The sequence below is a fragment of the Accipiter gentilis genome, chromosome 18, assembly GCF_929443795.1.
Source record: "Accipiter gentilis chromosome 18, bAccGen1.1, whole genome shotgun sequence".
Classification (NCBI taxonomy): Eukaryota; Metazoa; Chordata; class Aves; order Accipitriformes; family Accipitridae; genus Astur; species Astur gentilis.
The window spans coordinates 8,422,386-8,535,927 of NC_064897.1; the positions used below are offsets into that span (position 1 = coordinate 8,422,386).

General features: G+C 46.6%; 4 protein-coding genes across 14 annotated transcripts; 3 read left to right on the forward strand and 1 right to left on the reverse strand.

Moving 5' to 3' along the window:
* Positions 1-19,584: 19,584 nt before the first annotated feature.
* On the forward strand, positions 19,585-47,454 carry FOXJ2 (forkhead box J2). Of its 3 annotated transcripts, XM_049822607.1 has the most exons (12): positions 19,585-21,196; positions 30,639-30,772; positions 35,854-36,206; positions 36,744-36,818; positions 38,821-38,889; positions 39,259-39,399; positions 39,844-40,042; positions 41,962-42,285; positions 42,663-42,764; positions 43,232-43,432; positions 44,183-44,281; positions 44,854-47,454. In XM_049822607.1, exons 3-12 carry the CDS (start codon positions 35,874-35,876, stop codon positions 44,940-44,942), a joined length of 1,632 nt encoding a protein of 543 aa, XP_049678564.1. In that variant the 5' UTR covers positions 19,585-21,196; positions 30,639-30,772; positions 35,854-35,873; the 3' UTR covers positions 44,943-47,454. The 3 variants fall into 3 exon arrangements, with proteins under 3 accessions (XP_049678564.1, XP_049678565.1, XP_049678563.1); XM_049822608.1 differs by lacking the exon at positions 30,639-30,772 and having other exon boundaries at positions 39,847-40,042; XM_049822606.1 differs by lacking the exon at positions 30,639-30,772 and having other exon boundaries at positions 19,586-21,196; positions 44,854-47,453.
* Positions 47,455-47,939: 485 nt separating this feature from the next.
* On the reverse strand, positions 47,940-58,794 carry C3AR1 (complement C3a receptor 1). Of its 4 annotated transcripts, XM_049822611.1 has the most exons (3): positions 52,703-53,243; positions 51,867-51,932; positions 47,941-50,026 (listed from the first exon to the last, which is right to left on the reverse strand). In XM_049822611.1, the coding sequence occupies exon 3, from the start codon at positions 50,017-50,019 to the stop codon at positions 48,901-48,903; it is 1,119 nt and encodes a 372-aa protein (XP_049678568.1). In that variant the 5' UTR covers positions 50,020-50,026; positions 51,867-51,932; positions 52,703-53,243; the 3' UTR covers positions 47,941-48,900. The 4 variants fall into 4 exon arrangements, 3 of the variants coding, with proteins under 3 accessions (XP_049678567.1, XP_049678569.1, XP_049678568.1); XM_049822610.1 differs by lacking the exons at positions 51,867-51,932; positions 52,703-53,243 and adding an exon at positions 58,706-58,779 and having other exon boundaries at positions 47,940-50,026; XM_049822612.1 differs by lacking the exons at positions 51,867-51,932; positions 52,703-53,243 and adding an exon at positions 58,322-58,548 and having other exon boundaries at positions 47,940-50,026.
* Positions 58,583-77,207, forward strand: NECAP1 (NECAP endocytosis associated 1). 2 transcript variants are annotated; one of them, XR_007508793.1, is made up of 9 exons: positions 58,583-58,938; positions 60,235-60,335; positions 60,486-60,590; positions 61,000-61,081; positions 61,486-61,594; positions 61,676-61,862; positions 64,157-64,250; positions 64,371-64,693; positions 77,138-77,207. XR_007508793.1 is itself a non-coding variant. In XM_049822613.1 (8 exons), exons 1-8 carry the CDS (start codon positions 58,598-58,600, stop codon positions 64,417-64,419), a joined length of 1,068 nt encoding a protein of 355 aa, XP_049678570.1. In that variant the 5' UTR covers positions 58,583-58,597; the 3' UTR covers positions 64,420-66,736. The 2 variants fall into 2 exon arrangements, 1 of the variants encoding a protein (XP_049678570.1); XM_049822613.1 differs by lacking the exon at positions 77,138-77,207 and having other exon boundaries at positions 64,371-66,736.
* LOC126048103 (C-type lectin domain family 4 member E-like) lies at positions 77,169-99,822 on the forward strand. 5 transcript variants are annotated; one of them, XM_049822615.1, is made up of 6 exons: positions 77,169-77,272; positions 80,815-80,931; positions 83,720-83,812; positions 84,430-84,581; positions 98,733-98,863; positions 99,146-99,822. In XM_049822615.1, exons 1-6 carry the CDS (start codon positions 77,206-77,208, stop codon positions 99,303-99,305), a joined length of 720 nt encoding a protein of 239 aa, XP_049678572.1. In that variant the 5' UTR covers positions 77,169-77,205; the 3' UTR covers positions 99,306-99,822. The 5 variants fall into 5 exon arrangements, with proteins under 5 accessions (XP_049678572.1, XP_049678573.1, XP_049678576.1 ...); XM_049822616.1 differs by lacking the exons at positions 98,733-98,863; positions 99,146-99,822 and adding exons at positions 84,803-84,924; positions 85,661-95,349; XM_049822617.1 differs by lacking the exons at positions 77,169-77,272; positions 80,815-80,931; positions 83,720-83,812; positions 84,430-84,581 and adding exons at positions 85,820-95,386; positions 96,294-96,389; positions 97,191-97,283; positions 98,367-98,518.
* The last annotated feature ends 13,720 nt before the right edge of the window (positions 99,823-113,542 follow it).

Below are 113,542 nucleotides of genomic sequence, written 5' to 3' on the forward strand. Positions count from 1 at the left end.
CAATGAAGGTGTCTGAGGTACCTCAGTGGGGTAACTCTACAGTCAGAATCCCTGATATGGGGACATTTTCTCTTCCAAATTTCCATTTGAGGCTGACTTGTGAGGCAGAGAAGCTATTCCCTATGCTCCACTGCAAGTTTCCATAATGAAATAGCCTACCCTCCTTTTCTGTTGCCTCTGTACCCCCTTCTGCCATCCTTTAAGCAGGGAGGCACAGTCAGAAACGGAGCAAGTGCATACATACACAGGAGTTGGGGGCATGTTAAGCAGTGGGAGTAGGACACATGAGCAGATACGGATTTTATCCGTGGTGGGGAGGATCTTACAATTGCCCTGACTTCACTTTTGTTCTTTCCCAGCTGGAAAGGTGCTGCAACATCTGGCAGCAATCAATGGCATTCAGATATTGTGTTCCCCCAACTCTGTGTTCCCCACCTTGCCTGCAGCTTTGGAGCTCTACCAGTGCTGCCCCACTTGGTGACCTACCACTGGGAATCTGTCAGCCTCCAACAATGTGAAATTAAGATGGACCCACAGCAGTTTAAATTTAATTCCTCTTCAAAGAGAACAGGAGAACGTATGTCACCTATCGTACCCACCGCACAAACCGTGTGAACACAAGTTATTACAGCCTGAAAAACTGGATGGAGACTAAACACGGCAATCCAACACAGACAAGTCTGCGTCTGCTCACCCCAGATACCGCCTCTGTCATTTCTCCCTTACCGCAGCTCTCCCCCACGCCTCTTTCCCTTGGAGACCCCTCTGCCTGCAGCATCCCTCTGTTACGCACCTCGGTAGTCCTTGTGGAGGAGCTCTGTTACCATTTGAGATCTTTGCCCTCGCCGCCTGCCCTATGACATTTTCTTCAGCTGCCTTCCTAATTCCCTGACAGGCAATCACTCTCCCACTTCCTAAGCACTTTCCTCAGGGCAACACCTCCCGCTCCGGAGACTGCCATACCGGTGTCTCCCCAGGCTTCCAGCCTCAGCTGACCTGGCTTGATCTCCAGCCTCCGCACAGCCTGCCCGCCTCACCTGCCTTCACCGAGGAACGCGGGAAGGTGAAAGGCAGCACAGCAAAAGGACGAGCTACGTCCGGGTCACCACGCGAGCTGTGCCGCCTGCGGGCCTTTGCAACCCTCTGCTACCAGGAGAGCTTCTCCCGTTCTGAAGCACAGAGGGGCTGACCTCTTTTTCCTTGTCCCCTGAGGAAGCCACTGTTTGCTGCCCAGCCGCAGGCACTGACCAAGCAGGACTGCTTGTCCTGGTGAATAAAAGGCCGAGGGAACCGGGATATGGCTGCACCGGAGACAGTACACCAGACTCCAGCACTGCTGGGTCTCAGATCCGATCCAGGATCAGACCTTTGGGACCTCCTCTCCTTTAGCACCTTCCCCTCGTTCCTTACCTCCTTTCCCCTCATTCCTTACCTCCTTTCCCCTCGTTCCTTGCCTCCTTTCCCCCCGTTCCTTACCTCCTTTCCCCTCGTTCCTTGCCTCCTTTCCCCTCGTTCCTTACCTCCTTTCCCCTCACCCATGCTCTCCCTCTCCCCCTCTCATCTCCGAAAGGCTGGGGTAGAAGTGTTGCCGAGGGGATCTCACTGTCGCAGCGACAGACCTAGCACGCCAGCGCTGACCAGAGACGAGTGATCCCGGACAAATGTGGGGTCTGCAAGCTCTGCAAGATCCCTCGGCTTTGCCGTCCTTTCCCTGCTCCCACAGAGAGGGGCTGGAGGGACCGGGCTGGCTCCTGATGGGCAAGCAGGCCGGCTGCTGGGCCTGCAGCCCTTCCCCGGTTGCCTCTGGGCTTGCCAGAGGGCACGGTGCAATCTGTCTCACCTCACCAGCTCATCTGTTTCTAGGAAAACCTGGAAGCATCACAGGGCACTTTCCCCCCTGTAAAGCTTGCCGGTTGTCTCCCATTCCCAGCTGAAGCAAGCAGGTGTCCTCCCTTGCTCTACCGGGACAAGGACTCTGCCTTTAGGTGTACAACAATTACGACTACTTCAGAGTTACTCTGGCTCATCAATTTCGTAAAAGGCTGACAGTTTTCCTTCTTTCAGACAAGGAGCATCGGTATCTGTGACCACACTAAAACATTCTGAGTTCTCCCAACAACGCTTCCTTCGATCCCATCGTAGGCCAAATAAGTACAGAAAATGTTGGCCATTCTTCTGTTGTGCATTGGATCATTTTAGGCTTTTTATCTTTGTTTGTTAAAGTGTAGGCCACAAATGGGCAAGCTTTTGAGGAGTGTAAACAAGTTCCTCTTGTAGTTTTTCCTGTGAGTCATTTTAGACCTGTTATAAAAACCTCTTATCAGCCTGTTTCACAATGAATGGTTATTTTGATAGTTGTATGGTCTGTTTCTGATGTGCATGTTGTTTCAAAGTTCTACACTTTTTTTTCTAGACTAAAAATGGCTTTGGAAGCAGGATACTTCTTACTGATTGAGGTAATTTCTATTTTCTGTAAAAATGGATGTAGGGATAGCCATAGCAGAATAATTATCCCACCAAGATGAACACCAGTTTATTTCCCCTCATAAATAAGTGTTGCTAGATTCAGTGACCACATGAGCCATTGTAGCCAGTAAGGCCTTGAAACAAGGGGATCTTCTTGGGCATATTAATATCTCTCCAGACAAAGTCAGCCTTGATTTGTCATTAAATCCTTTAGTCAGAACATCATGTTAAGGACTGTGCAAGTAATATTGCTGATAGTTTATAAAGGTCAGGGTTATTTAATGCCCTTGCCATATGACAAGGGTCAGTCATGCGAGACCTGGAAATAGACTTCAAGCCTTCTAATTTTGTAGTCTCATTATCCCCTGTTCCCCACCTCCACAGCAACTGTAGTTCCTGGCCCTTCTCTTCTCTTCCACCTTAGCACCTCCACGGCCAAAGCTCCAAGATGGGTAACATGATGGGAATGTGCAACTAGATCCTCCATCCTCCCCTTTTCACCAGACGCTCATGCATCTGCCCTGAACTTGCTCTCTAGGACAGGTGCCCTTTCAGCCCCGAGCTTCTGTGCTGTGCTCTGTACCCGGCACTGCCCAGCTCCTGCATCCCCCCTCTTGCACATTACACATCCCCCTTGCTTTTGCAAGTTATCTTCTGCATCATCTCTTCTCCATCATCTTTCTCCTCTCCAGCCTCATTTTTTCCAACATCTACCTCCTCCTCTCTTTCTCAGGTGTCACCTAGACTGAGTTTAAGGTGTGGTGTTAGCCACAAAGCATAATCTGGTCATTTAACCAGCCTAATATGGACGCAGCAGACTGTCTTTAAGTCATGTTAAATGGATCGAGTTTAGAATCTAAGAGGTGTACTTTAAAACCCAGTTGAGGCAAGAAATCAGTGTTTCTTTGCATATCTCTCAGTTTTCATCAGTTTCTGACATCCTTTCCAAGAGTGTCTCCTCATTTTTGTTCTGGCCATCATCTTTTGGAACCTGTCTCTTTTTCCTCCCTCTCTGCCCCAAAGAGGTTCCTTTATACAACTTCTTCATCACACTAAACAGGATGCAAGTCTTGTTCTTCCCCTTCAGACTCAGCTACCCACAAGGTGTTTTTCTACCCACTCTCAAGAGAATCACATGTTTTTTCTTATTTAGCTGCTTCCTTTGTATGTGTTTTTGTTAATATGTGCTTGCTTCTCATTCCAAGTTTATTGCTCCTGCCTCAAAGTCAAAGATGTTTTTTTTTTTTAGAAGAACAAAGCACTTCTTTTCCGTCTTAGATACGGATAAGGTGAGGCTAGGATCCAGGCTAATCATACAGGAAGGCAGAGAAGGAATAAAAGAGAGACTAGAAAATAAGGCTGGAGTGAAAGTATGAAGGCAAAAGGTTACAGATAGGGCTGAGTAACAGCTAACATCAAGAACAATGAGGAGGCCTGATTACACCTTCCCAGTGAAGCCTTTGGTACCCAGGAGAGGGCTGGGGGTAGCAAAAACCTGATTCTGTAACGGGAGCCAACCCACTCCAGCACTCCCCTCGGCTGGCCAGTGCCTGGGGACACCAGGCAGGGTGAGGTGTGGTGGGGACAGGGTGCTCTGGATTGCTCCTCTTTGCCCTGTGAGACAAGCAGTCCCCAATGGGCACCAAAATCGCCTGTTAGCTGAACCACAGCATTCTCGTTTGAAGCCGAGGATGGCTGAATTACTGGGGGAACTTCAGTGAAATTCTAGATATTTATTTTGTGTTACTCATTCAACTTCAAGGTCAATTAGTAGGTCTTGTATGTCTTTAAATGCACGCTACTGTACTGCAAGACTCTTGTTTCCTTATGGCACCTAACTGTTTCCCCCAGTGGCCTGGATTTTCTTTCCTCGCTGCTGTTAAAAGAAGTCAGAAGCTACAAGAAAATGATAAACAGGAAGCCCTAAAAAGCCAGATCATTTACAAAACAACACGTAGGCACATGTATCTATAACGTATTGTGGACAATGCTAAACAGCATGAAAAAGAGTTATTTGTTTTGCTGTATCCTTTTATACTGAAAGAAATACGATGTATGATCTTGGTTTAACAGGCATAAAGAGCTTCTTGGCCTGCTCCCCAGATGTGCACAGATCTGTAAAATTTCCTTGAGCTTTTCTGTTGACAGTGCAATATAGAAGGTACTATTATTTGACTACAGCAGAGCTCTTGCTGTTTTGTTGCAGGGGATCTGCAACGCACGTCATGTCTGTTACGTGTGTATTGAAGAGAGTTTCCGGATTTCCTTCCTGTGCCATAGGACTGCACTTACAGCCAAGTCCCATTTTTCCTAAGGTTCCCACCTCTCGAGATTTTTGCAACTTAAAATTTCCATTATCTTGCTTTTAGCTACAGGTTTTAGACAGGTTTTCTGGGGTCCTTAAATCTTGGCAAGCATTCATTTCAACGCATGCTCACTCCCCAAACCTCCCACCTGTGGCTGCGTCCCACTCTCCTCTCTGGCACCCATCACGCAGCTTCCCGTCTGCCCTCCCAGTCTGTCCACCCTGCCGCCTCTCATCCCAGCGCTCCCACCCACTCCTTTTTCTTTCCCTGTTTCCCTCAGCAGCCTCCCCTCCTTCCCTCTCCTTCCTTTCTCCCTCCCTTTCTCTTCCTTTTCGCTTTCTCTGAATGACTTTAACGCTGCCAGGACTTGGCAAATGAGCTGCCCCATCCCTGAATTAGCTAAATTAGCTATATTAGCTACATGAGGTGCTTGTGCTACAGGGAAACCTTCTTTCACAAGCTCACCTCTGCCAATCCTACACAAGCGAGGGCCATTTTCAGGGGATTCGGTTTCCTGCGGTCATTCGCCGTCAGATGCCGTTTCCTTCCGAACCAGCCAGGGCAGGCTCCGAGGTGTGCGGTGATGCACCCGAATACTCAGTTATGATGTAAAAAATGTGCCCGTTGCCCCTGGAAACCAGGTCTCCCGCTCTTCTCGGGCAGGGTTTGCTAAGGGCTTGTGCTGGGGGGGGGGGGGGGGTAAAGGGGGGCAGGGCTGAGGTCTGGCAGCGCTTCCCTTCGGAGTGACCCGTTGCCAAAGAGGAGGACGAGAACAGGCAGGACAGGCAGAGGCCACCGAGGGGCTGGCTGCTTGATCGTAACGTTTGACTGACAGCTAGCTGCTTGCCAGAGGCGATAAAGGAGATGGGATGGAGGTAGGAGGAAGCGGGTTTCTATGGCAACCGCGCTCAAGTCATCTGAGGTCAGAATGATGGCTGAGAAAATGAATTTTGATGTGAGGATAAATCGCACAGCAGTGACTGCGTGAGCTTTGGGTGCCCCAGCAGCCCTGCACACTCCCCTCCCCCCCCCCCCCGCTTTGCTCCCCACTCCGATGCTCCTCGGGGCTTTCCCAAAGCCTGATCATCTACCTCAACGCCTGTCCCGAATTCACCCCTAGCTATTTTTGTTTCTGGGTCACGGAGCACACATCTGCACAGCCAGCCGAGGCTGAGCGCAGTGCGGGCTGGCACATCCACCCTCCTCCTCGCCACCAGCCCGGCCAGCCTGGGGGGGCCAGTCCGTCCCCACTCCTTCACTGTCCTCAAGCACCCGACTTCAAAAACAGCCAACGTAGACGTGCCTGGTGACGATAAAATCACGTCGGCTTGTTTCTTTTTTTCTTTTTTTTTTTTTGTTTGGTAGGCAGGCAGCCTTTGCAAAGCTCCTCCAAACCCTTCAGCCAAGAAAGCAGCTGGAATTGAGCAGTCTCTGCAGAATCCTGCTGCACTAAACGGATTTCTGTTGCCATCTGGTGGCAACCGAAGAGCACCTGGAAATGCAGAATAAATACCAAGATCCACCCCCCCACCCCTCTACTCCCCATTTTCTGAGAGGAGCTTATTCTCCTCCATTTATTCCACAGGCTTCTACTCTGGCCACATCACAATTTCCTCACTTTAGAGGGGAGAGGGGGAGAATGTTAATGCTAATGGATTATTTATTTATTATAACCTAATGTTATTATATTCCAGGTTATTCCTATCATCGCAAGCCTTCTGCACAGTTCTCAATTCAACACTGGCAATTTTCTTGACTACTTCACGTGCTGTCATCAAGACTCTCTCCTAACCTCTGAAGCTTGCGGTTTAGCTCATCCTAAACTAGAAATCTTCACCCCAGAGTTGCTGAATGAGTCATCACAGTGGGTCAGTTAATGAACGTGAAATTACCAATCCATCTGCCTGTTGCAGAAATCTCCTTATAAGATTGCACCCCCTGCTTACCGAGGAACATACGAACCAGCAGCCAGGCTCAGACTCCCTCTCGATCTCGCCCAAGGCCCCATCGCTGGCGCAGGGGCAGAGGCTTCATGGAAGGCAGAGATCTCACGTCAGATGGTTTGCCTTGACACGTTCCTTTTGTGGGCATTGTTCCACCTTCTGCTGGAGCCTGGTTTAAACAGCAGCACAAAAGTTTCTGCAGGTAGCCACAACTTCACCCTCTTGTCATCTCATTATTCCTTGGTAGAGAACAATTCCCTTCCCATTTAAGGAGGGCACTAAACCCAAAGACTGCACCGACAATTCAGAAGCAGGGCGTCCTGCTGGCACTGGATTGTAGTCCTCCTTTGGTTTTTGCTCCCATCTATGCTTAGCTCCTTGTTGGAGCCCTGCCTGTGTGCCAGCCTTGCTCTCACCCCTGTTCCCTGCTCCAGCCCAGTCACACCTGCCTGCTGGAACCAGCCAACCTCGTTTGTGACCATCCTGCCTAAGCTCCGACAAGCTGACTTCCCCAGTCAGGCACAGAGCCCCCGTGAATTTCCCACTCTGCTGTTCCCAGAGGCGGGGATGGCCCATGGCATCTTGTCACTCCCAGTAACTCAGCTGACGAAATCCCAGGAGCAGCTCCGTGCAGATGTCGGTGCTCCAGCATCAGCTTCTGCCCCATGTGAAATTCTCTGTGGAAGTGCAGCAGCTCCTTCACCAGCCCCATTTCAGAGCTGAACCCTCCCTTGCCACAGCAAACTCATGAAGACCACCGACGTTGTTTTGGTACCGTTCACCTCTGTCATAGGTTGGTTTTGACCCAGTCTCCTGCGCGTGCTGTTGATGGTGTCACGAGAGCCCGGACAAGCCCTCCACTGCAGAAGGTGAGGCATTTCTTTTAATGGTTTATGTAGACCCCCGGAGAGGGCAGTCAGCAGAAGCTGCACTCACAACATGAAAGCAAAGGCAGAGGGGCTGCGTGGGGATGTTTGGCAGTACTGTGACCCTCAGCGCGGTCCCAGGAAGGAACCCTGCAATCCAGCATCTCCACTTCCAAGGGGGGCTGACTGGAAAAGTCCTGGTGCCGCTGTAAACATCCTTCGCTTCAGGTAATTTATTATTTATTCTCTACATCAGTACTGACATTCACCGGCAAGGCAGGAAGGCTGAGTGTTTGAGGAGCTCGTAACTGGCAGTGATTCCCTCAGCCAGCTCTCCTGAGCGTCACGTTTCAGCTTCGTGTTCAGCCCAGCGCATTCACAGCTGCTGCCTCCGGCCACAGAGCAGAGACAGGCACTTGAGAGTCGTTTGCCACCACGCTGCTGGAAGGTGGTGGGGGGACAGACGGCGGTCCTTAGCCATTTTGAGTTAAACACCTGATTCCACAGACATCACAAACCTAGGCAGTCCAACACACCCCACTGACCTGTCAGCCCGCTGCTCTGCTCCAAAATGAGGTAACCGCACCCCACCACAGTAATGAGTCACACGGGTCAGAAGGACACAGGAGTCTCCAGAAATGTCACAGACACGGGATTTTAGTAAGAATATTAATGGGGTTTTTACAGCTTAGGCCAGAAGCGGATCTTCATTCACTCCAAACTCTTGTGACAGAGATCATTTGGTTACACAACCACACTAGTAAATTCAGTGGTGGCTGGGAGTGTTCCCCAGCACTGAAATCTGTTTTGTTAGCAGCCAGCTAGCAATCTTCCAAACAATTCTCTTCATGGTTTAGGACTCAGCACATGGCAAGGATTGGTCCAGAAGGAAGCCTGCATGCAGCCAGCCTGTTATGGAGGGTAAGAGAGCTTAACAGTATGGCCACTCCATGCCCATTAGCTTCAGAGCCAGAGAAGAGTCTTGTTTAATTTACTACCATTGAGTCAGCCTTTCTCTCTGAGTGGGCACCGAGCCGATTTACAGACACTTGGTTCACTTTTCATACTTCCCAATTACAGTAGGCTCTCTGCATAGTACCAAAATAATTCGGGGCAAGGGACTCATGCAGTTTAGGCCCGAAGTCATCTTTCACTAGCGTGTCTCTACATGTAATGCTTGATTCACTATGATGACAGAGCCAAGTTTATTGATTTTTTTTTTTTTTTTTTTTTTTTTACTTTAAGCTGCATTGCCTTTAGAAAATTAGAGCTTGTTGTTGGTTTTCAGGATCCAGGCTACTGGCAACACTGGTTAATAGGTTAAGTCCATTGCACTACCACAGCGTCGTGCTTTACCACATGACACCCACTGATTTGATCCCAGACACGAAGACTCCCCATCAGAGCCAAAGCGAATGCAGCTTTGAAACAAAGCCAGGTTACCCTGAACGCTTAACAGAGGATTCACGTGTTCCCAGAGCTTCTTCTACAGATCTCCATGTTCTTTCTGAGCTAGAAAGGAGAGCTTCCTTAAATCTTGTGCTGCCTGTCAAGAACTGAAGAGGAGTACTGGGAAATGCAAGTACCTCTTCCATTGCATCCGTGAGCTACTGGCTTGCATGTGGCAAAAATCACTACAAAGCTAAAGTTGGGGAAGCATAGAAGTTCTAAATCCAGCAGGAAACAAATGGTAAATAAGTCTTCCAGGCCAAAACTGGTCATTTTGAGTATATGGTTACTCATCTTGGTGACAGTAATTCTTCCAGAGGCTGCAGGCTAACGTAGCTCTGCATATTTTGCATCATCACTAAGTGCATGTCATAACTGCAGCAATGCCATTTTAAGCAACCCAAAGCAGAACTGCTGGTTCATACCAGTTCTTAAGAAGGGCTAAGGATGATTCACGTTAAGATTTCAAAGCTCACAGATTGAACGAGGCCTACTGGTGTTTAGGGGTGCTGCAAATGTTTATTATCAATTTGTTACCAAGTTATCAAGTAATCTCTCTCCCTGACACAGGCTCTTCAGAGGGCAGTATTTTGGGGACAGCAGACATTAAAAAATCCTTTGAAAACCTTACACAAGCCTTTGTAAATACTTTTTTTTTTCCCCTTCTATTCATCCTGTGTCTCCTCAAATGTTCGAGGAAAACAAATCTTCTGATTATGCACAGGAACACAGTTATCCCAGTTCCTCATTCCTTGGACAGAAGGGCATCTGATGCTGACTATTCCTATAAACCAACAAGTTCAGAACATAATTAGCAATATTGTCAAAAAATCCTGCAAGTAATTAGGACTGTGTCTCGCCAATGGTAACACCACTTAAAGGAGTATGTTGTGCTTTCATATGTGGACCGATCAGAAATCTTTAATAGCTCAGAGAAGAAACTGAATTAAGTTAAATGGCTGTTTCCTTTTCCTGTTTCCACTCCACCACCTCAGGCTGAGTGGAAGAATCGGACAGCAGATGCCTGTCCATGAAAGGAAACGTTAAGTCAGCCCCCTTCTCGAGTCTGTATCTTCATTTTAAATTCAGTTCTGTTTGAGTGTGACTCGCACACCTTTGGGACATCCTTCGCTACAGCCTCTCCTGGGCATCAGTCACCTACCAGATAACGCAGCGTCCTCAGCCAGGATGTTCCCTCTCACAACTTCTCAACAGCTTATGGGGACTTAACCCTATCAGATACCCCTGTCCCAAATGTATTGTCATTGATGACAGTGCTAGACACTAGTGAGAGCTACATAAATGTCCAGTTCTTTCTGAAAGCTAGTGAAGTATTTGCCTCAGCCACTTCCTTCGGCAATGAATTCACCAGTGTAATCTCATGACATGGAAAAGCGTTTCCCCATTTTCACTCCCCAGTTTCATTGAAGGGTCCCTTTGTTCTCATATTAGGATACAGGAAGAACGGAAGCTCTCAAGTCTATACTTTCCTGATTCTAGAAATTATTTTATAAACTATCTGCCCACTTTTGTATCCCTTCTTTCCAAAATAGCAACCTGCTTTTCTAATCTCTCTCAGAGTTTTCACATGCCTTAATCGCTCACGTCACCATTTCCTGAAATTTCCTCTTTATGGGCAGACTTCAGTGTCCTCCCCAGAGCATTCAGACAAGATTGTCCACACTGGCAGCACTGAAATCTCATGCCTGTGATTATTAGAGAGTTAATTTAAACCCCAGAAGGGGTAACATCAGCCTACATGTTTCCCTTGCCATTGTGCTGTTTACATGGAATTTCAATTACTGTTGCGCTGTCCAGTCACCTTCCCTGCTTAGGTCTGACTGAAGTCTTTCGGAGTCCTCTCCAGTATGGCTACTCAGAACTACTTTTGTCTTCTGCAGAGGTTGTTGCTTCACTGTTCACTTTTCCCTCCTCTTTCCAGATGAACAATAAATAAACACAATCAGGGCACAGGATAAATCCTTAAGACTTTTAACCTTTTGCCATGATGAAAATTAATTGTTCAGTTCCAGCCCTTGCTTGCTGCTTATAGGACAATTCTTGTTCAAAGACAATTCGTCTCATCTTACACTGTGATGCATTTTTTACACTTTTTGTTTGCACAGTTTAGGGAAGGCCATTTTGCAAAGTCCCTAATTAATTCTGGATTTTTTTTTCCTACTCTTCAGCCTAAGTTTGGCTACTATATACCTATTTGTTCTTAAACTAGTAGCATCCTCTCAACTAAAAGCTCCTTTCCCTACCTGTTGCTTATTGTCAGGTGTGTTTCTGGCCAGCCATCAGATCCCTTCCCGGTCTCCATTTTACTAGGCAAGGTTTTTAAGCCAAAACTCTGGTGATACAATCTTCATTCTCCAGAAAACCCTAGAAGCCATTCTTACACCTGTTTCAGTTTGAATTAATCTTTGATGAGAATTGTTCACAATATTCTATATGAGATCTTTTTATGAGAAAATTCTCTTGATACATTTCTGGATCCCATTTACCTTTTAGCAGTTCATGGTGTGTGACCAGCTCAAGGGACTCAAAGACCCTTTTCCTCCTTCTCTCTCATTTCCAATTGGTGAGTTCCCAGGGAAAAAAAAAAAGTTATTAGTCCCTATATACACGGCAATGAATTTTGCATACCTGAATCTCATCCAAGATTTCATTTCATCCAAATCTCAGAGGTCTTTCAGTATTTGTTTATAACATCCGGATCATTCTGTCCTTGTGCCCTCAGCAAATTTCATCCAAATGCTCTTTTTATTTATGCCGAGGCCATGAATTCAAATATGAAACAAGATAAGGCCCCAAAGTGACCTACAATAGTAATCCCTTTTCCCTATCAAGATTTTTGTCTTTGTGGAGCAGTCTCAAAGGCCTTTTAAAAATCTAAATATATCAGATTAAATTTTTCTCTTTTATTAACTTCTTTATTGACACATCCAGAAAACTGAGAAAGGGATTTATGAGATACTCTTTGCTTAAAGAATTCATCTTGGTTATCACAGTCTTCCAGGTGTTTTGACATATTTTTAATTACCATTCCGACCAGCTTTCAAGAAACAGATAAAAGTTTCACTATTCTACTTCCCTGCTTCATCCCTAGCACCTTTTTTTAAATTGTGGTTACAGTCTGTATTGCCAGCTTTCTATGAGAGACCACATATTTTCCTTACCCAAAAAGCCAATGTGCCCAACTACTACTCACTTGAAGTTCTCTGGAATTCTTGGAGGCATGCCATATTATTTTTTAAAATTATTAGTTTGGTCTACCATTTCTTCTTATGAGATTTCAGTCTACAGGAGTTGCTTCATTGTGAAAAATAGAATGGACACAGGACAAGAATGTAAATGCCTCCTACATCCTCAAAACTGAAGGTGGATGTGAAAAAGCAAAGTTTTTCTTGATTGTTCTCTTTAACCTCCCTTGATCCAACACATCCACTAATTCTTTCACAGGCTTCCTGGTTCTCACACCCTGGAAGACTCTCATTTATATTTTTCATTCATTTCATTGTTTGCTCTGCAACTCCCTGTTCTAGCTTCCCTCCTAATTATTACATGCTGCAAATTCAAGCTTCTTCCTGCTGTAAATTTTGAAGAACCTCTTGCATGACTCCCAGTTGCTCAGAAATTATAACTTAAGTCACACGGGTATCCTATTTTCCTTTTGATCCACAGGGATGCTTGTCATCCGAGACTATTATTATTGCTGATATCATAGGTATCCACAGCACTTCTAAGGATTTTAATCTTTTACTATTAACTCTGATGTCTGCTTCTCAGTCAGAATACAACAGCATGAACTGCTCATTAGTTTGAGCTATTGCGATCAAACTTTATATCCTGTCTGCATCTTCACACCATCTGCTTTTGAAGTGGTAGACAGACTGTTAATCAGACTTACTGTGCTTCGGTGTCTGTGAAGCACAGTGGCTTTTTGAAAAGTGGTTTGAGGTGGTTCTACATTTACTGTTTCGCAGTAACTTCCGTCCGCACTTAAAAGCAGACAGAGCTTTCCTAGCTGCCAGTACTGGAATGTGACCACAGCTTTCCTTCCCTGGCACCATCGCCAAATATGAAGACTCAAACTTTCAGGGCACAAAACAGGTTTTCTTTTAAGGACAGCTACTAATCGATCTTTTGGTCTGTTCACTGTAACTATCTGAAACTTAGAATACAATTTTATCCATTCAATATAGGAAGGAGCAGTATCCAGCTTCCTCTCTCGGAGCTATTTTAATTCTGCAGGCCTAAAAAGCAAGAAAAACAGTAAAGATTATTTCAACTCGTCAAGTCAGAGGATTAGTCAGAACACACCTAAGCATATGAACTGCTGAGTAAGAAGATACCTTTTCACATACAGCTTTTTAGCGGAGAATCACTTTGTAACTTTGCTGCACTTTGCTCTGTATTCATTGAGCCTATAGTAACATAACATGTGTAACAGTACCTCTGTGAGCTTTTGGGCCCTAGAATCTCATACTCATTATCAGTTTGTCTGTCTAACTACTGAAATGTCTAAACTTGTGAGTACTTCATAATCCTTAATGTAGTAACGCTATGTAAACCTTCTGAGTCAGGGAAGTGCAATTATCACAGAAATAATCTTCTCATGGAAAATTTTTTAGATGTTTTACACTGACAGAAAACCAGCATGAATTGAAAATGTAAGTAGAACAAATTCACCTCATTCACCGACACCCCCTTCTCTTCCCAAGAAAGCTTGTTCATCTCATCCAAGTCCGCTAGAACAGAGCACAACAGACCCTAGGCCACTGACAGCACTTCAGAACAGCTTGACACCCAGGTCTGCCAGACCGTGATGGCCAGGAAGCTCGTTCCCAGGGGTCTGCTGCTCTCTAGCCTTAAGAGCACTGAAATCATGCAGGAGTCTGCATTTAAGTATTATTCTCATGTAAGCACTTGCTGACTCTGTCAGCTCTGACTTCACCTTCCAAGCTTTTCAGCTTGAACAGAGGATCCAGAACAAGACTGCTACATACAATTTTCCCCCACCAACCTGTCTAGAAGACGTTGCTCCCGGAGGCCTATTCGGAGCACGTCTCAGCCACAGGGAACCCGTAAGGAAGGGCTGGAGCAGACCAAGCACGTCATGGCTCAAACATTCTCCCCAGCTTGTGGGAGATCTGGATCCCAACTCCTGCTTCCCCGCATTGCTTTCTGTCAGAGATAGCACAGTCAAAACACGCAGTTAACTATTTTGCAGTAAGTATTTGTCATTTTATATCTCCCTGGTATCTCCCATATACTGGCTGAATGTCCTAAAGACCAGGGTTTATAATCCGTCTATTTTTGCCTCTGTGAATATTTAATCATTCACACAAAGAGGAAGATCTTCAGGAAAAAAGGCCTTTAAAAAGCAACTGACTCCAATTACCCAAAGCTGGGTAATAAAAGCATTCACCTAAGATCTGCTGGCACATCTCTCTTTCAAATAGGGCGTTTGACCTTGGGCAGACACAGAAGGAGCAGTCTCCTTCTGTTCATGGTCCTTGGGAATGAACCCTGCTCTGCTCTGGTACCTACCTACAGCCACTGTGCCTGTCTGAAAGATTGAGAGAAAAACAGGTAACCCATGTTTAAACCTTTGCTATAAAGCTATGAGAAGAATGAAAGCCCCTTGCAGAGATCTAAAAAACCAAGAACTCCTGTAGGGTTCATGAAAATAAGAGACCAAATACAGGAAAAAGACTTTATTTTTGTCCTTGCAGAGGGAAAGGTCACGGTACAAACTAAAGATTTAAAAGGCATAAGACAGCCAGAATGAAAAGAGACATTACAAATGCACCAATTAGAGGAAAAGCTTCAGTCAGAATTTGTGCCTTATCGGATGTCAAAGAATCCAATTACAAGACCAAAACTGATAAGGAACCAGGCTTTGTTAGTCCTGCAGTTCACAGAACTACCTGCTTCAAAGCACATTAAAGTGCAGCTGCAGCCCGAGAAATGACTATCACAACCACGTGCGATGGAATGGAGCCTGCACAGAGTCAGCCTTGGAGGAAACAAAGAGCAAACCATCAGTCCGTAGGAAATGAAGGCTGGGACTCTCCTTCCTTTGAAGACGACTTTCTGTATTGAAGGCACAGCCGATGTCCCCGTCTTAGACTTCTGAGGGTTTCAGGGAAGGGTTCATAGTTGCAGGTCCTGTTTGAAAGCAAGGGGTGGGCCCGCAGTAGAGCCAGGATAGCCCATGCAGAAACTGTACTTTTGCGGGTGAAGAAAGAGACAGAAGGGCTTCTGTCCACCCAGTGTATTCCATCGTTTTCCCCAGTGACTAAAACCTCTGGAGCTGGGCCGATTTGAGTTTTTTTGGTGTAACCCAGCAGGGCTACAGTGGCACACCCCTTTAGCAGAGACGACTGTAACAGATAAAACGGGCTCCATTGCGGAGAGCCTGAGCGGGGTTTAAGCAGGAGAAGGATACACTTCACCCCGGGGAATTCAGCCACGCCTGCTGAGCAAGAGACAGAATTTAAGTGTAACGGCTTCTCCTGCTCCCACCTACGGCGGCACGAACACATCTGTGAGAGCAAGAGGGGTGCCGCGCTCCCCCCCGCTCCCCACCCCAGCGCCTCAGGCCCCGCTCGAACCCCTCGCCAAGCGGGAGGAGCCCAGCCTGCCTCCGAAGGCCGGGCCGCTGGCAACGGCCCCGCTCCGCTCGCAAACGTAGCGGACCCAGCCCGCTCTGAGAGACAACATGGAGCCCCTTGCTGCCATTTTGCAAGCGCCGCTCCCTACGCGATGGGGACCGGGGGGGTGTGGGGTGGGGTGGGGTGGGGGTGGAGCGGGGAAGGGGCTCCCCCGCACGGCCCCAGCGGCGGGGAGCCTGCGGAGGAGAAGGCTCCGCCGCTGCCCGGTTGTCGCTGCGTGGCGAGAGGGCCGGAGCTTTGCCGCGGGAGCGGCGGGGCCGGGGCGGAGCGCCGCCGTCCCAGGGCCGCCATAGGCGCCGCGCCGGCAGGCCCCTGCGGGAGGCGGCCCCGCCCCGCCCCGCCCCGCCCGGCCCGGCCACCGTCCGCGCCGTGACGTCCCGTGGGCGGCGGCAGGAGCGCGGCCGGGCAGGCTCACCCCCGCCGCGCATGCGCCGGCCGAAGGACAACGACGGCCGCCTCGGGCCGCGGGGTTAAGCGGAAGCCGCCGGCCCCGGGCAGGAAGTGACCCCCCGCGCACCGTGACAAACAGCCCCGCGGCCCGCTGCGGCCCGGCGCGCCGCCCTGCGTGACTCATTTGACTGACACGCGGCGGGGGAGGGGGGTGACCAATGGGAGCTACTTCTCCCTGCCCTTCTGGCCCACCTTCTCTCGGGCCACGGCCAATCGGAAGCGCAAGTTCTTCTCCTGCCCAGTCGCCCTTTGATGGATGGGTGCGACAGCCAACCGGACAGCGGACTGCGGGCTAGCCCTGCCCCCGCCTTCCGCCAATGGGCGCTGTGGAATGAAGGCGCTAGCGGGACAGGAGGGAGGGCCGCGCCAGGCGCCCCCGCCCCAGCAGAGCCGCCGTTACCCCCCACCACGGCGGGGGTCTCCCGCCCCCCCCCCCCCTCCCCCCGGGCCGGGGTAGCCCCGGCGGCGCGTCCCCGCCGCGGCTCCGCTCCCCGCCACACGTTCCCAGGCTGGATGCGACACGGGGCGGGGAGGAGCCGCCCGGCCGCTGCCTGCGGGGGCTCCTCGCGCTCTTAAGGTGGCCCGGAGGCCCGGGGCAGCCGGCTGTGCCGCCTCCGGCCCCGGGGGGCGAAGCCTCGCCAGGTAACGGCGGCCGACGTGGCGTCAGGCGGGAGCTGCCCGGTGGTTTCAGCTTCCCCAGGGGGGCCGCGACACGAAGCGTCCGCCTTCAGGGGTGTCCGAGCGTTGGCCGCGCCGGCAGACCCGTCCCTCGACGCTTGTCCGGCTTTGGACACAGCCGAGCTCCCGGCGGGTCCGGTTGGCGCTGGCGGAGACGTAGGGTACGTCGTCGTTCTCGTAGTCGAGGTCCTAAACACGAATTTAAACCGCCCGGTTGCAAACCACCCGTTTTAGCTCCTTGGATGGCGTGTGGCACGTCGATACGGGGGTATGCCCTGAAAAGGGGGCAGCTAGGTCGTGCCCACGTGCTGCTGCGAGGAATGATTCAGGGGACGTAACGCGAGCAACTGAAGTCAATTTTTCTATATGCATTTATACACAAATACATAAAGATTTTCCTGGGTAAGAAGAGGTTTTGGAAAAAAACCCCACAGACCAACCACCAAACCCTGCTCGGGGAGAAAAATGCATTGGGATTCCTGTACATTACACAGGATTGCTGAGATGCCTGTTTGCTACGAGTTGCAAATGGAAGGAACAGTCCTTCAGCCAGGATGTGGAAGAGAATTCCTTCTCAAATACCGTAAGTTTCAACATCCTAACTGCCAAAAACCAAAGCCACCTCCTACACCTTCCTGGATACCAGAAGCCCCAACTGCCCGCTATCCATCTGTCAAAATTTATAGCGTTCCCTAGACAAATATTAACAATTCAGTCCTGTACAAAGCCAGTGGCGTCTTGAAAAATGGCAAGAAGAATAAAACACTTTGAGTGTCATGTAAAAACAAGTTACGTGGTGACTAGTTTACTTTCTTTCCCATGTCTCCCATCTGCTATCCTCTATTTTCTACTCAGCTTGCAAAGGCTTGGGGATGGGTCTTTTTGTTCTCCGAATGCTAAATATGATAATGGGTCATGACCCATTCAGTTCTGTGTTGCTTCTGCAACACTGATTCTTTGGCCTGCCTCCCAAGGGCTTTTTCTGTGCTGGATGGCGTCTTTGTATTTACGTTCTTTCAAGTAATGAAATAAGTTAGTTACATCATATCTTTTTTGTCTATAAAAAGCAGGCAATATTTCAGACATTCATTTGGGAGAGAGGATCCTGAAAACCAAAAGGAAAAATAAATGGGGAACGCACATTAGATGCCTGGCACGTGTCAAGTCCAACCGCAGTTTTCTAACACCTCTGCAGTTGGCTGTAGATCAAACAACTCGCAGATACCACCCATCAGTGCCTCCCAGCACCATGCTGCTTCTGCCTTGTCTCTCTGTAGGGTTAAGAGGAACCTGTGCGCAGTATGAGCACAAATCCTAGCTAGAGGGGAACTGGAGAACTTGGTGTGGGAATAGCGGGGAGACCCAAAGACCACCAAGAGAAGTCCAAGGAGAGGCAGGAGGCCAAGGGTAGGACTTTGGCACAGCTTTTGACCTGCCGAAGGAAGGCAAGGAGTCGTTGCAGGTGTAACGGTAAACTAAGCCCTGCAAAAGCAGCAAGTCTTGTAACACCCCCTCTGCTATCAGAACAATTTCCATATTACAGTTTCCAGAAGGAAAGAAAAAAAAGAAAAAAAAAAAAAGGGACATTTACTCAGGAAATGTCATTTTCTCCCAGCGTGTGTCCTATCCTCTACTCCAAGCCTTACAGCAGCGTTACCATTTGGAGGAATGCAAATGTGAAACTACCCACAGAAAGAAGAGATTATCAAACACGGGGGATCTCTCCGATAACCAGGGTGGGGAACCCAAGGGAGGCTGTTTCGTGGTTGTGCATTTCGGATTTCCATGTAGAAGTGGCCTGCCTACGACATTGGCCTCAGGTGCAGGGGGACCCCGGGCAGTGCCGGTTCCTTCACACACACGTTTTGGAGTATTTGATCTCGTTAACTTCACTGCACAGCCCCCTTTAATGTTGTAAAATAACGGACGGTTGCCTTGGTCCGTGCCCCGAAGACCAGCCTTGCAACACGCTGACAGGAGAGCCCCAGTTTTCAGCCAACTGGGCGAAAGCGGGACGACACCGTGTGTAATTCGTGGGGTTTTCTGTATGGTTTCAGCTGGTTGTAACACATCGGAGAGACAGCGAGGAGACTTTTAACGGGGCTGCAGCAGAAACACCTCTCACGACTGAGGGATGTTACCCCAATAGGTTACTGACAAACACAAGGCGTGAGGGAAGATGAGCAGGGATGGCGAGCTGAATTTTTTGGGGGTGGGAGAAAACTCCGAGCGTCCTGGTCCGGAGCAGGGCACGTCACCCAGGGCGGCGAGCCCGATCTCCGGCGGGGGCTGCCGGGCCCAGGCCCGGGCCCGGGCCCGGGCCCAGGCCGCCATTTGGGAGCGGCGCCCCGCGGGTGGGACGAGACGGGACGGGTCGGGTCGGGACTGGACGGGGAGCGCCCTCGGGCCGGAGGAGATGAGGAGATGAGGGCCGGCCGGGTGAGCGGCTGTCGGAGGGGTGGCCCGACAGCTGCCGCCGCCAGCTGGGGGGGAGACAAGAGGCTGCTGCCAGGGCCCCCCGGCCGGCGGCCATCTCCGGGGTGAATCGAGGCCCCCCCCCCGGCCGGGGCGGGGGTCGCCGGGGGAGGCCGAAGCCGCGGCCCCGGCTGGACCCGACGGGCAGGCGGGCGCTGCCTCCACCGGGTAGAACGGGGCGCGGCCCCCGCTTGGGCAACCGCAGCTCCCCCAGACCGGCGCCTCCTTAACCCGGGGAGGCGGGGGCGGCCGCGGCCGGGGGGGGAGCCGGGGGAGGCGGAGCGGAGGCCGGGGAGGAGCCGGGGCCTGCAGTGGAGCCGCAGCCCGGAGCAGCCGGAGCAGCAGCCGCGGGAGCGGCGGGGCCTGGAGAGACTCAGCGCCGCCCGGCCGGGCTCCCCCCCCCCCTCCCCGCCCACCGCACCGGAGCCCGGGGAGCCCCCCGGGGAGGAAGCCGAGGCCCGGCGGAAGGCGGCGGAGGCGGCCGCTCAGCCCCGCGCAGGCCCGTGAGCCGCCGCGGCCTCCCGTGGTAGCCGGGCCCGGGCAAGAGGAGCTGGGGCCTGGGGGGAAGCCAGGGACAGCCTGTGGGCAGCAGGGGTGGGGGGGACACCCCCGTAGCCTGCCGGGGTGGGGGAGTAGACCTGGCCCGCCGTCCCCCCCGCCCCGTCCGCAGCCGTGAGGGGACTCCCCGTTAGGCAGCCCCGCTCCCGGCGGGGGTGGGGGGGGGGATACGCCGCGGCCCCTCGCCGCCCCCACTTGCCAGCCCTCTTCCCCGCAACTGGCGGGGGAGCTTAATACTTGCCCCCTTCCCCACTAACGAGCCAAGGGTGGGCAGAGGCCCCCCCCCCCCCCCCCCCCGGCACCAAGACCTGGTAACTGTCTAGAAGCAGGTCTGCTCTTCCTCGCTGGGAATAGAGCCTCCTGGAGCTCCCTCAGTACCTGTTTTGGGGAGAGGTGTCCTCGGAGCCCGGTTTCTGAGGGTTGTGAGAGTAACCCTTGCCACCTACTCCTCCCTGCTACTGAGCAAATTCTTCCCCCCAGCAGAGGAGACGGCTCTTCTCCAGACCAGATAGTAACAGGGGAGTCTTCACAGAAGAAACCCCATATGCCCAAGAGAGACAGTCCCCAAGACAGAAATAAGCAGGAGCTCCAGATACTTGTCTAGTAATTTTAATTATTTACATCTGCTCAGCAGGCAGCAGAGAAAGCAAAACAAGGGAGAGAAAGCAGAGGCAGATTTAGATATTCTTCTTCCCTTTTCCAGTTGCTGTTAACCACTGGAGATAAAGGTAATTTCCAATACTGACCTCATCCTCCTTCATCCCAAGGAAGATCCCTCATCTCCTAATCCCAAGAGGGTTTTCTTCAGATATCCTGTGCAAGGAGAGAAGACACACCTCCCATTTACAGGGAAAGGAAAAGGCAGATTTTGCTGCTAATAGCCGCAGAGATAGCAATTTTTTCAGAGAAGGAGATTTGCCCACCCTTAAGGACAAGGTGCACCTAGAGGAAACAGAAGAGAGATTTGCAGGTAGGGAGATTGGGGAAATTGATCTCTGAAATAATCTGACAATCAGCGAAAAGGCTGTCTCCCAGGGGAACACCCCTTTAGTAGTTAGCTGCCAAAAGGGAGAGAGGATCTCCATCCTGGGATAAACCCAGCAGTTTTAGGGGACTGACAATCCCAAGCAGATTGTTTTAATACTCAAGATCCTGATTTCATCCACAATCCCTTCACCCTGAAAATACTTCTTGAAGAAGCTCTTGGAATAGCTGACAGCAATGCTCTGAGGATGGGTCTCAGAGAAGGAGTGTGAAGGGCAGCACCCCAGAAACCAGCACTGAAGATAATCCACCTCCCTCCAGAAAATCTTCCGGACAGAGTGAGTGACCACATTATATCACCTCTCTATTCCTAGCTGTCCTTCTCTTTCGCCTTCTGTCCTTGTTTTCCATGTCTCTTCTCTCACTGTATCGGCTTTCCTTTCAGTCTTTTCTCTGTTTCTGAACATCTTCCCAGCCGCCTTCTTCTGTGTGTCTTTCTCTATCTCTCTCATTTAGCTCCCTTATATGCTATATGGAATTGACCTGATTCCTTCCCTCACTATTTAAGCTTATGGGAGACCTTAGCCCTGTTTAACTGTAAGAAACCTCTCTGCCCTTTCCCTTCTACTTTATTTCACTGGTGTATTTGTCCTAGTCTCAGCCTTTATCGTCACCTGTGTGAAATTAGTTCCTGTCATTTAGGGGTTATTGAGAAGGATAATACTGGCCAAAAAAAGCCTTGAGGAGACAGGAGCAGTGATTTGTAGTGCTGGTGTCCAAGGATGCACCCGTGGGGTTGGAGTGTCAGTTGTTCTCCATGTGGGTCCTACTATGCTCGTAACTGTGGTAATAAAATCATTGTGCGATGCAGACCTCGCTGTGCTTGGGAGCTGTATGTACAGATCCCAGTGCTAGTACTCTGAGATATGTGTCCTAATGTACCTAGGGGCTGTGGGATGAATTCTGGAAAGAGTGCCCTTGAGAGTGGGTTCTGTGGTGCTCAGGGGCCTGGGAATGAAAATCGTGACAGTGCTGGTGGAACCTGCTCTGAAAGCCAAAAGAAGCCATTCTATTGCCACCAGTCTTCATCTGTGTTTTATGCTGTGTTCAGGGGCTAGGAATGTGAATCCTAATGCTAGTGCTGTGGTGAGCCAAGCTGGCTGCTTTTTGTAAACGAGGCAGTTAATTTCCAGTCACAAATGAGTGTTCTGACGCTAACATAGTGATTTCCTGCAAAATCGAGTCTGAGGGAGACTTCATCTCAAATGAAGCCAAAGCAGATTCCCATAGCAGAAGAATCATGCCTAAGGATATCTCACCTGAGATATTCCTGTTTCTGTTCTCCAGTGAGATAGCAGTGAGGAAACACAAGATCAAAAGGGTCCTTGGCCAGGACAGGAACCCTTCTGGAATCCATTTGGGAGCACAATGGTTAACAGGGAGTCCCTGAAGAAGGAATTCCTTGGTGTAATTTGCTAGCAAGCTCAGACAAAAGATGCCAGGTCCCTCCAAAGTGATTGCCCATTTTGGCAGAGAATTCTGACTGTTATCCATAGCTTCAGAAGGTGCCTCTTTCTAAGGGAGGGCTGAACCACGAAGCATACGTATACGTATGTTCCGGGGGTACTGTTAGATGCCCTCCTACCTGTTGCCCTATAGTTATGCAATCAGTCTGTTTTGAGTATAGCTGTGTTATCTAGCACAAGGGAGGAGATAACTGAGGCATTTTGGCCTTTGTACATTCAAGGGGGTAACTGACTTCTCATGCTCTTGAGGTTAATTTACTTCACGCTGCCCCCTTCCTCAGTAATGACTTGACATTTTTCAAGTGCTTTTGGCTCTGATGGATGCCAGGGCACTTTACAGAATATATATGCCAGCCTTACAAAATTCTCCTCTCCCACGACAATTATCTTTCTGTGTATGAAATGTTTTTTTTCTTCATTACTGATGATAAAGATTAGGATTTTGTATTTGCTTCCTGAGCTTTAAATATTCATGACAGACATACAGGGCTGAAAGTCGTGTGCTGTAGAGTAATTGTTTTTTATTTGTTAATTGCTGACAGGGCATTTGATGCTGACTTGGATGCACAAAATTAAGACGATCTCTGCTCTGGAGATCTTGTAGTCTAAAACGCAGCTCTGCAAAAGCTAGGACATACTGATAAATTTAAGGAAGGGAATAATTTTTAGAGAGCATAGCTCTTTAGTGTGATCGTGGTATTTACATCAAATTTTATCACAGGTGAAAATGCAGCTTCCTCTGAGGTGGAATACTGCAGCTGTTCTGCACCATTTATTTTATATGAAACTATCCGTAAAAGAAGAAGGGAGAGTATTATTTATCTTCATAAAAGTGCAAGGTACTTTATAGGCACATTTAAATGAAAGTGCTATGTCTTTAAGAGTTTACAGTAAGAATGTTAAACCTGAACACCTAAAATTAGACTTTAAAAACCACGTTTAGATACCTAAGTAAATAGACTAATTCTTGTAAATGCCCAGGAACGTACTTTTGATTTCAACAGAAGCAATGAAGTCTTCAGCATTGGAGTAAAGAGACAGTTACGCATGTATGGGTTTGTAAATTTAAATTTGGACATTCATGCTTCCAAAAGTTGACTTTTTAAGTTGAAGCAGTCTGATCCTGTCCTATGGGCACTCCACTCCCATCTGAGAACTGAGTGTGTGGCATTTCTCAGGTCAAGCCCTTAAGTAAAATGAAATGAGAAGGTCTAGAGAGTTATGGGAAAAGGATTACGTTACTGACAGATCATGAGGTTATATTAACGTTTAAGTATGTGTTCTGTAAGTTCTTGGGTTTTATCTTGAAATCTGGTTCTGCAGTCAAGTTTCTAGGATAGAATAAGGAGTCAGAAATGTTGGAATGAAATACAATAAACAGTTTGGATATAATTTCCCGGTCCAAGACGTGGTTGTGACTACTGTAGTATTTTTTTTTCTTTCTACAAAAATACAGCTGAATGCTGGTGTCTGTGGAGAAGTTTTTTTCTTACCACACAGGTACAGGTATCTTTGCTTACGACCTCCTCCCCTAAACTTCAGCTGACCTTCATATAGTGGGAGATTCGGTCTGCATCGCAGTTTGGCTCTTTGGCCCTTTACTTCAAGTGTCAGAAAGGAGGTATGGTTAATGGCAACTGTGATATGGACAGCTGTCCTTCAAGAGCAGGTCTGAGCTGATTATCTCATTTTACACAGCTGTCAGACAGGAATTGCATCTCGGTCATTAGCAACCAAAAGATGAAATGCTCTTGGACTCATTTTTCCATTTGCTTCTCCCAGTCTTGGGTAGAATTGTAACCAGGGCCTTTCACACAGAACCCTCTGTGTTTTGTAGTACTCCATTTGCAGAATCTGTTGCCGAGTGATGCTTCAGAATTGAAACTTTAAAAAGTATTGTTTCTAGCATTTTCGGTCTGGAAGACAACTTTGAAAAGATGAATAGTGCCTAGATTAATGGGCAGCCTAAAATGGTATCTTCAAAATGTTTGAACTCTCCAGTTGTGTTAACTCTGAAGCATAAAGAAAAGCATTTAAATCTCTGTATTGCTGGCTGTTGCACATCGTGTTATTTTAGCAAAAATATCCAGTTGATGTGTTCAACCCCCAAACGCTTATCATCTTGGTAGGAGTTATTATTGCTACTTGCTATCTATTCTGCTATTATTGTTTCCTTCTTCCTTCTAAGGGATATATGATGAACTTAAAAATCTATAACATATTTCTGCCCTGTCCTCAAGTTTTCACTTTTAAAGGCAGTCTGTGTATGTGTATTACTGAGAGAGCAAGCATGCTGCGGTATGTTTTCATAATTAATTAATTGCAAATTTTCATTTAAAGTTTGAAATGAAAATGCAAAATACTGGGAGTGTTTCAAAATTCGGAGACCTCGCAGCAGAGTTTAGGTCCGATTTAATGTGTTCTGTGACGCTTTGCCACGATTTAGACTAGACTGTCTTTTTATCCTTCTGTCTTTGACCTGCCCTGTCCTCTACTCCATCCTATTATGAACGTTGGAGTTGGTGTCTTAAAGGTAGACAATGCACAGATTTTGCTAGTTCCTGGCCTTTGTGAACCCTTTCCTGAATCCCATCCTGGGCTTCCTAGTATCATGTCACAGTCGGGTTCCTCTCCTGCACCTTTAAGGCCCAGCATGTTTCCACCCCGCCTACTTCTTTACTCTCATTTCCTCCTACACCGCACTCCTCCTCCCAGTTCTCTCAGTGTTGCTCTTTGCATCTCATTTTCCATGCTGTCCCTTTGGCATTCTGTCCTGTGGTCCTATATACCTAAAATCCTGCTTCTCTCGTCATCAAGCAAGCATCCCTCATCTCCTCTCTAGGATTCTTCATGGGCAGGAATCTTTTCTTACTAAAACTCGCAGGCCCCGCTCTTACTTCCACACCTGCGTTTTGACCTGTTCTTGGTTTGGCTTTCATTAGAGTATATGCTTGTGGACACATACTGGTTTTTGTCTGAGGTTATGTTCTTTTTTGCCACTATATAATAAATAGAATTCTGTTCCTCTGAAAATAGCCAGTTCTGCTGTGCTGGGAACGGTGCTTTGTCTCCATAATCCAACTCATTCATTCTCCCACCCTCCCTTCTCCCACCCTCCCTTCCCTTCCTCTGGAATGGCTGGATTTTAGTTGGTTAGAATGAAAAGCCCTTGCGTTACATTTTCTGGTTCCTTCCAGCACTTCAGGGTCTTGGTTTTGTGAATTGGGGTGAAGAATTTGTGCAGGGCCCAGTATCTCATTTCTCATCTCTCTAAGCTGGTCTAAGTTTACTTGATGTGAAGTCAAGAAATAAGAGAATGTGTGCTCTTTTTTGGCCCTTTTTTATATATGAGAGACTGAGTAATGAGGGAGAGGGGGAGATGATGAGTGAGAGCTTTTATACCTCGAGGAAAAAAAATTTGCTTTTTTGTTTTTTACAATTAGCAATTCAAATTTTGTTTATGCTCTCTGCTGTATAAAGACCGTGGCTGATTATAGCAGAAATATGTAATTACTGTTAAAAGTTCAAATCTGAATAATTGGGAAGGAATCTGAACTCCTTGTGGTCACAAATTTAAGGAGCAAAGTTTCTGAATTCTCAGTTTCCCCCAAAAACTATGAAGTAAACAATTCCCCCTCCCCATCAGGAACTTGCAGAGAAAAATAAACAAGGTGCTAAAATAGTTACCTCTGAAATTCCCTGTATCTCCACCTGAACAAAGCAGACAAGCTTTGAATGTAGAGAATTGGTCTGGCATTTGGGAGACCCGTGTTCTCTGCATAGTTCTGCTGCTCCATTGCTGGCTGACCTTGGGCTGCGCACTTCTGCATGCATGGCTTCCCATTTATCCTGGAATAGGTTATTGATCCTTTATAAGGGTTCCAAAGTATAAGGATGAAGAACACTTTATAAAGGCTGGCTGTTCTTGCTGTTGATCACCTTAATTACAGTGTGATATTGAACCCAAAATCTCTATATGCTGCTTTTTGTGGTGTTAAGAAACAGTGAAAGCATGATGGCCCAATTAATTTTTGTTTCATGGAACGACCTGTGACTCCAAAACTGAAAGATCCTGTACCATGTCTGCAGCCTAGAACTGTAGTTTAAGTTGACTTAAGTATAGATATTCTGACTCCCTTGAAGCTTCTCCTAAGATCTCTAATGACCTTTTCTTGGCCAGGTCTCAGGGTCTCTATTCCATCTTCATCCTTCTTGGCTTCCCTGCTGTTTTTGACACTTGATCATGCCCAGTCTTGAAATCTTGTCCTCCCTTGACTTTTGTGTCAGTATTTTCCTGGTTTCCCTCCTACTGTTCTAGTCATTCATTCAGTAGCTTCTGCACCAAGCTATTTATCTTTTTTTTTTCTTTTTTTTTTTAAATTAGACACAAAGACCCACCTCTGGTATCCTCTCTTTGCTGTTCTTTACCTCCTTCATGCCAGTGATATTAAATTATGCAACTTGGCCTACTACCTTTAACATCTTTTTTGAGTGATTTGCTGCACATTTAAGACCACTGAAGCCAAGATAGAACTCCAGAAAGCTCCTTTGAGATTTCCCTTTGTTTCCTGCTTTCGGCTGTTGCGAGCCTCCACAGTTGAGCTTATAACATGGGTTTTCTTGTACTCTTCTTGCTCTGCACATACATTCATCTTCCAGTTTCATGGCCTGAATCTCCTACTTCTTCTTTCTTAGTCTCTTTGGGTAACCCTTATGCCTTCTCCTTCATTTACCATCTTGGTTAATGCTAGCTGTTTTTGCTGCCCTCTGACAACTGTGTTACCTTCTTGTCTTGTTAAAAACACAATTACTGAAGCTATTCTCCTGGCGTGTTTTCTCAACATGTTGCCATCTCCTCCTTGACAAGCCTGTTCTTTGGCTATCATCCACCACATAAGGTTCCAGCTTCTTGTACTCGCTCTAAGGGACCTTCACATTTGTGTTTCTCCCCTATCTATTGCTGTCTCTTATTGTATTGTCCTTTGCTCTGCCAGCAACACAAGCATGACGTGCTTTTCCATTTCTTGCATGAGCATCTCTTCACATTCTTCCTCAGCTGACTCATGCCTTGGTACATACAGGAGAATTGCCAGCTGATAGAGGCCAGACATACTGGAAACTACTTATTTGCATATTTGAAAATTATTCAAAAGGTCTAACTGGTACTCGGAGGTAGTTGTCTTATTATACGTATCCTCCTCTCCCTGGCTTCTTTTGTGAAGAAGGATGATTGCAAAAGTAAATAGAGATCATCATAAGCAAAGACAAAACATCTCAAAGACTAGGAAGGTCAGGGTTGAAGCAGAATAATACTTGCAGTTGCAAGGTGGCAACTGTGGCCAGTATATGTGTGGAAGAAAGGGGCCTCTTTCAGTGTCTGTAAGGAAATGAATGGGACTTCTGGGTTGAGAATGATACACAAAATGGAGCGTCCTATGAGTAGGATGCAGAAAGCCAATAGCGATACTAGCGTTTTAAGCCAGAAGAAACTGTTAATGGGCATGTGTTCCTTGCTAGTGTGGTTCTGAATCCTCTTGACCTTCAAGCTTGGTAAAGATCTTCGCAAGTTGTGAGCCTGGCTAGGGACTGTCAGGTGTTTTGTCTCCTGGAAGACAGTTCAGTCACTTTAGTTCAGAATAACAGCTGACAGAATAGTGAAAAGAAATTATGTTAAAACAGTGGTTGAGACCTAACTTACGAACTTCACGCAGTATTACTTGATTCTTCTGATCATTCTCCAACTTCAATTTCAGCTGCGCTTTGCTTCCAAACTCCTTTTTAACAGGCTTTTCTGCAGTGCTTTGGTAACCTTAACTCTGGGAGCATCTGCTGTATGTACGTTTTGGCCACATGGTATATGACTAATCTGCACTGGATACCAATTTCCTTTTTTTCTGTGAATTCAGTACATAGTTCTTGCTAGTGCTTGATACCATTTCCACAAGTGGCACAGAATGGGTTGTGGCTTGTTTCAGCAACTATTGCAGAGTTGATATTGACTAATCTATTTTCAGTGGTTCAACCTTTGGTGAACAGGTTCTGACCACTTGCAGTCAGGTTTTCATTTTCACGGTGCCTGGCTGGCATTCATTTAGCCCTGGGAGCTCTCTTACATAAAAGCTTTGTAGTATTACTATTATTGAACTGCAAGGTTAACAGTCATTTTTCACTGATAGACCCATTTTTTAATGGGAATAAGAATACAGTTTTCATTTATAAGTGCGTGTTGCATTTTTTTAACCTGGGTTTCTGTACCTATCCTTGCAACGATGTGAAGATCTTCTGAGCAAGGTATTCTGCATGCTGATCTACTTCTGATGTCTCTAATTTCAGAGACAATCTGGGTATCGTATCAGTGTTTGCATATCCTGTACTGAAGGTTTACTGCTGGATGTGATTCTGATAGGCAGCTAAAATTTAAATCCTTCTCTTCAACCTGGGTGCTCCCACGAGGCTGGGGGAAATACCTTCTCTTAGATACAGTTTCTCTACCACAGACTTCCTGGTTTCCAAGGGAAAATTTAATTCCAGGTATGTGCTCATAAATTTGAATTATTCCAAAAACAATACCCAATACCTTTCTCAGTGTAAGAGTAATTGTTCTGTTAATATTCTTAAAGCAAATGCCAAAGATTTCTCTTGCCTGCCTTGGCATACGTTTAGAATTACAGCTCCTACTTCCAATGGTAAAATATTGCGTAGTGGTACTGAGGGTAGAGGGATGCTGTAGAGACATTTCTGCTGTGGTGATGTATTTTCATTGTGCTTCTTCAAAGTGCTGGGTTTACTTTTTACTTCAAATCTGTTATTGGGAGGGTTGTCATGGGCCATTTGGCTTATTATTAGAATAAATCTTTTATAGTAGTCTTATTACAAAGAAAATAATTTTCAGCTCAGAAGTATTTAGGCATACCGGTATTCTCAATATCACTTGCTGTTTCTTTTGACAGGTGTTACGTATTCCCCACTTATGCAGCACCATAAATAAACAAACTAATCTTAACTTTGAACACATATTTTCAGACTGTCTGAGGGGTCTCTGTGATGTTTGTGTAGTATTTCTAAGTGCATTTTTGCTGCATGTTTATATGGAAGACAAAAATATTTGATTAGTTGGTCTTATTAAAATCTGGCAAGGCACTAGCTATGCTTGATCCTAGCATTTTATGCCTGTCTCCCTTGACATGAGGATATTTTAGACTTTGGCTGTAATGCCATCTGTTGATAAGTTTAAATAAGCAGGTCAGGTTTTGTAAACTAGACCATTTTGTCAGTTTTGTACAAAACTAGTACATAATTGCTTTTGGAATTGGATCCTGACGCACTTCCAACATGGGGGGTTTGGTGACTTTATAGTCCCCACAAGGCTTCATGCTTCATTAGTACCAAGAATGCGTGTGCAGTCAGTGCCATTCATTCACTAAATTCAAAATACAAAATTATACCCTGCTCATGCACCTTTCACAAAATGGAGGGAATTGAAAGGTCCTATGTTAAAATGTGCTATTGTGATATTTATGTAATTAGTAACTATTATGAAAACAAATTTGTTTCCTTTTTAATTTTTCTTGAGACTTAATATGAACCTTATGTTATTGATATTTCTATTTGTTAAAGGAAAACCATATCTGTATAACAATTAAAACAATTAGTCCAGTGATATATATTAGGCTATACAGGGTCTAAAAGTTTTCATCTTCTTCTAACTCTGATCTTTCCAGTATCATCTTAGTGTGTTGTGTTGTAACTTTTAGCAAATTTCCAGTTTGGGGTGCCATAATTACTGTACCACCTGTGTTCTTTTACACAAAACAGCATTGAACATTCAAAGCCATTCCATCTTGCACACTATAGTTTTGAGTAGGGATATAGAGTCAGACCACTGTGCAATGGGCAGGCGCAGACTGTGACAGTTCATATTCGTATCAGTGATACCACACTGAGTGCTCTTAGGTGACAGTAACTTCCTTTGGTTGAATTCTTTTTTCCTTTGTGGTTCATGACTGGCGAGAACTGTGTGCCCCCTATTACCACATCTGCACGGCTATAGTTTATTGGGAAGATGTTTTTTGGCTTGTTCTACTGCTCCCAAAGAAGGGAAGCATGATTCTAGGGTATGACAATTTCTCTTACCTCTTTGCCCCAGGGGCTGGTTTTCCTCTTTTCATATGGCACGGCAGACAGAAGTGTACTTTCAAACTGCTTTTCTTTTGGTTTGCTGATACACTAACATGACACCTACCACTCCTTCCAGGTTAAGGTTCATTTTATGAACAATACCCAGCAGCCTCTCTCTTCCTTCTGGATTTGATTCATTTCATAAACATTTCCTGAAGGCTTCTCCCAAGTAGTTACCAAAATGATGGATAACAATTTCAGACTATGCAGGTAATCAGTATTCTTTTTTTCTAATTTCTTACATGAAACAAATATCTCTCAGTGAGAATGTTTGCTTAGAGAAGGTAGGATTTTAAAGTGTTTTGTTCCTGCCCTCTTAGTTCACACCTCCTTATTTTTAAGGGAAAGCACATGTCTTAATTCCTGCCAGAGTTAGCAAAATTGATTCTTTTCCCCTTTCTGTAATGGCATAAGAATACAGGTTTCTTGCATGCGTAATTTACATAAATATGTCAAAATTGCCTTTTCCCATCAAAGTAGAAGCTGTCCATTTCTTCATGCATGTGGTATTCTTATGTGTTACTTCTCTTCCTTATTTTTTGAGTTTCCTCTAACTGACATTGCGCTCACCTTTTTGTTTCAGAAAGGTTGCAGTCAAATGGTTCTTTTTTGCCAGTTCGTTGAGTTTTTTTGTTTGTTAAATACCTTGGAAGGTAGGTGTATCTCTGAGTATATTAGATGGATATTGTTAGTTAGATTACTGGATCTGTGTTTCAGACACCTAAATAGAAGTGGCCTTATTTTTGTGGGTGTTCTACAGCAGTGTCTCTCACTGGTAGTCTGTTGTGTATTTCTGCCTTCTCAAGGTTTATGTTGAGAAACCTAAGTTGAGTCCTCTTTGAATGTTTTGCCAGTAGTGTTTCATTGGATTGGAATAGCAGTGAATAAAGCAACAGTGAAAGTAGATATAGAAAAGAAAATGTAGATATTTATTCTAGAATATGCATCTTCTGGAGGCTGTGCACAGCATAGTTTCATTCATTGTATGACTCTGCTTCAGTTGTAACTGATTCTGACCGGCCAGCCTTTGAGTTCAGCCTTAGAGAATGTTTCCAGGCTATAAATGTTTATTAACTGCATTAAATATGACCCTTATAGTACCGTTCCCCACATTTCATACATTTTTCAGTCCTGATATATAAGTAGCAGTCATCTTGGATAAGAACTGACTGGCTTAGAGCAAGCACGTGCAAAACAGCAGGGCAGTCAAAGTACAGATTTCCTCAGTCCAGCGGCAGGGATAGTACTATCTGATAGACAGAAGGCTGGCTTGCATTTTTAGCCTGAGGTTTGATTTGCTAGTTGCAAATATTCAAAGTAAGGCAGTAGCTTTCCTGGAAAGCTGTACTGAAGTATTACTACTCCCAAGTGAATTAGTGGTTATTAAAAGGTATTAGATGCTACGGTTTTCTTTAATGATTAATAAATTTTTCTTACAAATTGGACAGATTCTAGTCTGTTTAATTGTAGTTTTGGATCAGTGTTTGGCTGTCATTTTTGCATCTCACTGACCTGTCTTGACTTGGGGTTGTACTGGAACTAGTTAGAGCTTGAGAAATGAAGACTCTGCAGTCAGTTTCCAGCTGTTGATGGTGGTTATGACTTGGCTACCTTACCCTTGGTTTTTAAAGTCAGCCAAATACATAAACAGATACCATTTACCATGTAAAGTGGGAGATTATGAATTCTCATCTTTGACTTTCTTTTTACTTCTTCAAAGTTAATTCTGGCTTACTAATATAGTAGGATTTTTTTTAAACACCCTTGATTTCAGTTCAATGTGTTTGTTAGTCATTAGTTTTTGGGTTTTTTTTTTAAATTTATTTGAGTGGGATCATAAGAGAAGAGTTTGAAAGAAGATTTGCCAGGCAATAAACTGGGAAGGGAAAGTTGGAAGAATCATCAGCTGCTCTGGTTTGGCTGCAGTCTTGTGTCATCGTACCATTCAGTAGCGTCAAGCTGGTGTGCTGCTTGGATCAGGTGAATGAGATATGCAGCACAAATTATAACAAGTATTACTGTTATAGTAAGTATTCTTTCAAATAGTTTAGTAGCCAATTACAACAAATTATTTTTGCACCTTACCTAAGGTTTGACTATGCCTGATGATTACAGGTGCCATATTGCCAGGATACAGACTTACAAATCCAGTAACATGATCAGGTTCAAACTTGGAAAAAAATAATCTTATTCCACTGCTTTGAAATTTCCCATGTGATTGCTATTGGGTCTGAGTCTTCACTTTCTGTCTTAAATTTCTGTCTAGCTTATATGTTCTGAAAGAGCTGCTGTATTTTACTGAAAGGTAGCTGTTTCAGTACTGGGTGATTAGTGCATATGTATATACAGAATCTTTTTATTTAAGATTTTGGGATTTTTTCTTGTCAAAGATTTCTATAAAGCAGGGAATGAAAATATTCAGATTCTTAGCGTGGGTGTAATGTGCCCCAATTCTAACCTTGCTTGTCTCCGTGACAAGTGTATTTTACACAAATACACAAAAGCTTGTGTATTTGTCGACGGGCATGTTGCATATCAACCTTACATTTTGCTGCATAGCCAGCCATCCCAAATGCTCTACTGGCATAACCTGGGCAAATCTGAAGCTCTGTGAAAACTGCAGTGTTTTCTTCTGCTTTTATTTCTGGTGTTTCAGATGGGTATCTTAATCTGCCGTAGGCTTTTATAACCTAATTTTCTTGATTTCTGTGTATGTCTTTAAAAAAAAAAGGAGGGGGCAGCTGGGAAATTTGTATTTATTTTACTTTGGATTTGAATTGTTAGCATAACTGATATTTCATAATGGTTTAACATGCATATGATAAGCAGCAGTAATTTGTTCTCTGATTGCACTGTGGAAATTAAAATTTATATGAGGCACACTTACAAAATTAAGGATTCAACTGATACTTAGTTCATGTTTTTTTTCTCCCAAGGTGAATACTACTTTTAGTGAGGGCAGTATCTGTAAAGTTACCATGCAAATGTAGCTGTGCTTTAGTTATGTGGATACCTCAGCAGTCTGTCCATCCCCACTGGATAAAGATACGTTGTTGATTTTCCTTTGTATAATTCAGGAAGGAATAGTGCTGCCATTTTTTTATTATTATTTAAAATGTTTGACATTAGATCAATTCACCCAAAAAGGGCTATATTCAATAAACAACAACTCGAGGAGGGTGGATAATGGAAAGCCTTTTGCAGCTCTGATCGTCTAGTTAGCTGTGTAGCAAGTAGTCATTGCTATCATATGCGATAGCATGGCAGATGAGTAGATAGATAAGTTAGTAGCAGTTGGGCTTTTCCTTTCCTCCACAGACAGAAAGATGTTTCCACTCGCTACAGATACTGTAGTGCTGCAATTTTACTTTTCAGTCTGTGTGTGCACATGAGTGCAAGTGAGAACGTTAGCTGTGCAGTTAGGAGGTGTTTTCTGAGCCCAGGGCTTCGGAGCTGCTGCTCGTGGTGGTTGAGGGATGGATCTTGTCGGGGTGTTGTGTAGGTGTTTGAGCCCTAAGAGGTGTGATGAGCCCATGCATGAAAATGAAAGATTTAGTGCATACAAACGTGTTGGAGTGGAGACTTAAGTGCTTTTGTGCTGAGAGCACTTCAGTGCAGAAGTACAAGGTATATAATGCATATGGTTGTGGGGGAAGAACAGGGAGCTTCTGTGTCAAAATGCTGGGTGCATCTGTCTCTGGATCTGTGCATCCACACTGTGTTATTGTCAAATACCTATTTTTAGAATGAGTATCTAATTGGTATTCATGCAGATGGGTGTCTCCCTGTCTCATCTGATCCACTCATCTGAATGATGCACTTGGTGGGAGGTTTCTGCTGCTGAATCTTTCCTAAGCAGAGTGTGTTCATGTCTGTCTCTTCTCTCTTACATGTATACATGTGTTTAATTTGTTACATGACCGTGCACATACTTATGTACACGGTCATGTGTTGACATTTTGTATGCACTAGCATGTTCAAAGATGGCATCATCTAATCCTCTAAAAAGATTAATTTTGAAAAAGAAAGATTAAGAATTTGTAGCCCTTCAAGACGTGATTCTTCTCTTTATGCAAAGAATAAGTGCAGAGCAGGGCAGGTTGTGGCCATGGAAACTTAGCTACCTCAGTCCAGACTTCAAGGGATTGCTCCTAGTATAGTGATGCAGCCAATTATGAGTAAGAATGATGGTCTTTCTGCTGCCTTGACTACTACAAAAGACAGTGTACAAGTTTGTGTGCTAAGTGTACAAGTTCATACAAGTTCATGCCACTAAATATTTTCTTCATATAAAATAATTGTTAAGTAGAAAACCCTGGGTACAAGTGCTAGCCATGTTGGACAGGTGTGTTTTATTTTTTATGAGGGGAAGTATATAATATTTATGAGAGGAAAGATCCTGAGTCTGTTTCCACCCTATAGCAAACTTGTTGTGTGAGTTCGGATAAGTAAGTTTTTCTTGTGTCCCAGATTTGGGGAAAATACTTGCCTGTTATATTGTGAATTAAGCAAGATTTAATTCAATAAAATTATATGTATATTTAGGAAAAATGGGTTATGGTAGGCAAAGCTTTAACTATTATGAGCTTAATATAGTCTGTTCCACCTCGACATGGTAGATGTAATTATCTATATATAGTATTATGCGTGATCTTGGTGTTTTAAAATGAGATATGTAATCCTAGCTCTAAGGAATAGGATTCATTATAATGTCACCTGATGCAAAAAGAGAGGCTAGGCCTTGGAGAGAAATTAATTTCCCCCTAAATTAAGATAGTCACAGTCCTGACTTTTCCAGATGATCTAATTAAATTGTGGTTTGTATATGGCATGAAGGAGTATTCCCTTTTATCTATGATTTTCCTCTTACCTAACACAGTAAACCTACTGGATTTCAGGTAATCTTGGTGAAGGGTCCCAAGGTTATATTGCTTATGTCGTAAAGGAGTGAATGCAATACAGCTACTGAAAAGGTTCCACTTCCTTTGAACAGATTTTAGTTCTTTACCTGGGAACCATTGGGATGCTCTGGGTAAGACTATTCTAGCAATGTTACCATCAGCACTGTCCCAGCCACTATCAGCAAGGATGGTCCTCCCAGAGACATAGTCATTGGCCTTTTTGGATGATTCTGTCTGGCTGTGAATAAGGTATATGAAGTAGGATGATCTTCGCACAGGTATTTGTGGTAGGAGGAGAAGCAGAGGAGGGATGCCAAGGGATGTTTCTGTTCTTAGGGTTCACCTTGTTTATATCTCAGGAGTTCCCCTTCTGCTCCTTTCTCCTCACAGATACTCCTGCTTCCAGCATCATGGCCTCTGACCTGGAAAGCAGCCTCACTTCCATAGACTGGCTCCCACAGCTTACTTTAAGGGCTACTATTGAAAAATTAGGGGGTTCCTCACAAGCAGGACCTCCAGGGGCTGCCCGAAAGTGTCCCCCAGGCTCACCAACAGATCCCAATGCCACCCTGAGTAAGGATGAGGCTGCAGTGCACCAAGATGGGAAGCCACGTTACAGCTATGCCACTTTGATCACATATGCCATCAACTCATCACCTGCCAAGAAGATGACGCTTAGTGAGATCTACCGTTGGATCTGTGACAACTTCCCCTACTACAAAAATGCTGGTATTGGTTGGAAGGTGAGGACTTGCATTGTTAAAGTACCCTTTTTGTCTAATAACAAGACTTATTTTATTAATTCTGTGCAAAATATCCTTACTGAGCAAAATAAAAAGACAGATGTGAAACTAAGTTGACCAACTGGAAAAAATGCAGAGGCAGAAGTCCCATTTTCTCTGAGAATTTTATTTTATGTATGTGGTGGGCTCTTAAGAAGGAGCATACAAAAAGCCCAGCACCGACAACCAAGAAGAACAAAACAAAAAAAACCCACAAAACTCGCATCACTACCAACCTCTGCATCACACTGATACACTGATACTATTTTCATTGTACCTTCCATAGATGAATAGGTGGTTCAGCCCCATAATTATTCATCCTAATCCATCCCTCTCCTTTCCACAACTTCTGTTCTGCTCTGTTGTGGGTATATGTAGTGAGCTTTGGCTTTTGAGTATGCACTGCCCTCCTATTTTCTCTACCCACTCTCAGGCATACTCAAGAAGGCTGTATGTTTCTGTGGTAACACTCACCTGTATCTCTTACTCTCTCATCAGAACTCTATTCGTCATAACCTCTCTCTGAATAAATGTTTTCGGAAGGTGCCTCGACCGAGAGATGATCCTGGGAAGGTAAGAAATCTGCATGCTCCTGGGCAAGCAATTTAAAACTGCAGGGAATAAGCCGGGGTTGCCCTTTCTAACTCATGGTTGGAATTTGAAACCTAAAGTGTAGGCAAAAATGGAAGCAGTAGTAAGATTTACTGCAGTGCTTTGGCTACAGAAGCATTCACTTAAAGGGAACCTGTAAAGGGGCCTTAATGGTTTTAGCAATTATTTTTCTTATCTGTGATCTTCGGTTGACTTTAAAGATACTGGAAGAAGGAAAGTATGGGGTTGAATGTACTTTTTTAGTTTTGTTTCTATTTCTTCTTGATCTTTATGTGTAAAATGTGTGTCTAGTCCAACCTGTACTGTTACGAAAGACAGTAGTGGCTGCTGGTGAATGGCAGGACTATGATGTGACATCATGGGTTTCATGGAGGCAAGATCCATGGAAGTGAGAGCAGAACTACTACCTATTTAGACTGCAAAACATTTGGCGTTGGGGAAAAAAATGTCACCATCAGATAGTGCAAATCTGTAGAAATCATTTACAAGTAAAAATCAAGAATTTAGGAATTTGTTGGCTAAGTAAGGGCTAATAAAGCTCTGTTAGTGTGTATAGATTGTAAAGGAGAATTGCTAGCAAAACCAAGGCTTGGCATCTTGGCATGCAGATATTATTACTGTTAAAAAAAACCCCAAACAAACAAGCAGAAGGAGATGGTGGGGACAAGAAGCTATGTATTTAGACAGAAAGATTGTCTCCTCCCCCCATCCTAAAGTTACCAGAAAGGGCCACTTGCTCAGGCCTTTTATTTCAGGTTATATTTAAAGGACTAAGCAGTGCTCAGTTGGTGTCTATAAATGGAAGTAGTATACCTTTGAAGATCACTGCTCAAAAATACCATTGATTATATGGCTTATTCCAGGAAATCCTAACTGACTTCAGTGTGTATGTGTGCAGGTGTTCATTGGCATGTTGGGCTGGGTTTTTAATGAAAACATGTCATGTGCTTGTCACTGATTATTCAGATTTCAATTGGAGGTTAAAATGAGCTAAATCACATTTTAGAGTTGTCTTTATACTTATTCAGAAAACAACAGATGTAATTATAGACTATTGTATGTTGAAAGGGACCTCTGGAGGTCAACACACACTCCCACCCCTTCCCAGAGAGGGGCAATTAGATTGGGTTGTTGAGGTCTTCCTTGAGTTTTGAATATCTCCAAGGATGGAGATAGCACAACTGGGCACTTGTTCCAGTGCTGCACCATCATCATTGTGAAGAAATTTGTCTTTATATCTGATTTTAACTTCCCCTGCTGTAACTTGTGGTTGTTGCCTCTTATTCTTGTGCTGTGCATTTTTGAGAAGAATTTGATTCCGTCTTCTTTATAATCTCCTTACATAGTTGAAGACAGTGGTTAAATCCCCTTAGCCTTCGCTTGTCCAGGCTAAACAGATCTCTCTGTGTGAACTGTTTGTACATCGTGTATTTTAGCTCTTAACCATAGTGGTGGCCCCTCTTTGGATGCATTCTAGCATGTGAGTGTCTGTCTTGCGCTGGGAACCCCCCAAATGGGCACAGTACTCAGAGCGGAGTCTCACAGCATGGAAAACGAGCAATCCTTCTAGCTGTCTCTGCCCAGTCTGAACATTGAGTTGGTTCTCATCAGTCAATAACAAATGCATATTGTGAGGAAGGTACTGAAGGGGGTGTGCATGCCCAAAAGAGTTGGCCTAGCTTGGTTCAAAACATCCTTTGCTATTTTTGGTGCCCTGTCTCAGAGTGACGGAAACACAGAGCATTCTGCCTTCCACCAGTAGCATCGTACCTCATTGTTCAACACAACCCAACACAAGAGAGGAATCTCTTTCCAACACCCAAGTCTTGGTTGTCTGATGTTCTGGCGGGTGGTCCTTGTGGTCCTAATGTTTAGTTGGTGCTGCAGTCTTTGAGTCAGTAACCTCCTGCTTCAAGAACCTCTCTGATTTAATTGTGCATTCACCAATGGGTCTTCTTTCCAGGGCTCTTATTGGACAATAGATACGTGTCCAGACATATCTCGCAAGAGGCGGCATCCTCCAGATGATGACGTGAGTGTTGTTCTTTCCAGACAGCGTGGAGCAGGAGGGGGAATTCCCTTCTTGTTCCAAGGAGTCTTTCCAGCATCAGACCATGGTACCGTTTTGGGGGCAGGGTGTTCAGGTGGGGAGACAAAGGTTAGGACTGAATGAAATAGCAGGTACGTCCTGCTGATTGGCTGTTGTTGCTGCTGTTCAGTAGCAAAGTTAATCTGGCTTAAAGTCCTTTAGCCTGACTCTTCAGTGACTAAGGCCCAGTCCTCCTCTTTTCTAAGCCACGAACTTCTACAGCGGGGGAGCTGGCTTCCCATCGGCAGTTTCACTTCTCCATCTGTTTTTGATTTCTGCTCCTTTCCTTTTCTCTTTCTTCCGCATCCACAGATACCACAAGACTCCCCAGAGCAAGAGGCAAGTAAAAGTCCCCGAGGGGCTGTTCCAGTCAGCACAGAAGCCTCTTTGCCACCTGAGGCCACCCCTCAGCTGTCGCTCCAGAGCACCACCCCTATTGCCAACTACAGCCAGGTGAGCAGCAGGGAAAAGGATGGACGCCTTATGGCAGGGGAAGAGGAGAGGGGGAGGAGTGCATGAATGGAAAAGCGAAGTGGTGAGAAGAGAGGGAATCGTGAAAATGGTAATATGGAGGCAAAAATAAAAAGAAGGGAAGAAGCTGAAATTGCAGAGACGGAAAATAAGGAGGAAGTGAATTTTAACAAAGGGCTGGATGGGGATAAGGATAAAGGCATAACGGTATTAGATAGCTGAAGAAAAGTCTGGAGCCAGTGTGCTGCAGAGGGAGGGTGATGGTTGATTTTCCTCAAGGAAAATGGCATTTGGGAAGATTTGTTGGGAGATGAGCTAAGTGACAGGGGATATCTGTGCATGTTCTACCTGTATCTGATCTCTGGATCCCTGTCTCGAGGTACAAAACCTACTATGAGCTAAAGGCCTTACTTCTACCTTCCTTAGCAGGGTGCGGGGCCTGTGGATGTTGCCTCTACTGTAGCAGGGGGGCAGGGCCGTGAAGGGGCCGATGTGCCAACCCCATTGTACAGTGCCAACCATGACTTCAAGTTCTCCTACTCTGAGATCAACTTCCAGGATCTTAGCTGGTCCTTCCGAAATCTCTACAAATCCATGCTGGAGAAATCATCTTCCTCTCAGCACGGTGAGTAACTATATGCGTCATGTGGGGTGGGCAGGTATCTGCCCACACAGTCTTGTCCACTGATCTATCCTTGGTATCTCTCAGATTTTTCCTCGTTTAGGAGCCTGTGCAAACAGACTTTCCTTCTTTGGCATGCTGTAATTAGTTCTGCCAGGAGCAGATAAGAAATCTGCATGTCCTTTATCTATTGCTCCCCTTAGTTCTCTGAGAATAAAGAGGATAATGATTTAAAAATACCTTGTGCTGATACAAAAGCAAATACTAAAATGGCAGAAGCTTAGAGAAATAAAGTCCTGAAGCAGAGCATGTCGGAGAAGTATTCACAATCTGTCAGGCTAGAAAACCGTCAGGCTAGAAGACCGTAAGAGGGAGGGAATTGTTGCATGTGGAGTTTCTCCAAAAGGAGAGTGGAAAGTTGTCATTGCTCAGATCTGTTAAAACTACAAGGCCTTGGAGAATTGAGCTTTGTGGAATTGAGAGTGTGGAAGAGTGAGCCTGCAGCTGCATTCATGGCTTGTAGTTCTGAGGCCGAGGAAGCAGCCACCAGAGGGCAGAATCGCTGATGGGATGGGATGGGATGTCCATAGAAAACACTTCAGAAAAATCTACTGTTGTTGTTCCTGCCTTTAAACACTTCTAAATGTTAGGCTGGTGTAAAAAGGAATATGTTATTAGATGAGCCTCTCACCTCTGCTGTCAACCGTCATACAGTGCAGGCAAAGTTTGCTAATCTGGGAGGAGCCTCCTGAGCTTTCAGCTTCAGTGAAATAAAAACTTACTACTTTTATTGCTTTCATCATGCTGGCACTTGAGATTCCTAGTGAGGAGCCTGTTGTGTGAGGTGGTGTAGAATGAGCAAGCTTACAAAAATGTAGAGAAGAACCTTGACTCAATGTGTGCCTCTGTAAAAGCTTAGCAGTGGACTGCGTTTGGTCGTGTCCGTCTGTCCCCCCCGCTCTGGTCTTCAGCTGTAAGGTAGTCTAGGAAAACTTGCAGGTTTTGAGGAAATTCTGTGGGCAACTTTTGAGTCAGGATGGTAGTATTCATCCTTTTGCCCCATTGCAGTAGTAGGGTGCTCTAAGGGTTGAGTTTGGATCTAGCGAAAAACTGAGGCTTGCTTGCGGATGGTCAAGTAAGGGCACTCAAAGTAAGAAATGGGTAGCTCAGGTTAGTGATATGTAATGCCCTTCACTGTGATTTTTTCCTGGAGGTTCCACAACATAAAGGGAGAATGAACGAGGGAAGCAGATGTAAGAGATACGCCAAGTTCCTGATGTGGGGAAGAATGGAGGACACCTGATGCCCTTGCATGTAGGGGATGCCTGAAATACGAGAGGATAGAAATGACACACCCAATGAGTCAGGAGGAATGAAAGTAATAAAGGAGCCCTGATGTGTGCGATGTGCTCTGTCTATAAAAGCAGTAGAATGTGTGACCTCTAATGATATGTGTGAGAAAAAGTGGGAAAGTTCCCAACCAAGCTACTGTAAGATGGGAACTGAAGGGAGCTTTTTGGAAACAGCAAGTCAGATTTATCAAGTTGCCCATTTTCTAAATGTTTTGTTCTTTAAGTTTGTTTAATGGTCATTTCTAGGAAAGCAACACATGTGTGGCATTTCAGGAGAGCATGGGTTATTTTGGTAAATACAGGAAAAATCCAAGGGGGGAATTTAAGTGCCTAACTCTGTACTAGAATTTTATATCCTGCTGGGGCTTTGTTGTAGAGCCTTTTGTTTTGAACAGAATTTGGAGCACAGGGCATAACTGTGCAGGTGATAGTTGTTGGCAGCCTGTAGAGGGCACTCCAAAAGCTTCATAAATAGCAGGATGAGCAGTGTGAAATGAGAGATGGATAATTTAAGCAGAGGTCTGATCCAGGCAGCTCTTAAAGCTCCCTCCTCTTCCTTTTACTCGGCAGGTTTCTCTTCTCTCCTTGGTGACATGCAGCCCTCCAACCACAACTACTACATGTACCAGCAGCAGCAGCAGCAAGGCCCCTCATCAGTGGGTGCTGCTCCCCCACTCCACACTCCAACCCCAGAGGGTTGCCCATCCCAAGGGGGAAAGCAGCAGGGTGGTGAAGGTTATGGCCCTCCACCAGTGATGTCCATGCACCCACCCCCAATGCAGCATGGAGGCTACCACCAGCATCAACAACATCACCCGCACTCCCACCCACAGCAGCAGCCACATCAGCACCAGCAGCAGCAGTCACAGGCTTCAATCAATAATGCTGGCTTTGGTGAGTCAGGGGCGATGGAAAGAGCAGCTGGGGAAGAGAGCAGTGAGGAGCCCCCAAAAGAAATTCCACAAACGAACTTTCCTCAAGTAGTGCCTACTTTGTGTGCGGAAAAGGGTGAATGCCAGTTACGATTGAAATCTGAGAGGGAAATCGCTTCCTTACTGAAGGAAAGGAGGATACATCCACACTGGGTTTGGGATTCTGTTTAGGGATGCAGGATAAAGTCAGGCGCTAATCTCCACTCTCCCAAGGGAGGAAGGATTTCTAGCTACTGTAGCATCAGGCTCCTTCGTGAAGAGAGGTCAATCATTTTATATTAAGGGGTGGAGGGAAAGGGTGGTCTGTATTGGAATAATCTCGTCCCCATTTCATTCCAGCATTTCCCCCTGATTGGTGCTCCAACATTGATTCCTTGAAGGAAAGCTTCAAGATGGTAAACCGGCTGAACTGGTCTAGCATTGAGCACTCCCAATTCTCAGGTCAGTGTTGGCCTAGTGACTAGGTCTGGTGACTCAGTGGCTAGGGCTGTAGTCTAGAATATGTCAGTGCTGTGCCCAGAGCTTTTTTGCAATGTAACTGTGTCAAGTCCATGGGTTTCTCAGTGACTCAACTCTTCTACTTGTAAAATGAGGTATGCTACTTCATGGCTTCTGTTAAAGACCCTGAAGCACTTGAACACTGCAGGAGGTTGGGGTAGGGGCAATTCATTCATAAAAGTATGTCAGATAGCTGACTTGAGATTTTTCCCTCCTACTCTTCCCTCCCCTACCTGAGTCAGTGAGACAGTATCCTAGATATGGAGCTCTTCAGGAGTTTGGTGACAGACTTGAAGCGACGAAGTTGGGTTTGTGGGGAGACGGTAGGATTTATGTGTACCAGACAAACTCTTTGCAGGGAAGACCACAGTGTGAGTGCTGTCTTTGACATCGTCCTTTGTCCCCTGCAGAGCTGATGGAGAGTCTGCGCCAGGCTGAGCGGAAGAACTGGACGCTGGATCAACACCATATTGCCAACCTCTGTGACTCCCTTAATCACTTCCTTACCCAGACTGGTCAGCTCCCTCATCTGCTTGGTCCACAGCAGCCCCCCCGAATCTCTGATTCTTGTGCCCTGAACAGTGGCAAACAGGAGCAATCCATGAACCAAGGTAATTAGGAGGGAGACTAAAATGACATGTAAATGAAGGCTCAGTTCTGTGAATATCCGAAACTACTTGCAGCTTTGCCAGGCAATCTAGCACTGAGCAACACAGGGCTAGGCTGTCAGAGCTGTTTGTAGCCACTCAGCTTCCTCTGGCTTTAAAGAACTAGGATGTCCTATGTCTGTGGTGTAGACAGACCATTATTATGTGATGCATACCACTGACAGGCAGCCTCACCAGGCAGAAATACATTTAAAAGGTAAACTCATAAAAGGAGAAGGGGGTGCTGGTTTTTGTAGATGACCAACAGAAAGGAATGGCAAGGTGGAGAGACTGCTATTCCAGATGGCAGGAGCTGTAAAGAAGTAAGCTCTTGCACCCGTGTTGGAGAAATACTGACTGGACAAGGAGTAGGAGGATGTACACTCTGTGGAAAGCACAGAGGATATCATGGTCTTGATAGAACTGTGATGGTGTGTGTCATCTAGTGCTGAACTAAATGGATGATATCGAGCCAGCTTGTGTTTCTGGATGAAAATTTTCTTCTTTTACAATAATAGAGAAACTCCTGCTGGTTCCAAGAACAAGATCCCTGACCAAGCTATAGCTTGCAGTTAGGACCCAACAGCTGAACATCTCCTCAGTATCCCGTGGGTCTGAGTGAGTTGCTCTGTGGCTGAGCTGCCACCCAGTCAGGGCCAAGACGGCTGACCAGAACGTTAACAGGTTTCTTTTTTTATTCCTTTCCTTTCCCAGTGAACTCCTATGGTCAGCCCCAGCCTCCCCATCTCTTCTCCGGGCCATCTCCTATGTACCAGATCTCCACCCAGGACTCTCCAGGATATAATCGCCCAGGTAAGGGGTGACATTAAGGCATATTATACCAATAAACATTAAAGAACTGGTTCCCAAGCCCTTTGTGCATTTTTCCCAAATCACTTCCTAATCAAATGGAGCAATGAGGGTAGAGAGGGAGCCTGGGCTGCAAGGGACCCTCCATTTAGCGCTCTTCCTTAGCTCTGGCAAGGTTTAGGATTTCAGTGGCCTGATTTCTTTCACTTCACATAAATAGTCTTCTAGCTCAGCCTCACCCTCAGTTGGTTGCTTGAAGGCAACTTTACATGAGAAGCTTCTGTTCATGAAGTCCTTTGTGCTCTATCAGCAGTCAGCTGGAAGGAAAGTTAAGGAGGCTGAAACTTAACCTCTATAGAAGCTGCTGTGGAAAATTTCACAGCAGGCCACCTGCAGACACTGGTAGGTGCTCTCTGAGGGAGAGATTCATGCCAGTAGTGTTCTTGCTTGCTAGACTGTTGGAAGGGAGAAGGCCCAAATCCCTTACGCTTTCTTTTGCCCAAGAGACCACAGTGAAAAAGCACGACATTTTTTATTCTAACTGTTCTCTTTCCTTTTTCTTGTTTTTGGCTCAGCTCACCATCTGGTCCCTCGGCCTCCAGGGCCGCCTCCAGGCGCCAATGAGGAAATCCCCGATGATTTCGACTGGGACTTGATCACCTAGCGAGTTACAGACTTGATAGCCCGTCCTTTGTGAAGGACGCGGGAGGGGAGGGGGACATGGGGTCAATGGTGCCAGCACCACCCTCCCCAGCCTCCCTGCCTTGCCTGTATATAGATATATATTCTCTATCTCCGCCAGAGAAGCCACCGCAAGATGCTGCCGAAGATAATCCTTCCTTGCGTCCTGTTTTATCTTCTTTTTCTTCTTTTGTTTATTATTATTATTGTTATTATTATTATTATTATTACCAATAATTGAGCACAGCCCTCCCCCTCCTCTGGTGGCCTCGGACGCATCAGATCGGCTCTTTCGTGTTGCGTGGCGCCCTGTGGAGGGCAGAAAGATGGGTCCTTGGTGCCATGAAAAGACCTCGGAAGGCTGAATCCTCGAGTGCATCTTTCTCTGCCTCCATCATTTTGCGTTTAACAATCCCTCTTTCCCTTCAAGGTGGCCGGTGAATCTGTTGTATTGGCTACTGGAGTGAGAGAGCCTAGTGGACCCTGGGAGCCTGTAGTTATGTTGTTTCGTAAATGTTGTAAAGGTCGGGGGCTAAAGGGACACTGGAGGGGTGATCTTAGCTCTGTGAACTTTCTCGCACCAGCAGGAAAAGCAAGAAAAGAAGCAGAGTTCCCAAGTACAAAGAGAGGGTAATCCCTGAGGTAGGGAGAGCTGAGCTGAGCTGGGCTGGGAGGGTAGACCTGAGTTCGGAGAAAGGAGAACGTAGCAGAGATGGTATTTCAGCAGAGAAGTTGGGTTTCAGAATGCAGTGCCATCTGTGAGGACTGAGAGAGATTTTTTGAGGGAATCCAGACCTGTTTTCTACACTGCCTTTTGCAGTCTCCAGGTGAAGCCTACATACCCATCAGGTAGAAGAAGCAGTCAGGGGTGTCATATGTGATTCAGCAAATTCTGTTCCCCAGAGCTTTTAATTTCACCCCCCACCCCTTCAAGCCCTTCTTTAAAATATGTAGTGAGGCTCTTACTTGCATATGCAAATTTGGAAGTTCTCTCCCATCGGTATTTGTTCAGTTGTTATTTGGCCCTCTGCCCCTCCTATTTCTTTGGAGACTGTCCTTGCCTGTGGTTTGAGAGTGCCAGCAACAGGAGTCGTGCTGCGTAGGTGCAAAGTCTTAGTCAGTGATTCCCAGTTTGTGAATGGGCTAACAGTGGGAAGAGGAAGCTGCTGCTCAGTGGAGGTGAACTGGGGGGCTTCTGGTCAAGGGCCTGGACCCTCTGGTCAAGGAACTGGGAGGCCCTCACAAGTGGTGTTTGTAAGAGGTGTATTAGAAGAGAGAGGTGAAGTGGGGCAGATTTTTAAACCGAACAGCCAAAGAGTGTAGTGTAAAAGGGAGGAGGGTGGGTCAGACCCCTTGCAGTTCAGCTGGGGAGGTGATGGAAGCTAGCGTAAATCCAAAGGATGAGTTTTGTCAGCACTTGCAAATCAGGAAGGTGGAAAGTGCAGGAGCAGGAGTGAGTGTTGAGATGCCTCCTCCCCAAAGCTGTGTCCTGTGTTCCCCTTTTTTCTGGTATGGCTCTGTTCTGTCAAACCTTTTGTTTCCTCTTAATATTTTGTAAAGCCTCCCCCCGGCCCTTAATCCCCATTTACCAGTGAAGGGAACCAAGATGGAAATAAAACATCATGGCTGCGTGACAGACCTGGGGCAGGGGAGTAATAACCTCTACTCTTGATGGCAGGAAGGTGGGGAACTAGCATTGCTTTTTAAATTTGCTGTAGGGATAAACAAGTTGGATCTTTGTCAGGGAAGTGGACAGAGTCTCATTGTATTGGGGAGGGGGGGACATTTTTTTCTTTTTTTTTTTTTTTCTTCTTTTTTTTTTTTCTTTTTAAAGTGTGTGGTTTTTGGGGGGGGGAGGGGAGAGTTCGTCATTGAGTGTTTCCAAGAGAAATGAGGAATCCCAGACAACTTCAATATGGAGTCAGCCGTTATCTCTGCTGCCTCAGGATGGGAATGATACAGCTTGGAAGCATGCTTGATGGGTTTCTGTGGAAAGTGGCACCAGAGACGCCCATGAGGGACAACCTCTGGTAGATGCCAGTTAGTGCTTTGCAGAGGAGGTTACTGAGAGCCAGCCCTGTGGAAGTCTGAAAACACCACTGGAAGAAAACCAAACCAAGATGGCTCCTTCTGCGTATCCAAGTGCTCCTCGTTTGCATATTTGCCTCATTTGCGTATTAAGTTGCGCCTCATTTGCATATGTAAATACATGCCGGTCAGTGTGCAAATTAGCCTCGTTCCTCTGCCCCTGAAATAAATGTGCGTTGTTAGTGCGTGGGAAGGCATCAGGCGGAGGTCTGCGGGGTGCGCGGGTACCGGCCCGCAGGGAGGGAGGGATGCCGGCCTGTCCCGCAGAGGGGTCCTGGGGGGCCCCTCCGGCGTGGTGTGGCCCCCCGTGCTTTGTGTCAGTGGTCAGGGAGAGAGGGGCGTGGTCTCACGAGTTTATTTTTGTGCATGCTTTCTTAATAAAAAGAAAAAGTGAATGTTTATGGTTTAACTCTTTCGGTGCCAGTATTGAATTTTTTCCAGCGGCGCCCGTCAGGTGGGCTCAGTTCCCGCCTACTTGCCTTAGGAACAGAATTTGTTTGTGGACGTGGCTAAATTAACAGCCCACACCTATACGTACTTTATGACTGAGGGTTTTTAGGATGTCGGGAGAAAGAATTGAGAGTTCTCGGGAGAAAGAGTTGAGAGTTCTCACAGCTGGCTGTTCTCAGGGCACTGAGATCAGTAAGTCTTTCAACTCGCGCTCGCCAGAAAGGCAGAGTGAAAACTATACCAACACCTGGTGGCTGTTTGTCATACCATTTGTTGACCTTACTCCTTTAAGGAAGGAAGGACTAACACAAAAAGCAGATTTTAAACCGCTTCCTTAGAGTATGTAGTAAATGTACCTCTGCTTTTCACAGCAGGGAACATTCAGGCTTGGGAAACACCCCCAAATAGCCTGACTAAATGAAATTTTTACCTTCCTCTACCAGAAAGACATGAGAAGTTAATCTGTCTTGTAGTTACGAGAGCAGGACAGGGCTGTGCCGCAACAGGCTCGTTCCCCACCTTCTTGGGGTCAGAATGGAGGTTATCTCTTCTCAATTCCAAGGTTTTACCAAATGACTGATAGTCCAGCAGCCACCTAATCTGGTACATCAATGACTGCAGTTACTGAAATTCTGCTTGTGTGCCATCTTAAAATGCATATGTACATTTGGATAGTCTCGGACTATTTCCTAAAAGGAAGATTTGGGACTCTGGTGGCGGAGGGAGTGTTGGGGAGACAGTCAGTGAGTGCATGCTAACGAACGTAGCTACAGCATCTGCATTGGACCAGTTACTACTGTACAGGGATGTATTTGCTGGGACAAAGAAATATCATGGGCATCTACCAGGGCATGAAAGTCAGTTCTATGCAGCTGACTGGGGCAAGTGCTGTCCTAATGCATTGCTGTAAGAAAATGTAGCACTACCCTCTAGGGAAATCTTCAGGGAAAAAAACCCCTCAGACCCCAAGTTTAGTTCCAGGGAGAGGAAAGGTGGGATGACAAGATTCCGAGGAGAGCCATCAAAGTTAGTTTCACCTGCGCTTTATCAGAGACAGACGTAGAACATAGACATAGGAAAATAACTGTAATGACATTCTCATCTAGCAATTCAGAGGTTGAACTACATGATCCCACCGCAAATCACTCTGCAAGCCTGTGCCCTTCAAAGGCTGAAGTACTCTGTGTCTCCTGCTTCACTAGTCTTCCCTCATTATCACTCTTGGTACTTCCAACTTCCCATCTCTCGAGTAGGATATAAAGCGGGGTAGCTGTTCTGATCTGAACCATCTCAGTGCCCTGTGTGTGGATCTGATGTTGGAGCAAAAAAAAAGTTAAGTAGAGAGTGACTGATGTGCAGAGCCATAGCTTGCTCTTTCTACAGCAGCAATCAGAAGTCCTGCATTACACTGTGCTGCTAACGTCCTTCTCTGTTGAAGTCTTGTTTCCGTGAAGGGAGTAAGTGATCGAACGTGTTGGCTCCTCAGTAAAGGCACCTTCCAAGATTCCTTGCAGTGACTGCCGTGCCTTTGCCCTGAAGTCCCGTCCCACAAAAACATAGAGCAAGGGGTTGATGCAGCTGTTGGCGTATGCAAGTGCTGTAGAGAGGTGATCCCAGAGGATCAGTGACTCGCTCAGTCCTGTTCCAAGAGTAGGTACAAGGGACAGAATCCCAACTACATGGTATGGAGCCCAGCAGATGAAGAACGCAGCCACCATGAGCACAATTGTTCGCAGCATCCTGCTGTGTGGCTTGTGAAACTGATTTGCACGCATTCTGAAAGCAATAAGGGCATAGCAAACTGCCATTGTGCCAAAGGGGAGTACAAAGCCAAAGACAGCCCTAGTGATGTTTATTACCACTAAGGCAAGGGATACAGAATAATCACCTTCATAGTAATTTCCCCATGAGTCGTTACCATTGTAGACTAAAAGTGAGTATTCTTCCCCTAACTCATTTACAGAATCATTCATATAATCTAGCACCTCATCATCTCCAAAATTGTACCCACACTCAGTTTTGCCATCATGAGTGCTAGTATTACGGTAGTGGAAGACAGGACAGCAGAAAATGAAGGCCAGGATCCAAATGCCACTGCATATTAGTGATATAAATTTCACTGTTCGATGATTTTGACACCAGACAGGTTTCATCACAAGGAGGCACCGGTCAATGCTGATGGTCATGAGTAGGAAGACGCTAGCAAACATGGTGAAGATTATGACTGATGGAATGACTTTGCAGAGGAACCAACCATATGGCCAGTGTTCATGGAGGGCCAGGTGAACAACGGAAAACGGCAAGGACAAACAGCATATGAAGTCAGCCACAGCAAGGTTTAGGAACCAGACAATGTTCACAGACCTTTTCATTTTCAGACCAGCTACCCAGATCACCAATCCGTTGCCTGGGATACCTATGATGATAACGATGATGAAGATAGCAATGGAGACAATGGATTCTGATGCATAATATGCAGCAGCCTGTTCATGTGAACTGCTGTTACCCAGGAGTTGAAGCATTCTGTAGCTACAAAACAGAAAGCAAATCAGTAGGCAATTCACACCCTCGTCCCCAAATTCTTCTCTTTATCTGTACTGAAGCACCTCTGAGTCAGGTGACGGTACAGAGCAGTCAGGGTACAAAAGCATCGGTCAATGCAAGTTTGTGCTAAAGGCTTAGTAATCTGACCATTGTACACCTTCATCATTCTCATGGTGGCCAAGCTACATAAGCCCCACTATTCAAACAGGGGGGTTGTAACGCGCTGAAGTTCTCCTACCTCTGTCATCCCCCTTGATTTCAGTCTGGTTCTTTTTAGTCTCCACTCTAAAGCGGAGCTCTCTATTCACATGCCTGCACTGTCACCAGGTGTCTTTCCTGATCCATTTCCAGCTTTGTGTACGCTTCTTCAGAAACAGAAGTCAGCATTTTAGTTCCTTTTCCCTTTAAAATGAGTGATTTCTTCTGGCATAACCAGTGAAATAATAGGTTTAGGTTAAGAAAGCAATGCTTATCTTGATGAAGTATCCCTGCTCCACTTTCAGGACATCAGCAATAGAACAGACAGGACAGCAACTCTGTTTGCTAAGGGGTATTTTTAGGGAAGTCTCAGTAAGCACTTCCTTCACCCTGCTTTTGTTCTGAGGTCTCTGCTGGTTCCTTGGAAAGCTAGTCTTGATGAGGCAAAAGGCAAGAAATGCATGGTTTAAGAAGAACAGACAGAGGTTTAGTTGTAGAAAGAAAAATTAAAATACAGAGTAATAGCAGTTATGTTCTTAAGCCATTTTAGGCATAAGAGAGGATGTCATTGCAAGACAATGAAGCTGAGCCACAGAATACTTAAGTGATGGTAGTAGTGGAAAAACTTTAATTGCTCAATTATTTTTGGACTTAGATATTAGTAAATTTAGAAAGGAAAGTAAAGGAAATCTAGCAAAGTCAAGATAAAGCTGAGAAAAAGAACCTGACCTTCATCCTTTAGGCATTAATAGAATTGTTTATAAAAATCCCTGTTAACTAAAACGTTGCTGAATCTAATGAAGACAGCTGTGTTGCTGAAAGGTCCCTAAAAGTATTACCAGAACACAAGGAAACTGCATAGGTCAGAGCTGAATACAGCCTGCAGAAGCAACTGAGGAGACATGAGTAAGAAAACCCAGACTGATTTTATTTTAACCTCTATTATGCCAGTACTTAAATGCCAGACAGGGACTCTTGTGTGCAGGACTAAATATCAATATTATAAAAAAAAAAAAAAAAATTAAAAAAAATTCCAAAGCATCGATCTCTTGCATAACATATAGTCTAAATGTGGAGTGATGCATTAAGTTTTAGAACCACTTCACCACAAAGAAAATGAGATAAACAGTTGCAACAAACATTGTAATTTACCACTTTCTGTTAACAATTGCTAAGAGGCTTTTAGGTGAGGATGACCTGCAAGGAAAGCTATGAAAGAAGTCTCTGGAAGGCAGCTGGGGACTTAACATTCTAACAAGTTTGTTCCATTTCCTGTGGTCTTGCTGATAACACGCAGAAGTGACTTTTACAGGGACAACTGGAGAACAGTGCTGCAAGAGCTGCATCTTGCTGCCTCCCCATATAGCTACAGAAGATGGTATGGAGGGGATAGGGCATCAAGGAATGCTGTAAATATAGTAATACAAATCCTACTCCAAAGCAAACTGAGCGATGAATTAATAAGAAGATACTGCCCATGCTATGGTTTCAAGAGTGCTAAAAGGGCTGCTATGTGGTTATGAAAATGGAAGAGGGAACTGGAGGGGAGAGAGAGGTTTTCAGGAGTGAAGAACAAGAAATTGCAAGTTGACGAGGAAAACAGAATTCTGCAGCTTATTATACCTACCGGAGTGAAGCAGGTATTTTTCGGTGTGTCAGGGAGCAAGTACCACGAGTCCTGTCTCTGGACTGACTGAAAAAAGAAACTCACGTGACATTATAGGAACTGCTTTTTTCCTGTGTGTGCAAAGTATGTTCTTCCACTCTGCAGGAAAGGCTTAGAATGACTCATGTTTGAAGTTTTAGATATGATCTGCTGATAAAATAAACAGTGGAACCAAAAGAAGCTCTGTCAACCCTGTCAAACTAAGACAGTGCCCTGAGTCAAAGAATAGAAAGCAAGGGAATGATAGGCACAGGCACAGACTTCAGTTTCTGTAAGACAACTGAATCAGATGCCTTGCCTGTTCATGTAACGCTGACCTTTGCTTGATGTAATTCACAATTCTAAACCCTGCCATGCCACCATCAGGTGTCTGATCTGTTGTCCTTTAGCCACTTCCATGTTTTATCAGATCAGCACATTCACCTAGCTAATCCCATTTCTGGGGTTCTTATCAATCCAGATCAGCTTCTGTCCCAGCCTGAGACATCTTAGTTCACCAAATACAGAACATTGTACTCAGAAAACCATAACTGGTCATGTCAAAGGGATTTTAATCTGATTTTTGACCACTCAGGGTATTTAAAGTCTTGTTTTGTTTTGTTTTAAAGAAGTAACTTGACTGATGAAAAGTTAGAAGTGGTCAACTGAAATGCTGATAGCACAAAATGTCGCAAGACTATAAAAAGAAAAGACATCTAGGGCAAGGCATTTCAACTGTGCAACAATAGGGTTCCCCTTCACCCCTCCCAATTTGGGAAATCAAGACGGCTAGCAGGAAAGACAAAGCCCATACATACGAGAATCAGCCTCGGTATTTTGGTTTTGGTCTGGAAAATGAACCAGGACAGAGCAGAGTTCCGCTCCTGAGCACATCTCTGTGCAACACACAAATGCTGCCTCCAACACAACCCCCGTGAAACCAGGAACAGGAAGGCAGGCCAGGGCTGGGCTGTACCCCCAAGGATGGACAGACAGGCTGTCAGCAGCCTGCCAGGAAAACGCCTCTAGCTGCATCTTATTCTCAGCTGCCATCTTTCCTGGGGGATGCGTCAGACCCAGACAGAAAGTGTTGACAGGAGGTACTGCTATGGGCTCCTCTTGGCCAAGGGTTGGCCAGCTCTGATCCCCCAGTTAAAACCTCTCCCCTGCAGCCAACCTTGACACAGCAAGCACTTTATCTTCAGTCAGCTCACCCTGGACTGTGATGAGATGATGTGGTACCTCTCTGCCTAGGTTTCTAGATCAACGGACCTTTTAAAGCAGTTTGACTAGCGAAGCGGTTTGCGCCTCAGCAAAAAGGGCCTAATGACATAGACACTCAAAGGAGGTGGAGCAAGGAAGAAAAAAAAGACATTTTGTTACTTTCCTAAAATGGTCACTTAGATCAGACCAGGTCTTTGACTTGCCACTTTGATGGTTATCCCAGATCACCACACTGCACTCTTCTCTTCTGGATCTCTCCCTTCCCCTCATGATAAACAGACCGAGTTAGCTTAGAAAGGCTCTAATTCACAGAATCACGGAATAGGTGAAGTTGGAAGACTGTCTGGAGACTGTCTAGCCCAACTCCACCGCTCAAAGCAGGGTCAGCTAGAGAAGGTTGCCCAGGACTCTGTCCAGTCAGGTTTGAGTATCTCCGCAGAAGGAGACTCCACAGACTTCAAGCAACCTGTTCCAGTGTTCAACCACCCTCACATAAAAACCTGTTTTCTTGTGTTCAGATGGAACTTTCTGTGTGTGTGTGCCCACTGCCTCTTGTCCTGTCACCAGGCACCACCGAGAAGAGCCTGGCTCCATCTCCCATTAAACTCTCCCATCAGATAGATGATATCCCCCTGAGCCTTCTCTTCTCCAGGTTGAACAGTCCCAGCTCTCTCGGCCTCTCCTTGCATGACAGGTGTACCAGTCCCTTAATTACCTTAGCTGTTCTCCACAAATTTCACTCCACTGTGTCCATATCTCTCTAGTACTGAGGAGTGCAGAACTGGATCCAGCACTCCAGATGTGGCCTCACCAGCGCTGAGTAGAGGGGAAGGATCACCTCCCTTACTGGCGACACACCTAATCTAGCCCAGGCAGCTATTGGCATTCTTTGCTGCGAGGGCGCATTGCTGGCTTATGTTCAGCTTTCTGTCCACCAGGACCACAACATCATCATTCTCTGCAAAGCTGCTTTCCGGGTGGTCAGCCCCCAGCCTGTATTTAGTGCATGGGGTTCTTCCTCCCCAGGTGCAGGACTTTGCACTTCTTCTTGAACTTCACGAGGTTCCTGTCTGCCCAGTTGTCCAGCATGTCCAGGTTCCTCTGAATGGTAGCAAACACCTGGTACATCAGCCACTCCTACCCGTTTTGTATCATCTGCAAACTTGTTGAGAGTGAACATTGCTTCATCATCCAGATCATTAATGAAGAGTTAAACAGTACTGGAACCAGTGTCAACTGCAGCTGCACACCTCTAGTGACCAGTCTCCAGCTGGACTCTGTTCTTCTGATCACCACCCTCTGAGCCCAGCAGTTCAGCTACTATTCAATCCACCTCACTGTCCATTTATCCAGCCCATAGGCCATCAGCTTGTCTATAAGGATGTTCATACTGAAGTTTAACTTGATGTATAGACTCAACTGGCCACCACAACAAGTTGGCTAAAACCTTGATGCAAGTTACCATTTATATTGCTGTTTCAGGTTTGTTATTTCAAAACTGCACCAGTCTATCAGTTACTAAATAGTTACACCCACATACAGTTCTAAAAATGTGATCAATATATTTGCAAAAGCCTCCCTCCTGCAAGAGCATGCAGGTTGTCTTCAAAACACTTTGGCAAGAACTGAGAATTCCATTTGTATTTCATATTTCTACTACTTCTTCTGTAGTTCTACCAAGCTTTGCAGCCCCCCTCAGATCTCCCATTTGTTTCCCCGCAGGTGGCGTGACTAGATAGCTATGATTTTTCACAGACCCTGAATGTTCCTTGTGTATATGGCAAACCCAACTTCCTAAAAAAACCTGTCCAAAACTCTCCCTATAAATCTTAGCTATAGCTAGCACAACTGTTTCTCTAGAAAGCATACTGCATTGGCCTGGTGGCCACTGTTTGCTATGCGCTTGTTTTCATCGTTACAACTGTGCACTTAATTTCATAGGGACTCTCCAGAAATATCAAGTATCTGCAGGGTTGCCCTGCACTAGTATTCCTCAGACTCCCCTACTCAGAAAATCTACTGAATGACCCCAAGGCATTTTTATACATTGCTGAGTAAGACCAGCTAAGCGCAAACTTTGGACACCAAGCTGGGAAGAAAGCTTGGCAAAACTGGTACATACGTACATCATACATAATTAAAAAGTAGCTCTTCACAACAACAGGTTCTCAGTACTGGTCGAGTGTTTGTGTCAGATGTTTTGCCAGGGCATTTTCAGTGAAGGAAACACCATTTGAAATAATATTTGGACTGTTTCGTAAAAATGCTCATCTTGGGATTAATCTTTAAGTTATCTATCTAATGAGTCATTTTGTGAGACTGGTTTCCCCTGTACCTTCTGTGCAGAGAAGGGAAATTCCAAATGTTTGGTCCACCTATTAAGTGCATTTCTGGACAATGCCTTATTTTTTTTCTTATGTAAGCAAAGCAAAAAGCAAACCAAAAGCCAAAATGATTCTTCTGCATGGTTTATTATAAGGCTACCTACAGATTGGCATGAACCCTGCATTTTATTACCCTACTTGTGTAGGCCTTTTTATTTGCACACCGCATATGATTGAACATTGTGGAGTTCCATCCAAGATTTCTGCTATTCCTTGGTTTTCATTCATTGAAGATTTCTGTGTGGGAAGAATATGGATCCTCCATTGCTTTCATAGTCTGATTTTAAATATGTTCTCCTTCAAGTTTTCAACCCCACTGCTTAATCCTTTAAAAAAAGTTAAAAAATTAAAAACTTTAGCTATTATTGGTAGTGCTTTGTATTTTCTTGGTTCAGTGATGCTTGTTTGAAAGACAGAAGAACGTTATGTTCTCTGCTGGTTAAGTCTCAATGGAATTGAATGGGAGATGTATTCCTGGTGTCCCGGTGCTGCTTGTGCACCTTTCCTCACATGCCTTCTAAAAGTTGGCCCTTTGCCACTCTCTCGTCTTAGATGCTCTCCTTCTAGAAGAACTGTAGGAGAATTGTGGTACACTGAATGACAGCACAATAAAGAGGCAGGCAAAATTTAATATTGCTAATTGTGAATTATTCAATTTTGAAAAGCAACCATAACTATACATAGAGTGATGTACTCCAGATAAGTTATTACCATTCAAAGAAGAAACTTAGCAGTCAGCGCAGAAAGTTCTATGAAAAATCATGTCAACATGCAATGCCATTCAAAAGGTAAATATAACAGGAATTATTCAGTTGCTTCTTGAATACTGAATGCTGTACTGGTCCTCGATCTTAAAAACAATTATAGAATCAGAAATTATACAGCAAATGACGACTAAATAGCCATGGCTCAGAATAGCTTCTTTTGGTGGACAAGCTAAATAGACGAGAATGCTTCACCTTGGGAAAGTGACATCTAAGTGGCAGTATGAGAGACACATGGAGAAGGTGACATGAATTCTTATAGCACAAGAACTAGGAGGTAACAAATGAAATGATCAGGTAGAAGTTTGAAAACAAAAAATTACACTTTTTCATATTGCACAATTAGATTCATGGCTCCAGGGATGATATGGGTAACCAAAAGTGAAAGTTTAAAAAAGCAATGATGAAAAAGCAAAGATGAATCCACAGAAGGAAAGTCTATTAAAATACTGCTAACAAATGCATACTAAACCCCTGGCCCACAAAGCCCTTATACTACAGATTGGTAGGCTAGTATACTAGGAAAGTGTAACTCTGTACTGTTTCACAGGCTTTCTTTAAGCAGCTCTGTTCTTCTCCAAGGTTTACCTCCCATTAACCTCTTTCTTTGCCTTAATTCTGGCATTCTGGTAAGCAATTTAACACTGGCATATTGCAAGCAGGGAGGCAGAGCCTTCTTTTACACTGTGGCACATATCTGCATTGAGTATCCCTGCCCTGTATTCCTACTAGTTCTTGCACAGGCTGCATGAAAGGGTTCAAGTCTCTCTTCCCAGGCAGGTGTCTGTCCACGCCAGTGTGCAGCCTGGCAGGGCACCCACACAGCAGGGTATGGGCCTCTGCTCCCTGGGGCATCAAAATCTGCCACAAAGCAGAGCGTGTTAGCCCCTCCTTCCCACTGCAGGGAGGCAGAGAAAGCTGGCAGAGAGGAAGGGGAAAAGGAACCTGCGCATATGCGTCATTCTGTATCTGTTAAGGTACTTAGCTCACACCAGTCATGCATCTTTCCTGTTTATCTACTCATACAGCTGTCAAGATAATTTCTGGGGAAAACTAGGCCAGTTACATTTAGATATGCTAGTTAAATTACAAGTATCCTACTTTTTTAGTCTTAATGACCAAAGACTATTCCTGTCCTTGGCCTCAAAATAGCTTCACTTACTAGATCTACGGAACCAGCAGCACACACTCCCTTTGTTTCAAAGTTTTTCTGCACCAGGCACTGTCAGAGATACAATGCTGGGCTAGTTGGACATTTGGCCTGACGGAGGGACAGCTTGTTTGACTGCTACGATTGAGTTCATTACCATCCTTTGTTCCACTTACCTCTGCAAACAGCAAGAAACAATACCATTTCAGTTCTCACTGCATTAACTAACACCATTTCATACTGGAAAAAAATAGTTCCTCAAACTTAGTGCTTTTTCATTCACTTCTTGCTTTACCCCCAGAAATAAACTGTTACTCCCCAGTACAACTAGCCCATCCTATGCCCACCCCCGGCTCTGTGGGTATGTAACTTTGTAACTTTTCTCAGGACTTTTCTGCTAGTTTTCAGAGTAAGCATTTAGTAGCGTAGAGATTCAGGCATAGGCTAATGTGTAGCAGTAAATGTCAACACCCGTCTTCACTGAGAGATCACTATTAAAAAAAATTAGCAGTTTAAATGCTACTAGTCTAACCATATTGATAAATAGAACAGTACCTATACACTTATTTTGGTCACATTTCTGGAAAGTCACACTCCTGAAATTAACCTTTGCGTAGCAGGCATTTTCACCGCTTCTAGCTGCAAAACTTGTAACGGTTTGCGTTGTGTTTTCTCTTCAGTTTGCTCCTTTTACCAAAGGCCTCTTGATCCCAGCACCACTGGCCACGCGAAAATCCACTTTCACTTAAAACCCAAGCTTTGGCCCAAGGCTGCAGGAAAGAAAACCACGCTGCGGAGAAGTGCCCAGGCCCACTGCGGAGGGTGCGCAGGGGTTCACCCCCCAGATATTCGTGTGGCAGCACAAAACCCAGCCCCACGTTTCGGCCCATCCCAGCCGTAGCTTCTCCCGCGTACCGGGCTGGCGGGAGGACGGCAGCTCAGGGCATCCCCACGCTCAACGCCCCTCGCTCCCCCTGCCCGCCGCTGTGCCCCGGGGGTCTGCTGGCAGCTCAGGGCACCCCAGCCCCCGGGACCGGGACCTCGGCCTTCCCAGGGGAGTGTTAGCCCGCCCGGCTCCGCCCGCTCCCAGCATGGCTGCGCCCAGGTCCGGGATGGCGCCCGGCACCGCTTCATCAGCCCGAACCAAACATGGCCGCGCCAGGCCCTGTGAGGGAACTGCCAGGCTCCAAGATGGCGCCAGCCCGCGCTGCTGTGTCAGAACCGACCCCAAGATGGCCGCCTCCCCGCCCCCGCACGTCACTGCCAGGATCCAAGATGCCTTCTCCTCCCACGCCTTACCGACATGCCCTGCTTCCCGCCCGGCCGCCGCGGGCGGTGTCTGCCCTCATCAAAGATGGCGGTCGGAAGCGCCCCCGGTTATTAGGCTCCTCGCCCCTCGCTCTTCGCCGCGGTTTGTCGGTGTTGACGGCCGAGATGGCGGCGGCCGAGCTGGAGTACGAGTCGGTCCTCTGTGTGAAGCCCGATGTCAACGTTTACCGCATCCCGCCGCGCACTTCCAACCGTGGGTACAGGTGAGGGGACGCGAGGGGCCCGGCATCGCTCTGGCTCGGCCCAGCCCCCGGCTGCCCCTGCCCGCCCTGCCCGCGGGGCTGCGGCCGCAGCCCCGCGGGCAGGGCGGGCAGGGGCAGCCGGGGGCTGGGCCGGGGAAAGCGCGTCCTCGCCCCGAGCGGGGCCTGGGGAAGCCGTGGCCTGTGGCCGCAAGCGAGTCAGGCCTGTTCCCTGAGGCCTTCGCCCCCACCGGCTGCAGTTTTGGGGGACTCGAGTCGCCTCTTCCGCGCCTAAAATCGGGAGCCATTTCCCTCCCTGCTGTGGAGGAGCCGGGGCTGCTCTGTTAATCGTGTGCGGGAGGCGAAGGCGCCCGAGTAACTTGGTTTGGCAGGCAGAGCTGATCTCCGCTCCCAGTTTGCCTGGTTTGCTGGGATGCGAGTCAGGTGTGTCATAATGGTACGTTGAATTTCGGCTTGTTGGCTCTCACGGTAGCGGGGAGGAAGCCAGGAGGGGGTCCAGTGTGATTTTTAAGAAGAGATGGCAGGAGCAGGAATTAGAAATGCTTTCCCTCTCTTTAGCTGAAGCCAGTGGAGTGTGACTTTGTAAGCTGTGCCCATAGACTTGCTGGAGACGGGGGTTTGCGCTCTGAAGCGCTGGCGGGTGTTGGTGCTACTGGCTGAACTTGGCAGACTGTTGCCACTGTGGATGTTGTGCCTGGCTGCAGGTGTTTGTTTCCAGTTCTAAAATCCTGTAGCTTGAGGTTTTTCTCTCTTTCTTTTTTCCTTGCTTTTTTCCCTTCACAACAGTCTGTAGCAAAAAGTTTGATGGGCTCGTCAAGATGGCTGTGTGTATGATGTTTTACCTAGTGTAAGCTAGCTGCCACTAGGTTTGGAAGTACTTGATATTATTTTACAATGGGGTAGAATAATGGAGTGGCTTTTCAGCATGTTATTAATTAATTTTGGGAGTCTTCCTGATGCTCTCAAGTCACTTATTAGTCGCTTCTGGGTTTACTGTTCCAAGTCAGTCACTGGGTTTCAGTCTCCTCTCATCTGTAAGCTTATAAAGGTAAAGCCAGAGTTGATATTCTCTGGACTGTATCTATTTCCCTCTACGTAGAGGAAAGAGGCCAGTCAGAGCTGTGTGTGTTGACTGGCAGCAACGGAGAGGAGCTGAGACCTTGTATATCGCTTGGGGGGAGAAGTGGAATAAGGCAGCTGCAGGCATTGAAGGTTTGGGAGCAGAGGCATTTGCTGAGGTGGTTGGGCAGAAGTGGAGGGGTTGATGTATGGTCAGTGAACAGTTGCTTTTCTTTTCAGGGCATCTGACTGGAAACTGGACCATCCGGACTGGACAGGGCGGCTCCGTGTCACCTCCAAAGGCAAAACTGCATACATAAAACTGGAGGATAAGGTTTCAGGTAAGGGAAAGGCTGTGGTTTGGCAAGGCTGTGACTGTGATTGCTGCTCACAAGCCTGTGTTTCTAAGCCCGGTCAAAGCTGTGCGTGGCAGCCCGGGCCACGCTTTAGCAAGAGGCTGCTCTCCTTAACACCCAGTTCTTTGTCTGCAGGAGAACTCTTTGCCCAGGCTCCTATAGATCAGTACCCTGGCATTGCAGTAGAGACTGTGACAGATTCCAGCCGCTATTTTGTCATTCGAATTCAGGATGGGACTGGTGAGTTGAGGGATCGTGTATGTGCCAAGTGCTAGCGCTGGAGGAGACTTAGCCTGATGGAGCTGGGTATATGCAAGGGGCATTGGAATGGTGTTGGGAGCGCTGAAAAGGCTGGGTAGTGTGCCTGGAGGGGTAGGAAGGCAAGGTTAACAGAGGAGGATTCTCTACATTGCACAGAGTCCAGGGGCTGGGAAGGAACATTTGGTTTCTGAGAGTGCTGTGTGGGAAGAAGGGTGCATCCTGAAGGCTAGGAACAATGAACTGCTGTGAGCTGCTGGTGCCCAGCTGCAGGTCTGTCAGAGGGAGGTAGCACAGAGTGGTTTAGGAGAAGCAGAAGGATTTTGGAGTGAATGAACACAAAGGCCCGTTTGCAGGGCACGTCCAATGACCCCTCCTGTCTCCTTGCTAGGACGAAGTGCTTTTATAGGCATTGGCTTCACGGATCGTGGTGATGCCTTTGACTTCAACGTCTCTTTGCAGGATCACTTCAAGTGAGTTGTGCTTTTCTAGAATGCTGTTTTTCCTCTGGCCTGTAGAACACGGCGGGTGGTGGTGCATGTTTGTTTAGTGCAGGCTTCCTTGGGATGGTCATGAAGCCCTACTCTGGCTCCATCAGGGACACTTGAGTGTCTGCTGCCAACTGTCATGCAAGCTGAGAGTCTGCAGGGTCAGATCTGCAAGTCTTAAGCTTAAGTCCTGTGATGCTACAGGTGCAGCGTTAGGCAGTCTCTTGGGTTTGCGGTGGTCCCAGCTTTTTGCTGTACTACACTGGGAGTAGGGAAGTAGCTGGTTTGACAAGGCAAGGTAGTTTTTTGGTGGGATTGGGAGAGGAACCATGCATTTTTCTGAAACCCTGTTCCCCTTTGTCACAGGGTCTAATGTCTTCCTCTCTTAGGTGGGTGAAGCAGGAGACTGAGATCTCCAAGGAGTCCCAGGAAGCTGACACACGTCCCAAATTAGACTTAGGGTTTAAGGAAGGGCAGACCATCAAACTGAACATCGGGGTAAGAGCCCAGTTTACCCTCCTTCTGTCTCTGGATATGCCAGTGGAGACTCTTCCTCACTTGTCCTTTCTTTTTATACAGAACATGACGACAAAGAAAGGAGGAGCAGCCAAGCCCCGTGTGTCTGGATCAGGGGGCCTAAGCCTGCTGCCACCCCCACCAGGAGGCAAAATTGCAGTCCCTCCTATACCTCCCCCTTCCTCCGCAGCCATTGCCAACCATGTGACGCCACCACCCGTGCTGAAATCCAGTAATGTGAGCAGTGCAGGTAAACATTAGCATAGAGCAAATGGTCTGTCAGACACTAGTAGGTGCATAGAGAGGACTGAGGCCTGCTTCAGGGAACCAGTGCTCGATCTAGTGCCAGCAGTGCCCTGTGAGACATGAGGGCTTTGCTCTCTTTGACCTGAGGATCTCCGTGCTTGTTTAATAATACCTGCTTGTTCTCCTTGCAAGAAGGATAGTGTTGGTTTCTCCTATTGCAAGGACAGGAGCTACAAGTGACTTGGTCAAAATGATCTGTGGGGGTTTGGGTATGAAATTCAAATAGTTGGATTTTTCTGAATTTGTTTGTGCTTTATGGACACTGGCAGAGCTGTGTAGGGTGTCCAGAAAAGTACTGCACAGTCACTTGCTTTCTTCAGAATAATATAGATAGGGTTGTGGTTGTTGTTGAAAGATGCAGGAAAAGCACTTTTTAAGTGGCTTTGAATAGGGAGAGAGGAAGCTTTAGTATGAGCCGCAGAAAGAGGTGTAAAGTATAGTGGTATTGTGGGTATAGCAGTTTATTTTAAAAATATGTATATAATTTTATATAAATATATATGAAAATAATAAAACATATATGTTGAACTTCACATATATACACACACACATATACATATATATATATATATATTTATACACATGAGGTTCAACAAGGCCAAGTTGAAGGTCCTGCACCTGCAGTGGGGTAATGACCAGTATCAATACACATTAGAGGGTGCACAGACTGAGAGCAGCCCTGACAAGGACTTGGGGATACTGGTGGATGAAAAATTGGATATGGGCCAGCAATGTGCTCTTGCAGCCAGTAACGTTCTGGGCCACACCAAAAGAAGCATGGCCAGCAGGTTGATGGAGGTGATTCTCTCCCTCTACTCCACTCTTGAGGCCCCACCTGGAGTACTGTGTCCAGCTCCAGGGTCCCCAGTACAAGAAGGACATGGACCTGTTGGAGTGGGTCCAGAGGAGGGCCATGAAAATGATCAGAGGGATGGAACACCTCTTCTGTAAACAAAGGCTGAGAGAGTTGGGGTTGTTCAGCCTGGAGAAGAGAAGGCTCCGGGGAGACCTTATTGCAGCCTTTTGACATATAAAGGGAGCTTGTAAGAAAGACGGAGAGAGACTTTTTACCAGGGCCTTTAGTGAAGGACAAGGGGCAAAGGTTTAAACTGAAAGAGGGTAGATTTACATTGGATGTAAAGAATAAAGTCTTTACGATGAGGGTGGTGAGACCCGCCTCCAACTCTGCCCTGTGTACTCTCCATACTAGCTCCCCGGATGTCCTGTGAGTGTCTCATTCTGGTCTGCCTTGAGGAAATTCCAGCTAGCCAAACTAACCAAGCAAAGCTTCTCCTTCTTTCTTCCGGTTGTTTTGGAGACCTTATTGTGGCTTTTCAATGCTTAGAGAGGGGGCTTATAAGAAAGATGGAGAGAGATGTTTTACCAGCACCTGTAGTGACAGGACAAGAGGCACAGGTTTTTAACTGAAAGAAGCTAGATCTAGATTAGATATAAGGAGGAAATTCTTTATGATGAGGGTGGTAAGACACTGGAACAGGTTGCCCAGAGAAGTTGTGGATGCCCCATCACTAGAAGTGTTCAAGGCCAGGTTGGATGGGGCTTTGAGCAACCAGGTCTAGTCGAAGGTGTCCCTGGCAGGGGGGTTGGACTAGGTGATCTTTAAAGGTCCCTTCCAACCCATACCATTCTGTGATTCTGTAACAAAGAGGTTGCTGCAGTCTTCTGGATTCTGTACTAAAAGTCTGACCATACAGAGGTGTCTGCAGAGCTGATGATACTCTTGTGAAGGCAGAGATTTTAGCAGTGCTGTACACAGATCGGAGTGAGAAGAAACCACAAGTTTCTGAATAGGGCTGGGCTCCAGTGCATGGTTTGTACTGTTAAGGTGATGCCTGTTTGGCAGCTGTTATGATTACTGAGCTTGGGCTGAGTCTGAGCCTTATGTCTACTGGGAGAGGTAATATGTCACAAATCTGCCAGTTGGTATGCTAGGTGGAGACTGCATAGTTCTTGAAGGTGATGTACCCCTGCAGCATGAGCTGGAGTCTCCATGCACATTCAGCAAAAGGAGCTGCTATTAAAAAAAAAAAAAAAAAATCCTTAAAAAAAGTCTAACTCCCTTCTTCTGGAAGGAGAGCAGGAGTCCCTTCAAAGATTCTCCGCCCCTGCATCTAGCAGTTTGTGTAAGGTGACACTTTAAATGCTTGTGGGGTTTTCTTGTTGATTAGCTTGATTTTTTTTTTTTTTTTTTTTTTTTTCTTCCTCCTTCCAACTTAGATATTCTATTAGACTTAGATGCTCCTGCATCTGCAGCCAAGACACCAGCATCAGCTACCACAGACCTCTGGGGAGACTTCAGCACTGCATCCAGGTAAACTGTGGTGAATGAAACTGTGCACAATAAAGGTAGTGTCCTGATGGGCACTGGAAGAGCCATAAGTTAAGAAGTCATATTAGATCTGCTTCTTTGATTCTCCTCTCTTCATTTCAGTGCTGTTCCCAATCAGGCTCCTCAGCAGTCCAACTGGGTCCAGTTCTGAATGGTCAAAGCAGTGGAATGTGACAAACTGATGACCAAGAGGCTCTAGAGGCACCAAATGGGATCAGAGGGGGCACAAACCTCTCTAGTCTTCAATCAAAAACAAATCAGGACAATCCTTCCCTTTTAAACTGGATCTTCACTTCACTTAAAACTTACTGGTTTTGGTCCCACAGTGAAACCACTGAACCTAAAGAGAACATACTGACTCCTCACAAGATGGGCAAGGAGGAGAGAGGTAGCCTCATTTCTTCCACCCACTTGGCCGTTACATGGTACATCCTAGCTCTTTTTCCCTCTCTTTCCATACAGGTAAAGCAAGAATTCTGAAGAAGGTGGGTACAGGAAGAGGCTGGGTAGGTGCCTCTGGGTTCCTTGTCCTTTAAATTTTCTCTGGTTAGACTGTTGCTTTTTGCAGCTGCTTTCAGTAGTGACTCAAGTCTCTGCAGCTTGGCCTGCAGTGCTGAGGACAGCTGCATTTGGCTGTAGCTTGTACATGGAAGCTGTAAGGAGATAGGTCTTGTCTCAACACAAAACCTTCTTTTAATTAATTACATCTGTGGTGAGGAGTGCACCTCCCCATGAACACACTACTCTTCCTCTCTTTGGTGCAATTCTTGATAGTGCTGGATGTTCCTGTGCTCTTGTAGGAGGAGTCATGCATGTCCTTGAGTAGACCTGCTGCCATTGTGCTGTAGCTCCAGGTGGGCACCCCATCTTGAGGCTCCTTGTTTGGCTTGCAGGTTCACTGAAGGAACTTCTCTCATTTTCAGTCTTTTCTCCCTCCCGCCCCATGCAACAGCCTCATTGTCATTAAGCTATTTTAACTGGAAATGGCTTTAAAAAAAAAAAAAGCCTGTTTTTATAATTTGGTAGTTATTTGCACTAGATGACAACCAGATAATCCCACCACTCAGCATTTCATGTTCCTGCGTCACAATCCTGAGCCTTGTGTTGTGACTTGGCACTGTGTTACAAGTATTGCATATCCATGCCACAGTAAGAACTATGGTGGGACAGTGGATTATTCTCTGCTGAAGGGACAGACTCTTTCCCCTTTTCAGCTCGCACTTATCATTTGGGCAGGAAATGTATAGTAGGCCAAACCTTGAGAACTGTGGCAGTGAAATTCTCCCACCTGTGTTCCTTGTGGCTTTTCTTCTGAGGCTAACTTTCTAGGGATGTGAGCTGGTTATTGTAACTTGGATTTTTTTTTTTTTTTTTTTTTTTTTATTTTTAATGTGCCCCAAACCCACTCTATTTTCTGTGTGGTTTAGGGGGTTAGAAAGAGGTAAAAGGCCCTTACTCTCTGCTGGTCTCTTTGGGAGAGTTTCCTAAGGCCCTTTGATCTGGACACTATTCCATCTTCAGCAGCTATAGATGTGATCTGGGTTGTAAGTCTGCTGATTACTCTGGGCAAGGCCCATGGGCATGCTGGAAACCTCACAATGCTAGCTGCCCTCTGTGCTAGCTGATAAGCCAAAACATGAGCTGGGACAGTGGTCTCGGTGACTCTTCTACAGCTGTACCCAGTTACTAGAACACTATGATTTTGGTACTTCACTGGAAGGCTTCTTCCTGTTTTGAACACTCAACCAGCAGCAACACTTTTGTAAGTGGGATACGCTTTGCTAGCATACCTGTGCAAGTAAATTTTTTCCTTTGGGCAAAGATTTCCTGGTGAGGCTTTTAAAAGAGAGTAGTTAGCTATATGCACCTTGTACTTGCAAAGGTCTCTTGTTGTTTTTGTCTTCTTACGACACTGAGGGCATTTTGGAGGCAAAGTTTCACTTAGACCATCCCTCTGGGAAACAAAATTCTTGAAAATAGCTCTAAAGCTGCTGCAGTTCCACTTGTGGAAGTGGGGACCAGACTGCTGTTGGATGTATTTTAAGTAGTCATTTAATCCTGATCCCCTGGCTCTCTTGATGTTCCCCCTGCCGCCCCTGCCCCACCTTCATAGTCACTCCTGCAGTCTCATTGTACTTAAACTCCCTGCCTCTGAATTTGTGGGTGGCTATAATCTGCTAGCAAAGTCATGGACTCTGCTGGTTGGCTTTTTGTTTTTCTTTTTTTTTCTCAAATCATTGTGCGGTCCTGTCATTTCAACTATGTATCAGTTCCCCAAACCACGGAAGTTCTTGGCACCAATTAACAACTAACTAGGAGCCTCTTCTGTATTGTCTTAGTTAGTATTCTGGAGATAATATATTATGTATTTGAAAAGCTGAAGAAGCAAAAATTAAAGATATATGTATATAAAGCATAAGATGTACTGGTGCAAATGGTAATTAAACAAGTAATATTGGGGAAAAGAATGTCACGAGTCTTCTAAGTTGTCAAACTGTTGTTCCTTTGAAAGCCCTGCAGACTGAAGGTCTTTATGTCTCCAGCAAGATCCTAGTAGCCTACTTACCCTTCTGCAAGTGCATTATGGCCTGTAGACTGGACAACAGCAACTTTAGGAGTGAACAGGTTCAGGCTCTGTCTGGGTGAAGAAGTAGGAGCATGGAAGAAGGACACAAAAATGACCTATTGCTGTTAAAAATGGGATAAAGAAGACCCCAAGCCCCCAACAACATGGAATACAGAAACGGGCCTGACTGTAGGGGTGTGTGTGATGCTTGATAAGAATGTAGATAAAAATAGCAAGTGAGAAAACTTAGTTGCCCTGCCATTTAGCATTTCAGACATTAGAGGCTTCTACACCCTACAGATGTTTTCAGAGTTGATTCTTGCCATGCTTGTTAATGGGAAGCAGTCTCTGCTGACTGCAGAGATGTGTGAGGTGAGCTGAGTGGGCCCTTTGTCAGGGAGCAGCAAGGGCAGGCTGCTCTGAAAGGGCGAGCAAGCTGGAAGCTGAGTCACAGCAAGGCAGGCCGGGCAGCGGCCTTGCCAACAAAGGAACGGTCCCACAATACCTTAGCAAGAAGATCAGAGCAGGTCAGGCTGAGGATTTAGGTCAGCAGGGTACATGGCCAGGCATGGGCATGGCTGCACTAACTCAGGCAGGGCTCAAGGGTGAGAACCTTTAGCTGAGATAAGCTCACAGGCAAACTTTCTTGAGGTTTCTCAAAGCCAGATGCCTGTATTATTTAAGCTGGACCTGAGTCCAGGCAGCCAATCCCCCAGAAGATGGAGAATATGCTCAGGGCCCTGATGTTCTCCTATCAAGCCTGCTCACAGCCATCTTTTCTTGCACAGCCACCTTTGCTTGGTGTTCCTCTGCCAGACAGCAAAGCTCTACATATGGTTAAGTACAACAGAAGTCTTGTGGCTTGGGTAAAGATGAGAAGTCTTAACCTTTTAAGTCAGCTGTTTGAATTACACCAGTAAGCGCTGGTGTCATTGTCAAGTATTCTACCATCTGTGGTGGCCAAAAAAAAAAATAATCTCTAGATTTCTTCAGATCTAGGAGCAAAGCTGTTACCCTCTTTTGGTGAATAGGGTGGATATATTGCATAGGTCCTGGCCAGGCAGAAGGTGAAGGGTCCTGTCCATCAGCCATGGTGAAGCTTCTCTGACTTTACAGTACGTGCTTGCAGCAAAAGCAGTTGAATAGCCGAAGAGGGTTATTTCTCCAGAGTAGGAGGATTTTCAGGTGAGGGGTGAGGTGTACTGAAGGGTGGTGCTGGGATATACTCCTGTGTGTGCACAGAGGGCTAGGAAACAGTTAATGAGGGAGAGCTTAGTCCTCTCTGGACATCTTCCTGGTCCCCGTGTCTTTCCTCACGGTGGGGCCTGCTAGAACGAAACAGCTTGTGTCTTGTGTAAATCCTGCCCCCCTTCTCCTTGCTGACCATCAGGAACAATCTTTCCGTCCCCAGTGGGAGAAGTTGACTGTGATGGTAAGTTACTGGTGAAATGACTTGGTCTGTGACTGGACTGGCTGAATCCTCTCACCTCTTCCTGCACTTTCTGCTGCCAGTGGCTTCTTCTAATGTAGCAGAAGCCAGTATGCAGGCTGCTTGAGACCTACAGTCTCTGATGCTGCAGATAATAGTGTTCTCTAGGTAAAGGATTAAGGCCAGGCCTTTAATGTGGATCAATAGATCAAACTGAGCAATATCTCCTGAACATTTATTGCATTCCACATAATAGATCAACTGGTTAGGCAGCTGGGAAGAGCTGCCCTCAGTTTGAGAGAGACAATGGTCAAAGGGGGAGAAGAGTTCATGCCAAATGGGAGACAGTGTGGCACATAGAGTCATGAAACAAGTGTAAATGGAAAGATCCCAGTTTTGTCTGGTTATTGGTTGTAATTTTTTTTGCAAGAGCTGCAGTTGAGGTGGGCATTTCCCCCCACTTCCCCCATTAATTCTGTTCTATGTTCTGTGACTTAAAACTCCTGTCTTGTAGCTGTGCAGTAACTATTCTTACTACAGCCACACAATACGGATTACAGGCACAAACTTGCTAGCTTTAACAAAGCCTTGGTGCTGTGTGGGGACTCCTGAAGAAATGGAGAGGAAGAGATTTCCATTGGAGGAAATCAAACAAAAAACAAGCAAGAAACCAAAAACAGCAAAGTGTTCCTGGGCTTTGGTGATGAGAGAACAGGATCTGAACCTGAACTCATCCTGTTAAATCAGCATAAACCTACAAAGCTCTAGGAGGGAGCACAACTGGGCTCTTAATGCATATAAAACATAGGTCCCAGTGCTCTGTAGTTAACACACGTTGTAATGCCTCAAGGTCTAGGCAATCCATTGAGTGCTCATTACATTATGTGAACAATAGATTCTCAATCTAGAGACCGTTTTAGGTCTCTTTTCCAAGTTAATAGCTTTGTCCATGCTAATAGTCAGGAAAAGCACATTGCAGGATGTAGTGCCCTTCTAGGTTGATAGCTTAATTTTGCCAGCTGCCATTAGCTATAGCTGTGTGTCCTCATCCAGAGTTGGGGCTCTTACAGACGTTCCTTGAAGCTGCCTCTGAGCATGGGAAGATCAGTCAGCACCAGCTGGTGCATGTAGTGGCTCCTGACCTGAGCCCTGTTTTGCCAGCTGTCACTGCTGGGAGCCTGTGGTGAATTTCTTGCATTGCTTGTGTTTGGGGCAGGCCAGCCAGGTAACTTGCAATGGCCTGCTTTCCCATTTCTTTCCCAGGCATTGTAGGATGGCAACTCCTGCATGTTGGGGCAGAGGCTGCTGGCTTGCTTAGGAGACCAGCTTATTAATCCTTGAAGCAGTCTGAAGAGACATTCCCTGAAGGAGGGAGCTGCCTGTAACTTGCAGCCTTTGTGTCGAGTCTTGTGTTTTAGGGATGTAAAGAGGTGCGGTGCTCCCCTGCCCTCCTAGCCTGGTCTGCAAGCCTGGCTGGGTTGGTGACACCTCCAACCAGGGCTTGCAAGTTCCATCTCACCCATGACCATGTGCTGTCATCTGCTGCTGAATCCCCTTGTTGCAGGGCTTCTGGCAATCCCTGAGCTCAGCCGCCATCTCCAGGGACCGGCTGGGCCCCCAGCAGTTGGGAGGGAAGGATGCAGGCAAACATGACCTGGGACCTAGCTAGCAGTGGTGAAGTGCTCCCTGAAAAGAAATCGCAGCTGGCATCTGTCAGCAAGAGGATGCTGACTGCTGGGTTGGCTACCTGCAGTGACCTCCGCTGGTCAGGGGAGAGCTGGGCCTGGGAGGGATGTGGGCAAGGGCTGGACCTGGGTATGGAACAAGCCACAAAGCAGAACTGCAGCATCTGGAGGTGTCCCTGGGAGCATCTGAGACAGAGGGGAAAGGAAAGGGTGTCTTGACTTTAGCACACAGGAGGCACAAAGGAGAAGGAGGTAGGCAACCATAAGATGCCAGGACAAGAACTTTGGTGGGTCTGGTTTAAAACAGACTAGAACAGCTTTGGGTGACAGCAGAATTTGTATTGGCTTTTATTGAATGCTTCCCTCAGTCCAATAGCAGCTTTGCCTTTATGTCCACCAGTATCGTAACTTGTCACTCAAAAGCTTTCCCAAATGACTTAAAACTGACCCCCGGTCAAGTTTACAGAAGAACCGTTTAAAGACTTCTATTTTCTTTTCTTCATCTCTCATGACAGTTTGGCAGCAATGGAACTGGTGCTTCCAAATGTAGCCATGTTCTGCTATCCTAATGCCCTCCGTGCTTCAGTGTCCCCCTGCGTGGACAGCATAGTGTAGGGCTTGGAATTGAGACGTCCCAGGGCAGGCACATATCTCTTCTTGCAGTCTGCCCGTGTGCATATGCGTGTGTACATCTGTTGTCTTTAAAGTTTGGCCCATAGGAACTGAACCCCTCCAAGACTTTTCTGAAGTGAAGTCTAAGCACTCATCCATAAGCACTGATTATGGCATTAAGCAAGCCATTCAAAGATGTGTGGCGATACTATGTTAGTAGTGCTATGCAAACCATTGCTTTGGTTAGCTGGCAGGGACAAAGAACTGGATTCTGATGAGCAGCAGTGCCAAGAGGAGAGGGGTAGGAGAGCATTTTCTTTGGAGAATATGTGCTCAGGGGCTACAGATACGGCAGCATAGGCTGCATGTTTGGTCCAGAGTTAGGGGCTGCTGTTGCTAATACCTAAAGCTGAAGTCAATACTATAGGTATGTGTAGAAGCATGCTTGGAAATGACCACTGCATACTTTTGGGGTAGAAGAACAGGAAAAGTCCTTAAGCAACGTATTCCAGACAGAAATAGGATTACTGTAAGCAGACAACCTGCCCTGGGTAACCTGGTCTAGCTTCAGAAGTAGCCCCGCTTTGAGCAAGGTTTGAATGAGATACTGCCAGCCTGAACTCTTTCCTAGCACAACTTTTGTGCTAGGCTGTGGTGACACGGGTGCTGCTGTGGGCCAGCAGTGTCAGGTGAGACATCTGACATGGCGGGTTGGGTGGTGGGGAACACTGAGGTCTGATGGTGATCCTTCAGCTCAGGAAGGGCACAGGCTGTGCAAGGACCAGCGTGGCGTGCTGTGCTCTGCCCAGTCTTAAAACGCTAAGTACGCAAATAACTGCGAACTGGAGGCAGAGTCTAAGAGATGCAGCTGCGGTGCTGCAGGCCGGAGTGAGTCAGCAAGGAGCACTTTGCCCTCTGCGTCAGTCCCAGCCGCGGGGGCCCTTCGCCCTCGGAGTCAGCGCCAGCTCCGTGCTGGAGGCTGGCACCTGGGAGTGCCGCTTGCCCGCCCTTCGCTTTACTGTGCTGACACTGGCTTCAGTGTCCTAGCACATAGGTTAAAGTGGGTGACGCGGGCACCTGGAGACTGTGCCCTTCAAAAACAAAAAGTGCTCTTCCCCATCCGACCGCGTTGACGTCCGTGTCATGAGAAGGCTCCTGCCTGCGGTTGAGCCCCAAAGCTAGAGCCTTCGCTGCTCGGCATTAAGGCTTCCCCAGCGTATTTCAGTGACGAAGTGACAGGGAGTGTCCGGTGGAGCTGACTCTACTCCCTGGGTTTACCTCAGCTTTCCGCAGTTGTTTCCAGTTGGCTTTCGCCTCGTCCCATCCTGACTGGACGCGGAGCACAGCCGTGCTGCTCTGGAGGCAGGTGCCGTCCCTTGCCCTGTTGCTGGCGAGCGATGGGCGCAGAGGCTCCAAATGGCGCTCAGGGCCTTCTTGGCAGGGTGAGGGTCAGGGCAGGCCGTTTGCGATCTTCCTGATAAACCTACCCTTGAGGAGGGGAGCAGCGTGAGGGAGCCACGCCATGCCCGCGCTGAGGCGAGCTCTGCAGGGCCTGGGCGGTTTGTGCTGCTGTTCCAGTGCCCTCTGGTGGGACAGCCCACCCAGTGCAGCCCTCCCCAAAACCGCATTCCCCTCCTGTGCATCCCCGTGGAGAGGACGTGGGGATGTGGAGGGAAATGGGTTGAGATCAGACAGGAGTGGCCCTGAGGTTATGGCACGGATCTGGGTGACCTTACCTGATAGCCCCCCATGCCTGCTTGGTGACCGTGCTTGTTTTCCATTTTTGTGCTTTTCTTTCCACTCCCCCTTCAAAAGAGGGAGATGAGGTGCATTCACCTCACTGGGCAGAGATGTAGCCAAAACGAATTCAAGGCCGATGAGATCTGTGCCATCCTTGGACAGAACTGACAATGAAGCGTGAAGGATTGCTTCTGTGGGGAGGTGTTAGGTGGCCACAGCTTGTTCATGCAAATCCCATGTGCCCGCTCTAAGAAGCTAAACGTCACAGCCCTACCTCTGAAACAGGCCACTGCGTCTGACCAGGACTTGGATCTGGCCCAGGTTTGGAGTCAGATATGCAGCTCTGACAAGCAACTGCAGCATCCGGATCTGATCTCCAACAATTTCTGGCCTTGAGACTTGCGGCTCAGATCCAAAAGAGGAAGGGAGTGAGGGTGCAATGTTCCCAGTAATGGCACAAAACAAAGCTGTGAGATAATGCATCTGAATGTGTCCTCTGTTGGCTTTGGTTGGATAATTTGTTAATTAGGGGAAATAAATGAAACTTATCTTTTCTCTTCTGAAGAAACAATCCTGGGTTAATGGTACATGTAAAGAGGTGGGTTGGGGCTTCTTGTGTGTTTGAAGGTTCCCTGGATGCCATTCTTCCTTCTCTTATTCCTTCCTTTGTACCTGAGGGATTTTGGGAGCCTATCATCACAGGTGAGCACACAGCTTTCCCTTTCCAAAGCTGAGTTTGACCTCCCACAGCTCCGCTTTTGGACATGGTTTGTTCTGCTTGAAACCCTCAGCTCTTGCTAAAACTTGGCAGAGATGTGGGCAGCGGAGGAATGTACAAACCCTTTTGGGGAGGAACTTTTCTCCCTCATCTCTCCTACTTTTCTTTCCTTCCACCACATTCTGCCTGGTACTGTAACTGTAGCATTTTTGGGGAGCTGCTGGTCTCTGTCGAAGTGCTAGAGTGTCACTCCAGGTGGTTTTGCTCAGGACACAAAGTGTTGCTGCTGACTCAGGCCTGCCTGTGGTGCAGTGCTGCTACCTGACAAATTAGTGTGGCTTTGCAGTGCCACCTTCTGTTTTATCCTTCCCACCCTCTGCTCTTGCCTCCCTTTCTCGCTCTCAGTTCAGTCCTTCCCTGTTTCCTCTTCACCCCTGGATGCTCTAATGTCCTTTTCTCTGAGCTTTCACAACTCCATACAACACATTTCTTCCTAGGTCTCCTAGTGTATCTGCATGGCACCCTGCTTCACTTTCTGTCATCAGCCTCCCAGAAGAGCTCCCATCTCCCTGCAGCTCTGGCCAGTGTGGTCAGCCATGCAGAAGGGCGCAGGGTGCCTTTCTCTCAGGTCTCAGCAGGCTGCAGTGCTCCCACACTGTCCACTGGAGCTGGGGGAGCTCAGCTCCTGCAGTGAGAACTGTAGCATCCTGTCCCTCCCTGCCCTAACCAGTTCCTTGCAAGCAGGGTACACAGTGGGATGACTTATTGCTAGATCCCCTCTAACCAGCCAAATCCCTCAGGGGCTCTCTAGGAGCTCTCACTGCCTGAATCCCTTTGATTAGGTATCTTCTATCCCTTACAAACTGCTCAATGTTGGGCGTTGGGCGTTCTCTATGCTTCAGTGCCTTTTTATGCTCTTCCCTTGGTTGCAAGGGCTCTGCTCTCCCTTCATTAACTCCATGGCCTTAATCCCTAGGGGAGGAGCAAGATGATGTGGAGAGGGAAGACTGAGAGGGTGGCATGCATCCACTTCTGATGCTCTTCTCACCCCGGTTCAGGGACAAAAAGCCAGGATTGGGTTTAGGCTGTCTTTATTTGAGTGACCTGGAGGACTGTGCTTGTTAGAGGTGCCATAAGAGCAGGTGATGGCAGGACTGTGCTATCAGCAGGCAGCTAGGGTCCCGGTAAGATCAGAGCAAAGAGTTTTATGAAAGGACTGGGTGTGGGCTGTGCTTGAATAAGATCTTGTGCTATCAGTGCTCCATTCAAGAAACTGAACAAAACCACATGAATGACAGTCAATGGAGAGAATACAATTTGGCTAGAGAAATCTCCCTTCTCCCCCATCTCTGTCTTTCTGCCTTTCTTGCTCTCTGCTTTGCTTTCCAGAATGCAGCAAACTGCCTTCCCTCTGCCTGTGCCCACACAGCTTGCAGAGCAACCACCTAAAGGCAGCAGCTAGAGCATGAGTAAGGAGGGAGAGCAGGACTGTTGTGCTGAGCAAACACACGAGTCCTAGAAAGGAGCTGGGGCTTGTGAGGTACGTGGGTGTTAGGAGCATGGGAGGTACCTGGCAGTGCTGAGTGGGGTTGAGATGAAAGATGTCTGTGGGGAAACACAGGTATTGTGGGACGATGAGGGTGTACTGCATGGGGTGGGCAGCACACAGGTTGAGGGGGAAGGGAGGAACTGAAAAACAGCAGTGGGAATGCAAGGAAACATAGTGCAAGTCTGGGTTTTTTTAAAGCAAGGTCATCTTTTTTTTCTATTTTCAGCCCCACAACTAACTGCTGGGTTCAGTTCTCCCCATCTCCCACCCATTTACATGCTGTCAGTGCATATGAAATTCAAAGCACAAATTTTACCCTCAGGAATATCACCTCACAGTTGTTGCACAAAAGCCCAGCATTGTATCCTATGGAAGTATGATTCAGGGTTGAATTTTGACAGCAAGCAACAACTCTGATGGCTGAGAAGGAAGAATTGAGCTGTCTTCTGATGTTTGAGCGCAATCTAGTGTATTCTAATAAAATCAGCAGCTAGATCCTGAATTTGTATTTGAAATGCCTCAGCCGTGTTTGGAGAGGTGTTTCAGTGGCAAAAAGCTCATGAAGCTACACTGTGACTTCCTTCTCTGTCTGCCGATTGTATTTCCCATTTCTTCACAGTGGAAAGTTTGAAACCCTGCCAGGAAGTAAGCCTTTTCCCCATGAGACCATGAGTATGTTCTGGCTTGGTTGGCCAAGGACAGGGGGGAAGCACACAGAAGATTACTCTGACTGAAATCTCAGCATGAAATTTGAGGGCATAACTAGGTTTCAGCAAACACTTAGGGAGGCTTAATTCTACTGAGAGGGCCAAGCCTGAAGACAAAGGAAAGTGCTGGAAGGATGTTGGAAAGAAAAGCAGGCAGCATGCACCTTCTCAAGGGATCAGGCTTCTGTCCTGCAGCCACTCTTCTTCTTGTATAAAAGTCACCCTCTTTGCACACAATACAAAAAGGAGAAGTGAAGCCAGCTCAGTGCACATGAGACATGAGGAGGCTCCTTGGTAAAGAAATCCAGCTACATATGCCCCACTGTGTTTAGGGGTAGTTCGCCATAATCTGTGTTCAGATGTCCACTACATCCCTCACTTGCCCTTTACCTTCTGCCACATTTTTCTCCTCTGTTGTCTGACATGTTCTTCCTTGCACTGTCCTATCTGCCCTGTGCACCCTCCGTGCTAGCTCCCTGGATGTCCTGCGAGTGTCTCATTCTGGTCTGCCTTGAGGAAATTCCAGCTAGCCAAACTAACCAAGCAACGCTGCTCCTTCTTTCTTCTGGTTGTTTTGGAGACCTTCTTGTGGCTTTTCAATGCTTAGAGGGGGCTTATAAGAAAGATGGAGAGAGATGTTTTACCAGCACCTGTAGTGATAGGACAAGGGGCACAGGTTTTTAACCGAAAGAAGTTACATCTAGATTAGATATAAGGAAGAAATTCTTTATGATGAGGGTGGTGAGACACTGGATACTGCCCAGAGAAGTTGTGGATACACTCTTTTTCTCCAGGGTACCCTGACACATTGGCATTTCTCCTCAGAAGTCTGTCTGATCCAGCAGGTATCTCAGCAGCCATTTCCCTTAACTGTCTTCTTTCAACATCTGCCCCAGCTTGAAATCAGACTAAAGAGTAGTCTGACATTTTCCACAAGGTAATATCAGAGGCCCTTACCAGAAAGCAGAAAAGGGAGATAAATGACAGTGTTGGAGCAAAAAATATAAACCAGCCCTTTTCAGCCTCACTCCCTGGAAGCAAGCACTGCTCTGAATTTCCACAGGCTGTAAATGAGATTGTGATAGAAAGGTCTCTGTATTTGCTCTTCCCAATAACCTCTCAAACCATCAACACAATTGGTTTTTTATTCCACTTTGCTTGTTCTCTTCCCTGACCCTGGCCTCATCCTTCTCTGTTTCTCCTTGGATATATCAAAATTCTGATTATTTCTATTCCTTTGCCTAAGGCTGCAACTCCCTAGTCTAACTTCTACAGGAACAGTTCCTCATTTGAGAGTTGTTCTAGTGCTAGCTGCCAGCTGGGGCTGACTTCCCAGGATGAGACATAGCATGCAATATTTGATGTAGCAAATGCAGCTTAATCACAAGAGACAAATGAGGGCAGAATGCATTTTGTATTGGGCTGTGCTGCAGGTTAAACTGGGATAAGACCCATGATAGCTGCAAACCTAAGAGCAATGATAGAATTACTAACAGAAAAAGAAAGGCATGAAGATAAGGGAAGAAGAGCAAGTTAAAAATAAAATGTAAAAAAAAAAAAACCCAAACAAGATCTTACAAAGGAAACATATCAGCTGAGAGTCCTGTATGGGGAAGGAGGAGTGCAACTTCCTTTTCAGTTGTTAGGTTCTCATTTTTCTTTTCTCAGAAGTTTCCATAGTGCTGGGGCTGATTTCCTGGGCTAAGAACCTGAAGATCTGTTCAGAGCATTTCTGAGCTCCCAGGAACCCTCAGTTTATTACCAGTGTTTCCAGCGTTCAGCACAGCCTTCTGTGACAGACAGAGGGTGAATGAGCAGATGGGAAAGGCTTGGTAACTTATTGTTGTCTCCCTCTGGAACCAGGGACCTCAAAGCCCCACCTTTTATGTGGCAAAACTAAGGACAAGGGCCAGTGATCACCCTATGATTAAATGGCATCAGAAATCACCTATGCTGAGGTGAAGTTCAAGAATGCATCACCAGCTGCAGTGGTCAAAGGTAAGGAATGGATGGCTTATTCAGGGGAAGGGGACCTGGAGGGAGAGGGGCTGAAGAACAGGGAAGAGAGACTTTTCCTTCTGTGACTGGTTCCTACCTGGTCTTGACAAATTGGTGAGAAAAAGGAGTTGTCTACCACTACATGAGCAGGAGACTGGAAGAGTTTTGAAGAGGGTCAAGGAACATCTACAAGAGGATAGGTGGGAATCTTTAGGTGGTTGGAGTTTCAACATGAACAAGGATGACTACTGGGAGCACAAACTGTAGGTTTCAAGTGAGCATTCAGTGAGGAACGTATTTGAGCTCCCTTAGTCCTTTGGTTGCAACGCCATCAGTGGTGAATGGTAGAGGGTCCAGGACGGGTGCTGTACAGTAATAGTGCTTAGCCCTGGCATAATGCAGGTAGTAGCTGCCTCCTTACATGTTATGTAGTCTTGGATGAGACAGTCATTTTTGGACAGATACAGAATAACAACAATAGACACTATGGTTTATTACAAACAATCTGATCTGTCACAAAGGTGGAGGGGCTCCCAGGGCAGCAAATGGCAGCAAATAAGCCCAAGCCCTGGCTGCTACTGGTCTTGCCTCTGAGAGAGTGAGGCTAGAGATACCTGCTTATGGAGAGAGCAGGAGTAGAGAACCAACATTCCTCCTCACAGCAGAGCAGTCAGGTGCCCTCTGCAGCTTTGTGAGAGGTGGCACCGGCTGCAGAAACTTACAGCCCCTTTGTCTTTGGTTGATTGAGAAATGGTCCCTGGAGAAGAGAGACCCAAAAGTTAAAAGGAAGAATGGGCTTGAACAAAACACCCTAAAACACAGAGAGAAAGAATTATCTAAGATCTGGAGGAAGATCCAATTCTGTGATTGATGTCTACCACTGCTGAAAAATAATTAACACACCAAACAAATTTTTATTGCTATTAAAAATCATGGTTGTAAAATGGTGCCTTTACTAGGCTTTGTGCAAATTTAAGGCGTGTTCTGATCAGTAGGTATTCTGTAGTCATTATGCCACAAGTAGGAACACATAGAGATGTTCCGTGTATGGCTCATTGCTTCCACCCTTAGATACAGGAACCTACACAACAGCAGGTTCCAGAGGCGTGAAAGTATGTGTGCGTAAATGAATGAATGAATAAATAAATGAATTATTATTGGTACTAAGGATATTCACTTGCCTATTTACAGCTTTACCTCAGTTTTACAATCCCAAATAGAGCAGGCATCAGCTCCAGGTTATTCCTTGCTTGCTCTGAGGCATGAGCCATGGAAATAAAGAATGTACGTATTCCTGACTGACTTGAAAGCTCACTGTTTTTGATGCACCAAGATTAGCTGGTTCTGGTTACAGTTAGCATTTCCATCATGGTGAGGTGGGGGCGGTGGAAGTTCCCCATTGTGTTCCCAATGACCTATTCCAAAGACACCTGATCCAGCCACATTTGCTTGAGCTGCTGATGCCAGGCTCATGCTATAGGTTTGGGTGTGTGCTCAGGGTCTGCCTTTGGGTGCATCGGTCCTAGTGATCACACACTGGTTGTAGCTTAGACTTTGAATTCAGAGAAGTGTCCAGTAGAACCATTGCACACAGTGCTAATGTCTCTCACAGCCTCATGGTATGCTCACATGATGAGAGTTATGATTGAAAATTATTGAAAGGTTGAGGGAGTCTTGCTGCTCTGTTGTCCTTCTGAGTGGTTACTCTGGCCATGCAGACTCCATGTTGGTAGTGGCCAAGCACACCTGGGTTTTCCCATTTTGTAGCCTCTTCCAGTTGGGTTCTAGAGATACCAAAGTTGGCAGTCATTGGAAGATAGAGAGGACAAGACAGCAGCTAATCAAACAACATATAACCTGTGGCAGGAGATGGCAGAGACTACTGGGGTGGGTTTCACACCACAATGCAGTTAGGTTCCTGCGTTTCCAGCCAGGATTTCCCAGGTGGAAACATAGGCATCTGTGCTGCACCACACTTGTTGCATGTGCCTAGGAGATGTTGGATTTATGTGCTGAATAACCAGCATATGCTCATCAAGTCAGTTGTGTTGTGATCATGCTGGACACGTTGTAAGCATGCAGACTAACTGTAGGAAGCATTTTGCAGGGAGATTAACCCACTGAATATGCACAAGACCTACTGCACTGTAGTTGTGTTGGTGAGGTGCATGCATACTGGTAGTCCTCTCTGTGCCACATGGGTGTGAGTGTGGCATGCACAGGTCTGACTGGGCACAGGTTGAACAGTCAATCTGTGGACATGCAGCACATCAAGAAGTCATTTGGACTGGTCAGATCTGTTGTCTGAAGTAGGTGGTTGGACTCCAGCTCATGATCTAGGTCCTTGTTTTCACTACAAACAAAAAGCTCTGGCTAGAAAAACACGATTTGGCCAGAAAAATCTGGGTCTTGTCTGTCTATGAATGTTCTCTCTTCTGATAATGAAAGATGACGCTTTTTGCCCTGCTCTAACAGCCTCACCCAAGCCTTTGGGAAGTCGTCAGAGGGCTTCCCCAGACAGCAGTTTTCTGGAAATCTTGCTTACTAGACAGGGCTGGCAGGCACACATGGCTGCTGGCAGACTTGGGAGGTTCATGCTGAACAATGAATGGGGTCTCTCTAAAGCTTATCGTTAATATCAGTCTCTTCTGAAACTTCTTTACTCCTGTCCTGCAGTGAGTGGTGCTGTCTCTTTACCCTCCTGTTTGCCCTGGCTTGTGTACCTGCTACAACCTAGAACAGTCTCCTAACAAGTGTTTGCTTCTCCTTCCCTGTGACCCATTCTCCTGCCTGCTCCCAAACCTCCTCAGTACTAGCAGTATCCCCCTAGACAAAAGTCAGTCCCCGGCAAGTCTGAAGCTGAGTAGGATACTTTACTCAGGCTGCTGGACACAACCCTCTGTTCTCCCCAGGCATCCAGCCTAGCACAACCTAGTTTTACTACAGCAAATCTCTGAACCCTGGCTTGGAAAGCAGAGATGGAAGGGAATTTTTTTTTTTTTTTAATCTTCCGATGATTCTGTGCCATCATAGTTTTGCATGTTTTTTTGTCTCCTATCCTCATTCAGCTTACACCAACCTTCTCCACAGAAAGTCCAAAAAGCTAAGAAGGAACTGAAGCAGGGATAAAAAGTTTTCTGGGGAGAAGTTAACATGAAATCTTCATAAAAATGTCTCAAGTATCACGGGTAGAGCAACGTTGTGCTTGGCAGCTTTGGGGTCAGTCTAGAAAGACATGGTTTCACTGCAGATTTTGAGGCCATGTGAAGGTCTCACCCCCAAATACCTGCAATTAGCATTGCTGGCTCATCAGCTGGGCTGGGGCTGTGAACCCTGTGGCTGAACCTGATCTTCTCCAGAAACCACAGAGGTCCCCTGCTTTGTCCCGATCTGCCCCTCTCCCGAACTGCAGAACTGCCACATCAGAGCTGAAATTGCATTTTTTTTGGAGCAGCTCTCCCTTGAGTTCTACATCCTTGATATGTGGACTAACTGAAGCATAGTTGACTGGTGTTATGTTTGGTATGTTTCTTCACTTTTAGTACCTCCTGAGAAGAAGAAACGTGAGCACCATCCCCAGAAATACCCTCTATGGCTCCCGTGGCTGATCTCACTGCTGCTCCTCTTGGTGTGCATTGCCCTTGTTACTGCTCTCCTTGGTGAGTATGTGCAGCCTGGTTACAGGAGAGAGGTCTGGGGGAAGTGCTTGGAGAAAAGCAGAGAAATCAGAGTGCAGAGGGCAATATCTTGCAACCAGGAGGGAGCTTTTACTCAGGAACAGTTTTATTATGGGAAAGGATGCTAGGACCAACATTTGGGCTCAGAAAACCCAAATGTTGAATATTTGAAAGGTATGTTTAGGAGCAAAATCTTTCCTGATCACTTAAACACTGGGGATTTAAGGGTACTGTTGTGGCATGACACAAACTTCTCTCTTGCAGGCCAGCCAATCCAGATGTTTTGGCCAACTGGTATGTGGGAGCTAGGACTACCACAGCATTATGCCAGGTGGTTCTGTTATACCCATCCTCTTTCTTAGAATGACGGAAAGAGTTAGGTAGGAAGGGGCTTCAGGACATCTCTAGTCTGATGCCCTACTTGAAGCATGGCTATCTTCAGAATTTCAGGGCTGTTCAGGCTTTCTGTAAGGTCTCGGGCTTTTCTGCCCTGACTTTGTATATGTCTGCATACATCCCACAAATCTTCTACTGTTTACCCTGAGGCCTTTTCCGTGTTCCCAGATTGTACATCCCCATCTTGCACAGCCTCTTCAGAACTGTGGAACAATTTTCTACCTTCATACCACACAAAAAGAACTTAATTACATTCAGCAGAGGGGGAAAAAACCTGGAGATGGGAGCACAAGTGTCTATACAGACAGCTAGATCTGCACTTGAGCTCTCTAAGTTGCTTGGACACACTCAGTGTCCTAATGGAAAAAATAACTTTTCACAGTTCTGGCATCTCCAGGATTAACTGGTGCAAGCTCTCACAACTTTTTAGTGTTAATTGCAGTATACTAGAATAATTAATAAAAAGTTATTCTTGCACACGCAGTTTGCGGAGATTGCAATCATTGTTTCATTCTCTGCTAAAGATAATTCATGGCATGTTTGCACAAATTGTCAATAAAGATGATGGATTTTGGAAGAGGCATGTTGTCAGGATAAATTGCTGCCCTTCCTTTTGCTGTCATTAGTTCCCGAGTCGCAGAAGTTTGTATTGCTTTGTTGCCAAATGTGTAACTTTTCACAGTACTCTGTTAAATGGTTGGAAAGGTTTAGGGTGCGCTGTTAGAGTCTGATACTGTCTGGTCAGTATTTTTAGATATTCCACACATGCAAGGTTTAATCTTTAATGGCAAATTTATTTATCCAAGTTAATTGATATTATATAGGATTTTGATTTAGCAGAGTGATACAGTAATGTATTTAAATGAAAACCTAAGTACAAACTGCACTTAGCAGAGGTAGCAATTGCAATGCATAGTTGAGTCACAATACAAATGTGATTCTCATTACCAGTCTCTGCAATATGCTCAACATCAAGACACCGGGTGTCCCCTGTGACCAAGAAGGAATATGTAGGTTAAAACCAGCTCAGGCCCATTGCTTTCTTCAGAAATGTTTTTGTTAGTCATTCAGGTTTTTACACTATTTTGTGCTAAGCCACTTACATACTCAGCCCATGCTAGTCTGGCTAACTGAGGAAGACATTGCCCTCTTTTTGACCTTTAGAGGGATGAACACAGCTGGTCAATTCACTCAGCTGATACAATTGGTTGCTTTACTCAGCTGAACTAGAACAAAGTCCATCATCTGGTCCCATTTGTGTTGAGATAAGGTCACCTTTCTTTGCAACAGCTGTGGTCAGTCACGCATTGCCCTTGCCCGTCTCCTCTGAGCCTTCTTCCACTACAGGAATTCACTAATCAGGCATGGAGGCCTCTATGATTACTCTGCCCTCCTCACTAGTAACAATATTTCTAAATGAAATGGTTGATAAAACTAGAAATCTGTATTACTTAGCACACCCTGATCGGCTTCCAATCAATATCCCTGAGTGTTTGAGCTAGTGATGAGTCCTTTGGGATGTAGATGTAGCCTGCTGTCACTAACACTGTATTATTCCCCATAAACTGGCTAGTAAGTCCTAGGAGTTTACCTCCCACCCTGGTCTCAGCAGCTCTAGCTGTATGTGATTACCTTCACCTGGACTGTCTTTGTTGCTGATGAAATAGGCCCATCTGATGTGTTACTCATCCAAACTACTGTTGATTTGTAGCTTAGGAAGAGCCAAACTGTGCCATTGATTGTAAAGAGATTTAGACAGGCAGCTTGGCTGTAGGTATCCACATGGTAAATGCCTGTGGCTGGGTGGAATCAACCCTATCCTGTCTGGTGTGTCCTCAGTGTGATGTCCTTCCAATGGTCCTTCTGCTCTCTGACACGGAAGATTGTCTCCTTCTGGCTGGGAAGGCAGCCATACCACTTGTTCGGGCCAGTTTTTTCAGAGCCCTGGACCAGGGATCCACTAATTCCCCCCCCACCTTCAACTTCACAGCACCCAAAGGGGTCTGGTGTCAACTGCTTGGTGCTGGGACGGACTCTGTTGACAAACCACAGGCTGGCTGTGGCCACCAGACACTGCCCAGGTGGGACGCAGGCTTCGCTAGCACTGTTGGCCAGGTCATCCTGGCTAGATCTTGTCAGTCGGTGGGTGGGGGAGTCCATGCGGGCAGCTGTGGGAAGCTGGGAGCAGAAATGCCTGTTGCATTCACTGAGGATGGCAGTTACCGCTTGTGAAATGGAAAGAGACAGCCTGAGGAGAGGTGATGCTGGGACAGTGCTTGGCGGGGAACTGGGGAAACAGGAGCGAAGCCCAGAGATGGTGTGTGAGGAGCCAGGAGGAAGGGGTAATCCTGCTGCTTTTCCTCTCCCTTTCCAGTCGCTCCCTTCTCCCATAGCGGTGGCCAGCCCACAGCCCTGCAGCAGAATTTCATGGAGTGGCGGTGCATCTCAGAGTTGCCTCAAGGCAAAGGTCAGTGGTGCTGACAGGGGTGCGGGAGGTCTTTGGGTTGGGGACAATGAATGCTGAGGTCTGCTTTGTCAGCAAGTGGCAGCAGGAGCAGACTCCAGAGAGGCAGGCTCCAGAGGAGAGAGGTGGGGAGAAGAAGGATTCCCTGCTAACAGTTTAGTGGGAGGAGAGGGCCAAGTTAATGATGTCCTGGAGGGCAGGGTGGCTGCGAACGCTGACAAAATAGAAGGGACAGCATACAGCAGCACAGGGAAGGTTAACAATGGAGCAATAATAAAAGTACAGCTCTAGTCAGGCAAAGGAGCAATATCCCCTGTTCCCTAGAGCTAAAGGCCTAAAGGAGACTGTACAAGGAGAAGTCAAACCAGATCACCAAAATAACTTTGTCAAGACCTGAGATCATTTTACATGGATTACCATGGATTTGTGTACACAAAGCTTACTGGTCATACCCCAAAGCAATGGGAAGAAATATCTGTATATCCTTGTTTTTTCAAGCACTTTCTGTCAGGAAATGTGATCTAAGTAGAACATGAACATTGTCCCTGGAGAGCAGGGATCCTTGCAATCACCATCTCTCTTGTTATTAACATTCATCTCTGTGGTCTCTCCCTGCACAGAGCAAGGCTGGACATGCTGCCCGAAGGGCTGGAAACGCTTTCAAAAAAGCTGCTATTTTTTCTCAAATGATACAATGCACGGCATTGAGAGTGAGCAGAACTGCACTGGGATGGGCTCCCACCTGGTGGTGATCAACAGTGAAGCAGAGCAGGTATGTGCAGGGCTGAGAGAGGGGCACAGCAGCCACAGACACGGTGCCAGGCCCTGGCAGGGACTGAGAGCCCCTCCGTGTCCTGCAGGGGAGGGGGGATGTCCTTTCTGGGTTCCTTCAGTGCTGGCTCCCCTCTGGCACCAGCCCCAGCCCATGGGGACTCTGCCGCCTGCTCTGCTCAGTCTGCACCTCAGGGACATTGTGCTCTTCCTGATTTCCAGGCTTTCCTCTCTAAGGAGGTTCAACTACCTTTTAGAGGAGAGAATTACTACATCGGTCTGAGTGCACAGGAGGTGGGCCAGTGGCACTGGGTGGACAATACTCCATTTATTGCGACGGCAGCGTGAGTATCCCCAGAGGGAGAGTGTTTGGCTGTTTGGCTCCTGGTAGTGTATGAAAGTAGGGGAGATGTGATGGTGTCTGTTGGTGCATGAAAGGTAGGTGAGACACAACCCAAGATGAGAGGTCAATGATGGAGCAGGAGAGGGCTGTGCAGGAGACCATGTTCACATAGCCTTATCCATGATGGTTATTGGTTATAAATTAACTACCTGTGATGTGGCCATCAATGCTGTAGGCACAGAAGAAGCTGCATCTCACCAGCAGGAAGAACCCTTCAGAGATGACCAGCCTTGCCTGACCTCCTTAGTGCCCCCACCATGCCTAGGTGCACATATGTGCATGGGCATGGCCAGCGGTGTGATGCTGTGGAAGAGATGGGGCACAGGGAGAGATCACCAGGGCTGTCCTTGCTGTGTCTTCTTCTGCAGGACAAACTTGCCCTGGAGGCAGACACATGCCTCTGCTGGGTGTGAAGTGCCTGGGGTGAGCAATGGTGAGCAGCTCCCCCCACCAGGACTGAGCAGGGCCCTGTTGTGTTGGCTGTAGGAAGAAGGCAGGTTTCCACATAAGATTGGTGCCAGTGGGGTATCAGAGTGGGAGGAAGGGTACTGCTTCTGTCCATGAATCAGCATCTGGAATTTTTCTCTCTCCCCTCCAAGCCTTGCATCCTGCTGTGGCCTTTTCCAGCAGTGCTCTACAGGGTACACTGGGGAGTAACATGTCTGTCTCTATCTCAGGTTCTGGCGGGCAAATGAACCAAGTAATACGGATGATCAGAAGTGTGTTGTAATCCATAGGAATTCAAAACCACAAAACAACTGGAATGATGTCAAATGCGAGAATCAATATCGAATTTGTGAAGCTGCAGCAGTAACTATGTGATGGAGATACCCTCATCCTGAGTAAAACTGAGAGATGAGCAGTGATCTGGGAACAGTGCAGGGCTGTGCTGGGAGGGGTGGGGGACTCTGGAGCCTGCATCTTCACTGTGCTGGGTGGGACGATGTCAGTAGAAGTGATAGTACCCCATGTCCAGCATCCCTAGTCCACAAAATGGCTCAGGGAACACATGAAGGCTCAGGATCATCCAAGGAGGTCCTGGGCTCTTGTGTTCTCTTCTCTCTGAGTGAGTCCAGTAGCCATTGGCTGAAAAGAGGTTGAGTTCTCCAGGAAGAAGACACAAGAATGGAAGACAGATGTTCAGAGCTGCAATCTTCTTTGTCTACTTGAGCAGAGGTGTCTGCTTTTTGTTGAGTCACACAGAGAATGTCCTCTAGTTGCACTGGTTTTGCTGAACAAAAGTTGAATTATTATACAAGAGAAAATACAATATTAGACCAATGAAGAAGGCTCTGTGCTGTGTGTGTAGCTCTCTCTGTCTTTCCCTCTCTAAGCTGTGTTTTGTAGAATCATAGAATCTTAGGATCACAGAATCATAGAATGGTTTGGGTTGGAAGAGATCTTAAGGATCATCTAGACCAACCCCCCCTGCCATGGGCAGGGACACCTTCCACTAGACCAGGTTGCTCAAAGCCCCATCCAACCCGGCCTTGAACACTTCCAGGGATGGGGCAGCCACAACTTTTCTGGACAACCTGTTCCAGGGCCTTACCACCCTAACAGTAAAAAATTTCTTCCTAATATCTAACCTAAATCTACTCTCTTTCAGTTTAAAGCCATTACCCCTTGTCCTATCACTACATGCCCTTGTAAAAAGCCCATCTCCAGCTTTCCTGTAGGCCCCCTTTAGGTACTGGCAGGCTGCTATAATGTCCCCCTGGAGCCTTCTTTTCTCCAGGCTGAACAACCCCAAATCTCTCAGCCTGTCTTCATAGGAGAGGTGTTCCAGTCCTCTGATGATCTTCATGGCCCTCCTTTGGACTCACTCCCATGGGAGGAGGAATCCACATTGCATTCCCCAGCTACTTCCCTGTATGCACTACAGGGGCCTTTATCTCCTCCCACAGTATGTAGGGGTTTTGTTTGGGCAGGACCAGGATAAAAAGATGTTGCTATGCCAGGATACAGCCTTAGGCAACTACTGCAGTAGAAGTTGCATCCACCCAGTAAGAGTAAATGGCTCAGAGACAACCTGGCTACGCAGTTCCATTGCACACAGCCAAAGTTCTGCAGGGGACTGGGCACAGGAAACCAGTTCTAGGGGTATTATGAGTATTTGTTTCCATGGCTGAAAGTTTTGCCCCAGAGAGTAACAGGAGCTTGTGTGAAGAGTCTGACCAAGGTACGGCCATGCTTGACCAAGTATGAGGAGCTGTCCCCAGTGGCAAAATGACTGGGTCCTTCAGTGTCACCTCGAGGCAGAAGTCCTCTTCCCAACTCAGAGCTGATCCCAGACTCACCTGATACAGCAGTCTTCCCGGGGGGGCCAACACCTCAGTGGTCCCTGTAAGGGCATACCTGCCCAGGCCAGACCATGCTGCAGAAGGGGCAGGGCTGCTGCTGCACATGAGGTCCCTTCCAGAAGTGCATTGCCTATTGAACTGCCTTCATGTCCTGCTGCAGACCACCTGCCACCATGGATCTCGCTTTTTCTCCACCCATTCCAACTTCCTGGCCCCTGTGCCCCCACTTCTGTTTGTCTCAGGAAACATCATCGGCCTAAGCTTTCCCGACCAAACAGTGACAGCTTTCCACAGGGCATTGGTGTGCATCTCCTGGCTGTGTGACTCTGTCCTACCTATGAAAGTGAATCCTCTCTCTGTATCCCAAAGAGAGGGGAGAATTTGTACTGGAGACAAGGTGACCAGGAGATTTGGCTTCCTAAGCCAATCAATGGGAGTAGTTCTGTGAATGGCAGTGGGTGGTGGCAGGAGCTGCTGAATCCCACAGCCCAGCAGAGGCAAGGCTGCTGCAGCTCCATATCCCCAGCTCCAGATGCTAGTGAGACTGAGTGTGTATGTACAAGATGTACATATATAGATACACATGGAAGAAAAAGGATGTATACATATAAGCAACCACACAGGTCAACACAGACAGAAAGCACTGACACAAACAGCATGAGCAGCTTGATCTTGTTCCCCTCCCTGGCTGCTAGTAGGGTGAAAGCCTGCTAGCAGAAAAAAATTAATGTTTACACATACACAATGTGGACCTGTTCAGCAGTAAGGCTTAGTCATTCAGTCTATTCATGGCTGGCCCCTGCATCCCCTGGTCTTCCCTATACTTGGTCTCATGACAGACACAAAGAGAAAAAGTCTCTCCAGTAGCTGGTCAAGACTTCTGGTCTTCCTAGTAGGTGCCTCTCAGAAACCCTGGTTTGCCTGGGAGTTGGCTTAGATACCTGGGCCCCTGCTCCATTTTCGGTGATGGGGTTCCTGGGGTTCATAACCATCTGATGTCGTTCAACCACGTAATCTGACAGGTGGGAAGAGTCTGGAGTCCTTTTCTGGAAACTAGCTGCTCCCACTGGTTGACGGGGGTACGTCCACAGGTGTAGTATTGACACTTGCAGGGACTTGACTTAATTCCACAAGGCTACCATCAATAACACAAGCCAACACGAAGCAGTGTCACAGACAGCTGTCAGAAAGCGGTGATCAGCAGAGACTTGTGGTGTTATCAGGGAACTGGAGAAGTGCAGTGCTGGAAATAGCCTCCCTTCCCCTTCCTGGTGTTCTGGTCCCCTCCAGCTTCACAATGCAGAGGTGTATCTTACATAGAACAAAATCCCTCTCTGCTGTCACTTGAGTTAATGTCCTCCAGTGTGCTCTGGTGGGAACACGACCACTGTGCTCTTCACAGCCTTTTTGTGGCTAAGATGCTTCTTGCCTCTTCCAACTGCTTTTTCCCAGTGCCAAGCCTCATCTTTCCTCACAGGTTCTACTTAAGAGACTTCTTTTCACTGTTTCTCTTACTTTGCCTCCTCCCATTCCCCTCGGGCTCTAGCTGAGCCCAATGCTCTAGCTGTGAGCAGAACAGCACAATTTACCTCTTCCTCCCTATGTCGTACCTCTAGCCCCAGAGTTAAGATGCCTCCCCTGGAGAGCTGCTGCTAGACAAGGAATTTCCTCCTCCATTTAGGTAGTTTTATGAGGGCCAAGATCACTCCTGCAAAGGATCATTTTAGTCACTTCTCCCAGGGTTTATTACCATGTTGGATTCCTCCTCCATAGTGTAATTGTCTGTCTGCCTTCCAAGGATTTTACTTTCTCTGGTTTTAGTTCATTTCTCTGGTTTCCAGATCACTTGTCCTCCCAGCATGTTTCTTGGCCTCTTGGCTTGTCCCTTCTCAAGTTTTCATGGCTATTCCTGCTCTTTGACTGGGTATTGTCTTTGCCCCCTCACAGGGCTTTTGTTTTTGCTTTAGTGGAATGAAATAGCCCATGCTTTGCCTCCTTTTGAACAGACTCTGAAAAACTAGGTAGGGAGCAAAAGAATCCAGCGGTGGTCCACCTTGGTGATCGAACTGCATCCTGTCACTTCACAGAATGGCTTTTCTCCTTCCTTCACAGGAGTCCTGGGGTGAGGCTTTCTTCCTGAAACATGCAGAAGATGAGCTCTCGCAGACCCAGGTCCTGCCTGGCCTTACGTGCTGTCATTTCAAGAAGGGTGATGTGTGACAGTACCTCCTCCTGGCCCTGCAAGTGAGGCCCTCTTTGTCTGCAAGCTAGAAAGCATCCTCTGTAGTGGCACAGCTCCTCCCAAAACCATCCTGGGGTCCTGGCCTCGGGTCTGCCTGGAGGGGACCTCCTTGTCTGGGGTCTTGAGCGATGTTCCCACTAGTTTCTGGCTTTTGCCATGCAGGACTCCCCTTTAGCCCTCACTCTGTGATAATCCTTAGCATGCAAGAATAAGGAGCAGATTTCCTTTCTTCCCTCCTCCAGAGAAGAGCCGAACTAACAGAGGGAAGGTTAAGCCTGCAGTGGTAAAGCTAGCTGAAGGTGTGCAGCCCTTGAATGACAGAATGGACCAGCAGTTCCCTCGCCCAGGGTGAGCTGCGGCGTGCAGCACTGCCTGCCAGGTCCGAACATGGCCCTCTTCTCTTGGCTGTAGGAAGAAGGCAGGTTTCCATGTAGGACTGGTGCCAGTGAGATTAGTGGAGGAGGAGGGCAGGGTGATTCATCCAGGGGTTTCGGGATGAATCAGAATCTGGAAGAGTCCATCTCCATGTTCCTCTGAGCCCTGGACACCCAGGTCCTAGACCTGACCTTTCCCTGCAATGCTTGACAAGGCCACGCTGGAGGGTAACAAGTCTCCAGTTCTGGAGCCTGGGGAACTAAGTAATGTGAATGATGAAACATGTATTGTAATCCACCGGAAGGCAGAAGTACACCACAGCTGGATCAATCTTCCACATGAATAAGAGACATTGTCTTCAAATTTCTGAAACTGCAGCATCAACTGTCTGATGGAGGAAACCTCATCCTGAGTAAAACTGAGAGACCAGCAGTGACCTGACAAGAACACAGGATTTTTTGAATGGATGTCAATGCTGGAGCCTGCATCTTCACTCTGCTGAGTGGGAATATTGAGTGGAAGAGACAGTCAGGCAGTTGGTGAACATCAACCTTCTCAAGGCTGAACAGTTCTAGCTTTCTCATTCTCTCCTCATATGAAAGATGCTCCAGAAGATGCTCCATTTACCTTTTCAAGGCATAGCAAAGGCACTTCTCTCAATTACTGCAGCCTGTCAAAGATGCTGGCTTTGCAATGAGATTGGCTTTTTCCTGTAGCTCATTTGGACTCATGGTTAGTGGTATGGCCAGCTGCCTGGGTAACAACATGCAGAGAACAGTCCAGCGTTGTCCTCATGCCTTTGGTGACTCTCCAGAACACAGGCTATATTCCCTCTGTCTTCTTGGTAGCATTCACTCTGTGGCCTGCTATCGCTACCCAGTGCAAGGCTGGATGCACTGCACAATGGGCTGGAGATGCTTTCAGAAATGCTGCTACTACATATTGGCTGAACAGATGTCCTGGAATGAAAGCAAGGACACCAGCACAGGGTTGGGATCCCACATGGTGGTGATTGATACAGAAGCAAATCAGGTAGGTGGGAGTCTTCCCATTGGAGTCTTCTCCTCAAATTGGTCAGTGTCCGCTCTCCTGAATTCTCTGGCTGTGATCCTGGGTTTTGCCCTGCTGCCCCCTCATGAGATCCTCAACTCCAACATCTCATAGTCACTGCAGCCAAGTCTGCCCTCAGTCTTTACATCCCAAACCAGCTCTTCCTCATTTGTAAGTGTGAGATCCAGCAGAGCACGTCTCCTCATCAGGTCCTCCATAACCCGTGTCAGGAAGTTATCATCAAGGCACTCCAGAAACCTCCTGGATTGCTTGTACTTTGCTGCTGAAAACAAAGCTTGGAAACTGCTGCACAAACTGCTAAGTGTGCTGGCTGCCTCTGTTAGCTGCACTCTCATACCTACTGCTGGGGCTCAGGACTGTGAGGCTGGTGTTCAGTCCGCGAGAGTGCAAAGCACCAGGCACACTGGGAACAATTTCCTGCAGGATTAATTCTCTCTTCCTCTATTGTCACAGCTGGTAGCACTTCCTCTGTGTTTTCTGCCTTTCACTTTGTTAGTATTTCCTTCTCTACTGCTTGCCTTTATTTGACTGGCGCAGAGAAGTCTTTCCCTTCAGATCAATCTGAATTCAAGAAAACTGGAAAGCAGGATTCCCCAGGGGATTCAGGTTGATGGAGAAACTGCCATCAACCCTGAGTAAAAGATAACTAGATCCAACAAGTTCATTTCTGAACATGAGCACACTTGCTGTTCTTGATGTTTGGAACCTCTCATACATTCTCCAACCTGCTTCAGGTGGTTGGTGGCTTCTAAAATCAGGCATTTTCGGTGCTCCCAACATGGGGTTCACTGTGTTTCCACCTCTTAAATAGGAAGTGCAACTAATTTCTTGTGTGGTATAATTTTGCAGAAAAGCTGATGAAGTTTTATCTTCCGGCTTCTGGCTTTCAGCTTCTCAGATCCTGAGTACCTCTGAGGGAAGTTGCGTTCTATGTCTTCTCCTGCAACCTTGAGTCCTGCTAGACACCCTGTAACTGCAATATTTTCCTTAGTTCATGTCCCATTGATCTTGTCTGCAACCATGCTGTGCTTGTTGACTCTTGTCTATACTGCAAGGGTCTGTGAAAGTAGATTCAAGGTTTTCCAGTGCCTCTTCTACAAGTGCACCTGTTATAACCAAGTACCACTGTGGGAAAACAATGGAAGAATGGCGAGGAGGATTGTAAACACACTCAAGTGACTTGCAGCTGGGATGCGGAAAAACATACGTATCATACTAATCGTTGTTTAGTCTTGTGTGCTCAGAGGCACCCTATCAAACATGCTTGAAATTCCTGCCCTGCTGTGGGAAAGGTCGAAGCACGGTGGTAAACTACGCCTGTGTGAATCCCTGATAACCAGGCAAAACCAGCAGGTTTGGTGATCTTCTAGCATGGAGCGAGCTCCGCGAGCTTGTGCCCCCACTTGTGTGCCTCTGCCCAGGTGCTGCTTCGGACATCCCCCGGTTGGTGAGGTAATGAAAATAAATTTAGTCTTTGCATTTCATCTGTGGTATTGTGGTTGTTCCTGCATCCTGCCCGTGCCAGTTCATATAACCACTATCTTCAGTGGTTGAAGGGCAGGAGTCCCTGGCAATTCTGCACTGCCAGGTGCCACCCTATTGTCCCAGCACACTGATCTGACACATATTTGTGAAGTGAAATAACTAAGGGTCACTTGTGAAGCTCTTCATGACTGAAGCAGGTAGAAAACAGCTGAGAACTTTTACTTGCAGAACTGTGTAAAGATGTACAGGGAGACTCAGGTCATTGATACATGCCATCCCCAAGCATGCTGCTGGTGTTCATGGAGCAGGAAAGAGAAATAAGTTCCTGCCATTTTGGAAACATAAGATATTTGCAATGGTTCCAGAGCCTTCCACTGCGGAGGTAACCTCTCCCATCACTGGTCCCAGCTGCCTGGCACCGGACTACTAAGGGTTTTCTGTGCAGGCCAGTGCAGAGTTTGCCTACTGTCACCACTTTGAGACTTCTTATCCCGGAGTGGGACAGAGCTGTTTGTTCGTCACCTGAGTGTTGTGAGGTCAGCTGTTTATTTGCTGGGACAGTAGCTTGATTTGTGATGATGAAAAGAAGTTGTTTGCTGTCTTTCTGCTTTAGACCCTGTGCACACACCGAAGTGAATTCACATGAGGGTGCCTGCACAGACCTTCATCTTGGTCAAATGGCCTGGATAGCAACAACTGATAAAATAGGAACGTGACTGTAAACAGATGTGTGAGTTGAATACCTGAAACTATCTGACAGTGCATTTGCCCCAAGCCCACTTTTGTTAAAGAAGAACACGACTACCTGCTTAACAATAACCAGGGAATTAGTGAAAGGCTTTTGAGACAGAGAAGAGCCAGTGTGAAAACAAAGCTTAGAATAAGCAAGAATATTTTTAACAAAGAGAAGAGAGAGAAGTGGGAAGGAAGGGGCAGTCAAGACCTGGTTTGACAGTTGCCCTTCAACTTTGCAACCTCTGTCTGCAACAGACCATCCTCCCTGTTGGGTGCCGTGGGTAGCCTGCACTCCTGGCAGTAAGGGATGCAGTATGTACCTACCCACAACCTGAGTGTGCATATGTGACCTTGTGCTTTCTCACTGGCCTGTGGGTTAGCAGGTTGTAGGAAGTGGTGTGAATACACAGGACCCCTGCATCTCCAGAGGGAAGTGTGTGCGAATAGGGGAATTGCAGAAAAGGCGTGTTCTTGCAGCCTGCGCTTCCTGGGGCGGGGGTGGGAGATTGCACAAGTAAACACATGAATGTGGGGATTAGTTACGTAAAGATGTTGAGAAATTTGTAGGTGTTTATTAATATTTTGTGTCTGGTATTGTGCTTTATCTGTCGGATTGCTGATACTGATCCTGAATACACAGGTCATGGTTTGTCAGTTAATTACATGTCACAAATAAACCAGTAAACTGCTTAGATCCATCCTGACTAGATTTAAACCACATGAACCAAGCACATTTTCCTTCTGACAGTTTTGCACCCTCTGAATTCTTCATACTGATCAGCCAAAGTCAGCTCCCTGCCCATATGTGCAAAAGCAAGTATATTTTAGAGCAATAACAAATACAATGTATTCTCATTTGGGGGCATCTGTGGTGTAATTCAGTTCTATTCTCCAGCATGATGGCTGGGAACTTTTCAAAATGTCACTTGAGAATCTCTCACTGTGCTGTGAATCCAGTAGCTAGTGCCTTCTAGTAGTTCATACCTTCTATGACAATACCAGCAAGTACATATATGGGCCATCTTTCCAATGCAACAGACATGTTGTATGGTTCAACCCTGCCTGCAGCCTGTTGTGCAAGAAAAAACATACTCATAGGACATTCTCTACATACAATTTAGGTTTATCTTAATTTGTAACCAGTTTTGTGCCCCGCTCTTTTGAGACTTCAACTGATGCGCTTGTGCTATTGCATTAGCTATCCCATTACGTCCTTAGCGAATCCATGCACACCTCTTCACAGGGAGAAACTAGCTGATGCAACATGGAAGACCAAAGGCTGCATACCCACCCCAGTCCATTCAGAGTACCATGAGAGCCAGCAGGGATTCTTCATCCTTAGGGATATCTTTAGGGACACTTTATCCTGCAGGGTTTTGAATCAAATTGCCTTGAGCAGTGCTAGAACTACTGCATATGCTGTGCCTTTTGTAGTTGTGACCGAGTAAAACTTCATGACCTGTAATGCACAGGGATTCTGGCACCGTCTAGTGATCCCTTCTAACCTCCACCTCCATGATGACAGGTCATATGCAATCCCTCCACTCAAAGCTCCCTCCTCTTTTCCTGACCAACTAGTTAAACACAGTGTTGCCAACTTCTTTGCTGTGCTCTGGGTTACTGGGCTCAGGCTTCACATGGGGACTTGCCCAGACCGAGTGAGTCACAGATACGCTTTCCTGCCATTTTTTGACTCCCTTTTGCAGGATGTTGTGAGTGGGTTTAGCCCTTTGCTAGCAAATACTAACACTGTAGGCATTTTCACGCACATACTCACTCACCAGGAAAGAACAAACACAAAAGTAAGGCCAGTAGTACGGCCTGTGAAACTGCTTGAATATGTGCAAAAGGAGGTTGTTTGAGCTGGAATGATACTACTCCTCATCTGTTTTCATTTGCCTCTGTGACATTCTGTGTTGCAATGAGCATGTTGTGAAATGTTCTGACAGAGGAATTATAAAAATTCCCCCATCTCGATGTGCTGTGGGGAACACCCAGGAGACGGCTTTTTCTGCACACCAGATTAGAGACTGTGAAGGCTCCTCTCCAGTGTAGGAGCTGTCCTAGTGCGGTCTTCCGTGCAGGAGGAAGGCTGTATTCGTGGCCATATTGGTAATGTGGACTCTTGGAGAAGAATGATACCGTGGTAGAGATAATGAATCACCGAGGGAGAGTCAGTCCTGGAACCACAGGTAACCACAAAGCCTTCTTTTCTGTCCTCCTGTAGAAGAAGAAGGTGGTGGGGGAAAATACAGGGCTGGGATAGATGATGGGCATGGTACAGTGGCTGGCCTCATACCAGGAGAAGGGGCTTAGGACAAGAGCAAAGCAACAGATGAGGGAACTGGGGAGTGCCCGGCCTGGGAGAATGGTTCATTTTCCCAGAGCCAGGGGGAATAAAAGTCCAGGCAGAGTGTGGTCTGCCATTCCCTTCAGTGCTTTTTCTGTAAACCATAGGACTGAAGAATGCTATTCTACTACCATTATCCAGGTAAAACTACCTGCATCAAGCTAAGCACAAGCCACTGCTCCCATCTCTGGTGTCTCTAGGGAGAACCAAGCAAGGGCCTTCCCAAGAGCTTCGTGGTGCCTATTCTCCCAGTGGAAACAATCTCTTCTTGTGCCTGCCTCTGCAAACACTGAGCTGGACAGTCACTCCTTTGAGTGACTATATGCTATTGCATGAAAGGATTTGGGGGATAGAGACAAAATGAAGGTAACTGAAAGGAAGAAACTCTAAAGAAAGATGAAGAGGAAGGAGGTACGGAAAGAGCGTTCAGGGAAAGACGTGTAATGGAGGGCAACAAGGAAGATGTGTTGAGGAGAAAGGAGGTGTGACAGGACAAAGAAAGGAGTGCAATGTGGGAAGAGTACAGGCAGGGCTTGTGATAAAAAGTGATATAAAAGAGCAGCTTCAGGGCAGCCCCTGTGTCACCGTACTCTATGGGTCTGACCCACTGCTGGTGATGGGTAGCAGGACCTCATTACCCAGTCTGTGGAACAAGGGTATCAGCGAGTTGTTGGGGTACAGAGCCACCTGGGTTATCCTACCCCCAACTCTGGGCTGTGAGCTTCTCACTCTTGCCTTGTGTTTTTCAGGCCCAGAAGAAGAGAGAAGCTGCTCCTGGCTGAACTCCTGCGTCTTCCTTGCTTCTGTCCTTGTCATCAAAACTGCCTTTGTAACGGCCTGCCTTGGTGGGTTCCAGGGTCTCTTAATTCCCTGGGGATGAAGGGAGCAGTTGACTGCCTTTTGCCAGACGGAGAAGCAATATCCTAGTCTCTCTGCCAGCAGGCATATGCCCTTCACCAAAACAGTTGGTTCTGCGGCCCTCTTAGTCAGGGAGTGGGGGCCCTTCCACAGTTAAGGTTCATTCCCTGGCAGGGCCTTCCCACTGCTCCGTTTCCCACCTACCTGAACAGAGCCAGTCCTGGATGAAACCAGTCCGTTTCTCTCCTCCCACCAAGAGGTGAGAAGTCTCTTTAGTGTCAGAGGGCATTGGAGTATCATAGTGCTGTGATGACTCCTCTGTGCTTCTTCTCAACTCCCTTGGGCGAGGCTCAACACTCAACAGTTCTATGCCTTCTTGATAAGGGTGAAAGTGGTGCTCTAAAGCTGCAATGCCCAGGAAGATTAGGAGGGAATGTATATTAATATTCCACCTTTATCAAGCTTAACCCATGACTTTTTGGACCCTTTCCTGACCCCATCCTCACAGGATGTTTAAGCTGGTTTTGTCAGCTGGGAAAATGCGTCTCTCAGCTGGCAGAGGTGAGAGGAGCTCATCTGATTAATGCCTGTTCAAAGGAGGGAGTGACCAGTGGGAGAAACGGCCTGCTGTTTCTCATCTCCTTGTTCAATACAGATTTCAGAGCTTGTTAATGTAACAGAGTCTCTGTGGGAGCTCTAAGCCAGAAGGTGGAGGATAGGACAGGTTTCTCATGAATAAGGAGGAAAGGATGACAGTAGCGCTTTCCTTCTCTTTCCCCTCTTCCCAGTTCTTTTCCTTCGTGGAAGCTACGGCCAGTACAAGACTCTGCTCCAGAATGCTACAGAGTGGCATTGCGTCCCCAGCGTATCTGCAGGCAAAGGTGAGTGATGCTAGGAGCCTCATAAGCAGCACTAAGAACCTCACCAAAATTTACTCTGGTGTCAGTCAACCTTTGAGGCTGGGAATGTGATTGTCAGCCAGAGCTGGATTGTTTTAACAAAGGAAGCTGGAGAATTGAGGAAAGAAAATGCTGTATTGCACAATTTTACTTAGGATGCTATGAAAACATGTTCTGGGCCAGTGGAAGAGGGTGGGTTGTTCCAGACCTACTTTTGACCGCCCTTCCTACTCTTCCCCTTTACCTGGCTTTCACACAACCCCTCGACTGCTAGTCTAGTTCACTAATCTCACTGACAATGCTTCATCCTTTTGGAAGGGCTGGTTCAATCCAGCTCTACTCCCTGTGCTGCCTGTTCGCACAAGCATCGTGGTCAGTGCGAGGGACAGAGGTAGGAGTGACAGGAGGATGTTGTTACGCAGTCTGGAGTAGCTGGAGAGCTGAGCTGCAATCGCACATGAAGTGATGGCAATGGCAAGTGCTAGAATTCCTGCAGTGCAAATTCCCAAACTCAGTTCAGAGATCTGTTCTCATGTAGCCTCATGCTCTGAGAGAATACATCTGTGGTTTTTTAATCTGTCATGTGACTTTCTGGCTATAAGGCAGATCTCTAGGAAAACCTGGCTAGTGTAAGGAACTGCCTGTGGTGGCAGCAAGGCTGTCAGAGCAGTTTACTGTGTGTGTCTGTCAGTCTGCATGAGTTGAGAGCCAAACACTTGGACGACACTTCTCTGATGGAAGTGTTCCCAGAAGAGTGCAAGCCAACTACTTCCCATCCTGCTTCCTCAGGAAGGGTAAGACAGAAACTGTGTCTTTCACCAAACAGAGGTTGCATGGCAGAACAGATAGAGAATGGGAAAGGCACTTCAGGCAGGGGCCTCATGACAAGAGCCTGTCAGGCTCTTGACAGCTTTACTTGTGGAACATGGAAGTGAGTTTTTACCTCTGTTCAGATTAAAAGTATGGTTCCAGACCCCTCCCCTAGCACCTGGGACCCTACACTGAGCTCACAGAGATGAAGGACAGCACATCTTGTTCAAAAGCAGGATTTTTTTCCCCCCACAGAGGAGGGCTGGATGTGCTGCCCGAAGGGCTGGAAACGCTTTCAAGAAAAGTGCTATTATCTGTCCACTGATAGGATGTCCTGGCTTGAGAGTGAGCAGAACTGCACTGGGATGGGCTCCCACCTGGTGGTGATCAACAGTGAAGCAGAGCAGGTATGTGCAGGGCTGAGAGAGGGGCACAGCAGCCACAGACACGGTGCCAGGCCCTGGCAGGGACTGAGAGCCCCTCCGTGTCCTGCAGGGGAGGGGGGATGTCCTTTCTGGGTTCCTTCAGCGCTGGCTCCCCTCTGGCACCAGCCCCAGCCCATGGGGACTCTGCCGCCTGCTCTGCTCAGTCTGCACCTCATGGACATTGTGTTTTTTCCAGGAGTTCCTCTTCAACTTGGCAAAAGGAGTATTTACTAAAGCCTATGAAACGAAATACTACATAGGCCTAACTGCTTACAAAAATGGGCAATGGCAGTGGGTGGATCAGACTCCATATAAGAAGGCAGCCACGTGAGTATCCCCGGGGGGGGGGGAGCGAGGAAGGTCCTGTAATTCCCACCCCTCGGTCCAAGCGACCAATACACTGTGTATGGCAGGTATGTGTCAGAGGGGGATTCCTGTCTTCAACTGCCCTATGAGTCAGAAAACTTGACTAGTTTTCTAGTCAAAACTATGACTCCTGATCTCTGCCACAGTAACATTCCCCTTTCCCTTCCACAACTGTTTGAGGTGACTTCACCCCCACTGTCATGCATGCCAATGCATTCCCAATAGAGGAACTTTCTTTTACAGGTTCTGGAAACCTGGGGAACCCAATTTACTCTTTGCAGAAAAATGTGCTGCAATTCACGTCAAGGGAAACAGAGACTCCAGCACTTACAGCAACTGGAATAACGTCCTTTGCTTCACAAGTTGCTATCGAATTTGTGAACTGGCAGTCAAATTTGTCTAAGGAAGGAAACTCCATTTTGGATGAAGGACCTGAAGGAGTGTCCTTGAGAAAGGGCTGCTCATGAAAGAGCTGATGAAAAGCTGGCCTGAGCTCACACAAATGCTTTATCTTGCAATGTAGGATGAGTTCTCAGCCTGCATCCCTGCATCTCTTTCCAAGATGGAGATCAGTCCTGGATGAAATCGCTAAGACTGCTGTAAAGGACCTACTGTGCCACTTTTCACTCTCCTCCTTCACAGATGTGTGCTCTGATCCTCCAGTATGTTCCTTGAATCCTTGTCCAGTTGATATCTCAGTGATGCAGAAAAGGCCCTCTCTGTTTCATAAAAGGATACTGGTCCTACAAATGACTGAAGTAGAACTTGAAAGAAGAGCATTCAGTGGAGTGTGCTTGGCCAGTCCCCGATGGGAACAATTATTTATGGCTTATCTTTAATGTTTCCTTTTTTCCTTCAGCATATTCTCTGTTGATAAGTTAAAACAACCATATCAATAAATGTTAATTCTGCTTTTTGGATGAGGCTGTCTTCTGAATGGCAAGTCCCAGCCCCCTGCCAACTCAGCCTCCCTGCATGGAGGTGTTAACTTTTCAGTGTGTTTGGCACCTGCAGGTGATAATATTACTGTGAGTGTGCTGGACTGGCCAGGAGCAAGAACGACCTAGTGTTAGTCTGCAGAGCATTTGAGAAAGGCTGTAAACACTTTCGGAGAATCACGTGCGAGGGAAGCAACAGCGCAGGCTGTGTAGTAGTCAATGCCAACAACTGTTTGCCCAAGATGTAGCAGAAAGGAGATGGATTTTCGAAATCCTGCTGAGACATGTGGCAGAATTAAGGATGGCAATGAAGGGAAGAGAAAGCAAACAAATATCACATGAAGGATAAAGGCCAGAGTCTCCCCAGGAAGCATTTCTAATGTGAGAAAAGGGTAAAAGAGCCCTATCAGAGGCATCACTGCAAATCAGAGACACAGAAGTCTTGAGCAAGTGCTCTGCTTCCCTCAAATTCCCCAAACCTCTGTCTGTATATGCCTCCCTTTTCATCAATGATACCCATACTCCTTGGAGAGCTGGGAGTTTCCAGTCTGCGACTAAAAATACATCCTGAAAAATCGGTTCTGGATGATTTTTTTTTTTTTTTAATTCATCAAAAATCTGAGCACAAATTTTTGTCATTTCCACCTGAAGCAATGTTTCTTTTTTAGCCACTGGACCAAAAGCTTGGCTGTTGCAAGGTCTTGGCCTCCTTTTTTCTAAAGTTGCTGGGATCTTTTCACAACAGAGAAAACTTTGTTGCCCTGTCCAACATGACAGCAAACAAAGTCATTGCAATGGACTTCTCTTTTTGATTTCCCCCAACCCAGTTCTGGAAACCACAGCAGCAGGGGTTTGAGGAAGAAAAAGAGGCAAATAAGACACACAGAGAGTGACCAATGTTTTACAGGAGATTTTAAAGGCAGCTGCAGTTCTGGCTCCTGTGAGGTGGTATGAGGCAGAACAAAACTCACACCAGAAGACTGGTTTGCAAGAAAATGTAACTTGCTAGAAACAGTCTCCATGCCCCAAATTTTCTTGAGATGTCCTAACAAAAGCGGGATCTTGGGAGATGATACTGGGTTTGCCTGCAGAATCGATGAAGGGAAGTTCCTGATCCCATCTCCCTGCAAACATACACATATACATGCATACACAAGTACAAACTCCTTCTTTTGTATTAGTTGTACAGTACAGTAGATGAAGGTAGACAGAGGAATTGGTCCCTGTCCCTGCTTTGTAAAGCCACCGTTGAAGGATAAGTAGTGAAACTCTAAGCAAGAGTTTCAGCCACGTCTCTGAGTAAAGCCAGTGCCCTTGACTAGTCCACCCCAATAGCAGCACTCAGGGTTTAGGCAGATACGGACTCTGTACACAGTAGGTGCTTGTAGAGGTGTAGAATAATGATAGAATCATTTAGGTCAGAAAAGACCTTTAAGATCATCGAGTCCAACTGTTAACCTAACATTGCCAAGTCCGCCGCTAAAACATGTCCCTAAGCGCCACATCTACATGTCTTTTAAATATCTCCAGGCATGGTGACTCAACCCCTTCCCTGGGCAGCCTGTTTCAATGCTTGACAACCCTTTTGGTGAAGAAATTTTTCCCAATATCCAACCTAAACCTCCTCGGCCATTTCCTCTTGTCCTATTGCTTCTTACTTGGGAGGAGAGACTGACCCCACCTCGCTACAGCCTCCTTTCAGGTAGTTGTAGAGAGCGATAAGGTCTCCCCTCAGCCTCCTTTTGTCCAGGCCGAACAACCCCAGTTGCCTCAGCTGCTCCTCATAAGACTTGTGCTCCAGACCCTTCACCAGCTTTGTTGCTCTTCTCTGGACATGCTCCAACACCTCAATGTCTTTCTTGTAGTCAGGGGCCCAAAACTGAACACAGTATTCAAGGTGCAGCCTCACCAGTGCCGAGTACAGGGGAACAATCACTTCCCCGCTCCTGCTGGCCACACTATTGCTGATTCAGGCCAGGATGCTGGTGGCCTTCTTGGCCACCTGGGCACACTGCTGGCTCATATTCAGCCAGCTGTCAACCAACACCCCCAGGTCTTTTTCTGCCGGGCAGCTTTCCAGCCGCTCTTCCCCAACCCCATGCAATGCTACAGGCTTGTTGTGACCCAGGTGCAGGACCTGACACTGAGCCTTGTTGAACCTCATACACTTGGCCTGGGCCCATCAACCCAGTCTGTCCAGATCCCTCTGTAGAACCTTCCTACCCTCAAGCAGATCAACCCTCCTGCCCAACTTGGTGTCATCTGCAAACTTACTGAGGGTGCACTCGATTCCCCCATCCAGATCGTTGATAAAGGTATTAAACAGAACTGGCCCCGGTCCTGAGCCCTGGGGAACACCACTTGTGACCGGCTGCCAACTGGATTTAACTCCACTTACCACAACTCTTTGGGCCCAGCCATCCAGCCAGGTTTTACCCAGCGAAGAGTACACCCGTCCAAGCCATGAGCAGCCAGTTTCTCCAGAGGAATGCTGTGGCAAATGGTGTCAAAGGCTTTACTAAAGTCCAGGTAAACAACATCCACAGCCTTTCCCTCATCCACTAAGCAGGTCACCTTGTCGTAGAAGGAGATGAGGTGAGTCGAGCAGGACCTGCCTTTCATAAACCCATGCTGACTGGGCCTGATCGCCTGGTTGGCCTGTACGTGCCGTGTGATGGCACTCAAGATGATCTGCTCCATGACCTTCCCCAGCACCGAGGTCAGGCTGACAGGCCTGTAGTTCCCTGGATCCTCCTTCCAGCCCTTCTTGTAGATGGGCATCACATTTGCTAACCCCCAGTCAACTGGGACCTCCCTGGTTAGCCAGGACTGATGATAAATGATTGAAGGTGGCTTGGTGAGCACCTCCACCAGCTCCCTCCTATGGGTTGATCCCATCCGTCCCCATAGACTTTTGTGTGTGTAAGTGGTGTAGCAGGTCGCTAACCATTTCCCCATGGATGATGGGGTCTTCATTCTGCTCTCCATCCCTGTGTTCTAGCTCAGGGGGCTAGGTACCCCGAGAACAACTTGGAGAGGCCATGGCTTTCTGCTGGGTGAATACCATTGCTCCCTGGTCAAGCTGACAGAGATACAGCACCCTTCCTGCATTCCCTGCTGTGCAAACTGCTGTGCCGCATCCTGGTCGCTCAAGCTCCCTAAGGGCTTCTTTTACAGGCAGGGGGGGGGTGCGCTTGGCCGCTGTTGCTCCTGGCCCTGTCCAGGTCCCATCAGCTGCTGTTGGGCAAGCTGCAGGCTCCCAGCAGCTCTCTTGGCTCCCCCTGAAGTTCCCTCGGTTTGGGACCTTCCCTGCACACTGCGCTGGAATGCTGTGCCGTGGATCATGCCGGCACCAGAGCTGCTTGCCTTGGCGGCTGCAAAAACCTTCCTCTTAATGTATTCCTCTTTGATTTATTGGAAAGAAGTCTCTTTCTCCAACATATGAGAAACAGGCATTACGTCTCAAGTCTGTTTTGGTTCAGGAGGCAGCAGATGTCATACCAAGAGGCAGAGGTAAAGATATACAGTCAGGTACAGCACTTTCAGAAAGCTTCAGAAGGACAATCCCTGCATATTGAACCAGGAGGTTGGGTGGAAAGGACAAAAAGTTTCTCATATTAGTGTACCTCATGGTGACATCTGCAGTCCTTGTTTTCAGGTGGACATCCTGGCCACTTCCCAACTGCCTGTGAGAACAAGACCTGGATGCTCACCACTGCTTGGCACATTAACTTTTCCTTTGGAAAGGAACGCAGGTCTGAGGGTAGGGAAGGAGCCACAGTGACATCCACTTCTGAGGATACATACAGTGAAGACGTGGTCTGACTGCAGCAAAAAAAAGGTTGTGGTTCAAACTTGAGCTAGGGTCTGGTTTTCCTCAAGAAACCCTCTGATGCCCAGTCTTTGAGATGCTGTCTTCAGCTGGAAAAACATCAGAAGAACCATATTGGAAGGACAGCCTGGGAATACACCTCATTCCCCTGCATATTGCTTCTTTTTGCAGAGGAAAGTCCAGCCAGTTCTCCCCACTCCCTCAATCCTACTCTGCAAGTCTTAGAAATTTCCCAGTTGGAATCTTGTTGTGGGAGGGCTGGTGGTGTGCCCTGCTCGTTTTGTCCCACCTGCTCAGATAGCAGCCTCGGTAGAAAGGGAGGTTGTTTTTCTTTCTGCTGCTGACAAGCACTATGTCCATTGACGGCATCATCAGCAAGAGACGGAAATAAAATGACAGGCATTCGTGGGGAGGGAGAGAGACGCAAGAGTGGGAAAGAAACAGTACTGTGTTCTGTTTTCATAAAACATCTGATAAAAATGTGTGTCCTGAGTAAGCTGGAATATTTCTGCTGGTGCAAGTATTAAAGAGGACATTCACTGTGTCCATGGATGGCATTAGGCAGGAGAAGGCAAGACTGGTGCAGGTACCAACATCTAGCTCATAGGATCACATGAAAGAGGAGTGGTGGTGCAGGATTTATCACAGTTAACAGTGTATTCACCCTCTTAAAAAATCCTCATGCCTTGGAGAGCACTGCCACATGCCAGCTTACCTTCCTTCTCCCTTGCTCAGAGGAGTGACACCAAAACCTCTGGGAGATCACAGCAGTTAGTGCTGACATCAGTTGGGCAGTGGACATGTAAAGCAGTCAGTGTTCATGATTCTTCTGGTCAGACTTATTAATTACATCTGTACGCTGTGCATGCTGCTCTCTTTATGTTTAGTTCTGACAGTTGATTTTTCTTCACAGGATACAACTTGGGTCCAACTTGGGAGCAAGGTGGGAGGTGTAGGATCCCACCAGAATTGCTGAGCTCTGTAGTTACTTTCTCAGCACCTGTACAGATCAGGTGGGAGCCCATTCTATTGCAGTTCTTGTTCCTATTGCTGGAACGTTATATCAGACAATATGCAGGACTAGCTGATTTGAAGACCTTCCCAGCTCTTTTGCTGAAGAATCTGCTCAGCTATGGCCCAGGAGATCTGGAGGAGTCGCAGAGAGCCTCTGCCTCTGTGGCTGCTGTCCCCTGTGGGGTGTGTCAGTGGCCTTAACAGCAAGATCAAGAATTCTGTAACATTCACTAAAAAAAGAAACCATAGCCACAAGACATGCAACTGCTTGGCTCAGGATCTCAAAAAGCACCATAAAAATTGGCTTGTTCTATAGTCCATGTTTTAACATAGGGGAAATTCCGGTGTAGCATTTAAGAATGGGCCATTGATCTGATAATTTATTAAATAGGCCATTGTAAATACACTCCAGTGCTGCTTTCCTGTCAATACATTCAATCCATGAGGTGAGGCGCCTGTTGCCTTAGATCCTTAGGCAGAGCAAGTTGCCAGAATTTTACATGCACTAGATGTCTGCAGATTTATTCTAGCTGAGGATCAAGGTGGTAACTTCACTGCCTGGACACCGTTTTGCTTCTGACATGAGCTAAAGCAGCAGTTTCTCACTACACATCTACCAGCTCCAACATTCTTGGACTTGTTTTTCATGCATGGATGCTGCTCATGATGTGCTTCCACCCCCTGTGCTGGAGCATCAAATGCATCAACCACAAGCAAAAGTTTAATGTATATATTTTATGCTGTTCTGCTCCTCGGCACTACCCAATGGAAAGAGCAAACAAGGCCACATGACTTTTGCAAGAGCTACAAACATTGCAGATGACCATACTCCCAGCTACAGGAGTGGAGAGGAGGTGTGGAAATCTAATTTCTGTTGACACCGGTGTTTTCTTATTTTCAGATCTGGTGAGGAAGATGCTATTGCCAGGACAGTTTGTATCTTTGTATAGCCAAATAACTGTATGGTTTGTGTTGATGAAAATGACCCTAGCACCCTCCCCAGCTCCCCTAGAAACTCTGTTATCTAAGTTCTGGCTCTGGAGGAAATACATGGGGGAAAAAACCTCGTGATAAATAGCAGACACAAATAAAGTAGAAAAATGGATTTATTTTTCCTGAAGTGTTCCCAAAGAACACTTCAAGATTTTCATCTTGAAGGCAGGGGACTAAAATGCTTCATTTTAGCTCAGGTCAGCCCTGGGGCCGTCAGTCCTGCCTGAGCTCTGTGGTAGCCGTGCCCGTCCTCAGCTCTGTCACAGCCGTGCCCGTGTCTGCCCACGGACCCTGTTGACCCAGACCCTGATCCACGGCCCGATTCCCTCCCTTGGTTTCAGACATGCCTCATCACCGTGGGCCTCTTTGGTAATCACTGGACTGTGTCTCACCCTGGTTACCATCACTGGGCCTGACCCTGACCCGCGGACTGCTTTCCTTGCTTGACCTCAGACCTGCCTCATCGCTGAAGACTTGTTGGGCAATCTAGACTCTCAGCGGACCCCGCGGTGGTGCCAGGTCCACCCTGCTTGTCTCACTCAGGTGTTGTGGCATGGCCCCCCTGGTGAGGCACCTCGCCTGCTGCCTGTGTTAATGCAGTTGGCTCCTGGCTCCCTGTCCCTCAGGGAGCAGCCGGCCTCCACTGCGCCCTGACCATGTCCGTTGTACCGGAAAGCAAAACGTGAACTGGTTGGGTTTTGGGGTGGGGTTTGTTGGGTTTTTTTTTTGGTTGTCGTGGTGTTGTGGTTTAACCCCAGCCAGCAACGAAGCACCACGCAGCCGCTCACTCACTCCCCCCCACCCAGTGGGATGGGGGAGAAAATTGGGAAAAAAGAAGTAAAACTCCTGGGTTGACATAAGAATGGTTTAATAGAACAGAAAAGAAGAAACTAATAATGATAATGATAACACTAATAAAATGACAACAGTAGTAATAAAAGGATTGGAATGTACAAATGATGCGCAGGGCAATTGCTCACCACCCGCCGACCGACACCCCGCCAGTCCCCGAGCGGCGATTCCCTACCCCCACTTCCCAGTGCCTAAACTAGATGGGACGTCCCATGGTATGGAATACACCGTTGGCCAGTTTGGGTCAGGTGCCCTGGTTGTGTCCTGTGCCAACTTCTTGTGCCCTGGCTGGGCATGAGAAGCTGAAAAATCCTTGACTTCAGTCTAAACACTACTGAGCAACAACTGAAGACATCAGTGTTATCAACATTCTTTGCATACTGAACTCAAAACACAGCACTGTACCAGCTACTAGGAAGACAGTTAACTCTATCCCAGCTGAAACCAGGACACGTGGTTTAACCCCAGCTGGTAACTAAGCACCACACAGCCGCTCACTCATTTCCCCCCCACCCAAGTGGGATGGGGGAGAGAATCAGGGGGAAAAAAAAAAGTAAAACTCACAGGTTGAGATAAGAACAGTGTAATAGAACAGAAAGGGAGAAAATAATAATGGTAATAATAATAAAATGACAATAATAATAGTAAAAGAATTAGAATATACAAAACAAGTGATGCGCAATGCAGTTGCTCACCAGTCACTGACTGATGCCCAGTTGGCTCCCGAGCAGTGACCCCTTCCAGCCCCACTCCCCCCAGTTTATATACTGGGCATGATGTCACATGGTATGGAATACCCCCTTGGCCAGTTTGGGTCAGCTGTCCTGGCTGTGTCCCCTCCCAACTTCTTGTACCCCTCCAGCCTTCTTGCTGGCTGGGCATCAGAAGCTGAAAAATCCTTGACTTTGTACAAACACTACTTGACAACAACTGAAAACATCAGTGTGTCATCAACATTATTCTCATACTGAACCCAAACCATAACACTATACCAGCTACTAGAAAGAAAACTAACTCTCTCCCAGCCAGAACCAGGACATTTGTGAAGGCAGACTGTCAGTGTTTTTAGTAAAGCAGCTCTTTACTATTGAAAAATATTCCATAGTTCACTTCAGCTTTGGATAGAACTTGCTGCTGATGGCCACAGTTACTACTTCACCATAACTGTCATCACTTTGATTCCAGTTTTGCTGTTTCTCATGCTGTTTGTAAAAATCTTTTTTTTTTTTTTTTTTTTTTCCAGAAAAGACAAATAGACTTAACATACTACTTAATATCTCCCATGAGTGTCTCAGTATTGCTGACTACCATAAACAGTTTTAAAAATCACATTTCAGTAGCTTCTCATAGGAATTTACTATCTTTAGGTTTTTTTCTTTCAGTGCCAATTCAATAGGCTCCAAGGACCCTTCAGTGGTTTCTTACAGCTCCAGAATAGTGTAGGGAGGATACAGAGCCATCCGCATCTCTGAAAATGTGCTACTCTCCACTTACTTCAGCAGGCATGATAGAAGCCTGAAGAGTTTTATATGTTGGGTTCTACCAGTGTGGCCTCTGGTGGACGTAGCTGTCTATCACATGGTGAGTATCAGTTAGAGGGCCGGAATACATTAAGAGAAGGACAACAAGTGTTTCTCGGGGCAGCTTCTCAGTCGGTGCAAACTCATTCGGAAGATCTTATTCACAGCAGCTGTAAATTAAGTCTGCGTGTGTTCAGAGTCATGCTGGTTTTTAACACTCCTATTTCTCTACAGCTCAAGGAAAGGGAGAGCTAGTGGCTTAAATTTCACCTCCATCTGTAGACATCCAAGGATTTTAAACTCTGGCATTTGGAAGTCAGTTCTTCCTCTGCATCACTGAAACTACTGCAGAGCAGCCTCTTGTGCCAGCACAAAATCTACTGCTTGGCCTGGGTCATACGCAGGCCATGGTTTGCTGGCCAGGCTTATGGAGTCAACACAGCTAAAACAGAGCAGGGAAAGGGATGGGCTCTGCTCGCTGACATGCACTGCCAGATGAACTGCTTGCTCATCCTGTATACCTGTACAAAACTATTCATGACAATTATGTTACCTTTGTGTCCTGAGTCTGAAATTTCAAATAGAGCTGTCATTAATGGTAAGAACGAATGAGAAAAATTTAATACTCCCATGTTCCCTGTTGAGATTGAGGGGTTAGCATTACAAAAATTAGCAACTGGCATGTAATCTAAACACAGTTGTTGCAGAGTCACTGACAGATTACAACTTCATTGTTAAATTCAGAGCCATATTTGGCCAGATGTAATGATTGATTATTCCAATAAAATCCTTCTTATGTGAGGATATGCTTGGGGGAGAATATGCAGCATGGAAACATAGCACCTATTCATCATGGAATCATGGAATGGCTTGGGTTGGAAGGGACCTTTAAAGGTCATCTAGTCCAGTCTCCCTGCAATGACCAAAGACATCTTCGACTAGACCAGGTTGTTCAGAGCCCCATCCAACCCGACCTTGAATATTTCCATGGATGGGATATCTACAGCCTCTCTGGGCAACCTGTTCTAGTGTTTCAACACCCTCATCGTAAAAAATTTCTTCCTTATATCTGGTTTGAGCCTACCCTCCTTTACTATAAAACCACTACCCCTTGTCCTATCACTACAGGCCCTACTAAAAAGTCTCTCTCCGTCGTTCTTATAAGCCCTCTTTAAGTATTGAAAGGGAGCTTATTATTTATTTTCACTAGTGATTATAATTAACTGGTTATTAATAATTGAAGTGCAAGTTGTTTACACTCGAGCCAGCCTCTCTTGAGTTAGTCCTACTTGACTGATAGCGGCTACACCGCAGAAGTTAAGCTGCTAGAGCTGTGGATCATTGACAGAGTGGTGGCCTGGGCAGCTGATGAACTTAATCAAGTGGTCAAAAACACCTCTAGTGTTGCAATCAGGTAGAGCTGAAAGCACCCACCAATCCTACTGAGAAAAGTGCAATACTTGAACGAAGATTAATTGCAAATAATGGTGAGATTTGACCTTTAGGACCCTCCTTGCCACCCACAACAGGCTTCAGTTCCACTGGCCTGCTGAATTGTCTTTAAGCAGCCTGTTTCTTAAATGACAGTGAAATGCTGCTTACAACAAACTTTTCCCCCTACCGCTGCCCTCACTTCCCCACTGATGTAAGTGATCCTGTGCCTGCTAACATCAGGGTCTTACTACATAGTAGGCTGCCTGTGTGTCTGTTACATACCTTAATTTAAGTTTCAAGATCTCATTTGTGCTGCCTAAACCAGCTACCTCTGTTTCCCTTCTTTCTTGCAATTAGTATAAACTCACTCCCACAGTAATAAGAGTAACATGACAGAGTACACACGTCATTTGCTGGCCAGCCTGTCTCCCTCCACTGTGTTTGACCCTGGGATAGCCTCAGATTTAGCAGCAGAATATGTTACTTCTGTGTACAAGCTCTTGACATTCACAGGAGATTCCTACTCTCACGAGCCGTCTCCTTGAATTTGGTGGGATTAACCTGCTGATTTGAGGAACTGCATGATCTTGTGATAATGTTACTGCCTTGGGTAGTTCCCTTACAAATACCCATCACAGATAAAGACAAGATGTTCTGGTTATTATACTTGCCACGAGATATCTGGACATCTGCCACCATCCTCCCTGGCCTTGGAAAAGTTGCTGGGATGGTTGCTAGTCTGGCTATTGCATTCATCATCTTGTTCCAGATGGAAGGCAGACTCTCTGGGTTGTCCGTGTGGTGTACATCAGCAGCTGGTACTGTCAGGATGATGTTCTCTGTGGCCAGCTCAGCCCAGGGGACCGGGTACTGACAGATGGTGGACTGCCAGGCAGAGATGTCAGTTTTCCCTAATTCAGCATTCAGGTGAAAAAAGGTAGCCAATTTAAAAAGAAGTTTTAAGTGTGAAGAGAGAGGAGAATCACCATAGCTAAAACCCTCTGCATAGCCTCAGAAACAGTAAATTAATCTAGATGTAACTGGGTTTTACTGAATTGAGGGGAGACCCTGAGAATCTTGCAAGGGGTCCAATCATCTTTGGGGACCCCATGTCTACTGTCACTTCAAGGGGTTGATGATATTCACTTTCTAGTATCAAGACACTTTAAAGGTCTCAGACATACTTATACTGGGAATATGGAGAGGTGAATTCCTAAATGAAAGTCCTATCAATATACTTTCTGCACTGAGAAATACAAAGCTTTACACCAAGGCTTTCTTGGGGCATTACTTATTCTGATGTCTTCTCCATACACGACCACAAAAAAACCAGAAAAATATAGGCAAGCCATCAATACAGAAATATTTCTTGACTCTCCTGCCTATAGTTAGGTTTTGGGACCATTTACCAAGCCTGAAGAATGGAGCCTCCACAGAGCCTTTAATTGTGACTGATACTTGGCCTAATGTGCTCTCCTTTGGCACTATGATGTATATGAGGCCACCCCACAGACTAGAGACTTCCATAGTGTTTTTTTCAACTTTGAACTTCTTTACCACCTAGGGAGGCCGCTTCAGCTCCCCAGCATAGCAGAGGTCATCAGTGTGACAGTCGATCCGCACTTGGTGGGGAAACACGGTCGCCAAAACACTGCAACTCGGACAGGCTCGGGTAGCTCCACTCCAAACTCAGTGTGTTCTGTAGCTACCATAGGCAACAAGATGCTCTTGTCTCCCCAGGGAAAAGCAACAGTATGCTACTATACGGACATTATTCTTCACCTCGGCACAGATCAATCAGATGAAAGTAGCATGAAAGAACTCAAGGGCAGACTTAAGCCCCATGAAGGAGAAAATTGAAATGTTGGATCAGTTGCCAAAGGGAAGTAGAATTCTCTTTCTACAGCTCTGTTCAAAAGGAGGGATGTCACTGGTTTTGAAGGAATTTCAAAGTTGGTTGGCCCCAGTTTTAGCACCCTTACCTCCCATCACAGCTACCACAGCTGTGCTGCTATAAATGGACAGCATCAAGGTGAAAAGCAGAGCATGAGCAGAGCTTACCCTGATATGAAACAAGTGAGGAGAAAGGAAGCTGGGGAAGGGGATAATGTCCCCATTTAGAAAAATTCATAATCAGTTTTCCACACACTCTCTGAAACACTGTAATGCCCACATGGGCCAGCCATCAGTGACTGAAGACATGGGAATCCTTGGTTCCCAGACTAGTTCTGCCCAATTCTGCCCAAAGCTTGTCCTATTCCCCCTTTCAAAAGAAAAAAGCAACCCACCCTGCTATGGGATAATACTGTTCGGATAACTACCTCTACTGTAGTGTTTATCCCTTTTCACTTACGGTTACATAGAGGTTGTTTTCAGAGTCAAGATATAAACGCCACAAAAATATATTTTACAGTGTGGGTGTTTGTTTGTCCTGATGACAAAGATAATAAAACTTGAAATAAAACAGCCTGGAGACCTTGAAATGAGGCAGGATGATAGCAGAAGACAGCAAGGTAGGGAAAGTAAGGTATTTTTATAGTGGGCAGAAATATCTAGTAGTCTCCTCCACATAGACAACATTCAACCTTATTATTTCTCATCCTATTCACTGTCAATACAGGGACAGGGATTATTCCTTTAATCTTGAAAGCAACAATATAGGTGCTTGTCTTGTTTGACCTCTGCTTTCTCTAGGGTAATGGAGAAGGGCACAGGGGAGGTATGAGACCAACATGAGATGGCCAAGTATGGAGCAGATAAAAATTAGAGGTGTGTGCATTACAGCTGCATAGGGCAGTCATTTTTCAGGACAGAAGTGAGAGAGTATAACTTGAGAAATATAGAAAGAGGTTTATGATAGAAGAAACTTGGGGAGAAATTGTTTGTGATTCAAGTCTCCGTAAGGTCAAGACAAACGTCAAAGAAATGAGAATGGAAGCAAGGAAAGTTCTTCTGACTGTAATGAGAAACAAAGGCAAATGTTCACCTTCAGGTTAGCTGCAACAGCAGAAGCATGAAAATGCAGAGTGGCTATTCTTCTGGGAGGAAGAAAAAGCCCAGTGCTTCTCCATGCTTCTGGACCTTAGGAAGAACCACAGGCATTATCAAGATAGAAACACGTCATATGATAGTCTTCAAGTTACAGATAAAATTTAACAGCAGCTTCAATTCTAATTCCAATAAATTAGTTTTCTGAAGCTTTCACTCCTGTGCTGAATCCTTCCACATCTGACCGACAACTAATGCTGAACCTTTTTTTGAGAAGTTTGAATTCTTCATGATTTATGAGGGAATTGAGAAAATGCAAGGAAATTTCAAACCATACTATCAAGGTAACCCTGCCCCACCTTCACATCATAAATGTTAGTTCGGTTTGATAAACTTGCTAACAAGGTGACCTTTCTGGTAAAATTTTATTTTAAAAAACCAACAAACCAAACATTGGAAGTGAAGCTTGTTTCTGAAAACAATTCAGCACAATCTCTAAAATTTGTGATTTTTATATGTCCAACTAGATACACTCCATAACAGCGTGGGATTTTTTCTTTCCAGACAAGCTCTCCTCAAGCAAGACAAAATGCACAGCTCCATGCAATGACATCTTCAGGTGAAATGTCATTGCACCTGAATTTGACAAAGAGCAGTAGTGGTGCTTCACATCGACCAAGAAGTTAAATTGCTTCCTCTGGAAGCATTTATGGGCCATGTGCTTGGACAGCTCCCCTATTGCATAACCAAAAATTCATTCATCATCTGACCAAAATTGTACCCAACAGAAGATCAAATGATCAATATGCCAGCATCCATCACAAGACCGAGGTATTTCTGATTACATGGTGAGCATACAATTCCAGCAGAAAGCTGGGGCAGGGAGGAAGCAGAGAGACTTAGGCTATTATATTTATAGATTACTTGGTCAGCCTGATTCCATTCCACAGTTTGGGTGCTGCTGAGGAAGGAAATAGAAAAATATCCCCTATCTTCATTTATTCCATTGATCTGAGCAGTTACAGTTGGCGATGTAGTAATTTCTGGAAGATTTTGGCTGGGAGCACAT

Excerpts from the sequence above, each read along its gene's own strand:
- FOXJ2 (XM_049822607.1), top strand. The coding sequence starts at position 35,874 with ATGGCCTCTGACCTGGAAAGCAGCCTCACTTCCATAGACTGGCTCCCA. Across the intron at positions 39,400-39,843 it reads CTATTGCCAACTACAGCCAG|CAGGGTGCGGGGCCTGTGGA; the intron begins GTGAGCAGCAGG and ends TACCTTCCTTAG. Across the intron at positions 43,433-44,182 it reads GGAGCAATCCATGAACCAAG|TGAACTCCTATGGTCAGCCC; the intron begins GTAATTAGGAGG and ends TTCCTTTCCCAG.
- NECAP1 (XM_049822613.1), top strand. The coding sequence starts at position 58,598 with ATGGCGCCAGCCCGCGCTGCTGTGTCAGAACCGACCCCAAGATGGCCG. Across the intron at positions 61,082-61,485 it reads TCTTTGCAGGATCACTTCAA|GTGGGTGAAGCAGGAGACTG; the intron begins GTGAGTTGTGCT and ends TTCCTCTCTTAG. Across the intron at positions 61,863-64,156 it reads CAGTAATGTGAGCAGTGCAG|ATATTCTATTAGACTTAGAT; the intron begins GTAAACATTAGC and ends CTTCCAACTTAG.
- C3AR1 (XM_049822610.1), bottom strand. The coding sequence starts at position 58,755 with ATGAGGGCAGACACCGCCCGCGGCGGCCGGGCGGGAAGCAGGGCATGT. Across the intron at positions 50,027-58,705 it reads GCGGGAAGCAGGGCATGTCG|CTACAGAATGCTTCAACTCC; the intron begins GTAAGGCGTGGG and ends TCTGTTTTGTAG.
- LOC126048103 (XM_049822614.1), top strand. The coding sequence starts at position 96,161 with ATGGGTAGCAGGACCTCATTACCCAGTCTGTGGAACAAGGGTATCAGC. Across the intron at positions 97,284-98,366 it reads CAGCGTATCTGCAGGCAAAG|AGGAGGGCTGGATGTGCTGC; the intron begins GTGAGTGATGCT and ends TTCCCCCCACAG. Across the intron at positions 98,864-99,145 it reads CCATATAAGAAGGCAGCCAC|GTTCTGGAAACCTGGGGAAC; the intron begins GTGAGTATCCCC and ends TTTCTTTTACAG.